General features: G+C 37.0%; 2 protein-coding genes and 2 long non-coding RNA genes across 11 annotated transcripts; 3 read left to right on the forward strand and 1 right to left on the reverse strand.

Annotated features, from left to right (window-relative positions):
* Window positions 1-8,453: 8,453 nt before the first annotated feature.
* On the reverse strand, window positions 8,454-42,609 carry ELOVL4 (ELOVL fatty acid elongase 4). The gene is made up of 6 exons (XM_040474011.1): window positions 42,220-42,609; window positions 17,901-18,088; window positions 16,657-16,737; window positions 15,139-15,310; window positions 13,766-13,893; window positions 8,454-10,515 (listed from the first exon to the last, which is right to left on the reverse strand). The coding sequence occupies exons 1-6, from the start codon at window positions 42,317-42,319 to the stop codon at window positions 10,240-10,242; spliced, it is 945 nt and encodes a 314-aa protein (XP_040329945.1). The 5' UTR covers window positions 42,320-42,609; the 3' UTR covers window positions 8,454-10,239.
* Window positions 42,610-42,632: 23 nt separating this feature from the next.
* On the forward strand, window positions 42,633-72,132 carry LOC121029707 (uncharacterized). Its single transcript, XR_005789848.1, has 3 exons — window positions 42,633-42,978; window positions 67,892-68,018; window positions 71,447-72,132. It is a non-coding gene; the product is annotated as an uncharacterized LOC121029707 (long non-coding RNA).
* LOC121029708 (uncharacterized) lies at window positions 58,481-62,772 on the forward strand. Its single transcript, XR_005789849.1, has 3 exons — window positions 58,481-58,580; window positions 59,363-59,466; window positions 62,214-62,772. It is a non-coding gene; the product is annotated as an uncharacterized LOC121029708 (long non-coding RNA).
* A 5,481-nt stretch (window positions 72,133-77,613) lies between the features above and the next one.
* TTK (TTK protein kinase) lies at window positions 77,614-121,518 on the forward strand. Of its 8 annotated transcripts, none has more exons than XM_040474018.1 (23): window positions 77,614-77,884; window positions 78,683-78,871; window positions 79,094-79,234; window positions 82,616-82,838; window positions 83,209-83,315; window positions 85,983-86,126; window positions 87,251-87,365; window positions 87,527-87,599; window positions 87,694-87,785; window positions 89,496-89,586; window positions 90,566-90,686; window positions 95,073-95,221; window positions 99,422-99,555; window positions 101,124-101,250; window positions 103,804-103,896; window positions 108,136-108,293; window positions 108,662-108,813; window positions 110,258-110,382; window positions 111,731-111,811; window positions 115,286-115,462; window positions 115,811-115,895; window positions 116,261-116,358; window positions 117,789-118,207. In XM_040474018.1, the coding sequence occupies exons 3-23, from the start codon at window positions 79,096-79,098 to the stop codon at window positions 117,912-117,914; spliced, it is 2,610 nt and encodes an 869-aa protein (XP_040329952.1). In that variant the 5' UTR covers window positions 77,614-77,884; window positions 78,683-78,871; window positions 79,094-79,095; the 3' UTR covers window positions 117,915-118,207. The 8 variants fall into 8 exon arrangements, with proteins under 8 accessions (XP_040329952.1, XP_040329954.1, XP_040329953.1 ...); XM_040474020.1 differs by having other exon boundaries at window positions 89,499-89,586; XM_040474019.1 differs by lacking the exon at window positions 117,789-118,207 and adding an exon at window positions 121,311-121,518 and having other exon boundaries at window positions 77,630-77,884; window positions 99,419-99,555.
* Window positions 121,519-133,195: the final 11,677 nt, after the last annotated feature.

Here is a 133,195-nt window from a genome sequence, read left to right on the forward strand (position 1 = left end):
ACTAACAAATAACCATAGAACCAGTCACTCTGTCCCTCTGTTGAGAAACTCTTCTATGGTGGGTGCCTTTGGTAAGCATTTATATGACACACAAATAATGTCATACCCAGAGCTTCTCAGAACTTCTTGTCACCAATCCTCAATTTTATCCCTTCCAAGCTTTTGAAAGTCTGGCCAAACCATTATCAATTATCCAAAAGCCAATTTATGTTTATAACACTGGTTATTTTTCCTTCTAGGAAAAGTGGGCGACCAGATGTACTGCCCAAAGTCCTTTAATTGGTAATATTTTCCCTCAATATATCCCTCAGGGCCCCTCCTAAGTAAAGCTGTGATGCTGCCATGGTCCATTTCCAGCTTGTGTTTGCATATTATATGGAATAGTTTGTAAACCAGGATCAATTATTTTCTTTTCCAGTGTCTCAATCAGGGTTTCAGCATAAATTAAAATTTATCCCATGTGGTTTAAATAAATATCCTTTAATAAAGAATTGCTTGCAGACGTATAGGCAAGGTTAAAGGAACAAAGGATAGTGAGGTACTTAGATGCTAGCAAGAGTGTGATGTTATTATCATCCTCAGAACTGAAGAAACAAGAGAAGAAACGATGATCCTGGAGCTCAACAAGAACTAAAACTATGGTAGGGGCTATGATTATGGAAGGAAGTAGCTATAGCTAGAGATACAACACCTAAGTAGGGAGAGAGCACAGAATGGATGTCCTAGCCACTCTATACATCTACCTGTTGATCTTCTACTCATTGCACCCAACTGGAAGTCAGCTGGCAAGGAAGACAAGGTAATTCAGTGCCTATATGGATCAATATCCTAGGACACAAAACAAGGCAAAATGAATCAGAGGTGTGCAAATACAATCAGCCAACATTTCATAGCAACTTTCAAGAGGTCAAACATGTGGGTTGAGGGAGAAGTGACAATGCTTCAGGAGTGATGCAATGGTAGTCTTGGGCACTGATCTTGCCATTTACCTGTGTCTTCATAACCTTCTACTTGATGAAAGAGTGCTGCTGTTCATGCCCTAGTTTATTACATGGTGGATCAGATAACACCCAATCCATGTAAGCAGCTTAGCTTACATGATAATTTGATATTCCATGGTCAGATACACAAACTTCTACTGTGGTCCAGAAGCAACCCAGGATATGTTTCTTAAAAGAGTAGTTATATGGAGAATAGGCCATGGCTTTGCTCTAAACTGTAATTCTAAATCAAGTCTTGGCAGAGGCCTCTAGAGGATTGCTTTCTGCCAGGCACTTCAAGCACCATTTGATCTATTGGATCTTAAGGCTCAAATAGCAAAATAACTTGCACTGTAGTCCATAGTAGTAACAAAGCCTTCTCTTACTCTGGCCTTATTCAGAACTGGCAGCCTTATGGGTTACTTGATAAGAGAGTCAAAGCAGTACCCTGAAATGTGTATATGTTGTTTCCAAAGCCCAGTGAGATTTACCAGCCTAAGAAATTCACTTCTTTAACAGTGATGGATGTAGCAATTGTCTTTCCCTGAGGAGGAAACGTCTCAATCTGTTATAGACCACAGGACCACTGAAGAGTTTACTGATGTCATGGCCCTTGAGTTTATGGTTATTTTCCCCTCCCACCCTCTGGCGTACATGTTCCTTACCAAAGAATCTATGCCACTTGCTACCTCCTACTCACCAAATGCAGTCACATGATGGGCCAAAGCAGTGTCTTATCACATGATGAGACAAACAAGGTTCCTAGATTATTAAAGAATACTGAATAGTTAATATTGCCCTGAGGCAGGACCATGAGGGAATACAGGTGAAAGAAGCTTCTTATGTAATATCTTTATTGGAAAGGAGAAGAAAACATTTAATAGCTTGGTTGCAGAATATCAAATGCCAAAATTACATTGATTTGCTTCAGTTATTTGAGTATATCTAGAACAGCTATTGAACTTGGAATTACATGATTAAGTTGATGATAATCCACTGTTATTCTCCAAGACTCTCCAATTTCTACTCAAGTCAAACAGGAAAGTTAAATGGGTGTCTGATAAGTAATCGTCACCCTTGAATCTTCCATGACTTTGATGTTGGCATGAACCTCTGACTTTCACCCAGAAATGTGACACTACTTTTGGTCCACTGTTTTAATAAGGTGGTTACATTTTTTGAGCTTTGACTTGGGTCTTCACATCATACTAGCCCTATCTATGAGACAGGGAAATAATGTGGATATTTAGCTAGAAGCTAAGTATGTATAATCTAAAAATACATTCAGGAACTGGAGAGAGTAAGTTTAGGGACCCACTGGGTCTATTGTGACAAGGACTCTGGCCCAAACTGCACTTATCACCTGGCCTCCATAAGCCTCCATTTTGATTGGTGACCACAGCAGAAATTTGGACACCTAATAATCAGCATCAGCTCAATGTACCAGTAATGCTCCCAAAGTCTGACTATTTCCCTTCCCTTTTGGTGAAAGCTAGGATGAGGATTTATAGTACATCCTTGTGATATCATCACAGAAAATTTCCTCAAAGGAACCCAACATTTCCTTCACTTAAGGACCTTTGGGTCTAGGAAGTGACTCAGGAGGGGCTGTGCTATTGTGTTGACTCCAACTGTGTTCAGTAACTTTAGAGTCAGGTATACAGTTCAAGTAGGACTTTAGTAGGTTGCCTATTTCAGTCCTAAAGGCATCATAATAAATTAGCCACCATCATAGATTCTCATGCTACTAAGCCATTCTAATAACCACTCTGACTTTTCTGCCCAGTACTGTAACCAAGTCCACTTCATCTCTGGCATTTAGGTACTGCCATTTGGCCTCTAGCAATGAATAATGCCTTCATTCCTACTGAAGTCAGGGAGCCCATTTCAGAGACAGCATCCCCCTTCCTTGTTATTCTGAAGGAGATCAGAATATGTCACTTGAAAATATACAACCGTGACATAAAGATTCTTTTGAGCTGAAGGCAATTGAGAAAAAGCAAGCACCAGAACAGCTCTTTGTCCTCCCTCTACCTGCCTAACAGCAGGGCATAAATGTGTGAAACCGTATCAAGAGATGGAGAACAACCCTTATCACTGCAAACAGTGATGGCACTGAGATGAGTCTGCATAAACAATGTTTTTGGAATAACCCTTATCTACCATTAGTTTCCCGCATATGTTCCCTACTCACTTTCCCACAATTTATCAGACTCCCTTTCCTTGTCTAGTCACTTTTCCACAATTTACTGCCTTTTGTTAAAATGGTATACAAGTCTATAAGGCTAACTAACCACTTCTTTGAGTTTTTCACTTCTTTTCCATGAAGCTCCATGCACATAAAATTAAAAACACTAGTATCGGGGCACCTGGATGGCTCCATCGGTTAAGCTTCTGACTTCAGCTCAGGTCAAGATCTCATGGTTCATGAGGTTCGAGCCCTGCATTGCACTCTGTGCTGACAGCTCAGAGCCTGGAGCCTGCTTCGGATTCTGTGTCTCCCCCTCTCTCTCTGTCCTTCCCCCACTCATGCTCTGTCTCTATCTCACTCAAGAATAAATAAACATTAAAAAAAATACTAGTATCAATAGAAGTTACAAACGTTTCCCCTTATTAATTTGTCTTTTGTCAATAATTCACAAGTCTCAGTCACTAACCTAAGAAGGTGGGGGAAAAGTTTTCCTCTCTATAGTCCTCAGCTTATGGAAAACAGCCACTACAGGATTTTTTCAAAGACCTATTACCAATGTACATTTACCTACGTATTTCTCATACATAGTGTGGGGGGGGGTGGTCAAGTGGGTTGCACATGATAAATCACCTGCAACATTCCTTATGCCTTAAGCCTTTGGATTCATTCCTTCACATTATTCCAGTGAATTTCTAACATCTATCTCATTTTAGTGTAGGCCACCAGTGATTTCAGGCTTTAGTTAAAAGCTGCTTCTCACTGTTGAGCTATATCCTTAAATTAACAATGTCTGGTAAATGCACCTGTATGAATAATTTCAGTCCAATCTAAAAGTATGTTTCTTTCTACTTTACTTGGCACTCTTTCTATTCCTACACATTTCTGCAGGTGGGAATTAGCCAAATCTTATCATTCTAAACTATCTCCTCCCAGGGTAGATTGTGAACTTTCCCCCTGAGGCATCCTGTGTTAAAATTATCTTTACAGATCTGATGGCACTGAGAGAATAAGAGGCAGCCCTAAGGAAGATCAGCATCCTCTTGGAAGGTAACTACCTTGGTTCAAGTCATTACAGGATCTCAAGCAATGAAAAACTAAGGTCATCTGACAATGGAGGAGGGACTGGTTTTCTTGGCCAGGGATATTTAATAGGATTGAGAGATTCAGGTTTGCAGTTTCATCCAAATCTATCTATGTGTCCCCATTTCAATTCTTTGGGTCCCTCCCCCTCCTGGCCCTGTTTTCAATTAATGCCACAATTTTCACTTAGAAAACTATTGCGGCTGTGAACTGAAGTTGTAATTTTGCAGCCCACTTTGGATCAACCTTTGGATCTTATTTTAAGATGTTTCAGATCTGTACCTATAAGATATAACAGGTCCTTGTAGGGCAGCCAAGAATTTAAGACACAAGCTAATTTTTTTTTCCTATAAACTCTGCAGGGCAATCAGAGGCAACTATCTCACTTAAATCTTTATTTATATTTCTCATTTCCATCACAATACTACAATGTAGCTACCACTTATTCGGCCAATATCTTGTCTTGCAATAACTATTTCATTGTAGGTGGCCATAGGTGAAAATTCAGCTATTCACTACATGGAAAACTGTATTGCATTTTCTAGTGGTCATTAAGTTATCACTGCCTGTAAACTCAAACAGGTCAGATAACCAATTTCATATTATTATCTTTGGCAGTCTATTTCCTGATCAAATTTTGGTGCTGAATACTAAATTAGGCAAGGTTCACTGCATGAAATAGATACCACTAGGTATTTCAAGCAGAGTGCTTTAATTCAAAGGATTAGATGCTTATAAGATTATTGGTAACTTGGATGAATGAGTCAGGAGGCCACCCCTAGTCTTTAACTTCAAATTTGTAAGACCACATCTGCCATGATCATTATCACTATTACCACTGCCTGCATTTACAAAAATGGTGTCAAGATAGTGGAACATGTAATTCAGCTGTTGCCAACACTTGTATCTGTAAGGAGCCCATTTATATAATTATGTTCTCCAGAAGGATGACATCCACCTCCCTTCTACCTTCCAAAAATTTCACAAGTGCTGCATGTTGATAAAACCTAAATTTGTGAGGGAATCTGAGAAGTGTAATTTTTAGTTCTTTAGACCGGGGGAGGGAAAGAGGGAGATGTATTGAGGGGATAGAAATGGATTCATAGAACCAATAAATATCTAGCACACTAATCTAAAGATGGTTGCTGGATTTCTCAGGTAGTATTTAGGGTAGATTCTAAGATATAAACTCAAAATCTCAAATACAATTAGAAATTAGAAATGTGTTCCCATACTCCTTTTCTTTCTGAAAAAAAAGACCAGACCCCACTTTCATAAGGGCTGACAGTAATAATTCAAACATAACGAAAACACTTAAATGTTGGTGAATAAAAATAGCTTTGAAGCACAGCTATTTGTTCTTTTGTGACCATATGACATCTTTATTACATTTTCACTGTGAGGACTGACCTCAAAAAATATTTAAAATCTAACCGTATATGTACAACTGATATACCCTAACTATATAATATGCTTATAAAAATGTAAATGTTGTATTTGATTCCCAGATTTATTAAAAAATTAGAACACAAGCCACTTTCAAAGGTGAGGTATGAGTGTCACTAACATAATGCTACCTCCTGTGCAAGACTCATAACCTACCACCCTCTCATTACCAAATAGCTAACTAATCATTATTCTTGAAAGACTGGTTCTTAGGATAGCTTCCTCACAGGGAGGAGAAACTCAGTTTAAATATGATGCATCAGGGATGACAAAGAAAGAATTTCAATTGGATGCTTTTTCCCAAAGGCAAATTCAAAGAAAAATTTTAAAACTGAGGAAAGGAGTAACCTAACTGGCTTCTCTAAAATTGCAGAAAAGGGATCCAGGGGTTCCTGGAGACTGACAGAGTATACAGAATATGCATGAGGACTGACAAATTCTCTTTACAACTCATAGTCTTGTATTTAAATTGGGAAATAACCAATAATATCCAGACCCTATCTTTTTAGAAATGGCTAGATTATTTAAACCTTCCAAGATTTTTTAGTTTTAGAATGGCTTTTAATTTGGACATATTCTCTGTGTATGTCCTGTGTAGATGTTTGATTACAATGTGACCTTCTGATAGCTGCATGAGATTATTATAATTAGGTAGATAGTTATCAAGTGATGTGTTTCAGCATGTATTTATTCTCAAAGGAGATACTACTTTAAGGACACAATCCTTTGGAGAACCTCACCTGTGAGAAGGAGAAAAAGAGAAAAAGCTTCTGTTGGATTTCTATTTAAGACCAGATGGATCTTGAAGGAATAAAAGCATGAAGGAAATTTGTTCACGTGTGGACATGTAAACATGCTTTCATGTGGTAAAATGAAAAAGACAAAGAGAAAAGACCTAAGTTCTAGGCCTTTTTTTTTTTTTAACAGGTAGAAAAAAGCTTATTTTCTCAAAGGAAAACCTAGAGTTATAAGTGCAAAAGAATACCAAGTTGTATCTCATATCATCCTTTACAAACCTAAAACTCCTATTAACGAATCGCCATCTAAAGACAGCTGTTGACCACCTTCTTCATAACTCACATACTCTTTTAGTGATATATTCTAGAATCTTAGAATCTTAGTCTTCATCTGGTAATAGTTCTATATGTCAATTATAATTTTTAACATATCCCTTTGAATCCCCTTCAGGAACATAGTTGTGTTATAGCCTCCTATTTTTAAACTTAACAGGTGTGCCTTCCCTCTATAATTTAGGAGGGAAATTAGGAAATTCCAGAGAGAATTAGGAAAACTAACTTCTAATACTTACATGATCTGTAGTGTTTTAAAACAATGAATTTGCTTACACTTCTCTGCCTTTTCATAACTATTTTTCTGGTTCAGATAGCATCAGCCTAAAATACCATAGCTTAAGCATGGGTTCTAAAACACACTATTAAGAACTTGCTTTCCAAGGTGATTTGCCAAAACTGCTTGCATGCTGAGGGGCAGGTGAACCATCTATTAGGCGGGTGTTATGTTCCTGGGGGAGTAGCTCAGTACCTCAGCTCTGCAGCCTTAGCCACCATCCAGCAGGATCCCAGTCTGTCACGCAGGTCTGTAGTAAGCACTTGCCCTCCTACACAGTCTGTAGCCATCTTTTTCTCGATAAGGACAGTGCCAGGAATTCAGCTGGCCGAACTTCAGGCTACAACGAGGCAAGAGCTGAGAGAGCGGAACAGTTCGGCATGCTGTCACATTCTCATCAAGGTGAGATTCAAAAGTCGGGTCCCAACTGTCAATATGTAATGCCTGGATTGTTGTATTATCAGATGGACCGGGCAGCAAAAATCACTTCCACCTCTATGTTCTCTTTCATTTCACATATGAATTGCATACATGGAATAAATCTGTGAGTTAAAATGTTCCTAATAAACTACAAACACTACATTCCATGTTCTAAGATGTGAGTGTAAAAATCCATATGAAAATATTTTTGAATACCTAGGAAGCGTGTGGGGAGAAACAAGAGAATGACTAAATTAATGGTGCTACAACTGAAACTAGTCATCAGTCAGTGTCCATCAGAAAAACAGAGTCAAGAGTATCACAGAAAAGAGAAAAAAGAAGAGATGCAGTCACTGATTATACTAGGAAAATGCACTGTCACATGCCTAAGGTATTGCTAGCCACTGCAAACATTAAAAACTTCTGTTTTTTGCGTAAGAAAACATTTCTTTCGTTAGTGACAAAGTTTTACCCAGAAGAGGATGCAATCCTCCTCCCCTGATTTTAGGTATGAGGCATGCAACTCAGTGTGATGACTGAGAAATTAGGAAAGCTACCAGAACGGCTGCACATCACATCTTAAAGTCATCCTAGATAAGGAATCTTATAAAGTGTAGAAAGAGCTGAATGATCTAACGTAAGAACACAAGAGCTCCTCCACTTTATTTTTGGAACCAAAAAACCCCGCAGCATGAAAAAGTGTTAAGCTAACATTTGAAGCAACAAATGGAAGGATCATTTAGAAGAAAATGGTATGGTTTATGTCTGGATCCAAAAGCTCTTCCAAAGGCAACTAATTTTTACAGTAAAAAATGCCACAATAAAAAAAGAAGCTTTTCACCAGAAGTTTTAGGCACCCAAGTTCTAATTTCACTTCTTTTCTACATTAGTAATTGGCAGTGGAAGAGAATTCAGAATACTAACAACTGAATCAAATAAATATTTAGCAGATAATTTATGTAATAAACTGATTAACAGAAAAAAATCACTTTTTCCCACAGCAGTAGTATATTTATTGTGCTGAAATCAGGTAGCGGGGAATGAATAGGTCTGGGGAAGCAGTACAGAATGTTCACAAAGATTTACAAGTCTCCAGTCATTCCACACCAAGCAGCAAAGACAAAGGTGTTGAATCCTCTCAGGCCAAACTGTTATAAGTTTTGCAAATATTCTGTATTTCTCATGACTGCATGCTTTTGGGGGAAAAAGTGGGTAACTTTAATGCACAATAAATATGTTACAGTTTACAAAATATTCTGAAATAGTTTGTCTGCACAAACAGCATACATCCTGCACCATGCAGTTTTGACATGTTGAGATAGTTAAAATATTCATGCTTTTTTTTTTCTTTTGTCACATTTTCTCTTTCAATAATGATCCCTGGTCAACATCCCCTACCAATTCAACCTATGCAATAAGACAATGTACAAGTCTCTTTCCTAGTCTATTTCCAGTTGCTCATTAATATTACATAAAACACTTTATTTCTCAACAGCAAATTTAATTTTCTGGTTCTGACTACTCTTACTTTTATTCATTTTGTGTCTTAACAATTAACACCTTATAACAATCACACACTAAATTTAATGATCTTTAGCACCAAGGAGTCAAGAATATTGCCCCAAGATGGGTCTACACTTCATATCTAGTTAATAAATAAGATCTTGCAACTTTGTCACAAGGAAAATATCACTCCAAAATTAAACACATTGAAAGAGAAGGATCGTTTCATGAAAAATTGGGTGTATGCTATTTGTAAAAAACGCAAAAAAAATACTAGCGGATTCGAAAGTTATTAAAATTTACATTAGAGGACTCCTTGATTTTTTAATTAAAATTTATTTAATTTTAAATGTTCTTTCCAACATAAGAGGTAGGTATATTTCCACATATGAAAAATCGGTAACAGCCACAAATCAAAACAAGGAAAGCCTGATAAAAATCAACATACTCTCTTCTAACAGCACATAAGTGTAACTCTTTTGTGATGTTACTAATAAAGACATGAGTTGTTTCATGTTCCAATCAGACAATAATCTTAATTTTCATAATATATTTCTGATAGTAACAAGAGTATTAAAAGGCTGCCTTTTCATCACAAAAATTGTTTCCCACAGTGATTTGTGCCGCAAGTCATGGTGACCTTTGGGTCGCTAGACAGGCTTTTACTGTAATTCTTCCTTATTTTCACCAACACCATCATCATCAAGCCTCTAAGAGTCTACAGAGATCATCAGGTTTTTTTAATTTAATTACAACCAAAAGGGTATATTCAGACTAGAGGTGGAGAGATTCGACCATTCCAGTCAGCAAATGAATCCAAATGTGCAAATTTTAAAGTATCTACAGTTCCAGCTTTGGACCAGAAAATGTTAGATAACTGATTTTCATCAGTAGGCGATAATAATTTAGCCAAAAAATTCATACTGTGTTTCTGTGATCATCAGACTGAAGAATGACTGTATATAAGATACATGAAAAATCTCATGCATTAGACAACAGATGTGAACAGAGGGAGAGCCTCCCAAGTCACATAATGATTGCTTTGGTCTGGACAACATCAAGGCTAATAAAAAAAATGTTTAAAATAAAACTTCATAAATAAAACATCCGGATATTGTATTTAACACTTTACTCTATCTAAAGGTTACTAATACATAGAGCACATTTGTCTTTTTCTCCCCACCCCAAACCCTCATTTGCTTCTTTTTCCCTGAAATTTTATATGAAATGGGAGCTTCCTCACTGTCAACAACAGTTAAGGCCCAGTTCAATTTACTCTCCTTTTGCTTTTCCATTTTTCTGCTTTTTTCCATTTTCTATTACTAGTTGTTTCTCTGATTTGCTCACACCATTTGCTGAAATACCATTCACAGCTGTTTTTCCAGCTTTTGCTTTCTTAGGCTCTTTGTATGTCCGAACATAGAAGTTAAGAAAGAGAAATATGAAGCTGATTGCGTAGGCAATGAGAGCCCAGTGCATCCATTTGGGGAAGGGGCAATCAGTGTACAGAGAGAGCGCTGTGTGCCCGATGGTCACGTGGAACTGAACCTGAAAAACAAAACAAAACCACGATGCAGGATACATTTACTGCAAATAGTAAATAACTTTTTTTTTTTAATTTTTTTTTTTAACGTTTATTTCTTTTTGAGACAGAGAGAGACAGAGCATGAACAGGGGAGGGGCAGAGAGAGAGGGAGACACAGAATCTGAAACAGGCTCCAGGCTCTGAGCTGTCAGCACAGAGCCCGACGCGGGGCTCGAACTCACGGACCGTGAGATCATGACCTGATCCGAAGTCGGACGCTTAACCGACCGAGCCACCCAGGTGCCCCAATAGTAAATAACTTTTAACAACACCAGAATCCTCTGCCTGGCTAAGATAGGGTCTAATCTTGCCACACTGTTCAAAGTTTAATAGCTCTCGGGCTCCCACACCCAACTCCAGCTCCCTCTCCTTCCCTCAGGAAGGGCTTCCTGCCTTTTTGTTTTTTTTTTCTTTTTCTTTTCCTGACTTTTTTTGTTGTTTTTCCTGCTGGTACAAAGTACCTCCATCCAGCTGGCCCTCTCTATCCCATTCATCAGGGTTTTTGTTTTGTGTGCACTTTTTTCTTTAGAACAATTAAACCTATCTGGAATTCTTAACTTCTTGGTTGTCCATCTTTCCACTAGTATATAACTCCAGAGGGTAAGGCTATGTGTTGCTCCCTGAGGATTCCTGAGTCCTTGGCACAGGGTCTGGATTCAATGAGTATTTGTTGGATAATGCTGAATAATGTTATTAATGAGAGGGAATATCAATGGCCTAACAGAATAAAGTAAATGGTACCGTATGCCCTTTTTGATATTTGTTTTCCTCTCACATTTTAACTAATTTCTTTCCACAAAACTGTAAGCTGGTACAAATCCTTTTAAAATTGAAACTATCAAAAGGGTTTTTTATTTCTTACAAAATAGCACACAGGTAAAACTGCATTTGAATTAACACTATCATTTACAAACCAAGATTTTTAGTAAAATTTAGTAGATATTTGAGAATAAGTGCAAAAAGAGAGAATCACTTTCAACTTTAAAAGTTTTTAAATTTTTTTTAATGTTTATTTATTTTTGATAGACAGTGAGAGAGAGAGAGACAGAGTGTGAGTGGAGGAGGGGCAGATAGAGAGGGAAACACAGAATCCAAAGCAGGCTCCAGGCTCTGAGCTATTAGCACAGAGCCCGATGTGAGGCTCGAACATCACAAACCACGAGATCATGACCTGAGCTGAAGTCAGACACTCAACCGACTGAGCCACCCAGGCACCCCCAACTTTGAAAGTTTTTAAAAGAAGAAAAGCCAGGGGCGCCTGGGTGGCTCAGTTGGTTAAGCGTCCAACTTCGGCTCAGATCGTGGTCTTGCAGCTCGGGAGTTTGAGCCCCGTGTTGGGCTCTGTGCTGACAAACTGCTCAGAGCCTGGAGGCTGCTTTGGATTCTGTGTCACCCTCTCCCTCTGTCCCCCTCCCCTGCTCATGTTCTGTCTCTCTCTCTCAAAAATAAATGTTAAAAAAAAAAGAAATTTTTAAAATAAAATAAATGAATAAAAATAAAAGAAAAGCCAAAAATTAAGAAGCTTTTTAATTCAGATAAGGCAAATCAGTTTAAATTCCAATATATCAATAAATGAATGACTCTCAGTAGAAGAATTATGAATTCCATAGTGTTAACAAGGGTTAGCTTTTTATAAGATTAACTGATATGATTGACTGTTATGAGAACTTCTGGCTTGAAAATACTGTGCTCTTCACAAAATTAACATCCTATTTGGAATGGGCAATTGTGGTTTCTCTTTTAAGCACAGCACTATCTAAGTTAATTATTATATAAACATTACTAAAATAATTTATTCCATGTAAGCCCTAAATTTATATCAGACTAAAGAACTTTAAATTCTCTAGGACAAAATCCAGATTTTCAGAAGTTTTGATTTCACACTGGTTCTTAGAACCTAAGTCACCAAAAGAGTATGTATGTATATAGGTGTGATCAAGTGTGGCATCACTCAAGGAGACTGTGGTGAAGACTCCAACAAAATAGATACAAAGTTCAGACGACTTCTGTCATCTCTTCATTTTCTTGTGACCATTTACTGATGACTGAGAAAAATGAATTACACAAACTATATAAACAGCTTAAACATAAACTGGAGGAAGCCTCCTGCAGCATTTTAGTTACAAATGAATCTTTCACACCCAGCATTCCCCAAAAGTTGTGTTTCCTGTTCGGCCAGCCAACTGTTTAGCAACTTAAAGCAGAGATGAATAATATTTCCAAATGTGATTCCACTGATAAATTGTGTACATGCTATGATTACAGCAAATTATAATAAATTCCAAGGCTTGAAGAATAGCTATCAGGTTGGTGTTGGATTTCCAGTTTGATTACTGGGCTAGCGCCTCTCTCTGAATGTTTCACTGATATATCCAGATGCTGCAAGAAGTCCCACTAGGCATATGTGCTGAAAATTGTTGCCTCTAAAGGCTAGCATTTGAAAAAACCTAGCTTTGCTCTCTAAGGACTATGTGTTAGGGAATTAAGAGGAGTTCTCTTGTCCTTATTCCTTTCCTTTACCCCACCCCTTCCTTGGTTCTGTACCTTCTCCTCAACTTTCATTCTCTAAATGTATGGGCTCTGTTCACAAGGACTGAAAAATGGAACAGAAAACAAAATTCAAGCAAGGGCAGGATGAAGAGAGGTAATAGTAACATTTTAAATTAGAAAAAAATCACCTGAGAAAGAAGTTACACTATTTTTCTGGTCATATATGAGTTTATGTACTTTATGGTGTACTTCGAACATTTCTCTTAGAGAGACCAGAGTTGTGTTTAGCCTTTTAAGAGTATCTTAAAAGTTAGTGGCAGTGACAACTAGGTCTATGAACAAGAAGCTCAGAGCTAAGCAGCCTCAACTCCCACATCTAGAGCACGGAGAAAGTCGACTTTGTAACAGAAAGTTGTCGAGGATAACTTAGCCCTTTAAAATTAGTAAATTCAGGGGTGCCTGGGTGGCTCAGTCATTTAAGGTTCAACTTCAGCTCAGGTCATGATCTCGCAGTTCATGAGTTCAAGCCCCGTGTTGGACTCTGTGCTGACAGCTCAGAGCTTGGAGCCTGCTTCGGATTCTGTGTCTAACCTCTCTCTGCCCCTCCCCCATTCGCACTCTGTCTCTCTAAAATAAACATTAAAAAAAAACTGCATTTAAAATTAGTAAATTCAAACATTTTCAGTGTTTCACCACAAGAAACTTTAGAAGCATTTCACTCACCAGCTGCAACATGGTCAAGTATCTTTTCCACCAAAGATATTTCTGAATCCATGGGCCAAATGCAGTTAACCCATAGTAGGAGTACATAATCACATGGATGAAGGAATTCAGCTGTGCTCCAAAAAATGCTTCAGAAAAACAGAATCATAAGATACAGAAAACTTTAGTAGGCAATAAACCATCTGAACATAAAATAAATGAATCCACATTATTTTTTTTTTTTTTATTTTTTTTTCAACGTTTTATTTATTTTTGGGACAGAGAGAGACAGAGCATGAACGGGGGAGGGGCAGAGAGAGAGGGAGACACAGAATCGGAAGCAGGCTCCAGGCTCTGAGCCATCAGCCCAGAGCCCGACGCGGGGCTCGAACTCACGGACCGCGAGATCGTGACCTGGCTGAAGTCGGACGCTTAACCGACTGCGCCACCCAGGCGCCCCCACATTATTTTTTAACATTTAATCTTGGGTACAGATTAGGAATAAAAAACGGAAAACATTTCTCTTCAGATCATGCTAGGTATTTTTAAAGTTTAGACTCAGGCTTTTAGCATATTAAAAAAATGAGTGTTCTTCAAATGCAAAGGATTTTCAAAGTGGCAAGGTTCCAAATGGAGCACCCCAGGGGCTTCAGTATGCCCTAACATGGAACTACTACCTATATTATTTTTCATGCTTGGGGAAAAAAGTCATGGTACATGTAATTGTATAAGCAGATTTTTAAAGCCTCATTATTGCCTTTAGACGTGCCCATAAATATATCTACGAAAAAATCGTACTTCTTACTTTCCTAACAGTTTTAAATGAAAATAGAAGGTGAACTGTACTACTGTAATAACCTGTACCCTGGGTCTCCAACACAGCAATAGTCTGTTTCCAGCTCAGTGATGTAAATCATCTTCAATCTACATCTGAAAAGCTGAAGACAGATCTTGGACAAACTGTGAATCCAGATCGTCTTTAACAAGGCTATATATGATTTCCTTTGAGTAAGATCCAACAGGTTCATTTAAGGCCTGTTTTAGAGCAGGAATGGGCTCTGGGCTTGGACTGGAGACGGAACCTTCAAACTCAGGAGTTACAGCTTAGTACCCTTTGAATCAGAACAACTACAATTGCTTATCAAAATATCATTTGCCACATCTAAGATTAGTTTATGCTTATCTCTGAGACAAATCTTTAGGAATTTAAGTAGCGACAGATAAAAAGCTAAAGCTTCACTTTGTTCAAATTTCTTTAAAATGAAATTAACACAGAAATAATAAACCATGAAAGTAAGTTAAAGACCAAGTCAAATTTCCAGCTTATAATTACTTTTCCACACAACACATTTATATAACTTAATATATGCAGATATGTTCCTGAAAATGCTCACCTTGTCCCCCGGCGACCCACTTAATTCCAATCCACCACAGTGTAAACATTGTACAGTGATGATATACATGAAGGAAAGAGACTTGGTTGTTTTTCTTCCTCAGGATAAAAAATACGGTGTCCAAATACTCAACCCCTTTAGATACAAAGTACCACCACAGAGCAGCAGCTATCTGTACAAAAAAAAAGGGGGGGGGGGGAGCATGTTATAAACACCAGAGTGACACTGTATTATATGGCTTTCTATTCATTCTTAGTCCTAAACAATCTTCATTGCACAAAATGTATGAGGCATAGAATCATTTTTGCCTAAGTAGGTGTGAAACCTAGGCATCTCTCCGTAAGCGGGGGGGCGGGGGAGATGAGAAAGAAAGGGTCCAAGGCTATATCTACACAGTGGCAACAGTTTAGGGAAAATTTCTAGTCTGCTACATAGCAGATGACCTGAAGTACCAAACTGCTGAACACAGAGCCATAAACACCTTCACACTACTGTTTTTCAATATGGTAGAGAAACAGAGATAGTTACTTTGTAAAGGTTATTTCAGATGTTCATGCTTAGCCTATATTAAACTTCAGATATTCTCGCAAGTATGTTTGGGTAGCTCCTGTCTCCGTTAGTGTCTGTCTGGCACTTTAACATGTGCAACAAAGTAAATACCTAATCATAGCATTTAGTATTAGGCAGTAAAATCTTTAAAGTAGTGAGTTGAAACAAACAAACGAACAAAAGTAACAAATATTTCCTAGGTCATAAATATAATCCTACTTACATGAATAAGTCTTTTCTCTTCCTGGGCTCTAATTAAGACACCAGATGGTGCAGAAAGATTATGTTACATGCTGAGATTAAGGATCCAAGGATCTAGTGAGAGGTGACCTCTGTAAATGTTTTAAAATATTTTGCAAGAACCCTATTATAATAGTAACCTAGACTCAACTTTTTTTACATTAAGTATTTTCTCTGATATGTATCCTATGTACCAACAACAAAGAAGACGGTACATAACTGAACTGTTTATAAATCTTTTGTGTGTCAAAGGTGACTGGAAAGTAAAATACGGGAACATTATATTATCAATGCTTTATTTTTCTGCAAATGTAATAAAAACTGAGTTTATGCCTATACAGATTGTGCTATGCTTAATTTACTAAACATTACATAGTTTATAAAACATTTGTTTTCCCTCAGGCTCTTAACAAATGAATTAGACTCTCTTTATAAGTTTCTATTCTTCACTGGAACCAACAAAACTCCAAAATGTCATCTTTACACTAAACATGGAATTTTCTAAGTACTGCATTCTGGTAATCCAGAACAAATGCACTCTCCCACAGCCAAATGGAACATGATGGCCATGAAAATATTTTCAGTTATATGCTTTTAAAGAAACGCACAGCTTTACTGACACACCACAATCCTATCCACTTTTGCCACTCTACAAAAGTACATTTTCAGAGTGGAGATTATAAAATTAAACCCACTTCTACTGACGAATGGTATTTTTAATGTACTTACCCTAACTTCATGAACATTATCAGAATAATCCACACTCTGGCAAATATAGCTATATCCTGCATTATATGATCCCATGAATAACTGGAAAAAAAGGGGAATAATATTTAAAGTAAAGTTTTAGTAGATACAGAATTTTAAAAACTCTAAATACAATATGCAACCTTTCAAATTATTTTAAAAAGCAATATTGTCTAAAAAATTCAAATGCATTAAACATTTAATGTATTAGAATTTCTAAAATTTGCTGTGTGTCAAGTTACTCTCAAATTGAAATCTAAATTAAAAATCACCAGTAACTCATTGACTGAGGCTTCAAATCTATCTACTTTATAACATCAAGAGAATTTTTGATTAACTATGACTCAGATCTAAGCGTGACACTGATTTCTTGCTCCAGAGTGGTTTTTATCTAACAAATGAGGTCAAAGTATCTAACTAAGTTAAATAAAAATTGTTATGAAGTTGAGATTCTATAGGCTAAGTTGTCAAAGATTTCTTTAAAAGAGAGTACTGTTTATTTTCCTAGCCTCACCACTCCCATTCTCTGGGTTCATACAGACTTTTAATAAGGAGTCTCTTTGGAAACAAAATCCTTCCACTCTTACAACTTAAAAAATGCCTGTGTCAATCTAGCCTTTAGGATTTCTTTCCAGAATGTCAGGGAGCATTTGCTGGTGACCAGAAAAGTACATGATGATTAACAGTGTGTAACAGTTAACTCATTTTAGTTGCAACCCAAAATATAATGACATAATGTAATAGGATTTCACTTGAAATCAGTATTTTACACCTGCATATTTTAATGTTACCAAATCTGAAACTGCTGAGTAAGAATTATAAATAAACAACAGCAACTATTTACTGACTATTTAATATGTGCCAACACTATCAAAAATCATTTCACTTATTTCTGACCTAGAAGGCAGGTATTATTCCCATTTTGCAGATGGAGAAAATGAGTCTCAGAAAAGTTAAATAACTTTTAGTGTCAGAACAGTTAATAAGGGTTATCTTGGAATCTAGTGTGTCTGCTTCAAAATTCCATTTTAAAACAACTGTTCCATACTTTCTGTATATTTCATATTTTTTTATCCAAACATGAAAAATGTCAATAATACAAAATTTACCTTTTAGAGTAGCTAACGGTTATCGTGGGGTACAATATTACATGATGTTTTTACACATTCTAATTTCTTAATTTCCAATAACCCTGGGGAATTACAAGGTGACTTCAGTAAACCTACCTCTCTGAAGATAAAAAGGTTAAGCAAAACCATCCCAAAATTATAGATAATGAGTACTAAGCGCATCTGGAAAGGTTCTCGGTCCTTCATCCATTTTGGACCCAGCCACACGAACAAGAGATAAAAAGTACTTATACAAAGTGTAGGCCATGGAGACTGCATCAGAGGCCAGTTCTCCACACGTTTATCTACAGAAAGAACAAAGTGATATTAAATTCATTAAACAATACATTCTTTTGAAATGAATTTCTCAGGAATTATAATATTTCAACTTAGCTTTTTTCCTAATTTGACCAAATGCAAGTCATTTTTCTCTGAGTCACAACAAAAATACATGGCATTAAAACCAAAGAAATGAGACCAATTCCTGTGAGTAGCTTTTGAAAATTATGTTTCACTCCTATGGCACACATTAAGTTTTATAGAGAACCTAGAGAACAAAGACAAGAAATCAACCTTGCTAAAACCACAGAACAAGCTGGGGGTGAAAAGTTAATGAAAGACTTCATAGACAGAAAATAAATTTTTTTAAACGTTTATTTATTATTTTTGAGAGACAGACAGAGTGCGAGTGGAGGAAGAACAGAGAAAGAGGGAGACACAGACTCTGAAGCAGGCTCCAGGCTCCGAGCTGTCAGCACAAAGCAACGATGCGGGGCTCAAACTCACGAATCGTGGAATCATGACCTGAGCTAAAGTCAGACGCCTAACAAACTGAGCCACCCAGGCGTCCCAGAAAATAAATATTTTAAGGAGAAACTTGTCATTCATATCAAACATATGAGATTTATCAGAGCAGTTTGGAAGCTGCTCCCTCCCTACCTAAAGCAAAGCAGGAAAAAATAGCAAACTGAAGAGGTGGAGCAATGCAAGCAATTGCCTGGCATATTTTTGGACACTAAGACAAGAGTATAGTTATATTTGTGTGATTAAATTAGGGGGGGACTACAGTTCTCTAATTTATTTAAATGGAAATCACCATATCCAAGACATTTCCATTATATTCAAGACATTGAATGTAACCAACTTATGAGCTTTTCTCTAAAGCTATAAGCATTTACTTCACATATGTGCAAGTATTTCATTTAAAATGAGTCAATTGTCCTTAATATTCAGATATGCAACCTTGAATCAATTTTACAATAGAGCTCTGCCACAAGTAACATTTCTAAGAGAAGCATGATAATGAAATACAGGGCTAACAAAGATTAATATTCTAATAAATTATAAAAAGATAGTGAAATTTATATTTCTAAATTTTTTTTTCAACATTTATTTATTTTTGGGACAGAGAGAGACAGAGCATGAACGGGGGAGGGGCAGAGAGAGAGGGAGACACAGAATCGGAAACAGGCTCCAGGCTCTGAGCCATCAGTCCAGAGCCTGACGCGGGGCTCGAACTCACGGACCGCGAGATCGTGACCTGGCTGAAGTCGGACACTTAACCGACTGCACCACCCAGGCGCCCCGAAATTTATATTTCTAAAGGCTAACCAGTATTTTACAGGTTGTGAATCTAATGTCTAGTTTATGCTTGGTAATGCAAAACATTTCCTTGTTCCATGCTGAAGAATAGGATGTACTTTTAAAATAGCAACAACAAAAAAATCCTGTCTTTCAATCCATTCCTAAAATCTAGCCTGAATAAATTTAACTTAATTACTCATTACAATATCCCACCATTAAAATGTCAGTTTTACTGAGACTATATATGCAGAAGAGTTCCGGATTAGATAATTAGGTTTCAAAATAACTTACTTAAAATTAGTCTGTTTCTATACACTATTGATAGAAAATAAGATAAAAGGAAGGAAATGGAAGTAGAACAATGTTTAATAACATAGTCTCCCAAGTCAGGAAGTGACATAATAACTATGGTTTCTACGAAATAAGAGTTGTTAGAAAGATGGGCTAGTGACTTGAAAGAAAAACACATATGAAAAGAAGAAAAAACAAAAACTGATTTTATTTCAGAGTTTACAGGAGAGGCTTACTATCTACTAATGGAAATTATGGTTCTGCCACTCAAATCAAAACATATTCCAGCGTTAAAAATAAACTAAAACACAAGACAGGAGAAAACAGTCCTCTTATGAAGAGGGTGGCTTAAAAGATGAGTGGCTGACTTTTGTTGAAGGCATCGTGCCACAATGGTCTTATCACTGATTGTCTGCTTTTCTTTAATATTGTCATATTATCCTGCTATGACCATATCTTTCTATGCCAAAGTCCCCCCTTAAAACATGGCATATTTATCCACTTAGATATTTATTTCCTATAGGAAAAAAACTCAATACAAATCCCTAAATCCTAGTAGCTTGTGGTGTCCTATTCGTTTCTAGAAACTAGAGGGCAGACATTGTTTTTCCAAGTGTTTGAAACAAAGAGCAAAAGGTGTCTGTTATGAGATAATCCACATAGCAAAGAAAGGAAGATAAATTCATCTGAAAGGAGATTCTTATTTCTAACATCACAGATTATATCACACTCTTATCACACACCGAATTCCTGCTGATTGCAAAGTTAAGTTCTGAACAAGTAGAAAGCAATTAGAGAAAAAGGTCCAAAAATTTTCCCCAAATCAAGAATGAATAAAAATGTTCATTCTTTTTGATATATAGTGTGGGTAGCCTGTACCATTCTCTTATTCAACAGAGAAGTTTAGAGAGAGAACTAAGAAAGACACCGAGAGGAAGGGACACAAGTAAGAAGCTGGAGATCTGACAATATGAAACAACAGAGGCCAACATAAGAGTAAAAAGGTGGAGGGGAGTAGGTAAGAAAAAAGAGATACTAGAAAAGGCGTTTGAGACTCTATCAGTAAACAGATGGGCTGAGTTTTAATATCAGCTCTGCTACCATTTAAGGGCACCATCTGTCTTCATCCTGTTCATCTATAAAACCTATTGGAGAGAAAGGGAACTAGATTAGTATTTCCCCAACTTTAATGAGAAAAACAATCACGGGGAGGGAAAGCATAGCTTAAATGCAGGTTCTGACTCAGTAGGTCTTGGATATAGTCCACTTATTAGGAAGATTCTGCATTTTCTAGGAAGCTCCAATGGATGCTATGTCAATATTCCATGGCCCATCCTCTGAGTAGCAAGAAGCTACACAATCTCTTACGGTTTTTTTATTTTAATTTCTGAAAGTTGTTACTTTTAAAAAATGATAATTAGGAAGAAGAATGAAACTTAAGGTGAGGAAAACTGGGTCCAAAAAATGGGCAATTTTCACTGGTCAGGGAACACATTTTGCATGCCAGAGTACCCGACATTTCTATTCCACTGCGGCACTCATCACACTGTCCTATACCTTCTTTTAAAATGCAATGTCCCTGAAGGCAGGGGCTGTGTCTTTCATTCGTGTACTTCAATGCTCATGAGGGTGCCTAAACCACACTTATTTGATACATAAATTATGAGTGGTTGATTTGTTTTTCCATTTTAGTCCTTTATTCTTGATACCTTCAAATGAAATCCAACAGTACATATACTGATATTCCAGGTTTCTTCAGTGCTCAGCAACCCTTTCTACAGCTCCTCCCAGATCCTCCTCTATGGGACATATAACTTGAACCCAAGTCAGCACTTCAACCCAGTATTTAGGGGTAAATGTGTGCTCTCTGTCTCTCTGCCTCAGTGTCTTTACTTCATTGCTTTCTCCAGGGAAAAAGGCAATGCCTCCCATTTCTATATTCAACATTGCAAGTCATGTGTTCATTTAGCAACCACTTAACAAAACCATCTTCAGACTATAAAAGTCCATAGTTCACACCGTATCTTTCTCAAAATAGCCCACCAGTTCACCAGGGTCAGAAAGCCCTCAAGAATTCCACCTGCAATAAGCATTATGGAAGTTGTAGTAACTGTCAGCAATCTGAACACAGCATCACAACCCCCATCCTATGGTGATATTTGCATATCTCTCCATGTCTCTGCAGTTACTTGTGTCTTTCTAAATTTATTTGCATAAATATTTCCTTTAGTACTTCTGACAAGATGCGTATATCCAATACTTCTTTTACTTGTTCCCTTTTCCACTAAAAAGGATGAAGTGAGTCACAATAGTGTCATACAATAATATGAAAATTCACGATTACTAACAGGTCCCCCACACAAGTCTTGAGCAAGAAAAAAAAAAAGAGAAAGAAACGAAAAGAAAAGAAAAGAAAGAAAAAAGATGTAGAGTTAGAACAGTAAAAGAAGATCATGAGTACTAAAGCTTTTATTTATTTTATATAATCTTAAAATAATGAATTATCCAGCCTGTCATTAACTCAAATGTTTCAATAACATTTTTACATGTTGCCTCTCTTCTAAGAAAGATGTGTACATCTGCTTAGATTCTTTGTTTTTTCCAGTTCTATTGAGACATAATTGACATACTTCACTATGTAAGTATAAGGCATACAGCATGATGGTCTGATTTACATATATTGTTAAATGATTACCACAATAGGTTCAGCTAACATCTATCTTTTCATAGATAAAACAGAAAGAAAACAATAAAGGGAAAAAATGGTTTCCTTGTGATGAAAACTCCTAGGATTTACTCTCATAACAACTTCCATGTGTATCATACAGCAGTGTTTGCTACAGTCATCATGTTGTACATTACACCCCTAGTGCTTATTTATTTTATAACTGGAAGTTTGTGCCTTTTGACCACCTTCTTCTAACACCCCCTTCCCCCTTCCCTTGGTAAGGACAAATCTGATCCCTTTTTTCTGAGTTTTGTTTATTTGTTATAAACAGCATATTTTAAGGGTAAATTAAATCTTCTATTCATTTGAGTTACACTGAATCTAAGTGTAGATTACACACATTAGAGTAAATGATGACATGTTTCCAATATGCTGTCAATATCCTAATTCTACACAGTTGTGGACAGGAATTGACACCATGAATTTATTAGGAAAAAAACAAGGGAGAAAACAATTCAACTGAAATCCTATTCCTCCTGCCACCACTGAAGTCAAACTGTCATCAAGGAATACCCAAGATTCAAATGGGTTTTATATAACATTCTTAGAAATTCTCTATTTGTACAGTTTGGGGGGAGGGGATCAATATGGCACAAATATAAACTGACTCTAGTTGACTTGTCAAATTGTCTTATTTTTATATTTTATATCTAAGTTTATTAACATGTTTATGCCTCCATGTCTTAGTGATTTTGCTCTTATTTTGAGCTTATCAACAATTTTAAGCCATTTGTGTTACATGTAAACCTTTACCTAAAGGAGGGCTGTACAATTTTAGATTTAGATATGATCTCTTTATATTAAAAATGAAATTCAGAGAAGTCAAGAGCCTCATGTAGCCTAGCAGGTATTCGAATACCACTCAGTTTTCACGTCCATTAATTTTAAGAGAGATGATTTCCATCAATTTGATACCAATACCAAATTTTGGGTACAAATGGTATGCTAAGATAGAATTGTGACTATCATGTTTCTTTAAGGGAAAGAAAATAAGAGAGACCTACAAAAGTTCCCTTAGTAGAAAGAAGGACAAGAGATAGTCACACTAAGTTTCATACTTTTTTAGGTGCTACATCTAACACACCTGGTCTAGGATCATGAATGCTTTGGAAGCCATAACACAAAGAAAGGTGGGAAAAAACTAAGGATGTCCAGCCTGGAGAAAAGAAAGAGGACTCATCAAACACTAAAAGACCTAAAGAGAGCTCAGATTTATTCTCTAATTCCATAGAATTAGAACCAACGAAAAGAAGTTTTAGGAAGCTGAATTACACCTAAATTCAGAAAATTTCTAAGAACTTGGTCTTTCTTTTTGTAAGAAGAAAGAGCTGTCTTCTTTGGCAATGAGTTCCTTATCCTAGTTTTAAATTAAATTTAAGCGAACCTAGAGATAAGCATTGTAGCACATCAAGTTCAGGAGCAAGAGACTATTTTAACAATAAGAATTACTAAGATACATTATCTTAACTCTTTCAGACCCTTAAGAGTTAATTTTTTTCCTCAAGAAATAGTTTCCATTTAGAACATTTTGATTGTTTCATAAAGCTCATACCAAGTGAGAATGATTTATTTACAAACATTCGTTCAGTCAGTAATCATAAAATTTTATTTGTATTAAAAGGTCATGTAATAGTTACACAACTGTCTGTGTCAAAACTCACACACTGTTAAATAAAAAGAGTTAGTTTTATTATGTGTAGATTATACCTTTACAAATGGGAGGTAAAATGGTCTATCTGAAGTGGAGCTTCCTTCAAACATGCTACACCAACAGGTTTTTATTCTTAACCTGATCTGTATCTTAAAATCACACAGCATGATGGATACATAGAATAGACTTTGAAGTGAGACTCTCCACCCCTTCTGAACTAAGTGATTTGGGGAAGGTAGTCTGGTTCCTGACCTGTCAAAACTCATTTACTAGAAAAGGAGACAGACATAAAAAATCTATTGCTTTGCAGGACAATGAGCACAATGTAAGAGAAGACAGTTAAGAACAGTGGTAGGACAGGGGACAAGATGGACTGCAGGGATAGACATCTGAATTGTTTCTTGAAGGAAAGAAGAGGAATTTGCCAAACAGAGAGAACGAAGGCCTTCTTACAGACAGAAACATATGTATAAAAAGCCCCAAATCAAGAAATAACACATTTATTCTGGAAACTAAGCAGGCCTGAGGTAGAGGATATTTACAAAGGAAGATGGCAGGAAATGACTGGAGACTTATGGGTCAGATCAGACCTAGGAGAGTCTTACAAGCTATGCTGAAGAGGCTAGAATCTGTCTGGTAGATAATGGAGAGATGCTTAATTGGTTAAAAATAGGGGATCACGTTTAGCTTATAAAAAATAATGGCAGAAGCAGTGGGAGATGGACTGAAGGGGAAGAGGATACATCAAGAGGCAAGGAAACCAGTTGGATCAGTGGTTCTCAAACATCTCTGTTGCCAGGCCACCCACATAAGAACCATCTGCTTGTTAAAAGTATAGATTGTTGGGCCCCACCCTAGATCTACTGAATCAAAATCTCCATGGATAGGGCCAGGACTGTGATCTCAATGTTCCTCTGGTGATTCTGGTGGGCAGTCAGACTTGGACACCACTGTAATGCAAGAAATGATGGAAACCTGAATTAAGAGGGCTGCACTGGTGATGAACATAGGCAGACATGAAAGTAATCTCTACAGACGTGGTGACTGATGCAGATGTAAGAGCTAAGGGTGAAAGAAAATTCAAAAGTACTCCCAGATTTCTGGCATGGCTGGTGGCAGAAGTGGTGAAACCATGATCCTGGCCAGAGCATAAAAGGAGAGGAACAGATCTGGAAGGAGATCCAGGACAGAGCATAAAGGAAGAGAAATGAATCTGGAAGGAAATGACCAGGTGACTTTTTAAACATCCTGTGTCTGAAGTACTTGTGTGTGTCTGAAGTACCTGGGTGGACGTATCCAGTAGGCCTTGTGGCTGCAGAGAACTACCAGGGTTACAGACACATGGAAGAGTCACTGGCAATGTGACTCACTCACATCGAGTTTGAGGTCACAAGGGAAAGAGCATGTGGAATGAGAGAATAAAATGAATAAAAGGAGAATAAAAGGAGAGTAAGATGTTTCCAAAAGGATGGGGCAAGCAACAGACACTTACAGATGGAGAATCAACTGTTCTTTTCTTTTCAATCAGGAAATAGTAACTACTTCACAGGTTGATGTGTGATGATTAAATGTAAAAGCTGCAGCACACATGAATACCACAATTGTTGTTCCTTCTGCTGTATCCTATTCCCTATCCATGCCACATCTTCACACAGGTGTGTCTTATTTCAGGAATAAGCTGAGTCCCTCCCATTAAAAGTCAAGTCCCGAGGTACCTGGGTGGCTCAGTCAGTTAAGTTTCTGACTTCAGTTCAGGTCATGATCTCACAGTTTGTGAGTTTGAGTCCCGCGTCGGACTCTGTGCCGACAGCTCAGAGCCTGGAGCCTGCGTTGGATTCTGTGTCATCCTCTCTTTCTGCCCCTCCCACACCTGCACTCTGTCTCTCTCTCAAAAATAAACATTTAAAAAAAAGGTTTTTTTTTAAAGTCAAGTCCTGCGATATCTTCTATGCCTTTTCTTCCTGCTCTAAAGTTCTCTAGATTGCAAATATTGACTCTCAAGTCAGCCTACCAACACTGGAATCCTAGCTCTCTAATTTACTAGGTAAATACATTGAGCAAGTCACTTAAGTCTCTCTGGCTTTATGGATGATAACAGCGTTGTTGGCAGGAATAAGATATTGCTATATGCATGGTGCCTGACACAGAATAAGAGTTCAATAAGTGTTGGCACTGTCATTATTATTGATAATAATTAAACCACTAAATCCTCTTTTCCAAGAGAAGAGCTTAACCAAATGAAAGGGAAAATACCATCAATAATAAATTGTATAAGAGTTTAAACTGAGAAAACAGAACATTTTTATAACTTATATACTGAGAAGACAGCACATTCTATCATTTATTCAGGAGAACAAATACATAACAAGTCTAACTTTGCATTTTGAATTATTTAGAGGCTACTTAAAAGAACAAAACCTCTTTTTTAATAAAGTGTAAACCAGAGGTGCGTGGGTGGCTCAGTTGGCTAAGCCTCTGACTTCGGCTCAGGTCATGATCTCACAGTTCATGGGCTGGAGCCCCGCATCAGGATCTGTACTTATAGCTCAGAGCCTGGAGCCTGCTTCGGATTCTGTGTCTCCCTCTCTCTCTGTCCCGCCCCCGCTCGTACTTTGTCTCTCTTTGCCTCTCAAAAATGAATAAATGTTAAAAATATTAAAAATGAAAGAAAAAAACAAAATGTAAATAAATAATATGGATTTAATTTTCATAAGTAACAAAATATTCATAATCCAATAGTTTTGAAGTAATCCAAGTCCTTTATAAACCTCTACTTATACACAAACAACTGTAATTAATTCTTGTAATTGATTTTTCTTAAAGCTTCTTAGAATTCAGGTTTCTACCAATCAAAATGAACTTTATTTCCCAAGTAGTCTAAGCTAGTTATCATCTTCCAAAATAAAAAGCAGTAAATTTTTTTTTTTAATTTTTTTTTCAACGTTTATTTATTTTTGGGACAGAGAGAGACAGAGCATGAACGGGGGAGGGGCAGAGAGAGAGGGAGACACAGAATCGGAAACAGGCTCCAGGCTCCGAGCCATCAGCCCAGCGCCCGACGCGGGGCTCGAACTCACGGACCGCGAGATCGTGACCTGGCTGAAGTCGGACGCTTAACCGACTGCGCCACCCAGGCGCCCCAGCAGTAAAATTTTTAATTTTTAGGACATACAAATTTCTAGAATTAACAAAAGTGAGCACAAGACTAGGAAATAATTCTAGTCCGGTGATGACTTAGGAACACACATGGAACAGAGGGAGTGTGGTACAGGGACAAGGGACAGGACTTGAATTAAGAACACCTGGATCCCAAGTCTATCTATGTGCTAGCCCCATGACTTAACACCTGAAACTGTTGGAGCACACTTTCCTCTTATGTAAAATGGGGGTAATAATAAAATTACCCAAATCACAGAGTTGCTTTGAGGCTCAAATTGATAACCCTCTGTAAGAAGCCTCTCCAACATTAACTCGTTTTTTATTTTAAAAGTATTAAATATGTATTTCTTTTGAAATCTTTAAAGCACACTGTGATTACCTCTATTATACCATGCAACTGTCCGTTTAGTCTGTTTAAGCACATCCCACACAGACTGGGCAGGGGCAGTATTGTTATTTCTATAGCCATAAAGGCTTGTTAACAGTGGATGTACCCAGCAAATGGCTGAAGACTAGTGGACTGGATGAAGGCCGCAAAGTGTCTGCAAAATAAATATTATTATTATGGCTACTGCTATTGTGAGAATAGACATTCAAGACATTTCTCAACTGCCCTTTTGATTCAGTTAAAATGAGCAAGAGTTATTGATCAATATGGTTCTAAAAGGTATACAAAGTCCTTGCTGGGGTAAAAAAACCACTAAATATTCTATAAAAATCCATGCCATTGTTTGTTTTTCTTAAACATATCTTTAAAGCAATCGCTTAGGAACATTTGTAAGTCTTCTTTTTCAATATTAGTACAAAGTAGCAGATTATCAAAGAAATTAAGAGTCCTCCATTCCCTTGCTATTCCAAGTGTGGTACACCAGCAGAAAAGTATCTCCTGGGAGCTAATAGAAATGCAGCATTTCAGGGGCACCTGAGTGGTTCAGTAGGTTAAGTGTCCGACTTCAGCTCAGGTCATGATCTCACTGTTGGTGGGTTCAAGCCCCGTGTTGGGCTCTGTGCTGACAGCTCAGAGCCTGGAGCCTGCTTCGGATTCTGTGTCTCCCTCTCTCTCTGCCCCTCCCCCACTCGCACTCTGTCTCTCTGTGTCTCTTAAAATAAATACATGTTTAAAAAAATTTTAAAGAAATACAGCATTTCAGGCCTCATTCCAGGACTACTAAGCCAGAATGTGTATTTTAATAAGATTCGCAGGTGATTTACACATTAAAATCTAAGAAGAACTGCTCTAGTTTACTCATAAACGTGGGCCTATTTTACATTAAAATCCAGTCATAAAAGCTTGGTTTATTTATTTGTTCCTAGAGTCTACCTGAATCACTTTATTTTCCTTTTAACAACATCTACATCTATTTAACCTGCCATAAACAAAAACACACGCCTAACAACCAACTAGAGATACTGAGTAGCTTTGGGAGTATATTCAAGACATTGAGAAGTATGTACTATATATTTTCCAAAACTATTCATCCTTCTTTAATAAGTTAGAACCAACAGCTGCGAATCAATACCATTTTTTACACCTGTATACTAACCACTAATATACAAGCAATATTGTTAAAAATCCATTTGCCTTTACTGACTACACAAAAATAATAGTCAATGTCACACCGTACACTAGAGGAACCCCAGAGGGAAACCGCAGACTTTTTCTTAATGAGGTAGTCAATGTCTTCCTCCATTAATTATAAAGGTCATGAGGGCCAGGGCCACAGTCTTTATTCCTTGATGTATCCATATAACAATGCCTAGGATACAAGTGCCCTCAAACATTTGTTAAAAAGAAAATTTTTAATGAAAAATGTAGGTAACTGTTGTCAAGAAGACTTTGAGAAGGATTTTATCTCTATGATAGGGGTAAACCAAATAACAGCATAAGGCCTTTTCTGGATTCTAGTCTAACATGTGATGCTTAATATATTCTCCAAGCCAAGTAAGGTTTTGGGTATCAGTGAGATGAAGAAGGCAGAACTAGAGGAGAAAGGGTCTTTATACAGCTGGATACAATGGACAGGTAACAATCCAAGATATACTCTGGAAGTAAAACACAGATTCTGAAGGCACTGCATGAAGGAAAGTGCAGTACGTTCCCATTGAGTCAGAGTGATGAGCAGGGAAAATTTCTGCTTTAGCCTCCCTTTACATCCTCAGGAAAAAGGGTGATGGTTTGAATTAGGAAGAGTGCCTGGATGAATGTAAGGAAAGGGCAGACCTTGCAGAATATAGAGGTGGTGCAGGCAGAGGTTCGGCTAAAAAACGACGAAGAGGTCGGCATGTGATGGGCAGACAGGAGGGAATGGAGGTCTCCACCAGCAAGGCAAGGGTAAGCTGCAGCATCTGAGGGGACGAGGGGGTAAATGGCCTGAAAGTAGTTACAACAGGAGGGCAAAAATGTTTTCTGTAACTGAGTTGTAGAACAGTCACCAAAGAGCCTGAAAGCATGGATAAAGGAGTTAAAAAATAGAGAAAAAAAGGAAAGAAGAAATTTGGTTCTAAGTCTGCCTGAGCAGAGATCATGAAAAGGTAGAAAGTGAGACAAATGATAAAATCTCCCACAGAGAGCAGATGCACAGGGGGGGATTCAGACACTGCAAAGGAGAAAAGACAATAACACAGATGAGGTGAGTGAATCATTGTGTGTTGCAAGCTGGAAGACTGATTCCTTTGAGGTTTAACTTCAAAGGATTAGTACTAGAAGGAGAAGATCCAGGGGCGCCTGGGTGGCGCAGTCGGTTAAGCGTCCGATTTCAGCCAGGTCACGATCTCACGGTCTGTGAGTTTGAGCCCCGCGTCAGGCTCTGGGCTGATGGCTCAGAGCCTGGAGCCTGTTTCCGATTCTGTGTCTCCCTCTCTCTCTGCCCCTCCCCCGTTCATGCTCTGTCTCTCTCTGTCCCAAAAATAAATAAACGTTGAAAAAAAAAAAATAAAAAAAAAATAAAAAAAAGAAGGAGAAGATCCAAGGAAAGTCAGTTCACTCACTTGGGAAAAGGGAATAATAATGATTTATTCTTTTCAATAAATACAGCCCAAAGGAATATGAGGATTAAATGTGATAATACATATAAAGCATTAGACATACTGCCTGGAACTTAGTAAGCATCCAATAAATGTTTGCTATTATTAGTAGACAGTAAAACAGTATTTGTTGGATGAATAGGAAGCTTATACTGCCTTAGGAAAAAGTCGCTCGTGTAGGAAGGTGAAAGGTCCCAGCTTGATTAGGTCCCAGCTCCATTACTTTCCAGCTGTTTTGCTGGTGTTGTTTTAAGAATTTAGCTTTTCAAAAAAAATGTTAATTGAGTTTTGAGAAAGAGAGAGAGAGCACAAGCGGGAGAGGAGGACAGAGGATCGAAGTGGGCTCTGCACTGACATCAGTGAGCCTGATGTGGGGCTCAGACTCACAAACCACAAGATCATGACCTGAGTCAAAGTCATATGTTCAACTGCTGAGCCACCCAGGTGACCCCAAGCTGTGTAGTTTTAAGTCTGTTTCTTCATCATATAATGATTAAATAATACCTACCTTATAGGGATGCTATGAACATTAAATAAGGTGTATAAAACACATACTACAGCATTTTACAAGTCCATAAGGGTCTTATTCTAGAAGCTCAATAAATAGCAGTAAGTTTCACTATGTGCAGATGACATCTAAATCCATGGTTGAAATATATATATATAAATACATATACACACATATATGTATATATATATATACACACACACATATTTACATATACTTATGTATATATTTGACCCTCGAACATCATAGGTTTAAACCACATGAGTCCACTTCAATTCGTAAGTTATTTTCAATAAATACAGTACAGAACTGTAAATGTATTTTCCTTATGATCTTCTTAATAACATTTCTTTTCTCTAACTTTCTTTATAATTAAGAATACAATATATAATACATATAACACAAAGTACATTAATCAACTATTTATGTTATGGTGTTATGTTATGGTGTTATGGTGAGGTTTCTGGTCAATAGTAGGCTATAAGAAGTTAAGTTTTTGGGGAATCAAAGGTTATACATGGATTTTTGACTGTGCAGGGGGCAGCATTTCTTAACCCCTGAATTATTGAAGTCAGTTATGTATTTTTCCCCCAGACCTCTTAATTGCCTAAAATCCCCCCACCTTTAGGCATTGTTTCCCTTTCCCTACAAACTGGCTCTTATGAATATGTCTTCATATATATGTATTTGATATGAAAGAACGACGCCTCACATCCTGGAAGCCAAGATAAAATGCAGCTAAGTGGTTTCCTTCTTGCTGCATTTTCACATTTTGCTTGACTTCTCAGAAAAGCAGTCATAAAACTTCCTCCCTGTGCTAATCTGGAAGTTCAGAGTCCAAACATCCCCCTTAGTGCCACTAATGATCTTAAGGATTTAAGGAAACTGAAATGGTATTTCCTTTTAGCAAAAAAAACAAAACAAAACAAACAAAAACACTGAAAATACCATTGAAGTGTGTGTATGTTTTAATGGGAACTGTGACCATAATCTTCTCTTGCTAACAGTTCTATATGCTGAATATCCAATGGGTAATTTACTGTTGGTCCTGAATTTATTTCTTTTCACTAATTACCAATAGTTTCACACTTAGACTATGAAATTTAGCAAACATTTTCATAATTCACTTTGAATATATTTTTTTATTTTTAAAGAGAGCATGTGTGGTAGAGGAAGAGAGAATCCCAAGCAGGCTCCATGCCTGGACCCGCCTCCTGCCTCCTGGCTGTCCCGCCACCCCCACCATCCCACCATGACATCACAAGCTGAGCAGAAAACAAGAGTTGGATGCTCAAACAACTGAGCCACCCAGAAGCCCCTGAATATACTTTTTTATAGTTCTAGCCACTCCACCATATAGAAGTCAACTTTATCTTCTCAGGCTAAATACTTATGTTGTTTATATTTTACATATATGTACAATTTAAATATATAAATCTATATAAATATCAGTTTTTAGTTTAATCTCATACAACAGCCTTACAGTACTTTTGAGTATTTCAGACGTTTTTATTTAGATTGCCTCTGGCAGTATTACAACTTTGTTCAGATTTAGTATTCTAAGTAGTGACAGTACATAGATAAGATAGATAGCAGTATAAGATCAAGTAAAGTAGGTCAGAGGTTTGATTATTGCTTTCCTGCTTGGCTAGTGTGATGGGAGATAAGAGCACTGGGCTAAGAAACAAAACATGCTATTAATACCCATTTTCACTACAGCGTTCATCCACAAGTGATTTAACTTCTATGACTCTCAGAGACTTCTAAACATATGAAAATAATAATGCCTACCAGTCCCATCTTCCAAGGTTGTAAAGTTCTTGCTAAAATTGTAAAATAAAATACAAAGGCAAAGTTGTCTTTCTCGTTATTTGCTACTTTCTAGCCATTTGGGTACTGCTCTTTAGGCAACACCTATGCATTCCCTTTATAAAGCCATTTTATTTTTTTTAATTTTTTTATTTTTTTAAATTTTTTTTTTCAACGTTTATTTATTTTTTGGGGGACAGAGAGAGACAGAGCATGAACGGGGGAGGGGCAGAGAGAGAGGGAGACACAGAATCGGAAACAGGCTCCAGGCTCCGAGCCATCAGCCCAGAGCCTGACGCGGGGCTCGAACTCACGGACCCCGAGATCGTGACCTGGCTGAAGTCGGACGTTTAACCGACTGCGACACCCAGGCGCCCCTAAAGCCATTTTATTATAAGCTGAAAAAATAAAACAATAAAAATTTAAAGAATAAAATAGATATTTATTTATTTTTTTTAATTTTTTTTTTTTTAACGTTTATTTATTTTTGAGACAGAGAGCATGAACGCGGGAGGGTCAGAGAGAGAGGGAGACACAGAATCTGAAACAGGCTCCAGGCTCTGAGCTGTCAGCACAGAGCCCGATGCGGGGCTCGAACTCACGGACTGCGAGATCATGACCTGAGCTGAAGTCAGTCGCCCAACCGACTGAGCCACCCAGGCGCCCCGAATAAAATAGATATTTAGTTTAACAACAAAATGAATTTATGTGAGGAGAGCAGAGAAATTGCAATTTTGAACATGCAAACCATGGTGAACCACAGGAAAGTCCTAAGAACAAAGGAGGAGAGCATCCTTTTTTTTTTTAATTTGTTTTTTCTAACGTTTACTTATTATTGAGAGACAGAGAGACACAGAGCATGAGCAGGGGAGGGGCCAAGAGCTGGAGAGACACAGAATCCAAAGCAGGCTCCAGGCTCCAAGCTGTCAGCACAGAGCCCGACGCGGGCTCGAACTCACAAACTGCAAGCTCATGACCTGAGCCGAAATCAGACTGAGCCAGCCAGGCGCCCCGAGAGCATCCTTTTAATAGAGGGGAAAAAAACAAGTTGGCAGAGGTTGTTAAGAATGGTCCATGGGGGGGGCGCCTGGGTGGCGCAGTCGGTTAAGGGTCCGACTTCAGCCAGGTCACGATCTCGCGGTCCGTGAGTTCCAGCCCCGCGTCGGGCTCTGGGCTGATGGCTCAGAGCCTGGAGCCTGTTTCCGATTCTGTGTCTCCCTCTCTCTCTGCCCCTCCCCTGTTCATGCTCTGTCTCTCTCTGTCCCAAAAATAAATTAAAAAAAAAAAAAAAAAAACACGTTGAAAAAAGAATGGTCCATGGGAAGAGGGTGAGAGTTCAGGGCTGTGGCAACTTCTCATTGGCTGGGTTGCTGCTGGCCAAGGAGAAAATCTTCGTCCTGCTAGGGTATTAAAGTAAGCCTCTTCTTGTCTGTGGGAGTATATAAAGTAGGCTGTGACAAATGGTACATGCCTGAGAGTTCTCCCTTCACGACTTCCCAATTCCATTTTTAATGAGGTTTTCCTTTACACATTTTCACAGAATCAACTGTTGTACCACTGAACACTGAAGAAAGATCATTTCTACAGGTGCTATATTAATTTTATAATATATGAATTTTTTTAATTGTGGTGAAAACACATAACAAAATTGACTTAATCGTTTTTAAGTGTACAGTTTAATGATATTAAGTATATTCACAGTGTTGTACAACCAATCTCCAGAACCTTCTCATCTTGCAAAACTGAAACTCTCTACCTATTAAACAACTCCCCATCTTTCCCTCCTCTTAGGCCATGGCAATCAACACTGTACTTTCTGTTTCTATGAATTAGACCACTTCAGAGAGCTTATATAAGTGGAATCATCAATATTTGTTTTTGTGACTGGCTTTTTTCACTTAGCATAATGTCTTCAGGGCTCACCCTTTTATAGCATACATCGGATTTCCTTCTCTTTTAAGGCTAAATAACATTCCCTTGTATGTATACACTACATTTTGTTTATCCATTCATTCACCAATGGACATTTTCCACCTCTTGGCTATTGTGAATAATGCTGCCATGAACATAGGTGTGCAAAACTATATGAACTTGTTTAACAATACATATCTGTGCCTTAGTTTTTGTTTAATAAATAAAAATGAAAAGAAAGCTTATTCCTTTGAATGCTCCAGTTCAAAATCATAATGCCTACCTGTGATTACACCTAACAGTGAGTAACTGATTCCTTCAGTGGATTAATGCATTTGCCTTTCAAATTCCAAGATCTGTAGTCTAATTTAAATGTAATCAAAATATATTGACAGGTATTTAAAAATGACAATATTCCATGGGAAAAAAATGACAAAATTAAGAGTTTTTAAAATTCACATTTGGTTAAGGACATATTTACAACAAAATTATTTAATTTTTTTGTTTACCCCATATACTAAGACCTACATATTTGTAGCAATTTTACAAAAATTTTAAGCCATACTTTCAAATTTTAGAAATGCTCATAAAGTGCTTATAACTGAAAATCTTTTGTAACGACATATGATAAAATTTTGCATTTTCTGTAGGAAAGAATGTAAAGTAAGATTAAGTTTAGACTATTTAAGCCATCACTTTAGGAGCTATTATGAGAATTCAATAAAGTGGCCTTAAGAGATGATACTGTTTCAACCATCTCATGGTACAGGTAGAAATATGAAACACAAAGAATCATGAACTTGCCCCAAACCACATAACAAGCCATCCTCAGAAGTCATATATTACATAATAATTGTAATGCATAATTGTATATATTGTATATAATGTACAATAAACTAATTATTTAATGTTATTGCTATTAGCTTTGACAATATAGGCAACTCTTGATTATTCAAGAAATATCTAGATGATTAAATAGGTACAGTATAATGGCAACAAACAGTGCTATGTCAAAGCAGGTACTTAAATATCTGTATCCTTTTGTTTTTCTATTCCTTTACCTACTTCTTATGGAGCAGATAAGAAAGTAAAAAAGATTAAATATGAATCTATTGTTATTTTTACTATCTTAGCAACACTAATAACAGGTTTGTTGGAAAAGATTAAAATTATTGCATAGAGTGAGGTTTTTAAATTACCGATCAATGTATGTTTATAGGAAATTGCTTGACCTATTTAAAGAATTTTTTTTAATTGCATATATATCCAGAATTTAAGAGCTGGGTGAGACCTTAGAGATGACCTGATTCAACTCTCTCAATTTACCGGTGAAAAAAGTTGAGATTGGAAAGAGGGACCTGACCAAAGTCTCCCAACTAATTAGTGAAACTAAAGCATCGGTCATCTAAATCCCAGTCCAGTCCACGCTGCCCTCCTCACTTCCACATTCATCATGATACTTCCACATAGATAGGAAGAAAGAATTACATCTGATTTCAGATCTCTCAAAAGTAACGGTTTTGTGCTAATAAATGATTTAATGTTTGATTCCTTCACTAAATTTAGTCAACATCAATTGAATATGGCTAATTTATGATAAAGGTCATTAAAAAAACTTTATATAATTTACTGTGGCACCAAATATTATTAGTATTTAGCAACAGAATATATCACTATTTGAAAATACGCTAGATTAAAGGGGTCATCTCTTGACACATATCAAATCAACAAATACAAGGATATTCCCTAGTGTTGGGGAGAAAAATACAAAGAGGTGAAAGGGTAAATAATAATGAAGGTTAAGATGGTTCAAGAAAATAGAGTTACAGAAGGAATGGCTCAAGGAAATGCATGAGCAATTGCTAACAGGAATGGGATCAGATCAAGGAATGAACTGCTCCAAGGGTACCAAGGCCCAGAAAGGCTTTGTGAAAGAGGGCAGTTGAGCTGGGTTCTACTGCAGTGCTCCTGGAGAGGTAGAGAGGAGAAAGGGCAGCAAAGGCAAAGGGAACAGTGTACTGAGAAACAAAGACAGACATGGGCATGATTTACTCAAGAGGGAGTTATCCAAGTTGGCTAGAGCTACAGGTCTGTGGCTAAGGAAATACTACAGGCTGACGAGGCTGAAAAGGAAACTTGGAAATCTGGTTTCGAAAGTCCATTGTATTTCCTCCCTTCTCTTTTCTAAAAGTCAAAACTCTGGTGAGTTTTAAAAATATATTAGAATTCATTCTCATTCTAACGGAAAATAAAACAATAGCACCTTGATTTTTTTTTATTTTATTAAAAAAAATTTTTTTTAACGTTTATTTAATTTTGAGACAGAGAGAGACAGAGCATGAACGGGGGGAGGGGCAGAGACAGAGGGAGACACAGAATCGGAAGCAGGCTCCAGGCTCCGAGCCATCAGCGCAGAGCCCGACGCGGGCTCCAACTCACAGACCTCGAGATTGTGACCTGAGTTGAAGTCCAAAGCTTAACTGACTGAGCCACCCAGGTGCCCTAGTGCCTTGATTTTTAAAAGGAAAAATGTCCAAACCATGAAAAGGAAAAAAGAGCCATCTAAAGTGAGAAAAGAGTCTGCTCTGTTATAGAATCCTTCTCTATGTGCTTATGTCTAATTTGAAATAATAAATGACTCAATAAATCCAAAATAATACTTAGGTTAGTAATATTAAATCACTCACTAATGACATTATCATACGACTTGAGAAAAAAAATCTAACAAATTCAATTTTAAAAGGATAACCAACTTTTTTGTGGCTCACAAAAGCACTGTCTGACATAATTACCTATGTAATTCGTAAAACCTCATCTACCTAAGCCAAAAAATCTAACTGTATAAAACTATCCCGACACCAGTTTTAGAATTTGCATTGTTTTACCCTCCTGTAACTTCATCTGTGATTGGATGTTCTGCTATGAGGCTGTTGGGGAATGGACAAGAGTAGCAGACATTAAAGTCTAAGAGTCTACCACCAAAACAAGAACAAAAACAAAAAAAATCCTTAAATGGTGTGGACTTTTTAGAGGCTTCAGGGAGGTTATGAGAGAGAAGGATAACTCTAGGACCTCACTGAAAACACTAGCTAAGGGAGATCTCATGTTAGGAGCTGGTGATGTCCCACATATTTATCTTTAATTAGCTGCCTGGAATTTAGAATGTCTTTTCTCAAAGAAACATCAAAAATGGTAACAGGCTAGGCCAAACAAACAAACAAAATATACTTTAGACAATAACAAAGATTAAAGACTACACATTAACTGTGACAAATAATAAAACTAATATAAATATATTGTAACATGTTCAAAACACAGGCTAGCATGTGGGCCTAGCACTCCCAGGGACAGACCTTTTACCCCAGCTTATATGAGCTGAGTTAAATGTCCCCTCTCACACATCCCCAGTTTCAGCAAATCAGGATGACTCACTGACCCTAAAACACATTCTCAGTTCCATGAATTTTTAGTCTTTGAAGCCCTTCTCCTTAGTCTACCTATACAAATACTCTCTGACAATATTCACATCAACTCCACATGGTGACAGCTGAAATATTCTAAAAACAGGGCTTGTATATTCTTCTTACAACTCAAGACCGTACTGCAGGTAAAAGAAGTAAAGATAAGAATAGTGAAGAAGGACTTTTCTGACTTTCCTAGGCACCATCTAGGCCTAATTCTGACAGATCACAGAACCACAGGTCATGCCTTCAAAGGACCCTTTGGATTCCCAAGGTGGAACAGCCATGACTTTATAAGCTGCATGGGTGCAGTGACCAAGTGTCCTCATTCTTTCTCCAGAGCCCAGAACTATGCCCACACATGGTAAGGAGAAAAGAATAAATCCTTATACAAGCCTTGCTTCCAAATTTCATCATCATCCTACAAGAGTCCTCCTTCCTCCTGTACCACTCATCCTCCTCTCCCTTCTGCCCCTCCAAAAACAAGCAGACCCTTTATGCTCTAAGTTTAACTCCCAAGTAAACACAAATTTTGCATCAAAATATGGGCTACTATTATCTGTAAACAGAGAGCAATGCCAACCACCTCCACTCCCCACCCCCCTCCCCACCACTACCAATACGTACTCCATGAACAATGGCTGTTTAAAAACATGCTGCCAAAAAGAAATATGGCAGTTCAGGAGACAGCTGGCCTTATTGCAGGCATGCTGGCTATTAACTCTGTAGGATATTTCTATGCTAAATTCAGTTACACAAAAGGCTACTAATAAGATTTATTTTAATAAACAAATACAATAGATATTGTAAATAATTGGGGTATTTATAAGTTGGAGAATACTAAGATTCACCAGGTTTAAAATTTTACATACAACTTTGATTTTATATACTTTGAGCCTAGTATCCCAGTCCTAATAATTTTAATGTACTCATAAAGTAAAAGAACAGAAGGAAAAAAAGTTCAATAACATCAGAATACCTACTCCCATGCCACCAACTAGTATAAAGTTCTACAGCAGTCTATACTTTCCTGTGTAATATACACTGAGATTAACTCATTGTTCAAAATCTCTAAAAATATAATATAGGGAAGTAGAGAATTATTTTTGTTGTTTTTCCTAAAGTACAGCTTTTTCAAAGTTTCAATACTAACGTATAAAGTGTTAACAGCTGGGGCTCCTGGGTGGCTCAGTTGGTTGAGCATCAGACTTCAGCTTAGGTCATGATCTCACAGCTCATGAGTTTGAGCCCCGCATCGGGCTCCCTCTCTCTCTGTCCCTAACCCACTCACATTCTGTCTCTGTCTCTCTCAAAAATAAACAAATATTTAAAAAAATCTTCAGTGCTAACAATTATAGTAAAAGTAACATTGTCTGTGTTAATACTCTATGGGTCATATTCTGTATTTGCTAGACATGTGCCTTTGAAAAGCCCAGTTTTTATACATTGCTTTGAGCATCACCATATGTTTTATTAAATAGTACCATTTGATATAAGAGCACAAAATGATATTTTTCCAGAAACCGTTTGCCCTAGGGCAAAGATCTCTTGCATCACCAAATATACTCTACAAATCTGTAACTATTCTTGTTATGACAGTCCAAAGCAGATACACTCATTTACACTTAGGTAGAAACTTCAGTGGAGAGAAATATTTAATGGACTAATAAAATGGAGATAGAAGCATGTAACTACAGTCTGGGAATGAAAGCACTCAAGGGCACAGAGCCTAGTTCATATCTTGCTCTCTGAATAATCTGTGTCCTTTCATCACTCACCTCTATTTCTCAAGACCATCTTTTCTCTCCACCCATTTTTATTTCTCCCTCTTTCCAAACATCTGACTCATCAACTTTTATTCAGCTTCATGTAATAAGCTACTCTTCTACTTTGAAACTCCTTCACTCAGATTTTCATGAAATTATAGCAAGAGGAGATCCTTGTGGAGAGCAGTGTGAAGTTGTGAAAGAAAGGTAACATGGAGAGCATAGGATAGGGGGTGAAAGGAAATGGGACACCATGGGGTTCAGGTCTGTCCTGCCTGCATCTAAAAAAATATCTCTCCTCACAGTAGAAAGGCAGAACAAACTATATCCCACTAAGCCTCTAAGTTGGTTTAAGAAATACCATCTACCTACAGCAGGTAGCTCATTACAGAAAGCAAGGAATCAGTCTCAGGTTTCGTAAGTGGATAGCCGGGGCATGGGTGAATACCTTCCCTCTAACTTGTTAGTGAGAGGTCACTTGTGTTCCAGTGGCTACTCTCACTTCTCAGACTTGGTCTACAATATTATCTTATATGCCCTTCACAGGCTAGTAGCAAGTTTTCACATGAGGCAACTGCACAAAATTTCCTATCTTTTTCATATTTTTTGACAGCAGCATCATTAGGAAGGAATTAACCAACACAGAAAAGTGTATTCTACCTTTGCACTCAGTTTTTGTTTCTGAGACTCGAGAAGTAAGAAAGCTCTGAGATAGGAAGGGAATAATAGACAGGAATGAGAACTTCGGGGTGTGGCTCTGGCTGAATTGAGATTGGAGGACCTTGACGACCTTGTCTGTACTCTAAAGTATGCAAAGTACAATTATCTGCCAAAGCTGATGTTCAGCTCTGCACAATTGTGTAATGGGAAACCCTGATGCAATGCTTAAATAACCAAAATCAGAGATGAAGGGAAGGGTACATCTTTCCCAGCTCTCGTAGGTACAGGGTAACCTCAGTGTAACAGCACATAGAAGATTTAAAGAAAGACTCCATTAAAAACTGCCTTTTAACCATTTCCTTCTGCAAGGGCTAATTAAAACAGCTTATTTACCAGTGCCAAACATGAGATTCCTAGCTGAAGAAGTTAAAGCCACAACAATGTCGAAGAATCATTGTGTCTCACAGAAATAATTCCAGCACACATTTTTCTCTACAAAATGTATCCCACATATTGTACTGTAATCATGCTGTAACCACGATTCCATTTACTCTGACAACAAATACAAAACTACAGGAATATATTTTCATTTCTAGGGAAAGGAGGCAGAGTCATAATGTGTAAGGTTACTCTCCTCCACTGCTGGAGATGCAGTGCCACACTGCAAAAGGACTAGAAAATTGTAAATCATAAGATCATTTCTAAAATCCCGTTAGGCTAATTTTTTTGTAATTTCAGAAACTTTTAAGTGCTTTAAAACCAAAAGCAGGTGCGCCTGGGTGGCGCAGTCAGTTGGGCGTCCGACTTCAGCTAGGTCACGATCTCGCGGTCCAGGAGTTCGAGCCCCGCGTCAGGCTCTGGGCTGATGGCTCAGAGCCTGGAGCCTGTTTCCGATTCTGTGTCTCCCTCTCTCTCTGCTCCTCCCCCGTTCATGCTCTGTCTCTCTCTGTCCCAAAAATAAATAAACGTTGAAAAAAAATTAAAAAAAAAAAAACCCAAAAGCAACTGAAGCAAATTAAGAAAATCAATGGCAAAATGTAAAAATAACATAATAGCCCAACTGCTCCCACTAGAAGAGCTGCATAAATCCACCAATAGACGATCCCTGTCAAACTACAACCGCTAAGGGGAAAAAGTTTGCTAATTTAAGAAAATTGTATACATGCAGGCTGCTGGGACGACCTCTAGGTGCTGCTGTAGAGAGACCCCCTTTCTAAAGACTTATTTCTTTCCGGGTATTTTAGCCTCCCCCACCCCCTGACTGCACTGCACTGCGCAAAGCCATTACAGACAATCACTTCAAACATATTTGCTGCTGAAAAAGCCTCAGAAACTAACATCCTGCAAGGTTCAAGAGAACAAACAATGGCTTTTTACTTTTTGTTCCAAATTATAGTATAGATGGATGAGTTAGACTAAACATTAGCAGGTTTAGCAGATTGTGTCAATGCAACCAGGAGGCCGAAGAGACGCAAAAAAAGACAGCTACCACTGAAGCCCTCCTCCTTCCCCCAGCCATCTCTACAAAAGGACTATTATTAGTAAATGTTAAAACCAATCCTGTGCATAAGTTAAAACTGTCAGACGAGACTGGGAGATGTGGGAGTACAGGGTGGAGTGGTTCCTGCGACGAGCTCTTAGCAGCCCAGGCTCCATCTGATATGTCAGCCCCAGCATCCGAGAAGCTGACGAGAGATGGAAGCTCAGAGGAAAACCCTGCGAGCGTCGCGGGGGGAGGGGGAGGCCTTAACGTTCGGATCAGATTAACCAGTGCCAGACCGCGGTCCCCGCGCCCCGCATCTCCTCTGATCCGCAGCATCCCAAAAGCCGCAGGGAGCGAGGGACTGCAGGGCCGGACGAAGACGGGGCAGCCAGCCGCTTTACCTGTGATGGACCAGGTCCAGCGGTAGAACTCCACGGTGTCGTTCAACGCCGTGGACACCACGTTGAGGACACTGCCCGGCTCCGAGTCCAAGAGCCCCATCGCGGCTGTAAGCGGGCGCCGGCGGCAGCGGGAGGAGAAAGCGGAGACACCGCGGGCGGGTTGACCCCGAAGGCGACGCCGACGGAGTGAGAGGCAGCCGGGGACCCCTCTAACGGCGGCGGCCCAGCTGCGTCTTCTCCTTCTCCTCGGGGCGCCGCGGAGGTAGGGATGCGGCAGCTGCGCCGACTAGCCGGGCGGAGGAGAAGGTACCGTCCAGGCTCCCAGGAGAAAGAGGAGGAGGAGATCCCGCCGTGAGCTCCAGGCGCTGCACCAGTCTGCCGCCTCGCGCCGCCGCCGCTCCAATCCCCTCGGCCCGAGTCACGTGGCCGCGCGCGCGGGGCGGAGGGGCCTCCGCCCCTCCTCCCGCCCGCGCCGCTGGGACTCTTGCGCAGGGATGCTGCGGTCGTGGGGTGGCGAGAGCCAGGTCCGCGCAGGCGCGCGCCGCCCCGCACCTCTCGCCGTGCGGGAGCAAGACACCTGGGCCCTTCTGAGCTGTCTGTCTTCCCACCGCCCACCCCGCGAGTCTCCCTAAGGCTCCTTCTCAGTCTCGGTCGTCAGGAGGAGAGTACGCCGCCTTCCCACGGGTGACCTCGCTTCCTCCCCGATACATCTTAGAAAACAAGACAGGGAAGAATGGGCGTTTTGTGAGCAAGGATGAGGTAGGCGAGGTGCTTTGGTCCTTACCTGTCATTCACTTCTATTTCCTTTAGGTTCGGTGTTTTCACCCCTACTAGCACATGTCTGTCCTGACAAGAGAAATGCACAAGTTATCCCTCTAAGTTAGTGAAGTGATATTTGTCTTCCAAGCTACACTGTGATTGGACTTTGGGGTCTACTCACTAACCAATTTACAAATAATTTGAATGAATGCTTGCGTGTGTTTTGTAGACTCTTTTATTATACCTGGAATAATCAAAGCAATATAATTGTCTTAAATAAGGTCATTATGGCTTCAGACAAGAGGGAGGACGGAGAGAGCCCTTACTGTTAGAGAAGTCCTCTTGGACCTGAAGAAGTTGAGGTGAATGTAAAAGGATAATTGCTCAGGAGACAAAGGACAATCTAGGGGAAAGAAGAAAATATTAATTTTTTATTTTAAAAATTGTTTAGATAGTAAGGTGGGAGCCAACAGTATAATATACCCCTGAAAAGTAGCAAGTATAATCTACATACAGTTCTTAATTTGATAGTTTCTGATGTCAACAAGACCTTTGAGAATAAACTTCTCACCTACTTGTTACTTAAACATGTCACCTACGTTTTGTTTAACCTTTTCTCCAGGTGTTGGTTTAGGATGCTCCATTTAAACCACTGAGCCAAGTGTGTGATTGCTTCTGCTCTTTGGCACTGTTAAAATAATAGGAATGCTGTTTTTTAGCATATTTGGATAATTTGTTTGTTTTCCAGTTGATTTGGTTATATGTTCTTTGACTTTATTTTATCTTGGCAACATCCTAGAGGATAAGAATTATTTTTAGTTCCTCATCGAGGACCTAACCCAGTGCTATAAATAATAACTAATGAATATTTATGATGATGTCAACATTATAACATACTTATTTCAGAACATAAAGACTATTATAAGTGGCAGGAGATTTGGGGAGAGAAGAGGTAATTAAATGTAATTGATTTATTATATCAAGCAACCACAGTCTTCTTTAATGCTGTATTCTTGAAGTTAACCAAATAAAATGTAATTTATCAAATATATTTACCAGATTAAAGTTTTTGGATTGAAATTATGGTTTCTCAAGTCTCAACCCCAAAGTTATGTGTATCATACAGAATTTAGTAGATATCTATATACACACAGTCAAACTGTAATGCCTGAAGAGTAGATAAAGATCAGTGATCTACTCTATGTACTTTGATGATCTAGTGAAGTTCACATTAGTTTGACCTTCACCTAGAAAATTGATTACTACTTCTATATAGTGAAATCCTGGATACTTTTTATGGAGAACAGATCCCCATCCTCACCCACATTCACACACACAAAACTTCATTCAGCATCTTAGTTGTTTAATGCAGTGTGAACTTGTTATAACAGCTTCAAGTATTTTTCTAGCCTCTCTGTAGTAGAGGCCAATTTAAGCCCCTCTATTCACTAGGGGGCGCCTGTCACATACAAGAAAATCCTAGACAAGTGATGACAAAAAGTCAGGAGTGGCACTTACACTTCCTTCACAGTACCGAGAAGAGTAGTATGTTTATTTGCATTTATGATCTGTCTAATCATACAGCATTAAAAGTACCCTAGAACTTACCCACTCTGGAGCTCCATTACCCAGTATAGAGACTAATAGTCCAGTACATACTCAATTCGCAAAGGGAAGGAGACCTGCATGTTCATTCACCTAGAGTGACAACCATCTAACCAAAACCTTGGTGGCATCGTGACAGAACAAAATCAAATATATGCATCCATAATATCTGCAAAATTTTGAGGCCTAGAGTTATTTGTTGTGGATTGAATACAAATAAGATATAGTTATCTACAAAAAATTGAGAGGGGATATGATTATCATAAAAATTGATTTTATATAAAATAGCAAAATATTTAAACATTTCTTACAGCCCATGCAGAGTTAACAACATAAATCAAGCTGTCCATTTTTTCCCTAGTGTTTCTGCCTTTCCACATTGTCAATATCATTAGCAACGTGTGCTTTCAAAAAAAAAGTGAACCTAAGAATCTGTTGAATCAGGAATGAAAGCATGTAGTTTGATGAAGAATCGTAGAAAGGCCTTAAATGTTACATAAGTAAATTGTAGATAATACTTACAGAAAATGGAGAAAATCCTTGGTAATAAAGTTGACCCTTGAACAACACAGGTTTGAGCTATGTGGGTCTACTTATACATGGATTTTTTCTCATAAGAATCTAGGAAAAACTTTTGGAGATTTGCAACAATATGAAAAACTCACAGATGAACCACATGATCTAGAAATATCAAAAAAATAAAATTAGGTGTGTCATGAATGTGTACAATATATGTAGATACTAATCTATTTTATCATTTGCTATCATAAAATATAGCAAATCTATTATAAAAAGTTAAAACTTATCAAAACTTACCCACACAAACATTTATAGACCATACAAGGCACGATTCACAGTTGAGAGAAATGTAAACAAGTGTAAAGATACAATACTAAGTCATAACTGCATGAAATTAACTGTAGTACATACTGTACTATTGTGATAATTTCATAGCCCCTTCCTGTTATTGTGGTGAGCTCAAGTGTTACCAGTATCCGCTTAAAACACTGTGTGAGAGGCACCTGTGTGTCTCAGTCAGTTGCGCATCCAACCCTTGATTTCAGCTCAGGTCATAATCCCAGGGTTGTGGGATAGAGCCCTGCATCAGGACTAAGCATGGAGCCTGCTTAAGATTCTCTCCCTCTCCCCCTCTGCTTCTCTCTCTCTCTGTGTCTCTCAAATAAAATTTTTTAAATACACACTGTATGATACTGATCCTCTCTGTATGAATAATATGTCTCTCCAGTAAACTGGGAATCACAGTAATAAGTGATCTCTCCTGGATCTCACATAGTTTTCATCATGTTTAGTGCAATACTGTAAGCCTTGAATGGGACCCAAACAAAGTGTCACTAGTGATGCTGGGAGTGCTCCCAAGAAGCTGAGAAAAGTCACGACATTACAAGAAAAAGGTGAATTGCTTGATATGTACCATAGATTGAGATCTGCAGCTGCAGATGCCTGCTGTTTCAAGACAAATGAATCTAGTGTAAGGACCGTTGTCAAAAAAAAATAAAAATAAAAAAAAAATAAAAGGACAAGTCATGAAGCTGTTGCTACAGTTCTGCCAGCAGGTGCAGAAACCTTGAACTTTTTGCAAACTCCCTTTTTATCTCATACTGAAAATGCAGCTTTTATGTGGGTTCTGGATTGCTATAAAAAAGGCATAATTATAGACTCTAATATTTGAAAAAAAAGTGAAGTTATTATATGACAACTTAAAGCAAAAGGAAGGTGAAGCGTGTGATGCTAGAGAATTTAATGCCAGTGAAGGATGGTTTGATAATTTTAAAAAAGAAGTTTGGCTACTAATGTCAAGCTAACAGGAGAAGCAACTTCTGCCAATCAAGAGGCAGCATATGAGTTCCCAGACACCATTAAGAAATCATTGAGGAGAAAGGATATCTGCCTAAACCGGTTTTTAATGCAGATAGAAGTGCCCTATTCTGGAATAAAATGCCACAAAAGACATTTATTAGAAAGAAAGAGAAGTGAGCACCAGTTTGAAGGCAAGAAGGGAAAGTCATCTGTACTGTTTTATGCAAATACGGTCAGGTTTATAATCAGGACTGCTCTTATCTATAAAGCTGCTAATCCCTTAGCCTTGAAGGGAAAAGATAAACACCAGCTGCCAGGTTTTTGGTTGTACAACAAGACAGCCTGGACAACAAGAACACTTTTTCTGGATTGATCCCCTCAATAGTTTGTCCCTGAAGTCAGGAAGGATCTTGCCTTTGGGGATTGCCTTTTAAAGTTCTTTTGATATTGGACAATGCCTCTGGCCACCCAGAACCCCGTGATTTCAACACCAAAAGTGTTAAAATGGTCTACTTGCCCCCAAACACAATGTCTCTAATTCAGCCTCTAGATTAGGGGGTCATAAGGACCTTTAAGGCTCATTACACATGGTACTCTGTGGAAAGGGTTGTTAACGCACGATGAAAGTAAGGAAGGATTACATCATGAAAGTTAAGGAAGGATGCCATCATTGTTATAGAAAAACCTGTGGAAACCATCAAGCCTGAATTTATTCTCCTCACTGAATTTATGCCTTGCAATCATTACCAATCTGATAGGCAAATATTATTTCATTGTTGCTTAATGTTTTATCATGTTAATTGTCATTTTAGCTTATTTTGAGAACCATCTATTTGCATTCTCTGGCTATTTTTTGTCTATTAGTTGTGTCTATTTTTCTTATGGATATAAATAAGATTTTATGTAACAAAATTAATAAGTTTATCTGCTATACATGTTGCCAGTATATTTTCCCAGTTTATTTGTCTTTTACTGGATTTGTTGTAATAATTTTTAACTGGGCATATTGGAGACTGGAAATAAGTTAGGCGTACCTACCACCACCTCCCCCAGAATTATGTATCAGAGGGGTGCCTGTCTGGCTCAGTTGCCAGAGTATGTGACTCTTAATCTTGAGGTCATGGGTTCAAGCCCCATGCCAGGTGTAGAAATTACTTAAATAAATAAACTTAAAACAAAGAATTATGTGACAGAATGTCTTGTGATCATTTTCAAACTGCATAGCCCCTGGAAGTTCTGATTCACACTTTTAGGAGCATATGCTGCTCCCTTCCCAAGAATCTCAAGTATAAATAGCTTGCACTGGATAATCATCATTTTTGGGTCATCCAGTATGTACAACCAGTCTTTCCTTTTTATGGTTAATGCCACTGATTCAATCTTCCTTCACACAGCCATCCGTTAAAGCCATGCAGCCACACTTCAAGTCAGCACTCAAGGATGTAGTGATAAATCTGCCAAACCATGGTATTTCTGCCAGCTCTTCCAGGCTTGATTACACTGAGAAAAGTTCTGTCACTCTCACTTGAATATTGTCTGGGTTCCCAGTTCCTTCATTTACTATATCCTAGAATACCTCCATCTTCACCAGTGATATAAACCTTGACCAAGAAATCTGATAATAAATGGAAAGTGTTAAGGATAGTTCCTCTTCACCATGCTTTTGTCTTGCCATTACTAACAGTCAGTCTGGTTTCATTGTAAGAAAAGACCAAGGGGTTCCTAAGAGGAAATTAATTAATCATTATAAACGAAATAAACTGTATTTCAAGGACCTAGTATAAAAATCTGACCCTTGGTTCCAGGCCAATGTTTAGCTAATTCCAGAAGCCATCTTTCTTGAGCCATTCTGGTATTCTGTGAATGCCTTAAGGAAAATGACTGCGTGTGAATTTAAAGACATTTTCTAGTAGTTAGCTGCAATGTTTTGGGCCCAGCAGCTGTGCAGAGGGACATGCACACAAAATGAATGATTACACAAAAATGAGTAACCTCCTTCAGACCTTGGAGAAACAGCCTGGACTCTGAAGAATCCATAGACAAAACAAAAAGACATCACCAGAAGGAAAGTATTGACTTTTATAAGATCACTTTATATACCTGGCCCCTTTTCTCCTTTTTTCTCATCAGCTCCTTCTTTCTGACCTTTGAATGTTAAGAGTTCTTTCTGGTTGTTTTATAGTCTTCTCTTTTTCTTGTAATTATACTTCCTGTCTAAATTATTTGACCCATTCTCTTGGCATTAGTTGCCATCTGTTTATAACTCCCAAAATGTATATCTCCAGCTTAGATCCTTCTTCAGGCTCATATATCTCACAGCTTGTGTAATACTTTCTCTTTGATGTACCTTAGACATCTGAATTGCAGTGTACTAGAACCTATTCCCCGCCCCCCCATCTGTTCTTTCATATTTCTCTATTTCCACACATGCCAAAAAGCATCACTGGTACTTCATTCTCTCTTACCACCGACATCCAATCCATGACCAACTATCATTCTAGATGCAAAATTTATCTTTGACTTCTTCCACTTACCTCAGCTCTCCTATATACACTTTAACCTAAGCCTCCCTCGTCTCCTGCACCTTACTCACCTCAATCACCTCTTAACTCTCTGCATCCATTTCTTCCTTTCTGCAATTTATTCTCACAACAGTTTAAGTACTTGTTAAAAATTGTACACCAGATCATGGCGCTTCTTGCCTTAAAACCTCTTAATACTTCCACTGTTCTCAGGAAGCTTCAAGCCTCTACATATGCCTCCCTGCCCACTATTCCTCTGCCACCTCTGCCTTCACTCTACAATGAAGCAATGGAGCTATTCTTGACTTCTTTGAGTTTCTTCAAAGATCCAAGCTCCTCCTTGCCTCAAGGCTTATGCACACAAGTTTTCTGTTTCTTCGAATGTTCCTTTCACAACCTGCTATTAGAGCTAACTTCCACCTTACTATTAATGTATCACCTCCATGGAGAGCTCTTCCTGATTTCCATGGCTAAGTTTTATACACCTTCATGGTATCTTGTACTTTTCTATCATACTACTTATGTCATTTAGTATTAGGTATGGATATATATTACAGAAAAACTGAAAATAAGAGTGCCTAAAATGGGCGCCTGGGTGGCTCAGTCAGCTAAGTGTCTGACTTTGGCTCAGGTCATGATCTCATGGTTTGTGAGTTTGAGCCCCGTGTCAGGCTCTGTGCTGATGGCTCAGAGCCTGGAGCCTGCTTTGGACTCTGTGTCTCCCTCTCTCTTTGCCCCTCCCCCGCTGGTGCTCTGTCTCTCTCTCTCTCTCAAAAATAAATAAACATTAAAAAAAAATTTTTTAAGGCGTGCCTAAAACATGACAGAAGTGTTGTTGTTGTTGTTGTTGTTGTTTTCTATGACTTACTTGAAGTCAGGAGGTAGGCTGACCAAAACTAGTAGAGAGAAAAAGATCAATAAAAGGTAATCATCTTTTATACAACTTCAAAATACATAAAATAATTTTTAAAGACTAAGGAAAAAACTAGACAAATTCAAAATCATTGTCAGGGAATTTAATACCATCTCTTATATTTGATAGAATAAATGGAGAAAATATAGATTTATATTACAATGTAAATCATTTGACCTCGTTGAGGCTTATGGGACACTAAATCCAACTACTAAAGAATACACATTCTTTTTTAGTGCCCACAGAACATTCACAAAGATCTAGAATTTTCCGGGCCATCAAATAATTCTCAACAAATTTCAAAATATTGAAATAATATACCCTATGTTCTCTGACCACAAGGGAATTAGATAAAAAATCAATAACAATACTAAAAAAATGCTAACCACTTGTATATTAAGCAACATGATCTTAAATAACACATGGGTCAAAAAAATTCAAAAACGAAACTAGAAAATGCTCCAAACTGAATAATAATTAAAACATAACATACTAAAATGTGTGGGATGTAGCTAGAGCAGCTGTGAGAAGAAAAAAAAAATTACTTAAAACACTTTTATTTGACAAGAAGAAAGATTTACAATCAGTGCTCTAAGCTTCTAACTTAAAGAGCTGGGAAGAAAGTAAAATCAAAGTAATTAAAAGAAATAAAATAATAAAGATAAGAGCAGAAGTAAAAGGAAACAGAAAATAGCCTGTTGAGAAAATCAGCAGAACCAACAGTAGACTCTTTGAAAAGGTTAAGAAAGTTGATAAACCCTGAGGTAAGATAATAAAAAAAAAAAAAGAAAGAAAGAAAGAAAGGGAGAATGAAAGAAGGATATTATCACAGAACCTGCAGGCATAAAAATGATAATAATGTAATACTATGAGCAATTTTATGCTAGAAGATTTGATAAATTGGATAAAATAGACTAGTGCCTCAGAAAATGTAGCTTATCAAAACTAAAACAAGAAGAAATGAAGAAATGTGAAGTCTGAATAGCCATAAACCGTGAAAGAAATTAAGTTTGTAATTTAAAAATGTCCCAACAAAAAGCTCCAGACCGATAGCATCATTGCCAAATTCTATGAAACATTTAAGGAAGGAATAATGGCAATCTTACACATTTTTTAGAATACAAAGAAGATAACTCTTCCCAACTTATTTTATGATGTCAACGTAACTCTTATACCAAAATCTAAAAAAGACTTGTCAAGAAATGTAAAATACAGTGTAACATTCCTCATGAACATAGATATAAAAATCCTTTTAAAATCTATCAAAACAAATTCAGCAAAATATAAAGAGGGTAACACATCTTTAATGCACCAAATAACAGCATGTCAAAATACATGAGGCAAAAACTAATAGAACTGCAAGGAGAAGTTGAAAGCTCCATTATTATAGTTGGAGACTTCAACACCCCTTTTCAGTAATTGATAGGTGAAGCAGGCAGAAGATCAGTAAGGCTATAGTTGGCCTAAACAACACTATCAATCACCTGATCTGATATAAAATACTCTAACAGTATATGTCTTCTTCTCAAGCTTATATGGAACATTCATCAAGATAGACTATATTCTAGGCCATAAACACACTTTAACAAGTTAAAAAGCATAGAAGTCATACGATATGTCCTCAGACCATAACACAATCAAACTAGAAATCAATAACAGAAAAATAACTTGAAAAACCTCAAATATTTGGAGATTAAACAGCATATTTCTAAATAACACATGGGTCAAAGAAGAGGTTTCAAGAAAAATTTTTAAATACTCTGAACTAAGTTAAAATAAAATTAAAACATTAAAACTTGTATAATGTGGCAAAAATAGTGCTTAGAGAGTTTTTATTGCATTAAATGAGTATATTAGAAAAAGAAATCTAAAATCATTAAGCTTTTAATTTAGGAAGCTGGAGATTATCAATGTGAATTTAAAGCAAGCAGAAGAAAAGAAAAATTAGAGGAGAAATTAATGAAATTGAAAATAAGAAAACAGAGGAAAAAAACCCAATAAAACCAAAAGCTACATCTTTGAAAACAAAAATGTAACTGATAAAGGTCCAGTGACCTAGTGAAGCCAAATAAGATCTAAAATTCATACACCTGTAGCCAAACCAACTTTAAGGAAAAAAGGAAAGAAGACACAAATTATTGACAGAAATGAAAAAGTGGTCATTACTACTGGTTCCATGGACACTAAAAGGATAATAAATGAAGACTCTGAACAAATCTATGTCCACAAATTTGATAGCTTAGATGAAACAGACCAATTTCTTGAAAGACACAAACTACCAAAATTCAGGGGCACCTGGTTGGCTCAGTCAGTTGAGCATCTGACTCTTGATTTCAGCTCAGGTCATGATCCCAGGGTCATAGGATTGAGCCCTGCATAAGATTCTCTCTCTCTCTCCCTCTGTCTCCCACCCCCATCTCTGTAAAATAAGAAATAAAAATAAATAAATTTAAAAATCCACCAAAATTCATACAAGGAGAAACAGAAAATGTAAATGGAACTATATCTATTATAAAATTGTAATTAGTAGCTCATAACCCCAGTCCCAGATGGTTTCACTAGTAAATTCTAACAAACATTTAAGGAGAAAATGATTCTTTACAATTTCTTGTAAAAATTGTATTTGTAAAGAACAATTCTTTACAATTTCTTCCAGAAAATAGAACCAGAGGGAACACTTTCTAACTCATTCTATGAGGCCACCATTATCCCAATACCAAAAACAGATCAAGACATTATGATAAAGGAAAACTACAGATCAAAATCTCTCATCAACATAGATGTAAAAATCCTCAAGAAAATATTACCAAATTAAATCCAACAGTGTATAAAAATAATTAGACTTATTCTAAAGTGGACTTATTCTAGCTAGGCAAGGCTGGTTCAATGTTCAAAAATCAATGTAATCCACCATATCAACAAGCTACAGGAGAAATTCTTATTGATCTTATCGACTAATACATAAAAGGCATTTGACAAAATCCAACATCTATTCACATTAAAAACTCTCACTGAACAAGAAATATGAGGGATTTCCTCAACTTGATAAAGAATCTTTACAACCTATAGCTAATATCATATTTAAAAATGAAAAATTGGACACTTTCTTTTTAAAATAATGAACAAGATGAGGATATCCCTTTTCACTACTCCTATTCAATATTGTACGGTAAGTCCTAGCTAGTGCGATAAGAAAATAAAAGGAAGTAAGTACATACAGATTGGAAAACAGGATATAACACTGACTATATGGAAAACCCCAAAGAATAAACCACAACAAAAAACTTTTGGAACTACTAAGTGAATAGAGGAAGTTCATAGCATACAAGAATAATATACAAAAGTCAGTTGCTTTACCAGTAATGAACAATTGGAATTTGAAATCTAAAAATAGTATCACTTACAATGGTATCTAGGAAAATTAAATATTTAGGTATAAATCTAACTCAGGTATATGATTTATATACGAGATCTGTGTATGGAAACTACAAAACCCTCATGAAATAAATTTAAAAATCTTTTTTTCAACGTTTATTTATTTTTGGGACAGAGAGAGACAGAGCATGAACGGGGGAGGGGCAGAGAGAGAGGGAGACACAGAATCGGAAACAGGCTCCAGGCTCTGAGCCATCAGCCCAGAGCCTGACGCCGGGCTCGAACTCACGGACCGCGAGATCGTGACCTGGCTGAAGTCGGACGCTTAACCGACTGCGCCACCCAGGCGCCCCTAAAATATACACGTAAAGGGAGAGAAATGATATTCCATGTTCACTGACTGGAAGACTAAATGTTGTTAAGATGTCAGTGCTTCCCAATCTGATCTAGATATTCAATGCAGTACCAATCAAAATCCCAGCAAACTCTCTTGTAACTGTTAACAACAAACTGATTCTAAAGTTTTTATGGAATGCAACAGAATAGCAAACACAATACTGGAGAACACAATTGGAGAACTTATACTGCTTTCAAGGCTTCCTATCAAGCTACAGTAATCAAGATGGTGTGGTATTGAAAGAACGAACTCATAGAACAATGGAAGAAATATAAAGCCCAGAAATAGATTCACACATATATAGTCAACTGATCTTTGACAAAGGAACAAAGCCAATTCAATGAAAAAAGGATAGATTTTCAACAAATGGTACTAGAAAAATTGTACATCCATATGCAAAACAAAACAATAACAACAATAAAAACTAGACAGAGACCATCTATCTTTCATCAAAATGAACTCAAATTGGATCATAGACCTAAATGTAAATGTAAAATAATAAAACTTCTAGGTGAAAAGATAGTATAATCTAGGTGACTTTTGGTGATTAGTTTTTTAGATACAACACAAAAACACAATCTGTGAAAGAAAAAAATTGATGTCATTAAAATAAAAACTTCTGCTATGTGAAAAATTGTTTAGAGAATGAAGAAACAAACCACAGACTTGGAGAAAATATTTGCAGAACACTTATCTGACAAAGCTTTGTATTGAAAATATACAGAGTATTCTTGGGTCACCTGGGTGGCTCAGTTGGTTGAGCATCCGACTTCGGCTCAGGTCATGATCTCAGGATTCAAGAGTTCGAGCCCCGTTTTGGGCTCTGTACTGACAGCTCAGAGCCTGGACCCTGGCTTTGGCTCCCTCTCTCTCTGCTCCTCCCTCACTTGTGCTCTGTCTCTCTCTCAAAAATAAATAAACATTGAAAAAAATAAAATATACAGGCTATTCTTACAACTCAACAGTAATAAGACATATAACTCAATTTAAAAATGAGCAAGAGATCTGGACAACTCACCAAAGAAAATATACAGACGGCAAATAAACACATGAGATGCTCAATGTCATTTTCCATTAGAGAACTGTAAATTAAAACAACAATGATGGGGCACCTGGGTGGCTCAGTTGTTTTAGCATCCGACTTCAGCTCAGGCCATGATTTCACAATTTGTGAGTTGGAGCCCCACATCAGGCTCTCTGCTGTCAGCATGGAGCCTGCTTTGGATCCTCTCTCTCTCTCTCTCTCTCTCTCTCTCTCTCTCTCTCTCTCCCTCTCTCTCTCCGCCCTACCTGTTCTCAGGCGTTCTCACTCTCAAAAATAAATAAGCATTTAAAAATAATAAATAAATAAAAAATAAATACAACAATGATATACTACATGCCTATTAGAATGGCTAAATTCCAAAAGAGCCTGACAAATCCATTTGCTGGTAAAGTTACAGAGCAATAGGAGTTTTCATTCACTGATAAGAATGCAAAAGGAAAAAAAAAACTGGTACACCCATTTTGGAACACAGTTTAGCAGTTTCTAAACATAGTCTTATCATATAATCCACAAATTGTGCTCCTGGGTATTTGCCCAAACAATTTGAAAACTTATGTCCAACAAAATGTTTCACATTGGGATGCCTGCATGGCTCAGTCGGTTAAGTGCCCAACTTAAGCTCAGGTCATGATCTCACAATTCATGAGTTTGAGCCCCAAATCAGGTTCTACACCAGATTCTCTGTCCCCCTTTCTCTCTGCCCCTCCCCCTCCCTCTCTTTCTCTCTCTCTCTCTCTCTAAATAGTTTTTAAAAAACTTATAAAAAGTTGCAATTGATGTATATAGTAGCTTTATTCATAATCACTAAAAACTGAAAGCAACCAGGCTGTTCTTTATTATTATTTTTTTTTATTTGAGAGAGAGAGAGAGAGAGAGAGAGCACTAGTGGGGGAAAGGGCAGAGTGAGAGAGATACAGAGACAGAGAGAGAATCCCAAGCAGGTTCCACATTCAGTGCAGAGCCTGAAGTGGGGCTTAATCCCATGACTCTGGGATCATGACCCCAGCCAAAATCAACAGTCAGACATTTAACTGACTGAGCCACCCAGGCACCCCTCAAGCTGCTCTTTAATAGATGAATGGATACACAAATTGTGGTACATTCATACAGTGAAATATTATTCAGCAACAAAAAGAAATAGGCTATTAAGCCATGAGAGACATGGTTGAAACCTAAATGAATGTTGCTAATTGAAAGAAACTAGTCAAAAGGCTATATACTATATGATTCCAATTGTTTGAAACTTCTGAAAAGGCAAAACTATAGAGACAGTAAAAAGACCTGTGGTTCCCAGGGGCCCAGGGAGATAGGAGGAGGTTGAACCTGTGTAGTACAGGACATTTCATAGGGCAACGAAACTATTTTATATGGTAGTGTAATGGTAGATAAGTAACACTATGTGTGTCTCACAATCCATAGAACTCACTCAGCAAAGTGTGAGTCTTAACATATAAAAAAAATTTTTTTAATCATTTAGAGGTTGGGGAATCCCAAGATGGAATACAGACTGTGACAAAAGAATATAATTGTTTTATAAAATGTATGCTATGACCTCACAGAATGGGGTCAGAGTAAAATTTACTGATGTAAATAAATTTGGAAATGAGTAGCATCTGTAAGAATAAAGGCAAATGGAACTGCACATAGGCAATGTACTCTAGTTGGTAAAGTAGTTTCCCACAGGAGTACAAGTCAACAATTCTGATATTGCTGTATGTGTATAGTAGGATTAAACAATTAAGTAAACACATGGCAAATGATGTGAGCTAGGTTTCACACTGTTGGAGTGGAAGTTTATAGGTAAGCTGGAGGAGGCTAGAATGATCCATGTGGTAATAGATTAGAGTTTGAGACACCAGTGTAAACTCATGTTTAGCTTAATATAGATGAAAATGGTTAAACATAGATGTATTTATCGATATGTGTATATACACAAGTTAATATATGCATGTCTATATTTTTGCTTTGTCAACTGAGAGGGTTTAGAAGTATTGATATATTACTAGCAACAAGCACACTTATTACCCAGATTTTGGTTTCTAATACTATTCTCCAATCAAAGTAATCAGGGATCCTTGGAAAAATGACTGATTCTAAGACTGGGGCAGGAAATGCATAAGAGGATCTCAGAACATCTTTTAGTACTAGAAATTAAAGATGTGTTCAAAGAGGAAAAAATAATTGGTGTGGGTACGGCAAAAGGACACAGGAGACAACTGGAAGAGCGCCCAATGCCCAAAGTTGAAACACTTTGAGCAAAAAAATAGATAAAGTAGTGTTTAAAATAAATATTTATGAGTACATACTGATATAAACAAATGACTGGATAAATGGGGAAGAAGAGAGAAATATCTCTTGTAGATGAATTCCAAATAATTCCTTGAGTAAGGGATACACATAGTGACTTATTTCCAAAGAGCACAATATGGAAAGGGAAGAAAAAGAGAAATTTTACAATGGATAAATCTGACAAACACTCCCTCAGCCAGGTGATCAGGGTCAACATCAACAATGATAAGAAATGTTGATAGTATATACCTTGCTCTGATGTAATGAAAGAGGCGCTTTACCCTATGTAATGAAAATGGTCTTTCTACCCCAAACTCATAACCCAAGTAGAATCATGTGGAAAACATCAAATAAATTCCAATTGAGGGCCATTATATAAAATATCTAACTAGTACTCTTTAAAACTGCCAGGGTCATCAAAAGCAAAGAAAGTTTAAAAAACTGTCATAGCCAAGAGGAGCCTAAGAAGACATGAAAACTAAAAATAATGCATTATTCTGGATGGGATCCTGGAACAGAAAAAGCACATTAGGTAAAAACTAAAGAAATCTGAGTAAAGTACTGGGGCGCCTGGGTGGCTCAGTCTGTTAACCGTCAGACTTGGGCTCAGGTCATGATCTCTTGGTTTGTGAGTTTGAGCCCTGCATCAGGCTCTGTGCTGACAAGCTCGGAGGCTGGAGCCTGCTTCAGATTCTGTGTCTCCCTCTCTCTCTGCCCCTCCCCTGCTCATGGTCTGTCTCTCAATAATAAATAAATGTTAAAAAAAATTTTTTTAAATAAAAAAAAAGTAATCTGAGTAAAGTACTATCTCAGCATTAGTTCAATAATTGAGACAAAGGTATCATATTAATGTAAGATGTTAATAATAAGGGAAACTGGGTGTAGGGTATATGGGACTCTACTTTCAGTTTTTATTTAAATCTAAACTGTTCTAAAAAATAAATATTTTTTAAAATTATAAATAATTAAAATATGGGGGACACCTGGGTGGCTCAATCAGTTAAGTGTCTGACTTCAGCTCAGGTCATGATTTGGCAGTTTGTGGGTTCAAGCCCTGCGACGAGCTCTGTGCTGACAGCTTAGAGCCTGGAGCCTGCTTCAGATTCTGTGTGTGTGTCTCTCTCTGTCCCTCCCCCACTTGTGCTCTGTCTCTCTCTCTCTCACTTTCTCTCTCAAAAACAAACATTAAAATTTTTTTAAGTAAATAATTAAAACATGGAAAAATAGTTACAGCCTTTGCAGTAATTTCAGTTTTAGGAATATATCTTGAAGAAATAGCTACTGTGTTATCTTATGGTAAAGTAGATTTTACAGTAGTACCTACAGCATAAGCATGCTATGAAACTTAAATGAGGTCAGCCTATACAAGTAGCATGAGAACTCAATAAATATTGGTTGCTGCTGTTTTGACTCTGACCCAGGCACAATCCTTAAAGAGCTAACAGTGTAATAGAGAGATAAGTAAATGAGCTAATAATCTACTGCCTCTGCTTCTGGAACCCAGTAAATATAGTAGTAACAATGGTATTAACCTCAACAGCCTTGATGACAAATTTAAGACCGGAGTATGATGGAATGCAATGGAAACCAGAGGATCTCCTAACTTAGACTGGGAATGCCAGTGCCTCTCTAGAAAAGGTAAATAGCCAAGATATATGTCATGCATAAATGTTAACCAGTTCATGTGTTCATTCGGCAAACATTCATTGAGTCACTGCTCTGTATGTCAGTCACTACTCCATCATTTTTTTTTTGAGAAATCAAAAGTGATTTCCCCATCATATTGATGCCTTCTATAACTTGTACTTTTTCTTTAAAATAGACGATATCTGTCAGTATCATATCGGGAACCAATGGGCATCATTTGGAGAAAACTTTCTCTGTAAATTGGAAAGTGTTGTCCTGGCCAAGACATATATAGAATTAAATTGCATGGGTTTGGATGTGAATAGGACCTTAGTGATCATAAAATTCTCCCTAGTTATAAAGTCAAAGTGGAAAGTGAAAGAAATATTATGCTGTCATGTTCTACTGAGAAGATCATTAAACCAATAAACTAAATCAAATCTGTAAGTAATATGGTCTAACTTAACTCATCAGCAAACTCCCAAATTATAATTGGCAAAGATTCAGCAACATTTCTTATATTACTAGTAAGATTTTGGTCTAGAATGATACAGAAAGTTTCCAAGTAAAGGTTGACACATGAATTAGCGTTGGCCACAAAATTAACAAAACTATGAAATAATTAGTCTCATGGTAAATTTCTGGTAGTATGCATTCATCCTTTTCTGATCTAGGGTAAATAAGGATACGACTGAAGGAAAGCAACACATTTTTAAACACATTTTATTAGATCCTAACTAGTATGTTCCTTATTTTACTGAAAGAATTTTCCTTTGGCGTTTTGTCTGCAACAGATCATAGATATTAAGAGCAACTAGGAAGATAATTGTTATAATGGAAAGCATCCTGGACCAGGAATCATGGAGAGCTTACGTCTATTTTTATCTCTGGCTCTAAGGTGTGTGGGCATGAATAAGTCACTAGTCACTTTATAGTTCTCTGTATCTGATAAATGAAGATAATTCATTCTCTATCTACTTCATGAAATTGTTATATGGGTGAAATGAGATAATGAATATGAAAGTATATTTAAAGCATAGCATTTTACTACTGAAATTGTTACTAATAAATGTACTTAAAAGAGAATAAGTTCTTCATGGAAAATTGAAAAGATTTTTAAAAAGATATTGAGATATATCTCTCTTCATTAGTAGTTGAATTGAGTAACCATAAATAATATTCTAAAAATTTACTTTGTATAAAAAGGAAATAAGCACTGATAACTATCTCTTTCCATGTGGAAAAAGTATAGCCCTCTAGGTATTCTATTATATTTTCTCATGTTGAAAAAAACCTCCCCCCAGGGCACCTGGATGGCTCAGTCAGTTAAGTATCCGACTTTGGCTCAGGTTATGATCTCACTGTTCATGGGTTTGAGCCCCACGTCAGGCTCTCTGTGCTGACAGCTCAGAGCTTGGAGCCTGCTTCAGATTCTGTGTCTCCCTCTCTGTGCACTTTCCCTGCTTGCACTTTGTCTCTTTCTCTCTCTCAAAAATAAATAAACATTAAAAAAATTAAAAAGAATAATGAAAAAACCTCCCCCCATACCTTTATTTTTTTAAGTTTTATTTATTTATTTTGAGAGAGAGAGAGAGAGAGAGAGGCAGAAAAAGAAGGAAAGAGAGAATCCCAAGCAGGCTATGTGCTTTCAATGTAGAGCCCAATGTGAGGTTCAATCTCACAAACCATGAGATCATGACCTGAGCCAAAATCAAGAGTCAGTTACTTAACCAACTAAGCCACCCAGGCACCCCACACCCTAGATAACTTGGAATTTTTAATTATTTTTATTGTTCTTAAAAAGAATAGCATGAATTATATTCTCTAGTATTTTATTAGATATTCTCTTCTCTCTCCTAGAGTTATTGAAGGATATATTGGGAAAGGAGAACTTAAGTTTTCTTTAGGATTTTTTCTGTCCCTTCATGACAAATACTTCCATCCCTTCTTTCTCTATCATGTTTTCTTTTCAGTAATTCATAGGAGGTGAGAGAAATATACAGTTTTCCTAACAAGTTGTATTTTCTTTTTTTTAATTTTTTTTTATCGTGTATTTATTATTGAGAGACAGAGCATGAATAGGGGAGGAGCAGAGAGAGAGACACAGAATCTGAAGCAGGCTCCAGGCTCTGAGCGGTCAGCACAAAGCCCAACGCGGGGCTCGAACTCACAAACCGCAAGATCATGACCTGAGCTGAAGTCAGACGCCCAACTGACTGAGCCACCCAGGCACCCCCCCTAACAAGTTGTCTTAAAAGGGCAACTCTAGGGGCACCTGGGTGGCGCAGTCGGTTAAGCGTCCGACTTCAGCCAGGTCACGATCTCGCGGTCCGTGAGTTTGAGCCCCGCGTCAGGCTCTGGGCTGATGGCTCAGAGCCTGGAGCCTGTTTCCGATTCTGTGTCTCCCTCTCTCTCTGCCCCTCCCCCGTTCATGCTCTGTCTCTCTCTGTCCCAAAAATAAATAAATGTTGAAAAAAAATTAAAAAAAAAAGGGCAACTCTAGAGGTGTTGTGCAGTGATTTTTAGCTTCCTAGATGAAGCCGATGTGGATAACAGTCCTCAAAAGTAGGCTTTATCTGCATCAGCATGGAGGAGAAAAACACAGCAGGTATTCACATTTGTGAGGAAATTACTGGACAGAAAAGAAAGAAGGCCTTAGAGGTAGATTGATTCCTATATAGTAATAGGAGTTATTTAAGAGTAGGGACTATGTCCTATTCATCTCTATATATGTGATGCTATGAACAGTGCCTGACAGTGACTAGATGTTCAATATAGATGGCAAATGTTGGGTGGATGGATGGATGGATGAATGGATGAATGGATGGGTGGATGGACAAGTAGTTATCATAGACTTACCTAGAAAATATAGATTAGGAATGCTGGGTGGCTCAGCTGGTTAAATATCCAACTCTCAATTATGGCTCAGGTCATGATCTCATGGTTTGTGAGACTGAGCTCCCCCCCACCCCCCACTGGGCTCCACGCTGACAGCACGGAACCTGCTTGGGATTCTTTCTCTCCTTCTATCTGCCCCTCCCCTCTCAAAATAAATAATTAAACACTTTTTAAAAAGAAAATATAGACTAAAGCAGTGTATCATAATCTCTTTCAGTCTTGTAACTTGGCAGGATTGAGGATAGGGGTGGGAATAACAGTCAGGCACCTACACATGTGCACACTGGGCATCCTATCTCTTTCTCTAATTACCAGTGCCAGTCTCCATTCTCCTAATAATCATTTGGCAAAAATAAATAAAACCAAAGTACCGTGAAGATTGTTATTTACAATGCACTGAGCTTTACTAATTTGCTCGCTAGGAAATAGTTAGATTATAGTGTGTGATGAATATTTATAAAAATCTCTATTCACTATAATTGATACTTAAGCATTTTATTCAAAGTTTTGTAGCATTACAAATGTAAATGAGCAGACATTTCTTCTGAGTAGGAATGTGGGGCAAAAGAGTAAAGCTGAATATAAACAAAGTCAAAAAGAAGAAGAAGGCAAAAAACCAAAACGCTGTGACAGCAGAACATCTAGAACCAAGCAATGATTTCTTGTCATGTACACATTCTGAACGATCCTTTCTATGTCCTGCCTGAATATGAATTTACAGCATCTGTTCTCTTTGATATTATGCAGCAAGAAGGACATGTATCCTGTAACACTGCTGGTGAGTAATAAGAAAAGAAGAAGCTAATACCACCATCTTTACCATTTGGGTATTCCCAAAATAGCACTTCTTATTCCATAGTCTTTTAATTAAATTACTATAATAATGATAAGATATGAGTGGAAGGAGCTTACATCAGAGGTAGAATAGTAAAATTCCTACAGCTTCCATAAAATGAACATAAATGAGGGACATTTTTGTATCTTTTGACACAAATGCTCACCAGTAAATATAGAAGGAATAATAAGAGTAGAAAAGCCACGATTTTTCAGCAGCTGTAATAATAGTTGATTCTGGCTAGAACTATCAATAGATGCAGGATAGTCATATAACCTGAAACATCACTTAACACAGCTCACATTAATTACAAAGGGGAGAAGGAAGTTTTACAATGGATAATTGGCAGATAGTATCTTAATGACCAGTCAAGGTAATATGACCAATAAGGGACAAAGTGATGGCATGTATCTTCTGAGGTGAGGCACTGCAAAGGCTATCATGTATGCAACACTACGTGGTACCATGTCTCTAAAGGGGCAAGCAGGCTCCTCTTCACAAGGCTTTCAGGGAAGCTGTCAGTGTCAGTTATAATATGAAATGCAGATGAAACTCTTGGGAGTCAGTTTTAGCAAAATATATTGGCAGCAAGTATTTCTGGGAGATTCTGTGTCTTCTCATATATTTTATCATATATACTTTTAAAATAAAAGCATAAAAACAATACAATGCAATACTTCTTGCCCTGGAATTTCACGTTTGTGTTATATGATAAGGGCTATATCTGTGTGTTTGAGAGATGGGAGGGTGGTGAGGGAGGTTGGACCAGTCATTATTTGTTATGTATCTGTCAGAAGGTATCTCCCTCTTTCATTCCTTGCTTTTCTTTCTTTCTTTTTTTCCAAATTTAACCTTGATATTGGAACCAATGCTTCAAAAAGCCCAACAAAGGGGAAAATATATACCAGTGCATATCTTTATGCTGAAGACTTCAATAACTCAACACTGAGAAACTGGTGTGATCCTGGATTCACAGTCCCTGTCTAGCATAGTCCTGCGAGGCCTGGCCTGTCTCTGTCCCTTCCTATTCTGCTGTAGCCCCAGGAAGCCCGGCTAGCTCTAGGGCTACCCTGATCCAATACCCCCCCATACCAGAGCAAGAGCATCCCCTCTCCTGAACCCCAATTTTCACAAAACACACCAAGAAATACAGTTATTAATAAACACATTCTATCTCTGTTACTCCTCTAGTGCTTGGCTTTGCACAGTGTTATTTGTAACCCTAAACATCCACTCTTGTTTCTCACTCCATTCACACCCCAAGGAAATGCTTCCCCAAACCTCTTATTCTAGGACCTTGGAAACAAAAGGCACCTGCACCCATGAGAGATCGTGGGTTGTGCCATGGCCAACAGCAGAAACGGACAATGCTTCAGAGGACTATTAGTGGTAGAAGTGCTGAGATTAGAGAAAGACTAATTAACTAGTCAAGTTCTTTCTCTTAACATCATTCCCAGTAGTGTGGAACATCCATTTGCTTGCTTCTCTTTGTGTTTCAATGTATGGGTCAGAAGACCCTCACCAATTAATATGGTATTTGTAACAGCGCACATGGCTGTCCAATATGGTAGCCTTAACCACATGAGGTTGTTGGGGCACCTGAAATGTAGCTACTCCAACAGAGAAGTGCTGTAAGTGTAACATAAACATTGAATTTTGAACATTCAATGTGAAAAAAAGAATATAAAAAGCTTCATTAATTGTTATAATATTGATTACATGTTGGAATAATATTTTAATATGTTCAATTAAATAATATATATTATTAAAATTAATTTTAATTACTTTAAATATTTACTTGTTAATTCTAAAATTTTTAATGTAAAAAAGTAGAAGTTATGCATATAGCTTGCACAATATTTCTATTGGATGGTGCTAATCTAGACATAATATTTATAAAATGTGATACTGATTCTTTATTAACAATTAAATGGATATGCAATGCTAGTATCGTAAATAGCTTTGTTTTTGTTTTAATTGAGATATAACTGAAATATAACATATTGCTTTCAGGGTTAACAATTGTCATCATACATACTTATACATATTTTTTTAATGAAGAGAACTTTTAAGATCTACTCTCTTAGCAACCTTTAAATATTCAATATAGTGTTATTAACTGTAGTCACTATACTGTACAATTGCATGCTCAGAACTTATTTTTTAACTAGAAGTTTATACCTTTTGATCACATTTACCTATTTTTTCCACCCCTCTTCCCCTAACTCCTGCAACCATCAGTCTGTTCTCTGTATCTATGAGTTTGGTGTTCAGGGTTTCTGTTTTGTTTTAACATTTCACATATAAGTGAGATAATACAGTATTTGTTTTCCTCTGTCTGACCTATTTCATTTAGCATAAAGCCCTCAAGGTCCATGAATGGATAGTTTTATTTTTATAAAAATGTTTAATAAGATTTAATTAATGTTTAAAGATGATTTAAAAAATCAACTTAATTTAATAAATTTGATTACAATTTTTCATATTCATTGATCATAATTTGTATTTTGACTTAATTTTAATATATATAATTTGAATATTTTGGAAGAAGATGACTTTTTAGGAAAATATATGTAACATAATCATAATTTTTATATTTATTTTAATTTTGCTGAAAATATATTCAAATTTTGTACTCAATATAGTTGCAACTAATTTTTAATCTTTTCACTCTTTACTGTCAATAGAACACAAATAATGTAAAAATCTTAATTAGAGTAACATAGTGAGTTACCTTTTTCTAATGAAAGTAAGAAAAATAAATGTATGGAATGAGTCAACTTATAAATGATTTATAAATTATATAGCTTTATGTTATTATTAATATAAACATCTATGACCCATCAACAACAAAAATCCCTAAAAGGTAGTGTAATAATTAAACTCAAATGTCTTTTATGTTTTGCCAACTGTCAGTAACACCAGCCATAGCTTTAAACATGTATTTTATTTTTGTTATTATGAGTGTACTGCTGTTTCAGTAGGAGGAGAGAACATATTTCATCTTATAACTTGTTAGCCTGACCTATACACAACATTTAAGTATTTAGATATATGGTCATGTGGACCTCTACTTGTACTCTTGCTGTGGAGCTTGCAAATGTTAGGGGTGGACCTTTTCTGATCATCCCAGGGTAACCAAGAATTTCTAAGTAAGCACGATATTCTCCATGGAACCACATCATGTGAAGCTTCCATGGTTTCCGGGGAAGCTTTAGAGCTGAGAACATTCGTTTGGCCTTCTCAAGGTCTTTGTGACCCAAATAGGGTGTCCAGCCTAACTCATCGGCACATTTACGCCTGGGCCTAGATGAAAGGGGTGAATCTAAGAAATTGGTGGGGAAGAGAATAAACCTAACGATGTCTTTGCACATGTGTCTTCCTACTTTTGCCTTTTCCAGACTAAGTTAAATAGCCTGGTTGGCAATTGCTGAGACAGGTTTAAAGCCAATTCAGTATTTCTGAAATATATGCAATATCATGGCTGCGGTGCCAACTTTGGTAGAAACTGGGTCAAAGGGTGGAGTAGGAGGAAGGGATGTTCTTCAAATGGAGCACTCAGCCATCTGCCAACTAAGCTATGCTTGAAGAGTAAGGTTCTTGGAGAACACAAAGGAAAATTGTGAGTGGTGTTGTTTATTAAGTTGATTCACATATTATTTTAATAATACATGAGAAGGGACAACCACAAAATGCATCAATCCAATACGAATAGAACTATGAATTATATCTATCCCTGGACAAGCTTTACTCAACTTTGAAAATTAGTAACTATTTTCAGTAACAAAAACTGTAGAATTATGAGTGGTCATTACGGCAGGAGTAAAAATGGACTTGGAAGCGGAAATCCAGAGTCCTAGTCCTACTTTTGCTATTTTCCAGTCATATAACTGAGGGTAAGTCACTAAACTGATCTAATCTTCAATCTCCTGCCTGAAAAATGATGAAAAATATGTTATGCCTCTTTCATAAACTGATATGAGGATCAAAATGAGACACTTTGAAAACTGTAAAGTTATTTACAAACAGAAAACATCATTTTTTGTTTCACTCTTGATATTTCCTTCAGGAATTGGGACTGATTTCTATAATAGCTATTATCATTACATATTGATATGAGTTTATTTAATGTGATTATATTGTAGGATATATTTTTTCCCAAATGACTACAATTCAGAACTCTAAATCACCAATTATTTTTTTTTAACGTTTATTCATTTTTGAGAGACAGGGAGAGGCAGAGCGTGAGTGGGGGAGGGACAGAGAGTGAGGGAAACACAGAATCCGAAGCAGGCTCCAGGCTCTGAGCTGTCAGCACACAGCCTGACGCAGGCTCAAACCCACAAACCATGAGATCATGACCTGACCCGAAGTCGAACACTTAACCAACTAAGCCACCCAGGTGCCCCTAAATCACCAATTATTAAATATCCAAACTTTATTAAAGTATTATTCCAAAGAAACTTATTTTTTTTTAATTTCATCAATTTCGCTAAGAGTGCTATATTTCCCCCTTGAATTCCTATTTCTCTTTCCCTCTTATTTCATTTAAAAAAATCAGATGACTTATTTCCTATAAGATACTTATGTTGTCAAAAAAAAATTACCATTTACCAATGTCTGCTTTTCTTCTGTCTCTCCTTCCTGCACTCATCTACAGTTGATGGGGAAGGTGTCTCCTAATTTTCTCATCTTGAGTGTTTTTACAGAAAGGGACTCTTGTGGCTCTCTTCTTCACCCTTGAACCATCTGTGGGTTCCACTCTGACAGGACTAGTTGGGCTGTTGGACACTCCCTGTGCAATCTTGCCCTATCAGATAAATCAGGGAGTGAGCCTCTGACAGGTACTGCTGTCACTATCCGGGTGTCCATGGCGCAAAGTGGCACTCTAATCAGACCCTGCGTACACATGGTTGTGCAAGAGGCTATGGGTGGGTGACTTTTTCCTCGCCCCAGATAAATGCCTCACTGATTCTGTGTGCTCAGAGTCCATGAAATCCTTTCTTAAGATTTGAAATAAAAGAGAATGTTATGAAAATATTAAGGCATTACTCCTATCACTAACAGATCATAGCATTTAATTATGTAAGAAAACTTCAGGCACCCAACTATTAGAATAAAATAACGTATTAAATTCTTTTATTAAATGAGGAAAGCTCTTGGTCACTTTATGTATTCAGGTAATAAGTTAATTCAGGCTCCTCCCAGGCAATTCAATTAGAAGATAATTTTAAATAGGACGGGTAGATAGATGGATAGATAAGAAAAGACTTTAACCACTCTGTGCCTGATTTAATAATTTAAAATAAGTTATTTTAGAATTTCAGAATACTGCTTATAATGTTGATGGTCACAGCTCTGTGTTACGTAGTTAACTATATGTGTTTTAGTTGTTATAAATGTTCTGTAGTAATTCATGTTGATGACTTTTTTGGAATTATTTATTCTAAATAGGTGACCAGTCCCTTAGTATTTTCTTGCCTCAGAGGCAAGAGGTAGCAAGATTTCTAGAGGACCTGGTGTCTCTCTGGGGATACACAGAATGCTGTATCTTCAGCACAGATCCTTTAAGCCTTGCTCATGATTCCAGGGCCGTGAATGTGGACCAAAGCAGCAGATTCCCTGAAAATATCCCAGCACTTCTCCAGTAATCACTATGAGCAAATGATTGAAGATGACTGGAGCCTCCCAGAATCTTGGTCATACATGAGACACAGGTACAGCCCAATTGTTGCTGAATTTCCCACCACCCTGTAAGAATAGGACATGGAGTTGGATTTCAAGTGATTTATAGATTATAAACAAATATGATAGTTCTTGCACTTTTGAATTTGTGAACTACGATTCTGCAATTCCTATGTTATGGCTTTTAGCATACACATTCACGAACTGAACAAGGGATTAGAGAGAATTAATTATTAATTCCTGGTTTGAACAAGAAGTTATTGTTGTGTTGATGATCTTAGAGTAACTAGGCTTACAGATATATGACAGTAATCTTCACTTATTCTTTGGCCCTTTAATTGTGGAAACACAGTAACAAAATATAAAAACCAAACTTTATTTTGAAAAAGCACCACAATTCCATCATGCAAATAAAGCAACTGTTTTAATGCTGTGTATATCCTTCCAGTCAATATACGTATATATTAGCAAGTAACCTGTGTCTCCAATTTGAGGAGTATCATGGAAAGAATTTCAGCAAAATTGTTGAAAGCCCAAATTCCTTCCTGCCCTTGATAGAATATCCTTTGCTGTGATTGGCCTTTGCGTTCCCTTTGGTGGCCTTTAAATTGCTCTTGCTGCAGCCTGTGGCCTCTGTTGCTGCTGGCTGCTTTCTTACCAAGAGTGTGGGTGGCTTTATGTGACATGAAAGCTTGTCACTGCTGAGTTCATTTAAAGATCTTCTTGTGCATCAGGATAGCAAATCTGGGGTGCAGCTCCCATAGGCTTATACCTGTTTGAGCATGTCTGGGAAATTTGTGAGCAGCCTACTTTCCCAGGGCCTGAAAAGCCTATGGAAAAATCTTGAGTTTTGTCTCCTGCTTGGACTACTCGGCATTTGGGGTAAATTATGAGATCTCTGACAGAAGTCCAACTAAAAGGGGGCTATAGTTACCTGGAAAAGAATTCATCCTAAGGTTGGAAGGAGGGAGACCTAATGAACTCCCCAGCATCAAACCCTGAGTCAACAGAGTTAGAGATTTTGATTATAGCTTTGTGAATGTCACATCTGTTCTCAGCCCAGTCCCATACATTCATGTCTGGGTCCTAGGCCAAATGAGGACTGTAAGTAAAAACTGAAAGAACATTTCCTGAACACTTCATAAAACATGAAGGTGTACACACATATGTACTGCATTGTTTTTGACCCCTCAGATTGAACGTTACAAGTTGGAGACAGACAACCCCAATTTGCCACAGGTCACCAAATTTTAGTTCTGCAAACTTTTAGGAACTGCAGCATGTTGTAACATCCTTTGTGCTCAGTGGAGTAGCAACAGGGTTTGCTGAAGAAGGAGATGCTTGGAGGAACAGGATCTGGAAAAGAAGTGGTGGCCGTCGGAGGAGAAATGTGGTATCTAGTAAGGCTAGATTTGTTTCTGATCACAAGTAAGACATCACTTATGACTCTGAGAAATGCTAAAGGGAACATCTTAGGGGTTGAGAACCAGCATTATGCAACTAGGGGTAATCATATCTGAGATCTGAGTAGTCTTCAAGTGATGCTATATGCACCTGTAGGCTGGCGAGATCCCTTCGGAGCTAGATAGTGGCTCACAGTAACCACAGACGGAAGGTGCTGCTACGTTTAACTATGATCTTGTCAAAATGGCATAGGCTCTTAGGTTTTTAAGGGTTCCCCTTGACTTAGTATTTTTCTTTCCTTTTTATTCAGCACATATTATTAAGTATATCTTTTGCATAGGGGGATACAGTACACCATGTGCAAAACATATTTTAATCCAGCCCTTACAGACCTTGTAGCCTAGTGAGCAACACAGATTCATGTGTTCATTCATAACAATCTTATTGAACTACCTACAATATGCTGGATATCATTCAATGTTTTTGACATAATAATGAACAAGTAAGCAAGGAAGGATTTTCGTTTCAAAATGCTAACTTGGTAGGAGTAGATAATAAACACAAGGGTAATAAATTATAAACACGAACATTAATGCAAGATAAGTAACTGCAGATAGGGTGAAGTACAGGGAAAGGAATAAGCATAGTGATATGATGACAAGCAACTGAAAGGCCTCACTGCAGAAATAACATTTGAACAGGGACCTAAAAGATGGAAAAGAGTCCACCACTGACGATCTACATACAGATGAGTGTTCCAGGCAAAAGCAACAATAAAAGGCAGGGCCCTGGGGCGAGAAGAAAGTGTTTGTTCAAGGAACTGAGGTGAGCTGAAGCTTAGCGAGAGGAGAAATTATGATGAGATGATTTTGGAGAATTAGGAAGGGCCAAATAATGCAGGGCCTTTGACTTTGCTCAGGAGCACAACTCCTTGCTTTAGTTACTAGGAAGGCTATGAACGTTATAAGCAGGGGACAATCATGATCTTAGCAATTACGGTAACAAGTGCTGAGATTTTTCATTTCCATCCTCTCACAATACTCTCCTTCAATTCTCAAGAAACTTAAATTCTTAAGAGCTGGTCCTGAGAAAATGTAAGCTGGCACTGTTCAGTGACTTGCCACGAAGCTCACTCTTCACACTAATATGTGCTGTCTCTGCATTGACTCAAATATCTGAACTCCAGCTTAACTCTGTGCGACATAAGATGGGACACTCCCTGAGACACCAGAGTGGCTTTGGTTTCTTCCTCCCTGCTGGAGGAGTTCCATAGCAAAATTAACTATCTAGCAACTACCTCTTCCAGGAGGTTCATGGAGGTCAAAGTTTTTTAGGCCTACCTGTCACGTTACAACAGCCCTGTGTTGAGAAATTTGGCAACATACACATAAAACTTGAGATTTAATAGTCTTAATAATAGTAATGTCAGAGATGTCCTGCAGACCTATAGGACCTTGGGAAGAGTGATTGAAGCAGCCAAAGGAAGACAATTCAAATACTACATGGTAGCTGCCTGTTCTTATATATGAACACATGTGCAAAACCCAAGGGACTGTCAGAAATAGTGGAGGAACGTGGATTTTTCAAAGGAAGAGTAGGCTGAATTAGCTAGTAGAAAAGAGGGAGTCACCAATAGGCTAAAATACGAAACACCACTCCATTTTCAAAATATCTCCTAAACATTTTCAAAATATTTGGGACTTCCTGATGGAATTACTTATTGATGTTTATTTTGCTTTCATCCATTCACCCACCATTAAAGGAATCTGTGTGTGTGTGTGTGTGCACGTGTATTTGCATATATATAAATGTATGGTTGCACAATTTAATATATATATATATACATATGGTTTTATATATAGTTGTAACTATATTAGTCACTATATATGCTAATGTGTATATATTATATATGGACTGAATGTTTGTTTCCCCCTAAAATTCATACGTTAAAATAAAAAATGTATATGGTCATCACATTAGGACACCCCCAATGTGATATGTTCTTATAAGACGAGACTTGCCTCTCTCTCTCTCTTTCTCAATCTGTATCCCAAAGGAGACCATTTGAGGACATACTGAGAAGGTGGCCATCTGCAAGCTAACAAAGGAGAACTTCCTGGAAACCAACACTGTTAGAGCCTTGATCTTGGACTTCTAGCCTCCAGAACTGTGGGGAAACAAATTTTTGTTGTTTAATCCACTCATTTTCCTGATTCTTTGAATAACTGGGAGTGTTTTTAATTAGATACAAGACATTGTGAATTTCTATACATATTCTCAAGCTTTGAGGATGCAGTTAAATCACGTGGAAACAATAGGATCCTTTTAAGGCTTGCTCTTAAGCCTTGTTAAGCTGGAGCAGTGCAGTCTTTAGTATAGGGCTAGTTTTGTTCCAGTACTAAGGCAATATATGTCCTTTGCCTGATGCTCTGTGAGCATGAACTATCCCTTGCTTTTTATAGGCTCTAGAGATTCTCACTGATATTTTCAGCTATTATTTTCCGCTGGCCTTGGAGGAAAATAAGACACATGTACTCATTGGTATTGAGCCAGAGCCTCAAGAGGCCTCTCTGTAGATTTCCAGAATTCTCTTTCTGTCCTTCTCTCCTCTGCCCTGTGAACGTTAGCTGCCTTGGCCATCCCAAACTCCATCTCCTCATTTAATTTTTTTAATGTTTTTATTTTATTTTTGAGAGACAGAGACAGAGACAGAGACAGAGAGACAGAGGCCGAATGCGAGCTGGGGAGGGGCAGAGAGAGAGGGAGATACAGAATCTGAAGCAGGCTCCAGGCTCTGAGCTGTCGGCACAGAGCCCCACACAGGGCTTGAACTCATGAACGGTGAGATCATGACCTGAGCTGAAGATGGACACTTAACCGACTGAGACACCCAGGCCCCCCCCCCAACTCCATTTCTTTAACTTATGGAGAATGCCAGGGAATACGTGGCTTTCCCCTTCTTATACTGCATCTTGGAAACTCTCTCCAGACACTAATGTACAGACAATGTCAGGACTCATTTGTTTGTTTCCTTGCCTTCATGGATCCTTGTCTGGTGCCGTCTGGTGTCTAACGCTTGAAAATGCTTATCATTTACTTTATGCAGTTTTTGTTGTTTCCAGAGAATAAATCTGGACAGTGTTTCTCCATCTTGGCTGGACTCAACTTTGTATTTCAGAATTTTATTTTTATAAATCTAAATGTGTGGTTTTACATTTATCCCTATAAATTTTGTATTGTTAATTTAGTCCCTTTTAATTCTCTTCTAACATTTTGTGGGTTTTTTGTTTTAACTAGTATGTGAAAAATTAATAATCATTATTTCTATATGCTTGTCACACAGATAAAATATGTAGTTTAGATTAAGACCAGGATAGATTTCTGAGTCCTTCCACTAGGGATCAACCTGAAATTCTCCTCAAACCATTAGGCAGTATTCTTTGACAATAATGGTCCATATATGAGTTGCAGAATCATCTCATATATGTAAGCACGGAACTTACATACCCATCTCCTACCCACAAAAACAATGAGTCTTTATCACTTTCTTCGCAAAAGTTAAGGTATTCTATATTTACTGCGTTCCCTAAATCTAGAAACTATCACAATGAGAGTTTAGTTTATGCTCTATGACTTTTTTCTTAATGTATTCATGTTGGTATCTGCAGATCTCTACTTCCAAACAATTATATAATTTATTCCAGAATTGAGCTAAAAATCCACAAGATTAAGTAGACCTATAGCTTCCAAATTTTACCTTTTCTAAAAAAGAGCCATTTGTCCATTTCTCATTTCCTATCCTTGGTCTTGTTTATCATGACTTTTCAGAAACTGCCAAAAATATTTTTGGGAGTATAATGCAAATTTTTTTCAATATTCTGCTGATAATCACCAGTATATTACTCAGCTATGTGAAGTTCCTTCTATATAGCAGAGATTGAAAACATATGGCTAAAATTTTTAAAACATGATTGTCAGAAAATTTTGATGACATTAAAATGCCTTTCTTTAAAAAAAATTGTTTTTTTACATTTTTTCATTTTTGAGAGACAGAGAGAGACAGAGCACGAGTGGGGGAGGGGCAGAGAGAGAGGGAGACACAGAATCCGAAGCAGGCTCCAGGCTCTGAGCTGTCAGCACAGAGCCTGACACGGGGCTCAAATCCACGAAGCATGGGAGAATGACCTGAGCTGAAGCCTGATGCTTAACCGACTGAGCCACCTAGGCACCCCTAAATGCCTTTCTTATGTAGCTTCGCCTGGTAAGAGTTCCGACCATATTTGTTTTTAAGGTGTCAGTTTGAACACTATTATCCATGATGGAGAAAAAAGAAAAATAGGAATCTTATTTTTCTTCTGTGATTTGTTAACATGACCTGTTGCCTGGATAACTAAATAGTACCTGATATTCAAGCAGTGATCCTAAACTGTGACTGCTGTTTTCCTTGTTAGAACATTATCTAAACTGTCATTGCCATTTTTCTTCATAACCATTAAGCACTTTGTTGGCTGCCCTTGCCCCCCCTTTTTTTTTCTTTTTCTTTTGGAAAAGGGTTGGTCCATTCTGTGATATGTAGCTTTCCTGCTGTTATTTGTACAGGTTCTCACCGTCCTTATAGCTTCACACCATTCCTATATGCACCCAAATCAGGTATACTAATGAGTTTTTATCCCAGAATAAATCACTGTAAAGCAGTTCATAACCGACTACGTTCTGTAAAAACTTACAATTGATTAGAAATTTAGCTTCTGCACATGCACAAAGTAAATCCAACTATGGGAAACGGTTTCTGGAACCAAAGTTTGGGACTTAGTGAACTCATGTAACAATGACTTCAATAACTGAAAGAAAAAAAAGTCGCCAGGCTCTGCGCTAACAGCATGGGCCTGGAGCCTGCTTCTGAGTCTGTCTCCTTCTCTCTCTGCCCCTCTCCCACTCATGCGCGTGTGCTCTCTCTCTCTAATGTAAACAATAAACATTAAAACAACAAATAAAAGGAACTGTGCTAACAGAAAATCATCAGATTAGCAGAAAAGTGACATGATGATAATGGCAAAGTTACGTGGTCCAAACTTTTATTTGTGTCAAAAAAAAAAAAAAAACCAACAAAAAAACTGAAGCTTTGCATCTTAAAGTCATAGCTTCTCGGTGAATTGTATTGTTTTGTGGAAGGCTTGACTCTGAAAATAAACAAGTTTATTCACTGTCAGATGAAGTTGGTTTTCAGACAAACTAGTGATTGTGGTATGTTATCTTGACTGGAAAAACCTCATTTCTTCACTCATCTTTGGAGGTGGCTCCTCATTGGTCTGTGATTCCAATGGATGAACAACAGTTAAGGATCAAAATTTATTTGGATGCGTGAGTCAGAAACATTGAATCTGGGTAAGGTAGGAGAGCCACAGACACCCTCATACGTAAATGTATAAATACTGCAGTGGAATTATTCATCCCCAAATGGTACATTGTTACATGCCTCCCATGAAAACAATCAGTAAAATATTTAGCCAAGAATGGTACCCACTTTTATTTCTGAATAGCTTGTTATGATAATCTGTAAATGAATAGTTGCTGAGAATTGTGTAGAACACAGTGCAAAGGTTCTTCAAGCACTTACAGGAAGTTTACATGGTTACTTTCCTGTCCCCAAGAAGTCTACAAGTATAGCAGGAGAAATAGGAATCTGAGACACTCCAATGGTTGTGTTATTATTTAGCTAGCATTTATTGAGTGTCTACAATGTACCAGATACCATTCTAAGCACTAAGGATACTGTAATGAACAAAGTAGACAAAAATTCCTGCACTTATGGAGTTTACATTCTAGTGGGTAAGGGGTGGAGAGTCAGAAAATAAATAAGCTAAATAAGTGGGTCAGATAAGTAAAACTATAGGATTTTTTTAGACCACTGATGGAAATACAGTGTAAACCACATATGTAATTGTCAATTTTCCATTAGCCATATTTAAAAAGAAGCAGGTGAAATTAAATTTCAATAAATTTTTTATTTTGGAAAAAATTTTGGTTTACAAAGGTTGCACGTGTAATCCAGAAAGTTGGTGTATCGGTTTCACTCAATTTCCCTATTGTTAATATTTTATATTACCGTGGTATATTTCTTGAAATTAAGACACCAACACAGATACATTACTATTAACTAAATCACAGTTATTATTTGGATTTCATCAGTTTGTCCATTAATGTCCACTTTCTGTTCCAGGATCCAATCCATGCTACCATATTGCATTTAGTTGTCATGTCAATCTCCTCTAGTCTGTTACAAGGGATACTAATTTTCATAATATATTTTATTTAATACAATATATCAAAAATATCACTTCAGACAGTGATCAATATTTTTTACATTATCCACAATACGTTTTACATTATTTTTTCATAATAAGTCTTCAGAACCCAGTGTGTATTTACACTTACGACATATAAGCACTTTCGTTGAAAGTACTTAATCTGCATTTAGATCTCACAAGATTTACAGGTGAACAAGTAGATTCACATACTCAGGTTCTAAACATACTTAAAAGTCTTCTAATAATTGCACTGAATATCAGTTTTTAAACTTTAATTAGTTTCATTAATTAAAAAATTCAGTTCCTCAGCTGCACTAGCCACATTTCAAGTGCTCAATAGCCATATATATGTAGCTAACAGCTACCATATTGAATAGTGCAGCTCTAGACCACTGTAAGGATCTTTGGCTTTTATTCTGAGTGAGACAGAGAGCTCTGAAGGGTTTTGAACAAAGGAGTGATATGATGTAATTTAAGAATATTTTGCTGTGCTGGAAAATAAATTGAAGTGAGGCAAAGGCAGAAGCAAGGAGATCAGCCAGGAAGATATTGCACAAATCCAGGTGAGTGATGGACTAGGGTGGTAGCAGTAAAGGTGGGGAGAAGTGGTAGGATTCCAGGAGTACTTTGTTGGACCTAACACAACATGCTCTTAGATTGGATATGGGGTCATGGATGACGCCAATGATTTTGGCCTAAAAATGAGGACAATGAGATTGTCTTTTACAGAGATTTTGGAAGCAGCAGGTTTGGGGGGTAAAGGAGAAGACCGGGGGCTCAGTTTTGCAATTTTGAGTCTTAGGTGGCTGTGAGACATTTAAGTGGAGATGTTAAGTAGGCAATGAACATAGGAGTCTGGAGTTCAGGGAACACAGTTCAGCTGGACATATACATTTAGCATATAGCTGATATTTAAAAATTAAGACTAGAGATCACGAAAGGAATAAGTGTACAGAAAGAAGTATTAGGGTGAGGTTATTCAGCAGCTGTATTTTTAGGAAAATGCAAGTTTTGAAATCAGGCCCTAAGAGATCAACAAGAATTGGTGGAATAATCAATTCCTTGCAATGATGCAAAGGTAACGATTAGCCAACCATGCTACAACAGATGATTTTGCTCAGCTGAAGTAAAATCACACAGCCAGTAGATATGGAAAGATGCATTAAACAAGGAAAGGCTTTCTTGCTGGCTAAGTGGTTAGCAGACCCGCGAATGTGAGGATTCTAAGGACAGCTTTGGAGTTACGTGACAGCTGTAGTTAGTTTCTACACACACACAAAATCAACCAGCCTGTTCGACCATACAGCATATGTCTTAATGCTGGTACAACAAAGACACCTCTCCCATTGGCAGAGAAAAGTGTTATCTTGGATCACAGCCCCACTTCAGCACAGAGGCCTAGCACGGGTAGATTATTAGGGAGGTGCCCGTTCCCTGAAGGCACCTGAACTCTTAAATGGGACAAATTCGGAGGCAGGGGGCTGATCGGGCAAATTCAGACGCAGCAATCCCGTCAGCTGGTGAATTCTGTGAGGAATTCTGACAAAGAGGAAGGCCTTGGCTTAAAGAGGAAGTGCGGAGTTACTTATTTTAGGATAGTGGAAAAGCGTTTAGTTGAAGCTCAAGGACAATAAGCACTGAGATTCTCGAGCTGGCCGCAGGGCTGAAAGTAGCTCTCCGAACGACCCTTTCTTGCCATCTTCTCCCTAAGCCGGGCAGTGAGGCGCGTGAAGGACACAATCGCGTGGCAGTGCGGCGGAAAGGGGCGGAATGGACCGATTCACAGGGCATCTTTTAGATCGCAAGCAACGTCCCCGTCGCTATTTTCCTCTCATCAGGTAGCTCCGCCCGGAGGTGGTTCGCTCCCCGGCAAACATTTGGCCTGGTTAAACAGGGAAGTGCAAGAAAGCCAGCTCAAAAACACCTCCCAAACGTGCATGGAAATCGAGCACCTCGCTACCGCAGGCGCCCCGCCCAGGGTTAGAGTGTGAGACACTCCCAAGACGCACTCCTCGGATCACTGGGGGCGGGGCATTGCCTACGCACGCGAGCCAATCAGAGAAGACGTTTTCACGTGACGAGAACTGAGCAATAAGCAGACGCGAAGATAGCGGCGGGGAAATTCAAACGTGTTCGCGGAGAGGGATTTGGGTTCCATCTTTTCTTCCCTTCTCCGCTTTCTGGCGGTGAGTTCGTCCTTGGGGGCACACCGAGGAACGGCAGCGGCCCGTGTGTAGGCTGTTTAGCCGCGAGGGTCGGTGAGTGGTGAGGGCGAGGCAGGGAGGACTCAGAGCCTGGTAGGAGACGTGGGGCGCGGCTAAACGAACTGGAGGGGGAGGGGAGGTCTCGCTGCTTCCGCCAATCCAGTGGGTGGTGAGGGAGGTTTTGTTGACCCTGGAAGCCGGAGGTGGGTGTGTGCATCGGGTGTGGCACCTGGGGAGAGTTTGGGGGACAGGAAATCCTCTCCCAAAAGGCACGCCCTCTCGTCTGGTTTTTTAGAAGAGAGCGAGGAGATGGTGGCCCCTTTCTGACAGTTACCTTTCGAACCTGACTTCAAATAGTGGTATCTAGCTGCCTACTTTATCACCCCTTTTCATTGTCAAACTCGAGGTCAGGAGCGGCATTGATATCAGTTACCCTGGGTTACTAGGTATTAACCTTGAGAATCACAAACCTGAGATTGATAGGAAGAACGACTGCAGACACTTTGCACCATCACCACCATGCAGATGAGCAAGTGCTCAGTAGTGTAAGAATACAGTAGATTCTTGGTTTTAGAACGATTGAGATAGCAAAGCATAATTATGCCAGACATGCATAAGAACAAGCCTGCTGATATCCCATTAATCGGTAAAGGGTTATGATGTTGTACATGTTCTGCTTTGGAAGCACTTTCAGTGTGCAGGTTTACTGGCACACAGAGAGTGAATAAAAGAATGGTTATTTTCATTACCAAAAATATTATGTCTATATGTCATTACCAGAATCCAAGCAAGCATTCCCTCACATTAAAAACATAATAATAAGTGAATTTGCAGATGGCCCAGAGAAAATAATTCTGGAAAAAGAGTGAAAGGAAATTGTGGAAGAAAAATGGAAAGTTTGAAAGCAAGGAAGGGTAGCAACGTCTGTGTTGTGCAATGACTTCGTTGAAGTTCTTTTGGGAAGAAAAGGTATATGTGGCCTATTGGAAACCTTGCTGGACAAATTACAAGGATGTGCTGTTGTTTTTATCCACATAGCTTCACAAATACTCTAATTAATCTGTTTAGATGTGTTCGTATAACTAATGCTATAGTCTTCTGGGTAAAAAAAAGGCTAGTTGAGACATCTTTTTTTTCTTTAATGCTAGTGAAAAGGAATGATATGACCAGTTTGCTTTTTTTATGCCTTAGAAATGGAGGCCGAGGATTTAAGTGGCAGAGAATTGACAATTGATTCTATAATGAACAAAGTGAGGGATATTAAAAATAAATTTAAAAATGAAGACCTTACTGATGAGCTAAGCTTGAATAAAGTCTCTGCCGATACTACAGGTGAGTTCCTTTTCTTTGAGTGCCCTCTAATGTAAAGGAATGAAGTGTTAACCTTGTGTATTCACAATTGTAATTTCCTCAGTAATTGTTCTTTACCAGTTAGACTACAGACACTTTATAATTTAACCCTGCTGTTTGGAAACGTTCCCACAATTTTCTGCTTTCTTAAAAATGGAAACAATATAATTTATTACAGTGTGCTCTTAACTCTTCCATTATTGTCAGCCGTTATTTCTGCTGATACACATGCCAGCAGTAGATATGCCATTTTTTTCATTCCTTTTTTTCTGTAAACTGAGAAGATCTCACCAATTGCAATGAAATTGTGTATAAACTTAAAGTCAAACACTCAATTTTTGATAGGGGAGAATCTTCCTATTACTACCCCTTTTCTCCTTTTCTTCCTTGTTCACTCTGTTCCAGCCACAATGGCTTCCTTGCTGTCTCTACTATATACTAGACCAGCTCCTACCCCAATGCCTTTGTTCTTGCTCTCTGCCTTAAACGCCACTCCCCAGATAACTGTCTACCTTTTCCTTTTCCAGGTCTGTTCAAAGGTCCTCTCATTGATGCCTTTCCTCACCCACCTATTTAAAATAGCAACCTGCTGGTGTGGGCATGTGACACCTCTCTTGCTTCTCTGTATTATATTTCTCCATAGCACTAATCATCTTGTATCTAATTTACTCATGAATTTGTTTATTGTCTGTCTCTTCCACTAGAATGTGAGCTCCATGAGGGCATGATTTTTATCTGTTTTGTTAATATCTATAGAGCTTGGAATGCTGTCTGACATGCAATATGTACTTAAATATTTATTGGATGATTAATGAGTAGAATGTGCCCAAAGTTTAATACCCTAGCTTTATGAAAAGTTAGCTTACAAGCCTAACTCTTTCTATATTACACACTGTTGAGGTTGTTTGAAAAGTGACCTTTGGATAAGTTTGTTATATGTATACTGACCATTAAATGAGTGAAGGATTGAAAATAAATGGAAGAACCTGAAGTCTAGTCAAGATGGCAGATCATATTCACTCGAAACAACCTAGAAACTGATCGTTTTGGTGTTAAACAAAATCTTAGGAGAGTATCACCATACTTTATTAAATGTATTTAAATAATGTTAACAAAGCTTGAACACCAAGATGAGTCTTTATTTAAAATCCTTCGGTCATGGGGCGCCTGGGTGCCTCAGTCAGTTAAGCATCAGACTTCAGCTCAGGTCATGATCTTGCGGATTGTGACTTTGAGCCCCACGTTGGGCTCTGTGCTGACAGCTCAGAGCCTGGAGCCTGCTTTGGATTCTGTGTCTCCCTCCTCTGTCTGCCTCTCCCCAGCTTGTGCTCTGTCTCTCTCTCAAAAATAAATAAACATGAAAAAAAAAATTTTTTTTTTAAATATCCTTAGCTCACTTAAACATGTAAATACTTTTTTTTTTTTTTTTTAAGTTTATTTAACACTGTCAGCACAGAACCCAACATGGGGCTTGATCTCATGAACTGTGAGATCATGACCTGAGCTGAAATCAACAGTTGGTGGCTTAACTAACTGAGCCACTGAGTCAGGGGCTCCAAGACTTTTTTTTTTTTAAAGTTCATTTATCTTGAGAAAGAGTGTGCGTGCGTGTGAGCTGGGAAAGAGCAAGGTGAGAGGGAGAATTAGAATCCCAGACAGGCTCCATACTGTCAGTGCAGAGCCCAACTCGGAGCTCGATCCCACAAACAGATTATGACCTGAGCCGAGATCAAGAGTTGGATGCGCAATGGACTGAGCCACCCAGGTGATCTCCAGACTTGTAAATACTTAACATATATGGGTAACTGGGACATAAGACAGTATCATAAGTATCAAAGATGCTTAAAACCATGATTTATAGATGGGAAGAGTATGCATCCACTACACTGCATTGTAAAATATGTTTGTCATCAAGTGAACACTAACAATATAAAGATACAATTTAAGTTCTGAATAGAAGGAGAATGGTACTCAGAGGCATGGGGAATACATTTACAAACACAGTGGTTTTTAGACATCTTGTAGACTAATTTGCTAGGACAACAATGGAAGGGAAGTAAAAAATGGAAAGTGAAATTAATATCAGTCCAAAGTAAATAAAAAAAAATTTTTTTTTAATGTTTATTTTTGAGAGAGAGAGAGCGAGCATGGCAGGGGCGGAGAGAGAGAGGGAGACAAAGAATCTGAAGCAGGCTCCAAGCTCTGAGCTGTCAGCACAGAGTATGATGCAGGGCTCGAACTCACAAAGTATGAGATCATGACCTAAGCCGAAGTTGGACGCTTAACTGACTGAGCCACCCAGGTTCCCCAGTCCAGAATAAATTTAAAATAAAAAAGCAGAGTTAAAGTTATGTTTTAGTAAAACAGAAACTGTAATTTTGTTTATAAAAGCATAGATTTGGCTCTTATTGAAGGTAACCAAAACTTACAGAAAGAATGATAGTTTCTCTGGGAAATCTGTGTTTAATAATATTTAGTAATGACTAAAATATCCTGAACAGGAGACTGACATTAATTCAATTTGTCTTTTTAAAACAATTGACAGTAAAGAAAGTAAGAAAATAAATTACAATCTTTATGGAGAAATATGGGTAACTTGGAGGGAGAAGAAAATAACCATACCAGTTACTTATCTTTTATAAATTGATTTTGTTTAATTGGATTAAAGGTAAGTTTGAAGTCTATGGAGATAATGTTGGATGGATGAAGTTGTAAAGATTATGTTAGGAGGAATAAGGTGATACGTTTAAAAATTTTTAACGAATAAGTCATTGATGAATTTTCTGACAAAGTTGTTATAGGTGATAGTGGGGGAGGTTTAGGTTTCCTCTGGGTAGTTAGGGGGATGAAATAGAATTATGCTGCTACAAGACAAAATTTTTTTAGACTACATAGGGTTTTTTTTTTTTTTTTAATGTTTATTATTTTGAGAGAGAGAGAACACATGCAAGTTGGGGAAGGGTAGAGAGAGAGGGAGAGAGAATTCCAAGCACGCCCTGCTCTATGATGAGGGCTCTGTCTCACAAACCTGTGAGATCATGACCTGAGCTGAAATCAACAGACGCTTAACTGACTGAGCCACCCAGGTGCCCTTACATATGGTTTTTTAAAAGCTATAAAAAACTAGCTTATTTCCAAAGTTTTTCTTTCCTTCAGAATATGTAACTTTTGGAGTAAAATAAACTCTTACGAAGACATATATGCAGGAAATATGTTGCTTACATTTATATGAATTGTTAAGGTTTTTAAAATAATTTAAGGAGTTTATGTATATTTATATTAAGAATATAAATTACTAACTTTAATTTGAAGAAAAAGTACAATTTGGCATTTCTTGTGGCATATTTTCTTCCTCTAATTCAGATAACTCGGGAACTGTCAACCAAATTATGATGATGGCAAACAACCCGGAGGACTGGTTGAATTTGTTGCTCAAACTAGAGAAAAACAGTGTCCCTCTGAATGATGCTCTTTTAAATAAATTAATTGGTCGTTACAGTCAAGCAATTGAAGCACTTCCTCCAGATAAATATGGCCAAAACGAGAGTTTTGCTCAAATTCAAGTGAGATTTGCTGAATTAAAAGCGTAAGTATTCACTTTTGAATTATGTTTAACTAACTACATCACATAGTACACAACTACATTATAAAAGACAACTACATTATAAAAGACATGTTGTTAGTATTAATTGTAAGAAAATTAGTATTTTTTAACCAAATCCTTCTGTTTATAATTAACAAATGAATATTGTAAACTCTGTTTACTATGTATTTCCACAACAGTTATGTGTTCTGGACTCTGCCTAGAAAGATGTTAAAAATTAACTTATTAGTATTTAATTTTACACAGAAAAAAACCAGAATCCCATGTCCTTTGGAAAATTGAATAAGGAGTTATCAAACTTAGGTAGCTGTGCCCTTTTTTCTAAAATTTGACTCTGAAATCTTTTTTACAGTATTCAAGAGCCAGATGACGCACGGGACTACTTTCAGATGGCCAGAGCAAACTGCAAGAAATTTGCTTTTGTGCATATATCTTTTGCACAATTTGAATTATCACAAGGTAATTTGAAAATGTCAAGTCCAAATTTGAAAAATGTTAACTTCGCGCTGTAACTCACATTCTAATATTAAGTCATACATATGAAGTAAAAATTTGAGGCTAAAGGCATGAAAATTGATCAGGTGAGAGTATGGGGGAAGAATGCCACCAAAGTGTAAATGTAGAGAATGTTTGTTATACTAGCTTTTCTACTTGTAATATAATCCAGAGATGTAAGTGAACTTCGTGTTTGTGCCGTTAATTAGATTCAGGAAGTGTCTAAAGGAAAGTGGCTTTTTCATTGAGTATTTGTGCGAGAGAAGCATATAAGATACTTAAGTTAGTGCTTAGATAAGCTTTCCTTATACTATGGTTTCATAGTACTAAAATATATACACCAAAATAAAATTGTAGCATTAATTGGTAGTTCTTCTTTTTAATTAAAAAAAAAAAAAAAAAAAGGAAACTGCTGTGGAAGCTTTTATTTCTTGTTCTTTTGATTCTTCATAGTCTTGAGTTTTTGGATAGAACTATGGCAATGTCTTCCTCACATTTTTAGCCTGCCCATTCCTTAGTCTTTTCTTTTTCTAATTTTCTGGGGCTTTTGGATCCATGAGGGTTTCATTCTGCCCTCTGGCCACATGTTACTGTTTCCCTCTGTCTTGTTTCTGCTCCAACCCTAATCCCATTTGTTACCTGTGATGCACACATTATCGCTAGTGGTTTGGTTCAGTCAGAGTTTCCATCACGGTGCCCAAAGCAGGGCTCAGTCACTGGCATGTATTTCCCAGGATTGAGGTGAGAGAAGAGCACTGTAACAGCTCAGGAAGTGGTTTGAGAACCGTTAACTTTTACATGTTTACATGATTTCTGAGTCCTAGTTATCTGAATCACCTCTAATCTATCCTGTGCACTGTCAGGTGACTTTTAAAAAAACCATTCCTTTTCTGCCTAGGAACATTGATTCCTCCTTGCTTGTTCAAGGAAGTTTGGCAAGGCCTTTAGTACCCTCTCTCTTTTCGCCTTTCTCTTAAAGCATTTGTTGAAGTATTGTGGCCTATCAATAGCAACTACAAGTTTTGTATCTTTAGAACACACAAATATTGAAAACCTCAAATTTTGTTATCTGTAAAAAAATAAATTTTATCACTCAAGGTCAAAATTGCAGTTATTTTGGACAAGATTATGAATGGGTTTTTAGGAAGTATGCACATCTCTGAAATTCTATGTGCAGTTTGGTGTGTATGATTAGAGGACATTTGGTATTTTTTTATCAGACTCTCACAGGGGTCTGTTACTTTATTAAGCTCCCTAATTACTAGTTTTTATCTAAGCCTACCTTCTTTTGCTGCCCTAAAATGCTTAAATTGTGAAATACCACTACTCTGAATAAACGTATACTTAGCCACTATCAGATATGTTTAAATTCTTAAAATTTGTAAACTGTCAGAAGATAGAGATTTCCTAATCATTTTTAAATCCTAAGTGCCCAAGTGTGTAGCATAGCTGAGTTGCTCCCAGAAATGCTGATAACACATTCCATTGATACATGATGTATACATTTGACATTTTAAATCAAATTCTAGACAAAATATATTGAGTAAGTTGGCAATTGAAAGAAAATTTGGTGGTTTATCTGTAGTCAGAAAAATAATTATGGTGGTGTCAGTTATTTTACATTTGAGGGCGGTATAGCTAAGTCTGATAGCTAAACACTAATCTTTTTTTTTTATTTATTTATTGATTTATTGATTGATTTATTGATTTATTTTAATGTTTGTTTGTTTTTGAAGGAGAGAGAGATAGTGTGGTGGGGGGGAGACAGAGAGAGAGGGAGACACAATCTGAAGCAGGCTCCAGGCTCTGAGCTGTCAGCACAAAGCCTGTCATGGGGCTCGAACCCACAAACTGCGAGATTATGACCTGAGCTGAAGTCGGACGCTCAACCGACTGAGCCACCGAGGCGTCCCTATTACTATTTTTTAAAATATGAATCTTTTGATGGAGGATTCCCTTTAGCAAAATATGTCATCCTTAATAACTAAATGTTGTTATGAATGATTATTATACTGCATTGTAACAGATTGATGCTCTTGGGACTGTAGTAACATCTAGAGCTTAGTTTTCCTTTTACTACATCCCCTAAGTTTCTGTTTTATTTAGTTTTTGCTGCCCCCCACTTTATATTGCTTTGTTATATTTCTTTTCTGAAAATGGGCAGTGTTGCTAAAATGAATGCATAATTATGTTTACTACTTATTATATAAGTAAGCTATTTGACAAGAATTCTTACCAGAAGAGAGAAATTGCTTTTATTTGCTTATGAAATAAGGTATGTTAAATTGGAATAAATATTTTTACCTAAGCCTTTTAAATTTTTTCCCTAGGTCCTGATGAATAAGTATCTGGGGAATTAAGATTGTTGCATTTAATTTTTTTTTTCAACGTTTATTTATTTTTGCGACAGAGAGAGACAGAGCATGAACGGAGGAGGGGCAGAGAGAGAGGGAGACACAGAATCAGAAACAGGCTCCAGGCTCTGAGCCATCAGCCCAGAGCCTGACGCGGGGCTCGAACTCCCGGACCGCGAGATCGTGACCTGGCTGAAGTCGGACGCTTAACCAACTGCGCCACTCAGGCGCCCCAAGATTGTTGCATTTAAATGACAAAATATTTTTCCTTTGTTAGGTAATTTCAAAAAAAGTAAACAACTTCTTCATAAAGCTGTAGAATGTGGAGCAGTACCACTGGAAATGCTAGAAATTGCCATTCGGAATTTAAACCTTCAAAAAAAGCAGCTGCTTTCAGAGGAGGAAAAGAAGAGTTTATCAGGTAAGGGTATTACTGTGTGCTACTACTTTTCTGTGGTAGATTGTCCAGCAAGAAAGAGTTCAGGATAACATTTTAAAGAAAAATACCATCTGTGTAGAATGATCAAAATCTCAGATTAAATTTCAGATATAAAGGAGGTGTAGGGCTTTTAGAAGTACCAAAATCTTTATTAACCCTGTTGGAATTTTTTTTTTTCTTGCTAATCAAACTCATTAGTAAATTAAAAAATTCAGTCTAAGCAAGAGAATGACTTTTTTTATATGAAATTTATTGTCAAATTGGTTTCCATACAACACCCAGTGCTCATCCCAAAAGGTGCCCTCCTCAATACCCATCACCCACTCTCCCCTCCCTCCCACCCGCCATCAACCCTCAGTTTGTTCCCAGTTTTTAAGAGTCTCTTATGCTTTGGCTCTCTCCCACTCTAACCTCTTTTTTTTTTTTTTTTTTTTTCCTTCCCCTCCCCCATGGGTTTCTGTTAAGTTTCTCAGGATCCACATAAGAGTGAAAACATATGGTATCTGTCTTTCTCTGTATGGCTTATTTCACTTAGCATCACACTCTCCAGTTCTATCCACGTTGCTACAAAGGGCCATATTTCGTTCTTTCTCATTGCCATGTAGTACTGCATTGTGTATATAAACCACAATTTCTTTATCCATAAGAGAATGACTTTTTAGAAATAAGGAATATATCTTTATTCTGGGGAAACAATTATGTAATTTTGAAACTATTACATGTATACTTAGAGAATTATCTTCACAACATCTTCATGTCTGCATATCTTATTTGGGGACAAATGTTTACTATGAATTATCTTTTTTTTTTTTTTTTTTTTTTGAGAGAGATAGAAAGTATAATGGGGGAGGGGCAGGGAGAGAGGGGGACACAGAATCCTAGAATCCAAAGCAGGCTCCAGGCTCTGAGCTATCAGCATAGAGCTTGATGTGGGGCTCGAAATCATGAACCACGAGATTGTGACCTGAGCTGAAGTCAGACTCTTAACTGACTGAGCCACCGAGGTACCCCTGAATTATCTTTTTAAGTATTCATATTTGTGAGGTTACTTTTTGTGTATTTCTTATGTCTTTATAAATTTAATTACAATTTAAATTTTTTTATAGCATCTACAATATTAACTGCTCAAGAATCATTCCCCAATTCACTTGGACATTTACAGAATAGGAACATCAGTTGTGATTCCAGAGGACAGACTACTAAAGCCAAGTTTTTGTATGGGTAATGAAACTGAATCTGTTTTTTAAATGTTCATCATACATTTATGTTATTTATACATCTACATCTGTATTTTAGTGTTAGAGTAATAACATTAGCAGTTAATGGCAATTCCTATGTTAATATTATTCTTTTAAAAATTGGGGTATTTTCTTCCTGTATAGAGAAAACTTGCCCCCTCAAGATGCAGAAATAGGTCATCGAAATCCCTTGAAACAAACAAAGAAAGCTAAACGGGTAAGTTATTTCTAATGTACCTTGATTAAAGTGATAGTGGTGAGGTCTATACTTATTTCCTAATTGGTTACTTAATCTTTCAAAACATTTCTAGTCATGCCCTTTTGGAAGAGTCCCAGTTAACCTTCTAAGTAGCCCGGATTATGGGAAGACAGATGATTCAGTTGTACCAAGTTTTACAAAAAGGTATGTTTGAATTTTAATTTTTTAATTTGTTTTCAATACTTAAAGATTGATGACAGAACGGTCACAAAGTTTTTTATTGCATAATAGTAATTATGATTAAGTATTTTTACTTAGTATTAAAGGTTAGGGACAAAGGAATGAGTGGGGAATGTGACTTTATTTTGCTTTTCACTCATTAAAAATTAAATGGGGCACCTGGCTAGCTCTGTTGGTGGAACATGTGACTCTTGATCTAGGTAGGGGTTGTGAGTTTGAGCCCCATGTGAAGTGTAGAGATTACTTAAAGGTAAAAATCTTAAAAAAAAAAAAAAAAAAAAGAAAGGAATGGTTAACAAATTATGGAACATGGAGGAAAAAATATTAAATCAACATTAAGCTTAAAAGATATATGCAGACGTCTTTGAGGTAAAAACTCCTAGTATCTGGGCATTTCTCGCTTATGGGTAGTTTCTCTGGTAAGAATCCGTTTCTTATGTTTGTGAAAGTCTTCATAGCAGGGGTGGAAGGAGGTCTAGGAACAATTTCTTTGCTAACAAGTTCAAGGAAAAGAATAGCTATCAGTGGGAAAGATGATTAATTCACTCATTTGCTACAGAGCCCAGGGCATCAAGAGGTGGGGCAGAGCAGGTAGAGATGAAATATTGTTCATCACGTCCAATGTGTTCTCCTTTCTTCAACCTGGATATTTATCCCCTTAAAAGAAGTGAGAATCTAGTTTTCCAACTTAGCTAAGGGAATTGTTCTGGTCTGTTCTTAACTCTAACCATTCTTGATAACCTTATTTCTATTAGAAAAAGCCCCTTGGATTCCAGAGAATCATTTTGCAAATAAACTTCAGAAATACAACAGGTTGTTTTTATTATTTATTTATTTATTTATAAAATGTTTGTTTATTCATTTTTGAGAAAGAGAGCGAGCACACGTGTGTGCACAAGCAGGAGAGGGTGAGGGGCAGAGAGAGAGGGAGACAGAAAATCCCAAGCTGGCTCATGCTGTCAGCACAGAGCTCAGTGCAGGGCTCAAACCCACGAGCTGTGAGATCATGACCTGAGCTGAAATCAAGAGTCATTGGATGCTTAACTGACTACGCCACCCAGGCGCCCCTGATTGTTTTTAGTTGGCATCTTTAATTAAAATTCTGTTATACTTAGCACTTGACTAAAGATAGATACTAAGTGTATTTTGGTTGTCCAGAATCTTATGAGATGACTTTTTTCTTGTCTCCATTTTAAATACCTCTCCGAATAATAAAAGGAGACTTTCTCCCATTATAAAAAAATAAAAATAAATCAAAACCAGCCATTTTCTTGGTGCTTGCCATGATACACTGTATGGTTGACACTGTGGAGGCCTACGGAAAGGTTTATACTCTAGTCCTTTTCCTTAAGCTGCTTGCATTTCGAAGTGTGGTTTCACCTACGTACTGCTGTCCCCTTCTTTACTACATTCCTACTTAGCCCCAATTGTTACTTATTACGTTATGAAGTACACAATCACCTACCACTTATCTGTCCTTTTCGTCATTGCCCAGCACCTAACTTCATTAGATTTGTACTACAATCATGTTATTTTTAAAAATAATTTTTCAAGAGATCTTTCCAATTAAAAAGTGTATATATTGTTAAGAAGTCAATTTTAAAATGGAAAAAATAGCACATTAAAAAGATTAATTTCAAATTAAGCATTAAAACTATTTTGGTTTATGGGTAGCAGACAGACCTCTGGATCAGAACGCCAAGATATGATTGTACCTGGATCTAAATCAAGTAGAAATGATTCCAGTGAATTGAGAAATTTAAAGGTATTTTAATTTTTAAATCTTTATATGGAGCAAGGTTTCCTGATCTAGGATCCATGGAGTTTTTCCCGGGGAAGGGGTCCAACAGTGTTCCTGAAGCCCCAAGAGATACAGGACCACTAGTGGGAAGTGGTACAGAAGTCCTAAACTGTTCCTCCAAAGTTGACGAACATGTACATTTCATGTAGAGTAATGATCAATGATCTCCTGGGATAACTTTGACATAATACTTATCATGCTTATATTTAAACAGATTAGTTGGGTTTGGGAATAGCTAGGGGAGTCATTCCCCCCAAATTCTGTTTCTTGGTTGGTGTGTTTAATCATATGTTCTGACAGGACATCTTATATAGCAATGAGAGTAAATTGTGATGTGTCTTTGTAAATGCAAAGACTGGAAACAGTTTTAGTCTCATACTGTTCTTATTGTACTTGAGTTCAACCCCTGGCCTCACAATGTGGGTCTTTTCAAGTTTATATTTTTTGTAATTCATCTTTTTCATGGTCTATGCTTATTATTTTAACTGATCATAGCTACCTTAGAGAATAGTGCATAGTTGTTTAAAAAGTTTACTTTTTGGATTTTAGAATAACTACTGTTTTAGACTTATGCAAATCTTAATTTTCACTAATGTTATTTTGGGGATAAAATACCATCATAGTCACAAAATAATGAGGCATGTCTTATGTTATATTCGAATTTTCAACCTCTCTTTTTAAGTGATTATATTTTATGAGTTGATTATGTCCATTGAAAGCACATTGGCCAAATTTATGGTTATGGCCAGTTCCACTGTTCTAGTCAATAATTCAAGAAGTTAATCTTTCCTCAGTTTGTGAGTCTATATCTGATTATAGTAGATAATTTTCTTAGCAATCTTTTCACATAGATGAGACTTTAGTCTTTTGAACACTAAGACAAATTAGTACTATTACTGTTTATGAGACTTTATTATTTTTATGTCTTATTCTTTTCATTTGGTCTATTCAAAATATCCATTCCAAGGAACCTCTGATGTCGGATGAGAAGAGTTCTGAACTTATTACAGATTCAGTAACCTTGAAGAATAAAACTGAATCAAGTCTTGTATCAAAATTAGAAGGTAAGAGAGACAAAATAGGCTTTTATTAATTAAGAATAGCACTCTGGTGCTTGTGAAAGTTGACCAGCCATCTACAAATTACAATGTAAGACTATATGTCCCTTTATCTTGTATGTCAATTGAATTATATAGAGTCTATGAAAAGTGTTGAATTCTGTAGCAGTGGAAGTTTATTTGGCTAAAAGCTGTGTAAAAGCAAGAGTGGAGGGAAAGTACATTGGGGCTGAGCTAGGTTTTTCAGTTGGCTTGACAAATACTTTTCTGGAAAAAAACACAAGCTGTATCTTTATGATAATTCTCTTTTTTATTGGACATTTGATTTTCTACTATATGAGTAGTATGATATGTTCTAAGGGGATATAAATGAATGAAACAGTCCCAAGGAGATTGCCATCCAGTGTGGGAGACAGACTGATAAATATAATGCTATGTAGAATTTTAGAGGGTATATTGAGAAGCACATAAATAAAATGCTGTGAGAATTCAGAAGAAGGAGAAATGTGAGGAACTATTTGGTTTAGGATAAGAACATGTTTTATGGAGAAGAAAGGTGAAGAACTATTTGGGTTTAAATAGGAAGAAATGGCAGTGATAGAGTATTTCAAATGGAGGAAATAATGAAAACAAAAGAATAAAATATTTTAGGAACAAAAGATAGTCTATGCAGAAAACTATAACAGGTCATACAGAAGTAGAAGGTAAAACTAGGTAAACTGAACTCCACACTTACATTTTTTTTTTTGTAGATATCAGAGTACCATTAGAGATTTTTGAACAAGATCATGAATTGGATGATCCTTGTCCAAACAAAGTTTACCAGATTGACTAATGTTTTTCTTTAATTGGACTGAAGAGGAAAACTGGGACATACTAGGCTTGTTGAGACTCTTTGGTTTCCAGACTGGAACTTCCCTGGTGTTAGCCCTGAAAAGTTCTATATATAGCAGAATGACTGTCAGTTTCCAGCAAACTGAGACTGTTATTCACCCTAGAATGGTCTATTTGCCATTATTTTGATTTGGAATAGATTCCATTTCCTAGTATTTGAAGGATATTTTCATGGCATCTATCATAAACTGGTATTACTGAAAAATCATCTTTACCAAATATGCTTGTTAATAATACTAATCTTATACCTAATTTAATGTTTTTCAGTAAATACTTGTTGAGTACCTATACAGTGCCAGTAATACTTTATTATATAGTAAAACTGCCAATTACAAAATCACCCAAATCATGAGAGTACAGTCTGTTGAAATATCATTTCCATTCATACGCATTTCTTTTGAGTGTATCCAAAGAGTGGGGTTGTAGGGTCACAGAATGTGTGTATGTTCAACTTTGGCAAATAGTGCTAGTTTTCTAGAATGGTGGTCCCTTTGACCAGCAGGGATGTTGCTCTTGCTCCATATTAGTCCCAATTGTTTTATTGTTGGTTTTTAATTTTACACATTTGGATGCTGCTAAGTGATATCTTACTGTGGTTTTAATTTGCGCTTCTCTGATGGCTTATGATGTTGAACATCTTTTTTTATGTTTATTGGCCATTTGGATATTCTCTTGTGAAGTACTTGTTTGAAACTCTTGCCAATTTTTCTATTGGGTTTTCTTTCTTTTTCTCATTGATTTCTAGGAGATATTTATATCATCTAGATACATATCCTTTGTTGGATATGTGTGTTACAAGTAATTTCTCCATTATGTACTGAAGACTTTTTAGGAAAAGAAATTCTTAATTATTATGCATTTTAATTTATCAGTCTTTTCCTTTGTGATATTTCCTATGTCTTTTAACAAATCTATGCCTGCTCCAAGATTGTAATGATATTTCTGCATATTTTAGATGATTTATCATTTTGCCTTTCACATATGGACTTACATTCTAACTGAATTTAATATTTGTGTGTAAGTAAGATGACGTATCAAGATTCTGTTGTTTTTTTCCCTCATGTGGATATCCAGTGGGTCCAGCATCATTTATTGAAAAGACCCTCTTTTCCCGTCAGTGAATTATAATGTTTATTTATTTATTTTTGAGAGAGAGACAGAGAGTGAGCAGGGGAGGGGCAGAGTGAGCTGGAGACAGAATCCTGAGCAGGCTCCACGTTGTCAGCACAGAGCCTGACGTAGGACTCAAAACTCATGAACCATGAGATCATAACCTGATCCAAAAGAGTCTGATGCTTAACTGACTGAGCCACCCAGGCGCCCCTCCCTTAGTGAATTATAAATTAGATATCCTGTGATATCTGGTTTTGGATTCTTCTCTGTTCCATAGATCTTTGTGCCAATACTATCTTATTTACTGCAATCAATTGAAAATCTTCCAACTTCATTCATCTTCAAGGCTGTATCAGCTATTGGGCCTTTTGGGTTTCCATATAAATATTAGAATCTACCAGATTCTTTTTTTAAAATGGGATTTTTTTATTGAGATCCTAATGGGACAGGTTGGCATTTAGCAGATAGGTTTTCTAATCCACTAATCTGGCATATATCCCTTCATTCATTTAAGTAGTATTTAAGATGTTATCAAGAACTATTTTCTGTTAGAGGTTTTTCTTCTCTTTTGCTAGAGTTCTTGCTAGATACCTGGCATTTTCAATGCTGTGATGGTGAATGGAATATTTTTAAACTATTTTTTCATCTTCTACATTGTTGCTGGTATATAAAAATACAACTGGTTTTAGCTATTGATCTTAGATATAGTCAGTGAGTTACTAAATTCACGGAATAATTCTAACATTTTTCTATGAATTCTTTCATAGAAAGAAAATGATTTAACATTTTTTCCTTATCCTTTTAAGCTTCATTTTTTTCTTTGTATTGCATGTAACATCATAATGAATAGAAGAGATGATAGGTGGGCAATCTTATTACTTATTTTAGAGGGAAGCTTTCCATATTTTACCTTTGTATGAAATAATTGCTGTAGATTTTTTATCTACTCTTAATCAAATACCAAAACAGTGAATTTTGCTTTATACCTAGATTATCATTAGATATTTTTTGTGACTGTTGAATCTTGTCAAATGCTTTTTCTGCATTTATTGAGTTGATCATGTATTTTTCTTCTTAGTCCTGTTATTATGGCAAATTAAATTGATTTTCACATGTTAAGCAAACTTCACATTTAAGAATAAACATAACTTAGTCATAATTCATTATCCCTTTTATCTATCCGTTGTACATACTTGTTTAGGATTTTTGCACTATGGTGATAGTGAATATTGATATTCATAGGATAGTAACTATAGTGTTGAGAATTTTTTGTTGGGAGACCATTAAATTTTTTTTTTTTCAACGTTTATTTATTTTTGGGACAGAGAGAGACAGAGCATGAACGGGCGAGGGGCAGAGAGAGAGGGAGACACAGAATCGGAAACAGGCTCCAGGCTCTGAGCCATCAGCCCAGAGCCCGACGCGGGGCTCGGACCGCGAGATCGTGACCTGGCTGAAGTCGGAGGCTTAACCGACTGCGCCACCCAGGCGCCCCTGTTGGGAGACCATTAAAATAAATTACAGGCTAGTTTAATGTAAAATTTTTGTTAAAAAACTAAAGATCTATGGATACCTTGATGGCTCAATCGGTTAAGCATCTGACTTTGGCTCAGGTTGTGATCTTGCGGTCCGTGAGTTTGAGCCCCACGTCGGGCTCTGTGCTGACAGCTCAGAGCCTGGAACCTGCTTCAGATTCTGTGTCTCCCTGTCTCTCAGCCCCTCCTCTGCTCATGCTCTGTCTCTGTCTCTCAAAAATGAATAAACATTAACAAAAAATTAAAATACTAGAGGTCTATGTAAAGTGGTAAATTAGCTTCTCTTTATTAGTAAGACCTTATGATATATATGTGTTTTTGAATTTTTATTTATTTATTTGGTGTTTTCTGGTGAAGACCCAGAAGTATTTAAATTCAGAATGGTCTCTGATAAAGCTCTAGGTAGCAACTTAGGAACATGACTGTGTTATACCTTAGTAAAATGACTTATTAAAAGCCAGTTGTCAGCAGCTGGCTTAATGTTTTTAGTTTCTCTCTTTGTTTTTTGTTTTTGTTTTTTTCCTAAATTTTTTTTTTTTTTAACGTTTATTATTGAGAGACAGAGAGACACAAAGCGTGAGCAGGGGAGGGGTAGAGAGAGGAGGAGACACAGTATCTGAAGCAGGCTCCAGGCTCTGAGCTGTCAGCACAGAGCCTGATATGGGGCTCGAACTCAAAAACTGCTAGATCGTGACCTGAGCCTAAGTCGGTCACCTAACCAACTGAGCAACCAAAGCACCCCTTCTCTCTTTGTACTAATATAGTTTGTAACATGTTTCGTATTTCAGATTTAATTTTATTATCAAATATTCTTTCCTTTTGTTGATAACAACAACAAATGCAATTTCAGAGATTAAGGAACATCAAGAACCAAAGGTTCCAGAGAGTAACCAGAAACAATGGCAGTCTAAGAAAAAGTCAGAATGTATAAACCAGAATCCTGCTGTATCTTCAAATCAGTGGCAGATTCCAGACACAGCCCAAAAAGTTGATACAGAGGTAACTTTCTTTTCCTCTAAAGTGTAACATTGCCATTATTTGTAATGTGATGGTCATGTTAAATTTTTTTCTTTTATTAAATCCTTATGTACCATTTTTAGTGGAATAGTTTACTTAAAGGATGTTTCTTATTATTCACAAAACAATGATCACTACTAGTGACAGATTCAGTAAAAGTATATGTCAAGCTGAAGTTTTTTTTTTATTTTCAGTGGTGCTTTTGGATTTCTGGTAGACTGGTGTAGGGGTCAGCAAACTACAGCCTATCGGTCAAATCTAGTTCTCAGCCTGTCTGTAAAGTATGTTTTACTGGAAGACAACCATCCCCATTTATTACTGTCTAGGGCTGCTTTTGAACTGTAACAGCAGAATTGAGTAGTTGCAACAGAGACTCTGCCTTAAAAAGCCCCATATGTTTACTACCTTGCCCTTTACAGAATACAATATGCTGACCCCTGAACCAGTGCAATGCTGTACCAAAAGATTTGATAATTTCCTATTATTCCATGGATAAAATAGAAAAATATAGACTAGACACTGTATGTGAATTTATAACAGGTTGAATGATCATTCCCAATGGTCAAAGGTCATTTCAGAAGGAATGATCTGGTTGGCTACTAGAGAGTCATACTGTATATAGTCCATGGCTATACTGTCCTCACTACTTTCAGTTATATTCTAACTCAGTGGGTTCTCACATGTTTTTGTGTTGGGATCCTCTTTACACTCTTCATTATCAAGACCACGAAAGAGCTTTGTTTATGTAAGTTATATTTATCTGTATTTACTGTATTAGAAAGTAAAACAGACATTTTAAAAATATTTATTAACTTACTAAAAATAACAATAATAAAATATCACATGTGAATATAGATATTTTATGAAAAATAAGTATTTTTGTGTTTTATTGAGGTGTAATTGACATATAACATCAGTTTCAGGTGTACAATCTAACTCAATATTTGAATTATGAAGTGATCACCATAATAAGTTCAATTAACATCTGTACCCATACAGCTACACAATTTTTTTTCTTATGGTGAAACTTATAAGATTTACTCTCTTAGCAATTTTCAAATATGCATATAGTATTAATAAATATAGCCACCATGCTACACATGCATCCTCATAACTTATTTTGTAACTGGAAATACCTTTGTATGTCTTTATTTAATGTTTATTTGTATTAGAGAGAGAGAGAGAGAGAGAGAGAGAGAGAGAGAGAGAGAGAGAGGGGCACACAGAATCTGAAGCAGGCTCCAGGCTCTGAGCTGTCAGCACAGAGCCTGCCATGGGGCTCAAACTCATGGACCGCCAGATCATGACCTGAGCCAAAGTCAGATGCTTAACAGACTGAGCCACCCTGGTACCCTATCTTTGTATCTTTTGATCCCTTTCACCTGTTTCGTCCACCACCCATCCCCACCGCTGTCAACCATTAATTTGCCCTCTGAATCTATGAAGTCGTTTTTTTGTTTGTTTGTTTGTTTGTTTGTTTGTTTGTTTGTTTGTTTTAATTCATATGTAAGTGATATTATGCAGTATTTGTCTATATCTGGCTTATTTCACTTAATGCCATCAGCGTCCATCCATGTCACAAATGATAAGATTTCCTTCTCTTTTATGGCTAATACTCCACTGTATACTATGTATATATACACACACCATATTTTCTTTATCCGTTCATCCATCAGTGGACACTTAGGTTGTTTCCATGTCATGACTATAGTAAATAATGCTGCAGTGAACATAAGATTGTATCTTTTTGAGTTAGTATTTTCATTTTCTTTGGATAAATACCCAGAAGTGGAACTGTTGGATCATATGATAGTTCTATTTTTAATTTTTTGAGGAACCTTCCTACTGTCTTCTATAGTGGCTGCACTGATTTACATTCCTACCAATATTACACAAGAATTCTCTTTTCTCCACATCCTTGCCAACACTGTTAGTTTTTGTCTTTTTGACAACATTCTAACAGGTATGAGGTTTTTGTCTTTTTGACAAAATTCTAACAGGTATGAGGTGGTATCTCAATGTGGTTTTGATTTGTATTTCCCTGATGATTAGTGATGTTGAACGTCTTTTTCTCTACCTGTCGGTTATCTATATATCTTTGGAAAAATATGTCTATATGTTTAGACATATTTACATATTCTGCCCAATTTTTAATTGGATTGTTTGCTTTTTTGCTATTGGAGGGGTTCATTATATATCTTGGATATTAACCCCTTATCAGATACATGATTTGCATATATTTTCTCCCATTCAGTAGTTTGCCTTTTCATTCTGTTAATGATTTCCTTTGCTGTGCAGAAGCTCTTTAAGTTCAATTATAGCCCCACTTACTTATTTTGCTTTTGTTGCCTTGTTGCCTTTGCTTTTGGTATCACATCCAAAAAAATCCTTGCTAAGACTCCTGTCAGGGAGCCTACTGCCTGTGTTTTCTAGAACTTTTATGGTGTAGGGTCTTACATTCAAGTCTTTAATCCATTTTGATTTAATTTTTGTATATAGTGCAAGAAAGTGGTCCAGTTTCATTCTTCTGCTTGTTGCTGTCCAGTTTTCCCAACACCATTTATTGAAGAGACTTTATCTTATTTAATTAAAGATCTAAGTAATGAAGTAAATAATAAATTTTAGATGGGAAGAATCCTGATAGGTTAAATCATGGATCATATGAAACAGCATCTTTTCTTTTTTCTTTTTGAAACTTGAAAGTCAATAGCAGGGTGAGAGGACTCAAAACCATTTATTTGTCATTAGGGAAATGCAAATCAAAACCACAGTGAGATACCACTGCATACCCACTAAGATGGCTATAATTTAAAAGAGACAATAACAAATGTTGGTGATGAAGTGGATAAATTGGAACCCTCATGTACTACTGGTAAGAATATAAAATGGTGTAGTTACTTGGAAAATGGTATGGCAGTTTCTCAGAAGGCTAAATATAGAGTTATCATATGATCTAGCAATTCTACTTATAAGTATATACTCAAGAAAACTGAAAATCTATATCCACACAAAAACTTGTACTTGCATGTTCATAGCAGCATTATTCATAAATTGCCAAAAGTGGAAATAATCCCAAATATCCAACAGCTGGTGAGTGAATAAACAAAATGTGGTACTCTGATTTCATTATTTCATTTTATTATTCAACAATGAAAGGTAATGAAGTACTAACATGCTACAACATGGATGAACTTTAAAGACATGCTAAGTGAAAGAAATCTATCACAAAAGGCCACATATTATGTGATCCCATTTATAAGAAATGTCCAGAATAGGCAAATCCATATAGAGGCAGAAAGTAGATTAGCGGCTGCCAGAGACTGGGAAGAGTGGAGAACGGAGGGTGACCACTAATGGATATGGAGTTTCTTAGGATGATGAAAAGGTTCTGTAATTAAATAGTGCTGATTGTGTACTCTTGTGAACATACTAAAATCCACTGGATAGCATACTTATGAAAAGAAGAAAAAGGAATTAGGTGGTTTCCTGAAGTCACTGCTTCTCCAGCAGCCCTCTCAAGTAGAGATTGTTTTTATTTCACATCTCACTTACCTTATAGCTAAAAACTCCCTGTAGCTATATCCAGATCATTTCTTCTCTTACAGAGCCCTGACCTTTTGAGGCTCCTTTTTTTTGGATATACCATCCTGTTCCTTGCTCACTGCTATCATCTCTGGACATCCTAGTGACTCCCCATCATTCCTTGAGGATATTAGGCTCTGGATAACTTCCACCTACTTCTGATTAATAATTTCTTCCTCCCTTCTGACCATTTCCTTAATTGCACTTTAGCTACCCATTCCTATATCCCATATACTGTGGTTTTATTGATTAAAGGAAGCTAAGTTTTCAGAAGTACAGAGTACTTATTTAGATTATAGAAGTTCAGTAATGGTTATAGTAGTCCTGATGGCAGAGGATATTAGATCCTGTTGTGTTAAACAATACCATGAGTCTTCCCTCTCCTTGTAATCCTTTTGAAGAAAATATAATAGGCTTCAGAACTTAGAGTGAAAGCTATACTAAAAAGTTATTGGAAGTCTGGAATACATATGTTTACTTATTTTAGCATGTTTGTGTATTACATTATTTTTTCTTTTAGAAATTAAAATGTTTGTAAAGCTATTGAACAGGTGTCTAAAAACTGTAAATCATTATTTATTTTATTTTTTTTTTTAGCAGAAACAAACCGCTTTTGAGCAACCTGCCTTTTCAGTTTCAAAGCAGTCACCACCAATATCAGCACCTAAATGGATTGACCCAAAATCTGTTTGTAAGACACCCAGTAGCAGTGCCTTGGATGATTACATGAGCTGGTAATTACTTTTGGCATTCTAGTTTGGCACAGTGGAAATAACATGGGCTTCGGGGTTAAATAGATCTGAAGTTGAATCCTGCTCTGTTACTTTAAAGAGTTTCCAAATTTATATTATTTTTCTGAGCATCAGTTATTTCACCTGTGAAAGGGGAGGGGAAGGTGGCTACAATACATTTTTAAGGATTGTTTTGAAAGTCTCTGTCCTATTGTAATTTGTACCTACAATCTATAAATACTCTAAATATGTAAAACTTCTTGGTAATTACACATTGCTACATGGATATCTTTGTGTAACTGAGAGAGGTATTTTAAAGGTTAGCATTCTTATACATGATAAAGGGTAGCTACATTTTATAGCAAAGGAGGGTTTTTAATTGGAATGTGATAGTTTCTGAAAGAAGTTGGTTGTATAGGTCACATAGTTCTGGGAGTGTTCAAAGGTAAAAGACTTGAGTGTATGGGAATGAGGGATGAGTAAAGAAATTGGATGGTCATTGCTGATTGATAGGAAACACAGGGATATTGCAAAAGCAAATTAATGACATTTCAAAGAAAGAAAATAAAGGAATGTGGCATATCATATCATCCAACTAGTAGCTATGTTTTTAATGTCTTAGAGGATAACTTAAGTCCATGATGCCTTTTGTTTTTAATTTTCATAATGTAATCTTTGATTTTAATTAGAACTGGCCTTAGAAGTTTTATAACCTGGGCTCTTACCAATTTAATATAGTTTTGCTATATATTACTTCATTTTATTATATGTGGAATATTTTAATTTTTTTTAAGTTTATTTATTTATTTTGAGAGAGAGAGAGAGCAGGGGAGGAACAGAGAAAAGGAGAGAGAGGGGATCCCAAGCAGGCTCTCTACAGAGCCTGATGTGGGGCTTGAACTCATGAACTGCGAGATCATGACCTGAGCTGAAGCCAAGAATTGGGTGCTTGACCTATTGTGCCACCTAGACACCCCATATGTGGAATATTTTAAAGAAAGTTGATAACTAGAATAGTGATATAGTTATTTTTTGTGAAGTTAGGTTGTATATTGTCAACAAGTATTTGAACTCCTTTGTGCCAAGCACTCTTCTAGGTGTTGAGGATGTGATAGTGAATAAGATAAGCAAAACACAAATGTGAACTCAACAGCTTTAATCTCAAAAGTCCAAACTCCTGTAATGTAATTGGCTTTCTGATATTTCTAGCATGCTGTTGTAGAGCGCTATTGTTAAAAAGCACTCGTATGCCATAGGCTGACCTTTGCATTGGCTAAATTCTTCTAAAATAACCCCAACTTCACTTTTAAATGCCATCTTTTTAATTTTACTAGTAAGGATTTCTTGTCTAGGGACAAAAAATTACTTTCAGAAAGAATTCCCTCAAAATGAAATTTCTGGTGATAGTATATCTAGAATAAATAACTTAGCTATATTATGAAAACTGATGTGGATTCTGTTTGATGTAATACATCTAAGTTTATATGCATCTTTTAAAATCACACAAACATTGAGTCAGAATCTTGTTTCTACATTTTTCATGTTTTAAATGAAAACCATTTCTTTCCTAGTTTTAGAACTCCAGTTGTAAAGAATGACTTTCCACCTGCTTGTCAGTTGTCAACACCTTATAGCCAACTCGCCTGTTTCCAGCAGCAGCAACAGCAAATACCTATTACTCCACTTCAAACTTTACAGGTTTGATAAATTTTATTTATGATGGTATATGTTTAAGGTATGATCCAAAGATTTTATTTTCATAGCATGTAGTTGTTAGGAAAGGCCTTAAGAACTTGTCCATTCTTAGGCAAAACTCTTAATAGGGAAAACCTATTAAGGGTGCCTTGTGACTTTGAGAGGTTAGTTATTGAAGAAGCTAATGAAGCTTTTTCATGAACTAGGCCAAAAGATCCAGTTTGAAGAACTAGGCAAAATTTGTCTTGTAATTTAGGTAACTTTTTATTCTGTTTCACTACTTAAGCCTACTATTAACTGTGCAGCCTCATTTCACTGGCTGATTAATATGCAGTTAAGTTTTCAAGAATATCAGAATAGCAATATAAGATGCTACTAAAATATAAAGTAATTATAAAAATAGGAAAATTTTTGCTGGTGAGGCAATTGTATTGTCATCTGGAGAAAAAATACTCCTGATATCAATACTATTAAAATTAGTTTCTAATAACTATCTGAGTGGCCACTAAATACTGGTGGAAAGCATGAACTTTGAAGAGAGGCTTTCTGGCCATGAATCTTGGCCTCACTACTTACCAACTGTGTGACCTTTTGTAAGTTACTTAAATTTTCTGTGGCCATTTCATCATCTATAAGGTGGGGATAATAAAGATACCTACCATAGAGGATAATTGTGAAGATTAAATTAGTTAACATATATGGAACTTGTACAGCAGAGCCTGCTACTTAGTAGAGAAAAGATAGCAGCAATTGTTATTTAAATAAAACAGCAAAACACACACACACACACACACACACACACACACACACACACACAAACAGGTAATTAGCTATTACATATTGAGAGATTAAAAAAAAAATTAGCTAACAAAAAGTGGAACAATGGTCACCAGTGTCTAGAGGGAGGGAGGAATGAGGAGTTACTGTTTAATGGGTGTAGAGTAAAATGCAAATTTTTGTTATGTATATTTTGCAATTAATAAAGAACAAAAAAAAGCTGACAATAGATTATCCTATGGAAAGAGAAATAGTATTTTGAAGATTGAAGCAGAATAATAAATTACTAAGGAGAAAAAGATGATCAGGTTTGTCCATACATTGATTCAAAACATTTGTTGAACTCTTCCTCATGTCAGACCCTGTTTGAGTTGATATCTAGAAGTCAAGTCATGACCACATGAATGGGCCAGGAGCCTTCTAGAAAAGGCCAGTGTCAGGAGGAAACTAAAAAGAGTCCAAGAGGGACGAGGTAATCCTTAGGGTTCCTCTGGGCCCTTTGAACTTTACCCCAAGAGGGATAAGAAGCTGTGTAACAGGTTGGAGCAGGAAAGTGAAGTGATCTTATTTGCATTTTGAAATAAATTACTCTGGCCACAGTGAGGAGGATGGGCTAAGGGGGATGTGGAATGTCCTATGTAGGAAACTGAACTTCACACTAGTATTGAGTCAGAAATAAGTCAGAATTACTTACTCTAACAACTGTCAGCAGTTAGGGGGCAAAAACATTGAACTACTTTCTTCCCTCTCAGAAGTTTTCAGTTTAAGTGCGAGAAGATGCTCCAAAAGGAAGAGGGGTGGGAGTAGGTAGTGAAAAGCCTTTCTGAAATTATAACTGAATGAAAAATAACAGGTACATATTTCAAAGCCTAATACTTTCTTACAGGAAACATATTTCATGACTCAATAGTGTTTTTTAACCCCTGAGGTTAAAAGGTAAAGAAAGAGATTACATGAGAGAGTTCTACCATTTGGGATTTAAAGCAGGACTTGGTTAAATTGAGGTTTATTCAGACAGACCCGTTTCAACTTAGTAAATCAGCTAATCAGATGCGCTTTGTGTCTTCAGCTTTCTTGTCAGCTTGGAATGGGTCCTCTCACTGCACTCCATCTGTGCAAAGCATTTATAGATCCTCTGAGAGCTCTGGCATAAGGGAAGGGAAATGGGGTCTGTTGCAATAGTACATCAGCTACAAGTTTGCCAAGGTAGATGCTGAAGTTCAAATTAACTAACTTGTTGAACATCACTCAGCAGAAAGGGGGCATTGCTGAAATTTGCATTTGTCTGATTGACTCTGGAGCTAGCATACTGCTTCCCTTATAATGTAGTGCTAAATGAGGAAAAAGAATTTAGATATAATTATTTATGCATGTATGTAAGTGAAGAGGGATATATAAGAAAAAAGAATAAGGTGAAAAGTAATAGCTTGTGAGTTTGTGTATTGGCATTAAGTGTTTTCTCCCCTGAATCTTCTATTTATTTATGTTAAGAAGTAAAGGTGAACATTGTATGTCAACTATACTTAAATTTAAAAATTTTTTTTTTAATTAAGTAAAGGCAAGTTAGAGGGAGACCTTGGAAGTCTACCTATGTATTAATAAGTTTATTAATTTGACTAAAATATGTAAACTTCCTCTTTAAAATATTGTGACTAATATCTAATTACTTGAAATTTAAGATAATTTAAAAATTGGAAGCATTTCACTGTACTAAATGCAAGCTAGTTTCTCAGGCATATTCTTTGCACCTTTGAATCTTTATATATTTTAATTATTTAGATTTCAGGATCCTCTTCAACAAATGAATGCATTTCAGTTAAAGGAAGAATTTATTCCATATTGAAGCAGATAGGAAGTGGAGGCTCAAGTAAGGTAAGTGTCTTAAATATTTAAGAAAGAAATATTTTCAGCTTTCCTTTCTTTGTCTTTTTACCCTTTGGGGCTCTTTTTTCTTAACATCTAGGGGCCCATATTGCTTTTGAGCCAAAAATATCCTTATCCCCTGCTCCCATTCCCTCTTTCCAACAAATGACGTATCTCTTTAGACCTATCTCCTAATTCTAAGTCTCTGTTCTTCCCTCTGATGTCCTATGCCTCTAGATTTCTTCTCTAAATGACATTAACAAGGATTTGGGGTGGCAAATGAAGCTATGTTTTATCATAAAAGAATCTTTCTAAACATCAGGTAGGGCATGTTGTAAATAATATTTTAGGATGATTCAGCAAGATATATGATTAATATTTTGAGTTTTTTGAGTTTTTCATTTCAAAACAGTTTAGTAATGAGAGTTTCTGGAATTAGACTAGATCATTTTCTAAATGTATTTGAGCTCTAAATTTACATGGTTCTGCTTTTCTGGGTGGAAGGCATCTCAAAAGATCTGTCTAAACTTACCATCTTTAGTTCTTCTCATTCGGTTCTCTTAAATCCACTTCAGTCAGATTTTTACCTTTATCACTTAGCAAAACAATTGCTATCAAGATCACCAGTGATCTCAATGTTTTTATTAAATCTAATTCTTTGCTTTAATTTGGGTTACTTAGCATTTGGGAGAGTTGATTGTTCTTTTCTTATTGGAACTTTTTTTTTATTCCCACTTGGCCTCCCTCAGTTTTCCTCTTCTCCAATTGGCCATTCCTTTTAAGTGTTCTTGTCCCCCATCCTAATGGTGCAGTGCCCCAGGGTTTAGTCCTTGACCTCTTTTCTTCTCTTTCTAAACTCACTTCACTCCTTTGGTGTTGTCCAGACTCATGGTTTTAGATACCATGTATATGCTGACAGTTCTTAAACATCTTTCTAGCTTAGACCTCCCACTTGAATTCCAGACTTGTATATCCAGTCTCATTGCTCACTATCTCTCCTTGGGTGTCTACTAGATATTTAAAACTTAATATGTCCCAAACATAACTCTGGCTCCATAGTCTTTCCCAGTTCAGTAAATGGCAACTTCATTCTTCCACTAACTAGGCCAAAAACTCTGAAATCATAATTGACCTCACTTTCTCTCACACATACACCCAGTCAGTTGGTAAATCTTGTTGGTTCTACCTCAGAGCATATCTAACATTTGCCTATTTCTCACCACCTCCACTACTATCATTTTGTTCAAAACAACTGCCATCTTTTCACCTGGATTATTATAATAGCCGTATCCCTAGTTTCATTGATTTAATCCTTGCTTTCCTGGTGTATTTTAACATAAGAGTCCGTTTTCCTCTAGATCTCCTCATGTCTTTGCTCAAATATCTTCTCAATCAGGCCTTCCTTGGCCATACTCTTTAGTACCACAACTCTTAACCTTCCAGTCACTGGTGAGCTCCATTTCCTTCTTTATTTTTCTCTGTAGCCCATCCTCTGTGCTTTGTAATTTACTTACTTGGTTTGTTGTTTGTGTCTTCCTGAACTTGAATATAGTTGCATCAAGAAAAGGATGTTTGTCTGATTTGCTCAACAGTGTTTGCTCTTTTATCTAGAATACTACCTAGAACATGACAGAGTGAAGTTATTTGTTGAATGAATGTCCCTCCTCAACTGCTTTGCTGTTATAAGTTGTTAAGGATGATGTATGAAGCACAGCCTGTTGGGTTTAAGTTTTACTGTATTTTCTAAGCCAACTAACAATAGCTAGATTTGTTTAAGATGGTCTTGTTAACTTATTATAAAAAGGTGTGTACATTACTATGAGTAGCAGTTCAATAATATTCATTCCTTTTTTGTATACATTTTCTTCTTTCCCTTGTCTCAGGTTTCAGGCATGGGAATAAAGGGACAATTGATTTTTATCAATATATTTGAATTATCTGATTTAGTTGCTTTAATAGAAATTCTTTTGTTAACCTTTATTACTTTAGCTATAGTTGAATAGTGTCCAGGTGAGATACTTATTTAGTGGCATGTTTTCAGAGGATGTAAAATAATCTTGACGGTGTTTTAAACATTTTTTCCTTGGAGCATAATGGAAGATGTTAGCTTAAGTGAAGGGTCAGATGATAAAGACACGACTGGCCCATATTTTTTTTAGTGTGATTATATTATGATTTTTTAATTTAATTATTATGGTGGAGTTGACAAAATCAATGTACCTCAGAGAAAGAGGGTAACATGCTTTGTGAAACTAACCATTTATGCTCTATTCTAGAGTTTAGGCAGTGGCCAACTTATACAGTATTAAGAACATTTAGGAAGGTCATGGAGGCTAATAGGAATAGTCATGATACTAGCCTGTCTAGTTCTTTCACCAACTTCCCATGAAACTGAAAATTATAACTGATACTGTCTCTATGAGATGGAAGTAGAGGCTATCTAATCATCAGTTATTGCAAGAATTTTGCCAGAAGAGGGGCAGTAGGGGAGTAAAAGCACATAGTGCAAAAAGTTGATTGAAAAGTTTTTATTTCCTTCAAAACTTTGAGATCTTATTACATAGTTTTAATATCTTGCAAATCTCTTTTTCTGATATACCCAACAACTTTAATAGGTTTTAAAATGTCCACTTCATTCTGTCCTAATTGTCCTTAATGATGGTAGCTAACTTTGCTACATTCCAGACACATCCATCTTGGTCATCCTTCCAACCCTGTGTGGTAGGAACTACTAACAACATTTTAATTCTACTAGAGTGGTAGGTACTCTCAATTCTCTGAGGTTTAGAAGGCTGTTTACCATATGCAAAGTGGCTTTACACTGTTTTAAAATTCCTTTTATCATCCTTTGCTCTTTTCTGTGGTCTCTTGCCCTATCACTGTTTTAATGCCCCTCTTTGTCTAATTTGCTGTGTGTGCAAATAAAACCAGTAATACTTTGTTAGTTTTATATTTAAAATTTTAAAGTAACTACACCTGACTGCTTGATAGACTGTCCTTATTAGTACAGTTGTAAATGCATGAATCTCATATACACATTCGTTCTCTTCTTATCCTTGCCCCGACCTGGTCAAGGTTAAATGGTTTTTAAATAAATGATATTTTACTTCGTTTTGTCAAAAGGGATGAATGAATGTAATTTTTCTTGCTTATAATGGCATTTGTATTTGTATACTTGCATTTTAGAAGCCTCATGCCTCTTGCATGTTTTCTGAAAGTTGGACACATTAACAGTATTTTCTACTTTTCAAAATGTATTTATTATCTGCCCTATTGCTTAGAAGTTGACTGTCATTATAGCCAGAGCTGTTTGACCCATACCTGACAGTGGGCTTATAGGAACATCTTGTTCTTGTCAACTTGACTTTGAAAATGGGACCTAATCTGGGGCGCCTGGGTGGCTCAGTCAGTTAAGCTACAGATTCTTGATCTGAGCTCAGGTTTTGATCCCAGGGTGTGAGTTCAAACCCCACATTGTGCTCTGAGCTGGGTGTGAAGCCTACTTAAAGAAAAATTCATAAACTTTGATCTAATCTACTTTTCACAACTGAATATACAAATAGCTTATAATTATTACATATTTTAAAATACCACATGAGTGAGATGCCAATTCCAGTCACAGTGGAAAAAACACCATCTGTGAAATGAATTGACTCTTTATGAAAGCCCTTAGTAGTTCTTAACATTTTATTGAATTATTTATTTATTTATTTAATTCATTTATTTATGAAAGAGAGAGCATGTGCATGAGTGCAAACAGAGAAGGGGGCAGCAGTGGTGGGAGAGAGAAAATCTTAAGCAGGCTTCACATTCCCTGCTGAGCTCCATCCCATGACTTTGGGATCACAACCTGAGCCAAAACCAAGAGTCAGACACTCAACCAATTAAGCCACCCAGGTACCCCTCTTAACATTTTTGAATGTCTTTTGCTTTAGGTTATATTTTTGGTCAGGGCAACCCAACAGTGTTATGAATAGATATGAAATTTAAATAATCTTTCTTATGTGTTGTTATAAAAACTTTTTATGTTTATGCCTTTGTGTTATTGAATGCCCATTGTCATAGGTAGTTGAGAATGGTCTGTTAACTCTCCTAACATGTTTTTTTTTCCCTTCAATACTCAAAATAAGCCCAGACACGCTTAATTATTCATATCGGTATTTCTCAACCTAAAATTCTAATAAATTTAGAGATATTGTGATAGTGTAAAAGTAGTGCATTCTAAACTTTTTCTTTTGTTCTATATAGGTATTCCAGGTATTGAATGAAAAGAAACAGATACATGCTATAAAGTATGTGAACTTAGAAGAAGCAGATAATCAAACAATCGATAGTTATCGGAATGAAATTGCTTATTTGAATAAACTACAACAACACAGTGATAAGATCATCCGACTTTATGATTAGTAAGGATTTTTTTTTAATATAAAAAGAACAGGGGCGCCTGGGTGGCTCGGTCGGTTAAGCGTCCGACTTCGGCTCAGGTCACTATCTCGCGGTCCCTGAGTTCGAGCCCCGCGTCGGGCTCTGTGCTGACAGCTCAGAGCCTGGAGCCTGTTTCCGATTCTGTGTCTCCCTCTCTCTCTGCCCCTCTCCTGTTCATGCTCTGTGTCTCTCTGTCTCAAAAATAAATAAACGTTAAAAAAAAAAATTAAAAAAAAAAAAAGAACACTATTTTTGCTATAATTCTACAGATAAAGAAGATAAATACTTAGTCTTAATAGTGTAAGCTAACCATGTATTTTTTTGTTGTTGTTTTTGTTTTTAATGGCAGTGAAATCACGGACCACTACATTTACATGGTAATGGAATGTGGAAATATAGATCTTAATAGTTGGCTCAAAAAGAAAAAATCCATCAATCCATGGGAACGTAAAAGTTACTGGAAAAATATGTTGGAGGCAGTTTACACAATTCATCAACATGGTATTTTAAAACTCATTATATGCTGAGTTACAATAATCATTAATAGTGTCATCTTACGATTTTTAGGTATTTGTTATTGGCACCTCTAGACTAGATAAACTAAATATTTGGACGCTCATTTAAAGATGAAGGCACAAAAAACATTTCTTTAAAACACCGTTAACCAAAGGATATAGTGCATGAACTCAAGTCCCCACAGCCATAATGCATCCATAGTGCAAAATATACCCATATCTTTATTAGTATTAACATAGTCCATTATCCTGTGTCTCCAAAGAGTTCAGTTATAGCAGATCTGAGACTTAGGGGTTCAGGCATCCCAAAGATCTGAGATGTTTATTGTGCTCATTATGATAGTCGTTTTGTATTGTGTCCCTTGTGTGGGAGTTGGTTTTATTCTTTTTCAATTGTTAGCCCTAGGTTGTTTTTTTTTGTTACTTGGACTTGGTTCTTTTTAGGGCTTCTCTGCCTTTACCTTATCCTTTTTAAAAAATAACTGCTAACCTAGATTAATTGTAATTTTTCTCCTCATGTCTCCCTATAAGTTAAAAGATAATTCAGTAATTAAGATCAGGGCTGTAGGGATAGAGGTGTCAGGAGCATTAGGGTCTTCCATCTGACAATATAATTTATGATGTTATCTAGTGGGTGGTGAAGATCATAAACTCTGAAGCCAGAGTGCCTGGGTCAAGTCGTGGCCCTATCACTTAGGTTTTATGACCTTGAGCAAATTACTTAATCTCTGTGCCTTAGTTTTTTCACTTAAAAGGATAATATTAGTATAGTAATTACCCCAGTTCTGGTGTGAGGATTAAATGATTCAAGATAAGCAGCAAATTTAGAATAGTGCTTGGTACATAGCTGGTACTATATCTTTTTAGAAAATATTAAAAATGAGGGGCTCCTGAGTGGCTCAGTTGGTTAAGTGTTTGACTCTTGGTTTCGGCTCAGGTCATGATCTCATGGTTGGTTGAGATCAGCCTTGCGTCGGGCTCTGAGCTGACAGTATGGAGCCTGCTTGGGATTCTCTTTCTGCCCCTCCCCAACTCACATGCTCTCTTCTCGCTCTCAAGATAAATAAACATTAAAAAAATATTATACATGAACATTTACTTTGACCAAAGGAATCAACTAGGCCAGTAGATTGTGAAATTTCTTTTTTTTTTTTTTAACATTTATTGATTTTTGAGAGAGAGAGAGAGAGAGATAGAGTGAGTGGGGGAGGGGCAGAGAGAGGAGACACAGAATCCAAAGCAGGCTCCAGGCTCTGAGCTGTCAGTACAGAGCCCGATGCAGGGCTCTAACTCACGAGCCATGAGATCATGACATGAGCAGAAGTCGGACACTCAACCGACTGAGCCACCTAGGTAGCCCATTGTGAAATTTCTTTTATACTTAGAATGTTTTACATTGTCTGATATTACAATGGATTTTTATTTTGAAGGCATCGTTCACAGTGATCTGAAACCTGCTAACTTTCTGATAGTTGATGGAATGCTAAAACTAATTGATTTTGGGATTGCAAATCAAATGCAACCAGATACAACAAGTATTGTTAAAGACTCTCAGGTAAGACTTAACGAATGGTTGGTTACTACCCACTACAGTTCAGTTCCATTTCACCTGTAAAGTATTTTGCTAATGGGGATTTTATTTTTCCTACCTCATTCTTCAAAGGATTTGAAACCTTTGTATTAAGAATAGATACTATAAGAATAAAAACCATATTTAATACACTTTAGAGAGTCAAGATCAGGTAGAAATAAATCTGGCACTTTTAAATGACTTTCCTATAGCTGAGGTAGAGAAGCATAATGCCTGTCTTGGAAATCACCTTTGTCATGATCTTGAGTTCACCTGAAACTTTGTCTCAGAGATTCCTGGTAGCAACCAAAGAAGGAATTGCAGTTACATGTTTTTTTTATTGTCCATGAGGTAAGATTATTTCATTCTTCTGGAGAAGTAAAGCTTTTCCTATCACTTGCATTTGAAAAAAAATTTTTAAGTGGGCCTTCATATTGGAAACAACCATAATATTGTACTCTACTGCCTTTTTCTAATAGGATATGCAGTTACAAACTTAATAAATTTGTCTCCATAAAAACTGAGGCGATAACACCAAAGAATAACTAAAAATAATCCTGCTTGAAGTCAAGATGATGTGTTCTATGTATGCAGATTTTTGGTGTGGATGTGCCATAATCCTAGAAGTAAAACTAGACTATTTTTAGGAGGAATAGATGAACAGCATGCCTTTGAAACAATTCTATTTGATAATAACTTCTCTTTGTATCAAAAATATGGCTGAACATGTAATTGTAAATCAACTTGAAGATTCCCTCTATGGCAAGGCCCTAAAGTACAGGTATTCAGTGCTTGAAAACAGAACCACTTATTTTAGACTAAAATAAATGCCTTTTAAGGTTGGCATAATCTGACTGTGAAAACTCTTGCATGATTTAGATTCCTGCCCAATCTCACTCTGGACATGGGCCCAGGGAATACTTGGAGACATAGCTAGATTTTTGATTGGTTGGTTGGTTGATTTTTTTTTTTTTTTTTAAAGCATTCTAGGCCTGTTCCAGCACAGAGAAATGAGTGATATCAATTCCTCAAGTTTATGGCCATTAATATAATTTTAGCCTCTACAGTTTTATGGTAGTTGCCCATCATAATCAGAGAAAAAGCTTAGCATTCTGAAAGGAATAACTTTTCTGATTATGGACCCAATTTATTTTTCTGGAGTTGTGAAGAAACTTATGTCCTAATATCATTGTCAGTTACTTGATTTTTTAAAATATATTACTGAAATATGTAATTATTCAAGTTTCTAAGAATCTGACATTTGTGTTTTAAAAAATCTAAAGCAGAATAAAATATTTTCATTGACTAGTGTTTTCTGTGCTTTGGCATACAGGTTGGTACAGTTAATTATATGCCACCAGAAGCAATCAAAGATATGTCTTCCTCAAGAGAGAATGGGAAATCCAAGTCAAAGGTATTATGAAGGTTATTTAGATCCCATTTATCTGGCATCAGAAGGGAATGGACTATTCTCTGATTAAACCTAACAGATAACTGAAAGTTGCTTAAGTTCTAAAACTTTTTAGGCATTTTAGAGACCTTGCTTTCTGTGGCAAATGGTCATGGGATTCAGTTTTACAGTTATTGATTTGAGACTGTTCTTTTAATATTGTGCTTTTAATACGGGATGTCTCAACAATGTGCTCTAACAAAAAACGTACCCAGGGTATTTTTTTTCAGTTTCAAAATGAAAGGTAGAAATTAAGACTAAATTAGCTCAGAGTTAAGCACATTAAAATGATCTTTGAAGTCTTTTGTTTCCTCTTTGGTTCTTACATTTTATCTCTTACCATTTATTCATTTGTGAATTCTACATTTCCAAGTACAATTCTAATAGGCAGTTTTTTCCCAGCCTGCCACAGCTACTTTCCCACTTGCCTTATTTTACCACCTCAGTGAACTTTGTGTTAGCCTCATTGGTGTCTCTTCTTGGGCTCATTTTGCTTGCCTGGATGCCTCTGGCTCCCAAGCTAATCCTTCGTTGCTCTATAGCAGTGTAACCAAGTGCATGCAAGCATTACATTGTTGTCCAGGGACCTGCATTCAATAATAGACCTGCTTCTTTGTTAACAACCATCTTTATGAATTAACTTGCCTGGTTTCTTCATCTATAAATTCAGCTTATAAACAGTACCTGTTTTAAAGGTGAGGATTAAATGATAAAGAATATAAATCACTTAATACATTGTCTAGCCCTAAATAATTGCTTGATAAATATGTGCTTATTTACTAATTATATTTTCCTTCCTAGAAAATTGTGGCTTCTAAATTTCTTCTCAAATAACTGACATAACATTATGTCAAATAGTCTCTTATAAAATTCTTTTTATTATTTGTTTAGCTTCCCCTTTTCTTTTAATACTTAGATTTGTTGTCTTTTTTCTTTTTCTTGGTTAGACTTTCCAAGGTTTTGTTAATTTTAAAGAACCAAGTCTTCATTTATTAATTCTATTTTCATTTGTTCTCTAATTTCTTTTATCTTTATTAATTGTATTTCCTTTAGGTTTCTTTTTTTTCTAGTTTCTGGATTTAGATAATTGCCAATTTAATTTTTGTATTCTTTCTTAATGAAAACATTAAAACTGAATTTTACTGAGTTTTACTTTAACTTCTACTTCCACTTTTTTGTAGTATTAATTTTCATTAATTCTAAAGTTTTCAGTTGCAGTTTTAAAATACTTTGAAATAAGATTTATTTTGAATTGCTTGTAGAGTTCAGATTTTTTCAGTTTTCAACTCAGTGCTTTTAATATTATGGGTAAATCTCCATTCGATGTAATCACCTGCTAAACAGTGGCCTTAATGATTCTGAACAGAAGACAAATTTTTTATCCCACCATGTGAGATGATCCCTGCTTGTGAAAAGCTCAAACCCTTCCCAGTTTAGCTCTGTTTGCAAATTACTTTCCAATGAACATCTGTTGGCCATTTGGAGTTTCTATTCTGAGGTCTATTGGGCACATTCACTATTTCCCTCTGCTTTCTGTTTCAAATGCCTCTACTATACACGACTTGTGGCTGTTGGTAGTTTGTGTCCCTTCGTATTCTGGGGTTTTGGGGTATGGCTTTTCACTTTGTTTTGTTGTAAATCTTCTCCATATGTCTATGGTTTTGCTACAGGCTTCTCTGTCTGTCTTATCTGGGGATTTGGACAGACTGAAAAACTGTGCTGCAATCTAAAATGCAAAACAAATAAAAAGCAGAAACAGACTCCTAAATACAGAGAACAAACTGATGGTTGCCGGGGGTGGGGGGGGGGAGGTGGGTAAGAGATCTGGCAAAATAGATCTCCAAAAGAGGAGTGGGAGGTACAGGCCTCCAGCTCTGGAATGAGTAAGTCATGGGATGGAAGGTACAGCATAGGGAATCTAGTCAATGGTATTGTAATAGTGTTGTGTAGTGACAGCTAGTAGCTATACTTGTGGTGAGCATAGCATAGTGTATTGAATTGTCAAGTCACTATGTTGCACACCTGAAACTAATGTAACGTTGTGTCAGCTATACTTTAATTAAAAAAAAAAATAATAAAGGGGCGCCTGGGTGGCGCAGTCGGTTAAGCGTCCGACTTCAGCCAGGTCACGATCTCGCGGTCCGTGAATTCGAGCCCCGCGTCAGGCTCTGGGCTGATGGCTCGGAGCCTGGAGCCTGTTTCTGATTCTGTGTCTCCCTCTCTCTCTGCCCCTCCCCCATTCATGCTCTGTCTCTCTCTGTCCCAAAAATAAAATAAACGTTGAAAAAAAAATTAATTAAAAAAATAAATAAGAAAAACTATGCTGCCACAGCCACTGCTATTTTTCTAGAATCTGAAATCCTTTTTTAATCCATGATTTATGTAGAAACGGATTTAATTTCCAGATGGTTAAGTTGGAGGAAGAGGAGTATTTTCATTAATTTTTAGTTTTCTTTGTGTTTGGCAATGGGGTCTGTTTTATCTGCCGTTTTCTGAAAGGTGTGCTAAAATCTCTCTACCCTTCCAACCAAAAGAATTTATTGTAGTTTTTACTCAATATAGTTCTATTAAATGTAGTTTCAGTGCAAAGAAGTTCATGACCATCTTCTTGGTTGGTTGTACTTCTTATCATTATAAAATGCCTTTCTTTCTTCTGTTAAAAGTATTTTGTTATGTTCTTGTTCTCCTTTCCTAATGTCAACACTGCTATTCTGCTTTCTTTTTTTCTTTCTCTCTCTTAAAGTCAAAATGGTAATTATGTTATAATACTGCATTGTTTCTAATGAGATTGTTTAATACAAAGAACATGTTATGATAAGTAATATTTTTGAGAACTTACTATAACCGGAAATTATTCTTTATGCTTACCCATATCTCATGGTTACATCATTTAATGCCCATGACAATGTACTTTTATTATTTCTGTTTTGGGGTGAGGAAATGGAGATACATAGAATTAGCTAATGATAAGGCCAGGATTCAAATGCAGCCCAGCCTGGCTCTATAATTTGCATTCTTGGGTTTAGGATAGTTCAACTTAACATTTTTGAAATCTATGCATATTTACATATTATTAATTTTATATACAAATTTATTATAATAAAATAATTTTGGAGAAAAATAAATTTAAAATTTGCAGTTAATGTTTTTTAGTTTATATTGTCGCAAGCTGACAAGAACGTAATATATGTTTTGGTTGAAATATTTTAATTACAAGTTTGTTGAGAGACTTAAAGCTCATTTCTTGGTAAAATAACCAAATATAGCAAAAACTAGAGAAAGATTTTTCTTTTATGTAAACTTAATCTAGTACTTGCATATTCCTTGAGGTTTAGTTATGATTTTAAATGGCAGGGAATATATGTTTACATGTGTGTATATAAAATACTCTTACATTTAATTTTATGTTAAAATAATTTTTTTTTTTTTCTGAATTAGATAAGCCCCAAAAGTGACGTTTGGTCCTTAGGATGCATTTTGTACTATATGACTTATGGGAAGACACCATTTCAACATATAATTAATCAGATTTCTAAATTACATGCCATAATTGACCCTAATCATGAAATCGAATTTCCTGATATCCCAGAGAAAGATCTTCAAGATGTGTTAAAGGTAACATTAATAGTATATGGATATAGAAAAATGATTTCATATACTTAAATTGATTCTTTGCTTAGAAGAAATCCTTGAAATCTGGCATAGGTAGATATAACTAGTCTATTGGAGGGAATTATTGAATGATTTAGCTTTTTAAGTCATGTTAAGTTTATTTTGAAGGTATTTTTAAAAAGCTTATGAATACTTGGGAATTTTGCAAGAATGACTTATGGAATCTTGTCATTTCTGAGTGGGCTATCTAGAAAGCAACTTCTGTAGTATGGTGCAATCTAGAAAAACACTTTATATCAATATTACATAAGAAAACTTGATTTTTAAAAAAATTAATCCTTATTTTTATAGTGTTGTTTAATAAGGGACCCTAAACAGAGGATATCCATTCCTGAGCTTCTGGTGCATCCATATGTTCAAATTCAAACTCATCCAGGTATTTCTTTGAAAATCAGTTTATTAGATTACTAATTCATTACTAAGTAATTACACTAATTATACTAAGTAATTATGCTAATTACTAATATAAACAGACTTTTAGCTATAACAAAACCAGAATTTGAATGGGCTATTTCCAGATTTCCTCCTTCCTTAAGGAAGTTTCTTTTATTCTAAAATACTAAAATAAATGAAATCGCCTTTTTTTTTTACTCGCATTCATTTTCACTTATCCTTGGTAAGTAGCTTTGATGAATGATAAATTACATAAAGCCAGCCATTGTGCTGTTAAACAGAATGTATTTGTGTATTTTATATTTTTTTAATGGTACCAGTAGGTTATTGATTATATTTTTATTACAGGTAATCAGATGGCTAAGGGCACCACTGAAGAAATGAAATATGTTCTGGGCCAACTCGTTGGTCTGAATTCTCCTAACTCCATTTTGAAAGCTGCTAAAGTAAGAATGTCTGTTCTCTGTCTACATTACTTTTAATTGTTTTGTATAGTTTAGTGAATTAGATGCTTAAACAGGTACTCCAAAGAAAACTTGGTCCAATCATAAGACAACTATGAAATATATTTTGACATTTAGATACTTGTGCTTTTTGACAAAATAGACTTACTTGATTTACATTCTTATTGTACAGATAGCACAATTGAAAGTGAATTGTCATACAAAGTGCATATCTAAGATTGCAGTCAGGTCTCAACTGGATAAATTTAAAAAGCAACCTGTCTTTTGAATCAACAATATTCTTTTTTTTTTTTTTTTTTTTTTTTTTAATTTTTTTTTCAACGTTTATTTATTTTTGGGACAGAGAGAGACAGAGCATGAACAGGGGAGGGGCAGAGAGAGAGGGAGACACAGAATCGGAAACAGGCCCAGAGCCTGACGCGGGGCTCGAACTCCCGGACCGCGAGATCGTGACCTGGCTGAAGTCGGAAGCTTAACCGACTGCACCACCCAGGCGCCCCAAATCAACAATATTCTTAACACAGCTTTTGAATTCATTTCTTCTAGCCATTTTTTTCTTAAACCATCTTGGAGAAGTCTCAGTATTTGTTACATGTAATGACTTACAGCTATGTACAGCAGTCAGACCACTTCTCAAAGTGAATGCCTCAAACCTTTCAGCCTCCCAGTGTTGGTTTATGTCTATGCCACCATTTTTTGGATCTCATTGCCATCAAACACCTTGTCATTTCTAGAACCCTATGTATGTTTATTGCCCACTGGTTTAGTTAAGCAAGCAGTTACTAATTATTTATTTCAGTAATAACATCTTCATGTTTTAAATTTCTACCAGTGTATTATTTACAGCCTTTTATAAATAGAGATGAATTAGTTCCCTTTATCACTAAGGTTATGTGTTCTCCAAGACAGAGATGTCTGTCATCTTCATAAATTAGATGTTGGTTTAGTCTTGAATCCTTTAAGAAATGTAGATTTTAATATAGGTGATTATGCCTATTTATATAATAATTTGTATTATTTTTTTTAATGTCATCTGTTTATTAGTTGAAATATCATCTGATAGTCTATTTCCTGATGAGGGTATTTTAAAGTGTAGCAATTTATCTAAGACTAGCTTTATTTAAAAAAAAAATACGGGAGACTAAAAAGGGCTTGAAGGTGCATATGTATGCTTATTAGTAGCTATGGTACATTTCTTTTACAGAAATATTGAGCTGTATCTTATGATAGATTTTTAGGCCAAGCTAGGTGTTTACAATTCTTAATTATCTTCAATAGTTTATAAAATAATTTTGTAGTTATAAGAACAAGAGAAATTCATTTCATGTCAGAATATGTTTAGTTATCTTTATTAATCTGATAATCCATTGAATTTAAAAAGTTACAAAACAGGTGTGTGTTTTTAATTGCAGACTTTATATGACCGATATAGTAGTGGTGAAGGTCATGATTCCTCTTCATCATCCAAGACTTTTGAAAAAAAAATGGGAGAAAAAATGATTTGCACCTACTCACAAACTGTCAAATATCAACTGTAAAAATATATTGGACTGTTATACTCTTGATTCTCTGTGGAAACTGCTCTTAAGGACAACTTAATCCTGAAATGTCAATGGCAGAAAAATTCAGTGGATTATTCCCAAAAGAAAACTGTAAAAATAATAACCACTAATGATACTATATATATTAAGTTGTAGAATTGTTCTCTCTCTTTTATGCTTTCCTGCAAATCTACTCTATTTGATATCATACCACACTTAGAATAGTGGATGGACAACTGAAAGATATTCTGAAGAACTATGTAAATAAAGCTTTGTAGCATAAAATGACACTAAAATGTAAAAAAAATGTATGGTTATTTTCTTTAAGCTAATGCACTGCTGGTGTGGCAGCAAAACACTTTAAAAAAATTGAGTTAAGGGAAGACACAAGAGTCTTCAAGAAGAAAATTCCAAAGGGTTTGAATTCTAAAATAGATTTCCTGATTGCTTTATGGCACTGATACAGTCCAGAGTTTTAGAGCTACACTGGTTCTTTTAATTCTCCCTTTGATTCTTCATAATACTGATTGTTTTTGGTGTTTAGAGTATCATGCTGGCTTCTGTGGTATAAGTTGTATAGGGTGTGCACTCAGTGTATGACTTGCTTGGTAATTGGTAATTACCAATGTAGTCTTAGAATCTTTGGGACTAAATCTAATACATTCTCCCTCCATCTTTTCTTATTTTAGATTTCATTAGACTTTTTTTTTTTTTTTTAAGTTTATTTGTTTTGAGAGAGAGCGTGAGCAGGGGAGGGGCAGAGAGAAAAAGAGAGGGAGAGAATCCCAAGCAGGCTCAGTGCAGAGCCTGACTCTGTCAGTGCAGAGCCTGACTCGGGCTCGATCTCACAAACTGAGATCATGACCTGGGCTGAAACCAAGAGTTGGACATTCAGTGGACTGAGCCACCCAGGTGCCCCTCAATAGACTTTTTTAGATCTTTTTTAGATCAGTTTTAGGTTCACAGAAAAATTGAGGGGAAGGTGCAGAGATTTCCCATATAGCCTTTGCATTCACACATGCACCATCTCCCCTATTATCAACATCCCCCACCAGATTGGTACATTTCTTAAATTTAATGAACCTACATTGGTACACCGTAATAGTTGTCTGAAGTCCGTAGCTTACATTACAGTTCATTCTTGCTGGTGTACGTTCTGTGCATTTGGACAAATGTATAATGAGAATACAGAGAATTTTCATGGCCCTAAAAATTCTCTGTGCTCCTCCTATTCATCCCACCCCTACCCCATAATCCCTTGGCAACCACTGATTTTATTGTGTCGATAGTTTTGCCTTTTCCAGAACACCATGTAGTTGGGAGTTGTACAGTTGGTAACCTTTTCACATTAATTTCTTTCACTTAGAAAAGGTTCCTCCAGGGGCACCTGGGTGTCTCAGTCGGTTGGGCGTCCGACTTTGGCTCAGGTCATGATCGAACAGTTCGTGAGTTTGAGCCCCGCATTAGCTCTGTGCAGACAGCTCGGAGCCTGAAGCCCACTTTGGATTCTGTGTCTCCCTCTTTCTCTGCCCCTTCCCCGCTTGCGCTCAGTCTCTCTCTCAAAAATAAACAAACATAAAAAAAAAAAAAGGTTCCTCCAGGTCTTTTCAGTGCCTAATGATATTCCATTATGTGTAAGTACTGCAGTTCATCCATCCAACTACTGAAGGTCATCTTGATTGCTTCCAAATTTTGACAATTACGAATAAAGCTGCTATAATCTGTGTGCAGGTTTTTGTGTGGACGTAAGTTTTCAACTCTTTTGTGTAAATACCAAGGAGCATGTTTGATGGATTGTATGTAAAGAGTATGTTTAGTTTGGTAGGAAACTGCCAAACTGTCTTCCAAAGTGGCTGTACCATTTTGCATTCCTTCCAGCAGTGAATGAGGGTTCCTGTTGCCCCACGACCTCGCCAGCATTTGGTGTTGTCAGGATTCCAGATTTTGGCCATTCCAATAGTGGTATCTCATGGTTTTTTTATTTTGCATTTTCCGGCTGACACATGATGTGGAGCGTCTTTTAATATGCTTACTTGCCAACTGATACCATCTTTGGTTAAATGTCTTTGGTTTATTTTTTAGATTGGGTGGTTTGTTTTCTTAAGGTTAAGTTTTAAGAATTCTTTGTGTATTTTGGATAGCAGTCCTTTATCAGATATCTTTGCAAATATTTTTTTCTCATTCAGTTGTCTTCTCATTTTCTTGATATTGTCTCTCACAGAGCAGAAGTTTTTAATCTTAATGTTCTCCAGCTTGTCAATTATTTCTTAAATGGATCGTGCTGAAAAGTCATCACCACACCCAAGGTCATCTGTTTCTTGCTGTGTTATTTTCTAGAGTTTTACCGTTTTGCGGTTTACATTACATTTAGATTTGTGATCCACTTTGAGTTAATTTTTGTCAAGAATTAACAAAATTCATTTATCCCCTCACCAATACCATGCTGTCTTGATTGCTGTCACTTTATAGTAGGTCTTAAAGTTGGATAGTATCAATTCTCCAACTTTGTCTTCTTCAATATTGTGTTGACTATTGGTATTTTTTCCTTTCCGTATAAACCTTAGAATTGGTTTGTCAATAACCATAAGAAAACTTGCTGGGATTTTGATTGGGATTACATTCAGTTAGTAGATCAAGTTGGGAAGAACTGACATTTTGACAATATTGAGTCTTCCTATCCATGACTGGAATATTTCTCCATTTATTCTTCCTTGATTTTTTTCATCAGAGTTTTGTAGTTTTTTTCATATAGACCTCATATATATATTATGAGGTTTTTTCCCAATTATTTAATTTTTGAGGGTGCTAATGTAAATGGTATTGTGTTTTTTTAATTTCAAATTCCACTTGTCTATTGCTATTATATAGGACAATGATGGACTTTTGTATATTAACCTTGTATCCTGCAACCTTTCTATAATTGTTTATTAGTTCCAGGAGTTTTTGGTTCTTTTGGGTCTTCTACATAGATGATCATATCATCTGCAAACAAGACTGTTTATTTATTCCCTCCCAATATGCATACCTTTGTTTCTTCTTTTTGTTTTGTTTTGGTTTGGTTTGGTTTGGTTTGGTTTTTAAAGTAATTTCTATACCCAGTATGGAGCTGCAGCTCACAACCCCGAGATCAAGAGTCACATGCTCTTCATCTAACTGAGCTAACCAGGCTCCCTTCTTGTCTTGCATTAGCTAGCACTTCCAATATGCTATTGAAAGGAGTGGTGAAGGGACTTCCTTGCCTTGTTTCTGATCTTAGTGGGAAAGCTTCAAGTTTCTCAGCATTAACTATGATGTTAATTAGCTGTATGGTTTTTTTTATAGATATTCTTTATTAAGTTGAGGAAGTTCCCCTTTATTCTTAGTTGTTTTTTTTTAATTGTGAATTGATGTTAGACTTTGTAGATTGCTTTTTTGCATCTGTTAATAATGATAATGTGAATTTTCTTTTGTAGCCTGTTGATGTGATGGATTACATTAATTGATTTTTGAATGTTGGACCAGCCTTGCATACTTGGGATAAATCCTCTTGAGTTGTGGTGTATAATTCTTTTTATACATTTGCTAATATTTTATTGAGGATTTTTGCATCTATATTCATTACAGATATTGATCTATAGGTTTCCTGTAATTTTTTTTTTTTTTTTTTTGAGAGAGACCATGCATGAGCAGGGGAGGGGCAGAGGGAGAGGGAGAGAGAATCCCAAGTAGGCTCCATGCCCAGCACAGAGTCCATCAGGGCTCGATCCCACAACCATGAGATCATGACCAGAACTGAAATCAAGAGTCCGTTGCTCAACCGACTGAGCCATTTAGGCACCCCTGTCTTTGGTTTTGGTATAAAGGTAATGCTGGCCCTATAGCATGAGTTAGGAAGTATTCCCTATGCTTCTGTGTTCTGAAAGAGCTTGTACAAAATTCTTTCTTAAATAATTGGTAGAATTCACCAGTGAACCCCTCTGGTCCTGGGATCCCATCTGGAAGGTCATGAATTATTGATTCAATTTCTTTAATAGATACAAACCTATGCAGATTGTTTATTTCTTCTTGTGTGAGTTTTGGCAAATTGTGTTTTCCAAGAAATTGGTCCATTTCATCTAGTTTATCAAATTTGTGAGCATAGAGTTGTTCATGCTATTCCTTTAGTATCGTTTTAATGTCCACAGAATCTGTAGTTAAGTCCTTTTTTTTTCTGATATTAGTATTATTATTTCTGATATTAAATTCTGATATTTGTGTCCTCTCTGTTTTATGCTTTGTCGGACTAGAAGCTTGTTGATTTTATTGATCTTTTAAAGAATCAGCTTTTGGTTTCATTGATTTTTCTCTATTGATTTCCTGTTTTCAATTTCATCTATTTCTGCTCTACTTATTATTTCTTTTCTTCTTCTTACTTTGGATTTAGTTTTTCTTTTTTTAGTTTCCTAAAGTAGAAACTTGGATCACTGATTGTAGAACCTTCTTCTTTTCTAACATACGCATTCAATATTATAGATTTTTCTCTGTGCACTGCTTTTGCTGCATCCCACAAATTTAGATATGTTGTATTTTCATTTATTCAAAATACTTTTTAAATTACTCTTGAGGGTATGACTACCAGAAGGCAGAAATCATCATGGGTCATCTTTGAGGCTCCCTACCACTAAATGTTAAGTTTTTTTATGATTATTTTTTTCCCAATTTTTTAAAGTTTGTCCTTAGGAGGGTTGATCTAAATTACCTTTCTTTTGCTCTTTAAAAATTATTCTTGAACAGTATGTTGGTGTCTCCTATTTAATCTGTTTTTGAAAAACCAGATGTCTGTGTAAAAATATCTCCTAACCAGGAGCCTGTTTTCTATTAATGTTAAATGGAAAAATTACAATGTATCGCATGTTTTCTGAAACAATAAAACCTTAGATAAGGGACAAGCTATCCAGTCAGGATGACAATATATAAATATGTTTAAAATACCACTTTTAATTGCTAAGTTATGTTCATTTTTGCCTTATATATTTTGAGGCTATTTCGCTAGGTGCATGCATAATTAGTTTTTTTTAATCTTCCTGGTTAAGTATGATGTTTACCATTTCATAGGGATCTCCTCAATTTCTAAATATGTATTTATTCTTCTAAATGTGGCCTTTTCAGGTTTCTCTTGGTTAATAGTTCCCTGATTGTGTGTGTGTGTGTGTGTAATTTTAGCTCAGCTTTTCTATGGCCTTTTAGGAATATCCTTTGTAAATAACATACTGAATTTTACTTTATATCCAGTCATTGATAATTTGTCTCTTATGCCTGACAAATTTAATCTATTAATATTTGTTATGATTATAGTAAATATGTTTCTACTATAATATGTTTGCATTTCTATCTGATTCACTTGTGTCCTTCCTTTATTTTTTTTAATTTTTTTGTTTACATTTATTTATTTTTGAGAGAGTGAGACAGTGCATGAGTGGGGGAGGGGCAGAGAGAGAAGGAGACACAGAATCCGAAGTAGGCTCCACACTCTGAGCAAGCTGTCAGCACAGAGCCCGATGTGGGGCTCGAATCCACTGTGAGATCCTGAACTGAGATGAAGTTGGATGCTTAACCAACTGAGCCACCCAGGCGCCCCTCCTTTATTCTTGTTCCTCCCTCCCCCTCCTTTTTAGTTTTGTGTTTGTTGTTCTATTCTATAATTTTCCCTCTTATGGCTTGGAAGGTTTAGAGTCTTGGTTTTTTTGGTTTGTTTTTATTTTTTTAAATTTTTTTTTTTTAACGTTTTATTTATTTTTGAGACAGAGAGAGACACAGCATGAACGGGGGAGGGGCAGAGAGAGAGGGAGACACAGAATCGGAAACAGGCCCCAGGCTCCGAGCCATCAGCCCAGAGCCCGACGCGGGGCTCGAACTCACAGACCGCGAGATCGTGACCTGGCTGAAGTCGGACGCCTAACCGACTGCGCCACCCAGGCGCCCCTGTTTTTAGTGATTAGTCTTAAGTGTTACCGTTATTTAATTTAACAAAGACTTAAGTATCTCAGCCTTCTCAACCAAACAAGAAAGATTGTAATGTATTTTAACCACATTAGCACAACTTCTGTGACAATCCTGGTATATTTTAGTTTTATCCTATTATAACCCCAAGACTACTATTAGGATTTTATACAGAAATACTTAATTAGATTCACAGAAACATTTGCTATTTTATACATTCCTTGTACCTCAAATTATGCTTTTGAGAGGATCTCCTGTCTTTTTGAAGTATGCTTTTGGAAAACTGCTTTAGCAAAAATCCATTGATAATAAAATTATCTTTTTGCTTACTTGAAAATGTTTTAATTCAGCCTTGTTTTCATGAAGATTGTTTTTTTCAGAGTCTGTCCATCTGATTATTATTTCTAATATCCATCTATTTCTATATAAGTGATCTTCCTTTTTCCTCTGGCTACTTTGAATATCTAAAGCTCTGTGATCTGTTTCACTAAAATATGGCCAGTTATTGATTTTGTTTTGTTTTTAATCTTGTTTGGTATATATTATGCTTCCCAAGTCTGTGGAATCATATATCTTCTTAACTCTGAAAAATTCTCAGCCATTACCTCTTTAAACTTTTTCATTTTTAGAAATTTCCTTTGGTTATTTTTCAAATCTGCTTGTTCTTCCTTGATGGTTATTGGCTTCCCCCTCAAATGTGTGATTCTTATCATTTATTTCTTTAGTCATTTTACATGGAACAATTTCATTTTCCTTATCTGCAATTCTAGTACTTGAAGTTTTTTAATTAAAATCTCTTTTGTTGTCTAATTCTGTCATTGGCTTCTAACTGTGTTGGAGGTCTCTAAGATCACCCCCAAAGTTTGATGATTTGCTAGAACTCACAGGATTTGGTCACATTCATGGCCATGATTTATTACTAGTGGATGGATATAAAGCAAAATGAGCAAAGGGAAAAGGTGTGAAGGTGTGAAGGTGCATGAAGCAAAGTCTGCAGGAAACAAGCCACAGGTTTCCAAGTGCCCTTTCCCAGTGACTCATATAGGATGCACTTAATTGCCCAGTGATAAGTTGTGACAATACCTACTAAATGTTGTCTACGACAGAAGCTTATTACAGACTTGTCACTCTAAGTGTATTGGGGGACTGGTCATGTACTGCCTAACGTGCTGAAATTTTAGGCTCCCAGAAGGAAAGGAGGTATTTAGCATACACCACATTGTTTGTACCTCACAAATCAGGCACTGGGAGCCTACTCATTATTTAGGCAATGGTGGGAACACTCCTCAAATCTGAGTTCCAAGATTCTGGCCAAAGGCAACCTTCCAAGCAGACCTTTATAAGGACAGCAGTCTGAAGCTTGCAATGTTTACTCTTTACACTTAACCTTCTTGTGAATTTGTTAGCCTTCATGATCTCCAGTTTGCTTGATCTCAATTGTTGGAAATTCCAGAGGAAGCCAGTGTTAATCTTAAAAAATAAAACTGACAGTTATTTTACCAGCAAAAGATGGTTTTATTTGGGAATAGCAGAGAATTGCAATCTGGAACAAGCAAGCTACAGCAGAATCATAGGCAAGTCCACAGAACAAGACAGAGGAGCACTTTTGTAGAGGAAGGGGATGTTTGGAAGGCTGATATAAACAAAAAGTCTATTGGAGTAAAGTGGCAGTTTAAAGTATAGTGGCTTTTCATTGGCTGAGCTGTTGCCAGGAGAAGGAGGAAAGCTTTTATTCTTACTGAGATAGCAAAGTAGTATCCATATGCTAGGTCCATCTCTTCTGTTGGATTTGTAATTAACAACAGTGTTAGGACATAAGAGCTCCCACTGCCCAACCTCCTGACTCCATTCTAAATGAGATTTCCTTTTAATTTTCACACCAGCATTTGCTATTAATTTAAACGAGTATCAGTATCAATCAGGGTAGGTTAGGTTTTGCCATGGTAACAAGTAACCCTGAAAGATGTCCATAGCTTTAAACAATGAAATTTTATTTCTCACTAATGTCTGTGGGAGAGGGAGGAGTAGGATGTTGCTCTGCATTGCCCTCACTCTTGGACCCAGGCTATCTGGTGACCCACTGTTGTTTGCTGTGGCAGACAGAAAGGGAAAGCATGATAAATTATTGCTTCTTAAAATTACCACTCGAAGGGGCACCTGGTTGGCTCAGTCAGTTAAGCGTCTGACTCTTGGTTTCAGCTCATGACATGATCTCACAATTCATGAGTTCGAGGCCTGCATTGGGCTCTGTGCCCATCCTTTTCACAATTCATTGGCTAAAGAAGTTGCATGGTTTAATGTAATGATCATGTGTCCAGAAAGAGGGCTAAAAAATACATGATGAACAGCACTAAAATTTATAAGAAGATACGGCAATACTCTTTCTTACTTTGCTTCAGTCAGGGATTCTTTCCCTGTATTCAGGGCCTCCTAGGGCTACTAGGTATTGAGTGACACAGAGAGAATAAAAATATTTTGCTTTTTCTTGTCATGGCATTTTGGAGGATTTTTAATTGATGTACTTTCCCAAAGTATTGCAAACAAGTTTGGGATGCTTTCTATGGTTCTTTGCCCTTCCTCTTTATTTTCTTCCTTTCTTCCTCTCTGCTCTACTTGTCCAGAAAGAAAGTGTATTGTTTTGAAAAGAGAAATGTATTAGTAATCATATTAACTAGTTGTTTAGTAAAAGTAATAATAATGTTTATTATGTTACAATGTTTGTAGAGTCATATGGGTGTATATATGGGAGTAATTTGTGTACTATGTTATTAGAAAAACACTAAATTAGCCAATTTGAGATAACAAGGTCAGCCCCTGTCGTCATAGGTGAAATGAGGAGGTGATTGTGAATGGTTTACATTCTTGCTACTACAAGAGGCAGGAGCACAGTTGGCTTTCTATCAAGTGGAACAGAGGATCCAGTGGAAACTCTGTTCCAAAGTCTCCACTTAGTTTAAGGATATTATAATCCTCTTTGAAAATAAAAAGCATATGCAGGGGCGCCTGGGTGGCTCAGTTGGTTGAGCGTCCAACTTCGCAGGTCATGATCTCAGTTTGTGGGTTCGAGCCCGTGTCGGGCTCTGTGCTGACAGCTCAGAGCCTGGACCCTGTTTCAGATTCTGTGTCTCCTCTCTCTGCCCCTCCCCCGCTCACACTCTGTCTCTGTCTCTGTCTCTCTCTCAAAAATAAATGAACATTACCAAAAAAAATTTTTTTAAAGCATATGCAGATGAAGAAAATGATAATTAGTCATGGAGCAACTATGGACTAGACGGAGGAAAATATAATAGAAGTTTGATGGTAAAGCATGGGGTGGTGTGAAAAGACACCTTTGGAGAAGAGTTGGGAACACTGGGGTTGCCTATTTGTGGGGACTCGCGCATGCTGCCTCTCTTCCCTTTGGTGGCACTCTGAGCAGCCTAAATAAACCTGGTACATTGCCTCTATCTCGTCTTGTTGGGTACATGTAAAGCAACTATAGATAGAGACTGTTGCTCGTGAAATATTCAATAGTGGTTTTTTTTTAATGTTACTATCAAAGGAAAATAATAGTCTCATCTTAATCTACTTGAAAAGTATAATAGAAGCATAAATAACTCCCAGTCCCATCATCCTCAGTTAATTACTATTAACAGTTGGCATATTTGCACCGAGATAATATGTTTATAACTTTATGCTCTTTATTTTTCCACCTACCTTTCTCAGGCATTTTCCTAAGTCATTTAAACCCTTCATAAATATAATTTTTAATTCCTGTGTAATATTCTATGATGTGAATGTACAAAGATATTTCTCTGTTTTTTGTTTTGTGTAAAATAATTCAGAACTGATGGGAATGGAAGTTAATATTTGTCCTAAAACATAACTAATAACATAAACCCATAGATAAATGAAGATTGTGATACCATCATGGAAACTTTTTTTTATCAGCAATTTGATATTAGATTTGGCAATTGAAATTTGGGTTCACATTTAAGCTGTCCCTGATGTGTGGTGGCCAACCTATTATCTTTGTGAGTAGGTTTAATTAATATTTCAGGACGGAGACAAAGGCTATTTAACCAGAAAATTCTGTTGATTCCATTTTCAATATATATCTAGAATTCAAACATTCCTCCCCACCAGCACCTACGTCACCTTGGGTCATTGCAATAACTTTCTAACTGTTCGCTCTGCTTTCACTCTTGTCCCTACATGTTCTGCTCTTTATAGGACAGCCAGAGTGATTTGTTCCAATATGAGTCAGGCACTTTGCTCTCTCTTCAGTACCTTCCAACTGACTCCCATCTAATTCAGAGTAAATGCCCATGTCCGTGAAGGATAGGACTCCTGCTGTATGCAGGCGTATCTTGAGTGTGGCAGGCACACTCCTACCTTATGGTGCTTGGACTTGCTGTTCCCTCTTCTAGAATGCTTTCTCCTTGGTAGCCACTAGGCTTTTCCCCTCATCTTCCTCTGTTTGTTCAGGTGTCATTTTCCTAATGAAGCCTTCCTTAAATAGCATATTTAAAGTCATTATCCCCTTCCCCTTCCACTCCATAATCCCCTTCCTTGCTGCTTTATTGCTTTTTGTGTATTTGTCCTTCTAACATTCCCTAGAACGGATTTAGATTTTTGTTTTTATTTTACTATTTATCCCTCTTTCCCTCCCCCACCCTCAGTATAATACCGGTTGCCAGGATGTAAAGCTTTTTTATCAGTTTTGTTTACTACTATATTCTCAGAGCCTAATATAATGCCTGCTCCATAGCTGACACTTGATTAATATTGGTTGAATACAGAGAGAACCAATATTGGCTATATCAGCAACCTGGCAAGCACAATGGACTGATGTAATCCTAGAGTAGTAGACAAAATAAGATGTCCTTCATGGTCACCACCCATTCCAAGTGACTCACGTTGCAACACTTGGATTTTAGGAATGAAGGATGTTCACAGATGCAGACCATTTTTTCCAGAAATAACCTTAACTGACAGGGAGGATTTCATACAGAATTCGGGATTTACCTTTCCACAGAGGCATCACATGTTACATGCCCCTACACGAAGTATGTCTATATTCAAATAAATGAAGTAAACTGAAGTTCCTGCCCTCCAGGTGCTTATTTCTGTGTTTCTCCTCTTCCGTGATATGAAAAGGAATATATATATATTTTTTTTTGGCCGTAGCCCAGATGTCCTAGCATTGACTTTCTAGTTCTCATTGATACTATGGTAGAGCAAGTACATAGAAGTGTTGACAGAACACAAGGGGCAAGCAGTGTGCCCCAGTGTGCCTGCAGGATCTGGGAGGCTGGTGAGGGCAGGATGTGGGAGTGCTGTCCTCTCTCCCCACTCTGTTGCTGTCTCTGAGGGGATCCTGGTTCCCCTTCTGGTGGGGACTCCCCAAGGGCTGACTCTGTCATAACCAGATATTCTCCCCACCCTGGGCTGGAGGCTTCTCCATACTCTGAGGCTAGCCAGAATTCTCTGTAGGGCTGGAAAGGGCCCCCTTGTGGTAAGGACAAGAGATACTGAGATGTCACCCATCCCTGAAGTTTGGGAGCTGTGGCCTAGTGTGTCAAGGTTCACAGCCAGCAGGTAGGAGTGGATTGACAGTGACAACAGTTGTGGTTCTGGTCCTAAGCAGGATTTTCTGGTTTGGGTGGGAGTTTACGTAAATGACTGATTTGAAACAATGCTGCAGGGCTCAGCCAGGGACTGATGGCTAACTGGGTCAGGTCAGGTTGGAAGACATTGTCACTCACTGATTACCCAGTCTATCCAGTGAGCGCCCAGAGCACTTTCTTGCACTCTTGTGAATCTCTGCATTCCTTTTGTCCTCACCGGCTAGTCCTTGCTGCTTAATTGTCTGCGATCAGGGGCCACATGGAACAGGACAAGAAGGATTCAAGTCAAGCAGCAGCTCCTTATGACAGACTGAACTTTTCATCTTCCTAAAATCAAGATGGCTCTATATTCAACATTTTTCTTTTCTTTTTTGTGCTATTTTGGTCCACAGATTTGAACTCTAAATAATTTTATCTCCCTTTCTTCCTGCTTTGCCTATCCACACCCATCCGAACCACACATCAGTTTCTTTCATAATTCCTTCCTTTCGTTCCTATTTTGAAACCACCACTATTGTCTTGGCACTCAGGCATCCCTACCTCTTTATTGTGCTCTCCAATCCATCACTGGTACAACAGTGGTTCTCAATGTGTGGTTCCTGGACGAGCAGCATCTGTATTGCTTGGAAACTTTTTAGAAATGCAAATTCTCATGCTTCTCCATTGGAAACTTGAGGTGGGGCTGGGCCCTCTAGGTGAGAACCTCTGAGCCACTGATAAACGTGATAGCCAGACTCATCTGCTAGCAACATTGTTTTATCTGTTGCCCCCTAGCTCAAACATCTTGAATGGTTCCCCAGCCCCTACATGATTAAGTTGAAATTTAGCAACTCCTCTCTTATGTATTTCCTTTGCTCCATGTTTGCTGACATTTCTGCCATTCCATGCACTCCTCCCTCCATGCTGTCCATACTTAATCATGTCCTTGTGTCTTCAGCAGCACAGCCCAAGTCTTCCTTCTGGGCCCAGCCCAGAGCTCTCTTCTCCCCCTGAACTTATTCTGGTCTTATGCACTTTTTTTTTTTTTTTTTTTAATTTATTTTTGGGACAGAGAGAGACAGAGCATGAACGGGGGAGGGGCAGAGAGAGAGGGAGACACAGAATCGGAAACAGGCTCCAGGCTCTGAGCCATCATCAGCCCAGAGCCCGACGCGGGGCTCGAACTCACGGACCGCGAGATCGTGACCTGGCTGAAGTCGGACGCTTAACCGACTGCGCCACCCAGGCGCCCCTGGTCTTATGCACTTTTATGGTCTAACGCATTTATTTATCCCACCTTGTAATGACAACCGTTATTTTACATATATGGATCTAGTTTCCCCAAATAGATTACAAGCTTCTTAAGGTTTTATAATAGTTAACTTCTTAGTGTCACACTCACAATGCCTGATTCCTTTCTTATACTTCACAGGAGTCTTTCCAAAACTGGCTTGATAATAAGAACGCCTGGCATATTTGTGAAAAACATGGATTCTCTAAGGCCCCACCATAGACCTTCTGAACTAGATTCTTCAGGGGAGATTCCTGAAGATCCATAGTTTGAATAAGTACCCACATGTTTCCCATCATGAAGCATGCTTAGGAAACATGGCTGTCAATAGTAAATGCTCAAATTTTGATTTTTTAAATGTTTATTTTTGAGCGAGTGCAAGTGGCGGAGGGGCAGAGAGAGAGGGGCAGAGAATATGAAATGGGCTCTGCACTGACAGCAGCGAGCTCGACTTGGAGCTTGAACTCATGAACCACAAGATCATGACCTGAGCCGAGTCGGACACTTGACCAACTGAGCCACCCAGGTACCCATCAAATTTTGATTTTTTTTTTAAGGAGGTGACTTTTTGATTAAAAGAAATAGGGAAGAAAAGAGCCCTTGTTAGATATACCCTGTGAACACTTGATAAGTACTTTCTGAGTGCCTGAGTCTTTACAAGGGGTTGAAGAGAAACAGTCAAGGAAGGCAAATGGGGGTCAAACACCGGGAGATAGCAGCGGGGTGGGGGGATTGGGAAGGGGAGTGACAGGGAAACGGTGCAAGTGGACAGTCTGATTTAAGGGGCATGCCACTCGCATTTTAGTTGGTGAGTACGAATCCAAATAGTGAAGTGGACATGTGAGTAGGAATCAAGGGAGATGTTGATAAAGTGCAACTCCCTTTTATTATGTCTCACGCTGTGAGCTGAGTGATTTTGATATTCACGAGCCACCAGGAGCCAGTGAATTGCTCTTTCCCTGAATCATACATTGCAGCAATCCCTAAGAGGACAGTCTTGTTTTTAGAATGATATCATTCAGGCCAACCTGTGCCACCTTGTACATGAAGAAACTGAGTCCAGAAAACTAACTTGTCCCAAACTGCACTGCTGTTTATTTTCAGAGCAGAAACTGGAATTTAGGTCTTCTGACTCAACCATCCTAGGCCTCTTTTTTTTTTTCTTTTTAAAATCTGTACAGCTTTTTAAAAGGTAATTATATTTTTTAAGAGTTTATATCTCATGAATCTTTGTCTGGACAAGAGTAATTAATACCTAACGTCATCCCAAGTTTTCAGAAGTGAGACCTAATCCTAACAAAATGTTAGTAACAGAGATGAAGTGAAATAATGATGAAAAAGCACCTGTGACAGTGTCTGGTATATATTTGACTTTTAACGCCTGTGTGCTCTTTTGGTCTTTGAATGGTAATTCACCTCATCTGAAAGTTTATTTCCATTGTTTGCATAAGTAAGGGCATTGGCTTTGGAGTTATTCAGATCTGAATTTGAATCCTGGCTCTGTCATGCACTGTGTAATTTTGTACATAATCGCTTAATCTTTCTAAGCCTTGGTTTCTCTACCTACAAAATAGGAATAATACTACTTTGCATGATTGCTCTGATGAGTAAATGTTAGATGCTTGAAAGTGCTTAGTACAATGCCAGACATTTAATAAGTACTTAATAAATATGAGTTGTTTCTGTCATTGACTTGTAGCAAAACTTTATTCTGATTTGTACCTTCTCAAAGAGACAGTAATGGAAAGAGAGCATAACTACCCAATTCTGAATCTTGGACCTGCCATTTACTTATTACTCGTGTGATCATGGAAATGTCATTTAACTGTTCCATGCCTTAGTTATTATCCCCATTTTATAGATGAAGACCTTGTACCTACTTTGTGGGGTCATTGTGAGGAATGAATGAGTTAATATATGGAAAAGTGTTTGGTACAGTGCTCGGTACAACATCAACAATAAATATTAGCTGTCATTAATGTATTTCTTGTTATACTTATTGGCCTTGAGATTTTGCTGAGTCTCAAGAGATCTCTTCTTCTTGGCAAGACTGAACTTGGAAAACTTTCCCTTTTGTCTGTTTCTGTGTTAGAGTTTATACCTGATGGCCTATATCTCCAAGTCTGTCATTTCATCCCTACGTTGCAGAATCCAATGGTCAGAAAATAACCAATTATGCATGAAAGACACAGTCAACAGTAAAGGAACAAGAAAACTGCTGGCAATGTATTAGACATTTAAAACAATTTTGAAAATGAAAAAAAAAGACATGATTTTGGGGAATATTAAAAAATGGGTTACAGGGCGCCTGGCTGACTCATTTGGAAGAGCATGCAACTCTTGATATTGGGGTCATGAGTTCAAGCCCCATGTTGGGTGTAGAGGTAGGGAGAGAGAGAGAGAGAGAGAGAGAGAGAGAGAGAGAGAGAGAGAGAGAGAGA

This window comes from Herpailurus yagouaroundi, unplaced genomic scaffold, assembly GCF_014898765.1.
Source record: "Herpailurus yagouaroundi ecotype Mexico unplaced genomic scaffold, PumYag 139, whole genome shotgun sequence".
In the NCBI taxonomy this organism is placed as follows: domain Eukaryota; kingdom Metazoa; phylum Chordata; class Mammalia; order Carnivora; family Felidae; genus Herpailurus; species Herpailurus yagouaroundi.

What these genes read in the sequence shown, in the direction of transcription:
- ELOVL4 (XM_040474011.1), bottom strand. Translation starts at nt 42,319, where the DNA reads ATGGGGCTCTTGGACTCGGAGCCGGGCAGTGTCCTCAACGTGGTGTCC. An exon ending in GTGGGTCGCCGGGGGACAAG is followed by an intron (nt 13,894 to 15,138) that starts GTGAGCATTTTC and finishes GTTTTTCTGAAG; the next exon opens with CATTTTTTGGAGCACAGCTG. An exon ending in ACTTGACCATGTTGCAGCTG is followed by an intron (nt 10,516 to 13,765) that starts GTGAGTGAAATG and finishes TTTGTTTTTCAG; the next exon opens with GTTCAGTTCCACGTGACCAT.
- TTK (XM_040474014.1), top strand. Translation starts at nt 79,096, where the DNA reads ATGGAGGCCGAGGATTTAAGTGGCAGAGAATTGACAATTGATTCTATA. An exon ending in AAAGCCAAGTTTTTGTATGG is followed by an intron (nt 87,366 to 87,526) that starts GTAATGAAACTG and finishes CTTCCTGTATAG; the next exon opens with AGAAAACTTGCCCCCTCAAG. An exon ending in ATGGGAAATCCAAGTCAAAG is followed by an intron (nt 111,812 to 115,285) that starts GTATTATGAAGG and finishes TTTCTGAATTAG; the next exon opens with ATAAGCCCCAAAAGTGACGT.